Source organism: Cervus canadensis, chromosome 4 (genome assembly GCF_019320065.1).
Source record: "Cervus canadensis isolate Bull #8, Minnesota chromosome 4, ASM1932006v1, whole genome shotgun sequence".
In the NCBI taxonomy this organism is placed as follows: Eukaryota; Metazoa; Chordata; class Mammalia; order Artiodactyla; family Cervidae; genus Cervus; species Cervus canadensis.
In genome coordinates this window covers 43,273,751-43,397,303 of record NC_057389.1, presented here as the reverse complement: position 1 = coordinate 43,397,303, position 123,553 = coordinate 43,273,751, and the positions used below count along the sequence as shown (strand labels likewise).

General features: G+C 46.8%; 2 protein-coding genes and 1 long non-coding RNA gene across 5 annotated transcripts; 2 read left to right on the top strand and 1 right to left on the bottom strand.

Annotated features, from left to right (window-relative positions):
- The first annotated feature begins 12,380 nt into the window (after positions 1–12,380).
- SAP30L (SAP30 like) lies at positions 12,381–25,657 on the top strand. 2 transcript variants are annotated; one of them, XR_006268956.1, is made up of 5 exons: positions 12,381–12,685; positions 16,548–16,670; positions 18,843–18,941; positions 20,463–21,610; positions 22,694–25,657. XR_006268956.1 is itself a non-coding variant. In XM_043464890.1 (4 exons), exons 1-4 carry the CDS (start codon positions 12,488–12,490, stop codon positions 20,589–20,591), a joined length of 549 nt encoding a protein of 182 aa, XP_043320825.1. In that variant the 5' UTR covers positions 12,381–12,487; the 3' UTR covers positions 20,592–25,657. The 2 variants fall into 2 exon arrangements, 1 of the variants encoding a protein (XP_043320825.1); XM_043464890.1 differs by having other exon boundaries at positions 20,463–25,657.
- Positions 25,658–32,398: 6,741 nt separating this feature from the next.
- Positions 32,399–119,786, top strand: LOC122439189. The gene is made up of 4 exons (XR_006268820.1): positions 32,399–32,468; positions 106,390–106,553; positions 118,492–118,557; positions 119,726–119,786. It is a non-coding gene; the product is annotated as an uncharacterized LOC122439189 (long non-coding RNA).
- On the bottom strand, positions 38,436–41,768 carry HAND1 (heart and neural crest derivatives expressed 1). Of its 2 annotated transcripts, none has more exons than XM_043464279.1 (2): positions 40,997–41,768; positions 38,436–39,447 (listed from the first exon to the last, which is right to left on the bottom strand). In XM_043464279.1, the coding sequence occupies exons 1-2, from the start codon at positions 41,546–41,548 to the stop codon at positions 39,343–39,345; spliced, it is 657 nt and encodes a 218-aa protein (XP_043320214.1). In that variant the 5' UTR covers positions 41,549–41,768; the 3' UTR covers positions 38,436–39,342. The 2 variants fall into 2 exon arrangements, with proteins under 2 accessions (XP_043320214.1, XP_043320213.1); XM_043464278.1 differs by having other exon boundaries at positions 38,436–39,444; positions 40,997–41,758.
- Positions 119,787–123,553: the final 3,767 nt, after the last annotated feature.

Sequence of the window (123,553 nt, the reverse complement as noted above, 5' to 3'; positions counted from 1 at the left end):
GATCTTATGCAAATCCTGCCCCCCAGCTAGGTCCCAGTATTACACCCTGAAGGGAGTTTTCCCATGGTTCTTCCGCCTGAGCTCCTGTAGTTGAGTCTTGGTGTGGGGATGCTGGAGACCATGAGCAGAAGCTCTCCTGGTGCTGTCATTCAGAGCCCACTAGAGGGCGCTGTGGACCGTGGCTTGGAGAAGGTTCCTTTACAGACCTGGGATCTGTGCAGGTTTGAGCCCTGGACCAAGAAAGTAGATACTGTCTTTCATAACTTGCATTTCTTGTTTGTTTGAAAATCTTTTATAAACACCCATAAATTATAAATGTTTTAATGGTATCTTTAAAGAATTTACTAGGAAATAAAGTGGGGGCTTCCATGATAGCTCAGACAGTAAATAAACCACCTGCCTGCAATGCATGAGAACCAGGTTCTATCCCTGGGTCAGGAAGATTCCCTGGAGAAGGGGATGGCAACTGACTCCAGTATTCTCACCTGCAGAATTTCACAGACAGAAACCTAGTCAGCTACAGTCCATCAGATCACACAACTGAGCGACTAACACTTTCACTTCACTTTTTTTTTCAAAAGGAGAGAACATTCCAGGTGTAGGGGCAACATGGCCAAACACCCTGTGTAGGATCGTGATAGGTATGAAGGTCTGTGAGGCTGGAGCAGAGTGGGGGAGAGATGAGAGAGGAAGGAGGCAAACCAAGCCAGACCCTCTGGGGCCCTGTGGGCCATGTTACAGGGTCTCTGATCTTTAATTCAAAGGCAGCAGGAACCATTAAAGGTTTGAGGCAGAGAGAGCATAAACTGTGCCCTTGAACTGAAGTCTAGAGCCAGGAATGAGTTGCTCAAGGTGGTGGGCACGTACTAGGACCTGGAGCCTGCAGAGTGACAAATCCAGGGCAGCTGGCCCTCACGTGTCTCATCCATTTCAGCTCCTGTCCTCCCAGCACTACACGTGAGCAGAGAATCCATGGTAAGTAGAGCACGTAGCCACATACACACAGTGGGAGCCCCTTCGTGTTTTTGCATGCTTACTAGGAAACAGATTCAGAGAATGTGGCAATTTGCTCAAAGGTTTGCATCCTTTTTTTTTCTCGTGTGATTGGGCTTGGGGCTTTGGGGCCTGGCACTTAGTAAGGGTTCAGTAAGTACTTGACAAATGGACAAATGGATGAATGGTCTAGTCTCAAATTAACACTCACAGCCCACAGACCCTAGAGTGACTTCTCCTGTCTGTTAGATGCTGTGTGTCCCTGAGCAAGTCCTTTCTCTTTCCTGGGCCTCAGGTTCTCCTTACAGCCATGAGAAGAAGGGGAGCAAGTTAAATAAAGGTCAGCCTGGAACCTTCTAGTCCTCTAGATCTTGCCTCTCATATTTTGAAATGGCCCAGATTTTGTTACGGATTTATTTTCCAAGTTCAACTAGGAAGTGGGGTCCCCTCCCGATTCTCTTATTGGTGTCTCCCACCCTCAGGTTTCTGGGCTTCTGGTGGAGTGGGTCCAGGAGTCAGCATCCAGAGCTGGCTTCCTGCAGCTGCTCACAGTTCTGCCAATCTCTGGCCTCAGGCAGCTGCCTCCTCTTTTGTTCCAGCCTTAGCATACCTGGCTTCCCGGATGGTGCTCAGGGCAGTCTGCAGCTCTTTGCCTTCAAGTCTGACTTGGTTTGGGGCTGGCATAGTGACAGCCCTGGGCACACTTCACACCCACTCTCACAACAGAACGCCACAGAAACAAAGGAACACGGTGAGCCCTCAGAAAAAGCAGGTTTCTTAGCAACTTTTACAGCCTTTGTTCATGAGCTCCTTGGAACTGAAGCAGTGTCTGATCTCCTGCCAGCTCCTGCCTGGGGATGGGGAGAAGGGGATGGTGGGTCTGCCTTTGCTGGAGCTGGGAGCTCAGCTCCCCCACCATTGGCCTGTCAGTCAGCCTGGGAGGCAGAGACCTAAATGCCAAATTTGTCCAGGTTCTAAGAAAAGTCCTCGCCATGGTTTCTACACAGCTGCAGAATTCAGCCAGCAAACATGTACTGAAACATAATTCTGTGGGCTTATGGTGGCCCCTGGTCTGTGCCCAGAGTAGTAAATCCCAGCTCTGTCCTTGGCCTGGGAAAGACAGAGGTGAATAAAGAACCACCTGCAACCTCTCACATCTCTTGATAAGAACAAAGGAGGACCCAGGCAGGTAAGGGGAAAAATTACTTGACTCCAACTGGACTATCTACATGTTGCAGCTTCCACTGGGATCTTAGTTCCCTGACCAGGGATTGAACCTGCGCCCCCTGCATTGAAAGTGTGGAGTCTTAAACCACCGGACCACTAGGGAAAGTCCCCTTGCTGCAATCTTGAGGTCACTTGTGGACACGTGCATGTGTAGAGTGGTGAAAGATTGGAGTCGCCCAACATGCAAGTTTCCAAATAAGATCAATTCAGCTCTCACACCGTAAACAAGAGTCCTTCTTGCCATCTTACTCTGTGCCGCGCTTCTTACATTTTTGTGCTTTCATGGGCGGTTTTGGTTTTAAGATGCCCTGCAAGCATAGAGCTGAAGTGCTTGCAGCAGAGGGACCAGTGGGATCTGGAGATGGAAAAGCCCTAGCCTGTGTGGGCACCGGAGCCCTGCTGGGAGGGGTACAAGCCCACAGTCCATGCTTCAGTACCTCTTTGTTGATTGAATTCTGCAGCTTACATGGTTTACTACAGGCCTTTAGAATAAAACCCAAACTTCTTAGCCAGGCCCCAAAGCTCCTTTGGAGCTGGCTCTTGGCCACTTCTCCATCACCCACATCATCCATCAGGTGCCCACACAGGCCAAGGCCTTCCCATATCTAGACACTGCTGGTCCCTCTGCTTGGAATGTTCTCCACCTGCTCAGCAGCTTCTTTTCCCCCTTTGGGTCTCAGCTCAGCTGTCAGAGCCCTCACTCAAGAGGCCTCTCTATCGAGAATAGACACACACACATCATTCACTCTTTCTCAGCACCTCTGTAGCTCCCCTTCTCTTGCTTATCCTGACAAAACAGTCCATTCCCATGATGCACAGTAGTTTTGTTCAATAAAGTTGCTTTGGACACCAAATGAGTGAACCCAGAACTATCGCTCCCAGGGGAAGCACAGGGTTAGGTTCCTCCAGCCTCTGGTCACCACACTGTCATCACGCCATCAATACATAACCTTGTTTTATGCGCATTTCTGTTTAAAGACACCTCATTTCATATAGATCATTAGTTCATTCACATTGAACTCACAGCCAACAACACTATAACTCAAGCTGCAGTGAAACTGATCTAACATATATCTTTTCTCCATCAGGCACAACCCAGCCTTCTTAGGAACACGAGACAGCACCTCAGCACTATGCTTACAGGACGTCTAAAAACCAAAATCACCAACAAAAGCACAAAAATGTAAAAACTGTGGCACAGAATACTGGCAAGAGGACTCTTGTTTACAGTGTGAGCGCTCAATTGACCACAGCTGGAACATGCATGTTGGGCAACTCCAGTTTTTCACCATTCTACACATGAACATGTCCACAAGTGACCTCAAAACTGCAGCAAGGGGACTTTCCCTAGCAGTCCAGTGGTTAAGACGCCACACTTGCAATGCAGGGGCACAGGTTCGATCCCTTGTCAGGGAACTAAGAACCCACATGCCTCGGGGCACAGCCAAATTAATTAATTAACTACTTAATTAAAGTAGCCTTTAAAACATGCCCCAAGTATCAGTTTTGAGCTTATATTTTAGTGAGTAGAAGAATTTGCAAACAAGAAATTAGTGAATGAGGATTATTTTAATTGTTATTTTATTTCTTTGTTTGGGTATTTGATGTCTTTCTCCTTCACTGGACTTCATGAGGGTAAGGCTCTTTCTGTACTGGTCACCATTTTATCCCTAGCTCTTAGCAGAACTGATTCGGACTTTGGAAATTGTTGAGCCATGATGAACCAAATACTTCCCTCTGGAATTTTAGTTTTGTGAGATTTATTAACACTCATTATTTATTTCAGCATTAGTTGTGTATTTAGTTAAGGCTAAAATGAAACTGCTTTCTAGGGCTTTTTTCTGATCACACTCACAGATGACTGATAAATCAAAAGTTGACTTTTTTTATGGGCATTAGAATTTTCCAGTGAGCGAAATAATTACATGCAGTCTCCTAGTCTCGGCTGAATTATTCCTTAGAAACTTGCTTGGTGACCTGGCATTGAAGAAAGAAGTGGATAGGGCTAAGGGAACATTTGCCTTCCCTGTGACAGAGTATACACAGGCCCCTAAGTCCACACATAAATTCACTTCTGAAAATGTGACTAACGTCAAAAGTCAAACAACAAATGTATTCTGTCAACAGAGCACATCTGTTCCTAGGTAATAAAACGTGGTATAACACTGCCAATTACACCTGCATTTTTGGACACAATCTTGGGTGATATATATTCAGTCTTGGCTAATATATCTTCAGTTTGATTGTTTCCCTTCACAAATCAAAAAACAGGCTTAAGAATATTTAGTGGAGGCTAAAGATTGATCCTTTCAACAAATCTAATTGTTTCTTTATCAATTATAAAGAGTTAATGGTATCCTTTTTTCCTTTTTAGAACAGCTTTATTGAGCTTTAATACACCCATTTAGAGTACAGAACTCAATGTTCTTAGTATATTCACAAGGTTATGAAGCCATTACCACTTCCTAGTTCCAGAACACTTCCCCTAGAAAGAAACCCTGTACCCATGGGCAATCACTCCCCTCCAACACTCAACCCCCCAAGTCCCTGAGCCGCTGGCAACCACTAAATCTTACTGTCTCTATGGATTTAACTTTTCTGGACATTTCACATGAATGGAATCATAAAATATGTGACCATTTGTGTTTGGCTTTCCCTTAGCATGTTTTCAAAGTTCATACATATTGTAGCGTGTATCAATACTTGATTCCTTTTTATAGATGTCTGGGTAGACCACATTTTCTTTGTCTGTTCACCAGTTGATAGATTTTTGGGTTGTTTCTACATTTTGGGCCATGTGAATAATGCTGCTATGAACATTCACGTACAGGTTTTTGTGTGGATATATGCATTTGTTTCTCAGGTAGAGACCTAAAAGTGGAATTGCTAGGTCATCTGGTAATTCTGTGTTTAACATTTTGAGGAACTGCTGAACTGTCTCCCACAGCGGCGTCACCATTTTGCATTTATACCAACAGATGCACATTTCAGTTTCTTCAGATCCTCACCAGTATTTGCTGTGGTCCATCTTATTGACTGTGGCCATTCTAGTAGGTGTGAAGCAATATGTTAGTGTGGCTTTCATTTACTTTTCCCTAACAATTAGTTATGCTAAGCATCTTTTCATGTGCTTATTGGTCATCTGTATACTCTCTTTGGAGAAGTGTCTAGTCAAACCCTTTGTCCACTTTTTAATTGGCTTGTCTTTTTGAGTTGTGCTATGTATTATGTATACAAGCTCTTTGTATATGTGATTTATCACTACTGTTAGTACTTTCATGTTTCCATTCACAGAATTTTATGAGATTAAGATGCAATAAAATAATCAAAATTTCCCAATTATTGCTGGGTAGATGGATATGGAGACCACTCATGTAGAAGCCAAACAGTTGGCAGATAAGCAGTGCCACCCTGCCATCTTGTCATATGATGTCTCCTTCCCTAACATGCAGAAACCTGAGCTCAGTAGGGAGCTTAGAGGTGTTAGCGTGTAACACATGAAATAATAACCTCGTTTACTGAGCACTTACTATGTGCTAGACATTGTGCTAAGTGCTTTACATTAATCACATTTGAGCTTCACTGGTGGCTCAGAAGGGAAAGCATCTGCCTGCAGTGCAGGAGACCTGGGTTCAATCCCTGGGTCAGGAAGATCCCCTGGAAAAGGAAATGGCAACCCACCCCAGTGTTCTTGCCTGGAAAATCCCATGGATGGAGAACCTGGTAGGCTATAGTCCTTGGGGTCGCAACAAGTCAGACATGACTGAGCGACTTCACTTTCACTTTCAAAGTCCTGTAAAAGAGAGATTAATCGCTGTCATGTCCGACTCTTGGCAACCCCATGGACTGTAGCCCGCCAGGCTCCTCTGTTCATGGGATTTTTCTGGTATGAATACCGGAGTCAGTTGCCATTCCCTTCTTCAGGGGACCTTCCTGACCCAGGGATCAAACTTGAGTCTCCTGTGTCTCCTGCTTTCCAGGTAGATTCTTTACCACTGAGCCATCATCTCATTTTACAGATGGAGAAAACTCAGACTCTTAAAGTTTAAGCTGTCAACAGTTCTCAGCGAGTAAAGTGGCAGAGCTGGGATTCAAACCAAGTGCTTCTGAGTAAGGAGTCAGTCCTTGCTCTTATCCACAATACCAAGAGCTGCGCTCAAGTGCCAGACTGCAGACCACGGCCAGAGTCACCGGAAGATCTCATAGGTCCTCAGTGGAATGAGGAAAATGAGGCTAAATTTATACCATTTCGGGGGCTTCCGTGGTGGCTCTGTGGTAAAGAATCCACCTGCCAATGCAGGAGCCATAGGAGACTCGAGTTCAGCCCCTGGATCAGGAAGACCCCCTGGAGAAGGAAATGGCAATCCACTCCCATATTCCTGCCTGGGAAATCCCACGGACAGACGAGACTGGTGGGTTATAGTCCATGGGGTCACAGAGTCAGACACAACTGAGCACAATTCCATTTAGATGACTGGCCTTTGAGATTCTTCTTACTGTTTTGGTATTCTATATTGCCTGCTAATAGTACCAAAAGAGGCATTTTTCTTACTATTATTATATAAGAAATACAGTCACATGCTAAAATATTCAACTAGGGAAAATGGTTATTAACTTCAACTTCTTTCTACCTTTCCTCCCTTGACCTGCAATCTCCACTATAGAAGCAACCACAATTACTAGTTTCTTGTGTATCCTTCATATACATGTGTGTGTATATGTATGTGTAAAATTTTCTTGAAATACAAATGGAACTTCTACTCTATATACTGTTCGTATTCTCTTCACTTAATAAATATCTTGGCATAGTTGAACACTGAAAAAATATTGGCTGATTCTCTACTCTGGTGGCCACCAGAATTGGAGAATTAGTGTTGCAGGCAGGGGAGCAACATCAACAAATAATCCAGGGATAGTTCCTGCCTTCATGGAGTTTATCCTGTATGAGGAGAGTCACACAACAAAAATAATAAAAGAAATTAATTACATGTTGTGATGAATGCTATAATAAGACACTGAATAAAGAATAGTGATGGGCAGGGGGGAACCAACTGCTCTTCATCAGGATAGACTCTCTAGGAAGATGACACTTAAATTAAAATTTGAAGGATGAAGCCTTCAAATAGAGGAGCAGGCGGAACAGCATTTCAGGCAGAGGAAACTGCCAATTCAAAGCCCTCAAGGTAGGAAGGAGCTTGGCTTATTTGAGGAGCTTAAAGAAGAATAACAGAGCTGAGGAATGAGGAGCAGGGCAAAGAGATGGCAGCCTCCCAGGATGCACTGGGAAGCTGGTGAGGGGCCTTAAGGAGGGTGTGGCATGGTCTAGGTTTGCTCCCTAGAGAATGAGTGATTTAGGTACAGGCCAGTGAAACATTCCAGGCAAAAGATCATGCTGGGCTGGGCTGAGCTGCTGGCTGTAGAAAATGAAGGGGAGAAATTCTGAATATCTATTGGAAATAGAAGAAAATGCCTTGATGATGGGTTGGCTTGAAGTAGAGGGAGAGGGAGGGAGAGTCAAGGATGATAACGGTTAGAGTTTATGGATTTGGGTGTCAGAAAAAGTTAACTTGAACATTGTGGTCTGCAATGCCTCTAAAGCTTTCCAAGCAAAGAGCTGAATGTTGTTATCTGGAGTTCAGAAGAGAGGTCTCAGCTAGAACTATAAAACTGGGGGCTACTGATCTGCTATTTTAAATACCTGGGGGTAGGTTTGGGTATGGAAAAGAATGTTAGTTGCCCATTTAAAAACCTAGCTTTTCTTTAAGACTTTAAGTTCAACTTATGAACCTTGCAATTCTATTATAAATGTAGTAAATTTTTTGTATAAAGATAAGAACAATCACTTTCACTTGTTCTGTGATTACTATTAATTCTTAAGTTTAGTAGATGCAGTCCTCCTTAAACATTGAACAGACTTACAGCCTTAATTAATCAAATTTCCTTAGACATTTCCAACTACAATTACTAATTTAATATGCCTGATTTTCTCAAACATTTGAAATGGCCAACAGGGTAGACTTACAAATCTAAAAAACCAGATATTTCTAAGTACTTAAGCAAATGTTGTAAATTAATTACCTAAACTTGTAAGTCAGACTCTCAGGGCCATTTCAAGAATCTTAAATCCTACACAAAGCAGGATAAGATCACAGAATCTGCTCTCTCCTGTATTCATTCCTGCAATATCTTCATATCTCCTTTCCAGAGTTATAGATTTATTCCCCCAGCAAGGAGATTGGAATTTTTTTTCAGATATTACTATTTGTAACTAATCTATATAATAGCACAAGGAAAGTTTTTGATAAAGGTTTCTTTTGTTGTTGTTTTGTCTCTTTTTGTGGGTTGGTGGGGGTGGGGGTGGGGGCAGGTAAAGCAGAAAGGATAGCTTTATTGCTTTGCCAGGAAAAGGGAAACACACCAGGCCTCTGCCTTGAAAAACTATGTCTCAGCCCAGGGAATTTGATGAGGGTTTTTATAACAGTGGGCCAAAGATGGGGTCTGACAAGATTAGGGTGTGAATAGGGCTTGTACTCCTTTAATCTCATCTCACATAGTTGGTCTCCTAATCTTGATGAGCTTCTCTGGTTTCTTTAATCTTGCCTCAGATGGTTTCTAGGCTGCTCCTCAACTGTTTCAGTCTACCCTTGGGAACTCAGGGAAGGTCAAGGAGGCTGGAGTCTTGCCTGGCAAAGTGCATTGCTTCTCTGTTCTTGGAGCCCTGTAATCCAGGCCACCCGACAGCTATTCCTATTTCCAGGCAAGCAGGTGATTCCTTAGCTCATGGCTCCCTTCCTCCATCCTCAAAGACAGTAACTTTTTATCTCTCTGACCCTTCTGTATTAGTCACCTTTCCCCTGAAGAAAGACTACAAAATTGTATGTAAAGGCTAGTTAAAAGCATGTGCCACCCCACCTCAAAAATACATAGAGGCTGGAGGTAATTAGGAGAGAAACAGAATAGTAATTTGAATGGAGAAAGGTAAAGATTTCTTAATTATAATGGGACTGTAGTAAGGAGGCATTCCCCAGTAAGAAGTAAAGAGAACTCTCAAGAATACAGGAGTAGCAGATATAGGAAATCCAAAACAGGGGACATATGTATACGTAAAGCTGATTCATTTTGCTGTAAAGGAGGAACTAACACAACATTACTCCAAAAAAATTAATTAAAAAAAAACTATACTTCAACAAATAACTTTTTTAAATAGATGGCCAAATAAATGATGGCCAGTGATATGGTATCATATTCTAATAAATACTTCACAGAAAAAAATAATAAGAATAACAGATATAAGGAGTAGACAATACTTTCTTCTAGGGCTCAAAGTACTGAAAGACAATACTTTCTTCTAGGGCTTTCTTCTAGTTGCTCAGTCGTGTTCAACTCTTTGTGGCCCTTTGGACTGTAGCCTGCCAGGCTCCTTTGTCCATGGGATTCTCCAGGCAAGAATACTGGAGTAGATTGTCATTCCCTTCTCCAGGGCATCTTCCCAACCCAGGAATCTAACCCGCATCTCCTGTGTTTCCTGTGTTGCAGGAGGATTCTTTACCCATTGAGCCATGGGGGAAGCCCACAAGAATAAGGACCCCATTCCCTTCCCCACCAGAAGGGTGGTGATAGGAGAACCAGGTGCAGAAGAAACTGTGTACTGCAGCACCCTGGTGCTAGGTACAAATGCTATTTTGAAAAAATATAGGGAAAAAATATGGAAAATGTAGGAGCTCTTATCCATACCAATCAAGTTTGAAACCATTATCACACACTGCCTTGTACAGATAACCAGGTGTTTTTCTGTGTGTTTGTCTGAACTTCCCTGCTAGAAGCTATACTCTTTTAAGCCTAGGATTATATTTCATTTTCTTCCTGTGGCCAAGCCTGAAATTAGTATATACACTATATGCTCAATAATTTACTTTTGAATTTATGAACTCCAAGGGAAGAATCTTATTAAACTTGCCTTTTTTTCTATTAATTTTTATTCTATTTTTTCCTACTAGAAAGGCAAGAAATGTTTATTGGGGAAAATGCAAACGTAGAATAACAGGAGAAAAATATTAATCCTATTTCCACTCCCCCAAAATAATTACTGTTGATACTCCGGTGTATTTTTTATGTACAAATAGTTGTTTTTCTTTTTAAAAAATATAGATGTGCACACATCATATCCCATACGCAGGGTTAGGTTGTTGATTTAACCATTTCCAGTATGGAACTTTTCAGCTCTTTTCAAATTTTCCCATTATAAATAATCCCATAATGAACACTGTTGTGTTTAAAATATTTTCTAGTAGGCCAGTTTCCTAAAATGGTTGTCTCACATGCGAAATTACTAGGCTACAGGGTACAAATACGTTTAAGGGCACTGAAGAAAACTGAAGATCACAGGGCATCTGTTTCTAAACATGGAAACTGGTAGTTTCCCGTTTTCAACAAGATACAAACCAGAAGCCTCTTCAATGCCACCAAGTACTACTAAAATAGGTACACGTGCGACTCTAACGCTCCCTGTCCCCTTCATGTCCCTCCCCTGGTGAAAATGCCTCCCAGCCCTAAAAGACTGCGTGACTGCCTGACCCTGGACTAGTCCCTTTGGGCCTTTGGCCCTCATTTGTCCCCAGGCCACCCAGTGGAGAGGTGGCCCGACTAGGCGTGCTGGAGCAGATTTCCCTACGGCCCTGGAGGTGTGCGTGACATTCTGGGCTCCGAACCCCAAGTCCCAGGCTCTGCAGGGCGCGGCCACCTCGCGAGTAAACCCGGAGGCTTAAAGCAATAGAAGCCTCAGCTTACAGAGCTCCAGGGAGGGCCCAAAATACGGCAAACCCTTCTCCACGCCGAGATTGGCCCAGCCCTTTTCTGCATCTCCTCCGCAGCCCCTCCTCTTCCCCGCGCGGTTCACTCAGTCCACCCTCCAGACCTAATCCTGACTTCCGATTCTTCCCAGCTGAAGGGTCACCCAAGCCCCTCGGGTCCCCGTCCCTCTCCCCTTCCGCACCGACCAAGCCTATCCCAGTCTCCACAGTGGGGCGTCTCCGCCACCCCTAAGCTTCTGACCGCCTTACAAGACCCGCCATCAGACCCCCATCACCTCTTCTCCATGTCTTTCCACGTATCTGTCCCGATTGTCCCTCTGTCTTTCCCGCCATGACTGTCTTTCTATCCGGTTTCTATCCCGCGGGTCTGCGGGTCCTCTGGCCCTGGTCCTTCCGTTTCACCCAGTCTGAACCTGTCATGACAGTACCTCTCTCTTTAGGTCCCCCCCTCACAAGCCCCACCGCGTATCTGTCCCTCTGCGCCTCCGCCCACGACTGTACTTCTGTCCCCCGAAGGTGATACTCTGTCCCCGGAGTCGGGCCCTCCGTCCAACTGGGACCCTGCTAGCCATCCCTCCCCGAGCCCGGAAAGTCTGCGGAACGGCTCGTCTCCCTCACCCGGGGAACTCTTCCCTCTTCCACTTTCTCTACTTTGAACCCATCCCAGCAGAGTCCAGGAAGTAGCCAGGCGCCGGGGACTGGCGGCGATGGCGCCCAATGGGACGTGCCAGCGGCGGCGGAGGCCCCGCCCACAGAGGAAAGGCTACCAATGGGCTCTCGGAGGCGGGACTTCCGCTGTCCCGCGGAGGGCGGGGGGGAGCGAACTGTTGTGGTGCGGAGCGTTGGGCGGGCGGCGGCCGGGCGGCCAAGGGGCTGCCTCGGGACTCGGGGCGCAGCCGAGCAGCTGCAGGGGTGGGGCGGGCCGGAGGAGCCGCGGGGCCCGGGCGCCGCGGGTTCGAGGCCGGGCCCCGCGCGGGGAGGCCGCGCCACCCCGGGGGAGCTGCCCGGCGGCGAGTTTGCCCGGCAGCCGAAAGAAGGCGGGAGCCGGCGGGGGCCCTCAGAACCCTCTGGCAACCCGGGCCCGGAGTCCTCGGGGAGCTGGTGCTTCCTGGGACGCCCTCCTGGACGTCCCCGGCGAAGGGTAACGGTTCAGGGCCCCCGGCAGAAGACGCCTCAGGGTGACTCCCGGCGGGGCCCTGCAAGCTGCGGGAGACGACCCCGGGGCCGCGAGCAGGGAGGAAGGGGCTTGGTGGAGACGCGGGCCGGGAACCGAAAGAGCCAGAGCGCGGCAGAGCGGAGCCGGGCCTCCCGGGCGCGGGGCCGGGCAGCGCCTCGGCTGGAGACGGACTCTGGGACCCTCGAACGCGGGGGCCTCGGCGACCTGCCCCGCGGGGAGCGCGGCTGCGGAGTGGCCTACGGGGGACCTTCCCCCAGAGGGGCCGGCCCGGGGCGAGGAGATGAACGGCTTTAGCACCGAGGAGGACAGCCGCGAAGGGCCCCCCGCCGCCCCCGCCGCCGCCCCGGGCTACGGCCAGAGCTGCTGCCTCATCGAGGACGGCGAGCGCTGCGTCCGGCCCGCGGGCAACGCCTCCTTCAGCAAGAGAGTCCAGAAGAGCATCTCGCAGAAGAAACTCAAGCTGGACATCGACAAGAGCGTGAGTCCGCCCCCGCCCCCGGCTGGGTCCCCGCGCCGGGCGGCTCTCGGGCCGCTGCCCCGGGCTGCGGGAGGGACTCGGGGGCCCTCCCCTCCCTGGGGCCTCGCCGCCCTTTATCTGCAAATTGATGAGTTGGACTCAGGCTTGCAAAGGCCGCTCGGCGTTGACGGGCTCTAACTAGGACTCTGCCCAAATCCGGGAGGTTGGTGGCGGGTCTGCTCCGAGGACCCTTCCTGCCTGGCAAGATCTGACACCAGTTTTTAGCGCGTTTTATCGGTGTAGGCAGGGGAGCAGGAAGAGGTGGGTTCATTTGGTTGGCCCACGGAGGAGCAGGTGATGAAGGGACCCGGCTCTTCTCCAACTTCTCCCTCCTTCTCGGATCCCTGTTATTCCTTCAGAAAAGGAAAGGTGGCAGCTCCTTTCCTGTTTGCGGCGGCCTCAGCTTCTGCACAGGGTCGCCGAGCTCGCTGCTTAAGCAGGCAGCTGTGGGGAAATGGGATTTTCAAGGATGTGGCAGAAATAAGGCCAGGACCTGGTCTTGGGAGGTGGCTCAGGCGGTCAAAGTGATTTGGAAGGAAGAAAACCTACTTTTATAGAGTTAAGTTCTTTAGAAATGCCCGGGGAGCGGTGGGGGTGGGTAATTTAAATTTGAATAGAAAACTTTTCCAATGCGATTTCACTACTGTAGTTAACTATTCTAAAAATTCTGAAGGTGTGTCTATTGTCAACCAATTAAGAACTTTTTCGTTTGACATCTGTTGCTGTAAGCCTAAAGTGGCTGCCAGGTGATTAGGAATTGGAAATGAGTTAGGGGGGTATTTAATATTCAGGTGGACCAGCTAGATTAGGTGGTTACCATCTCTTCTCTTTTAAGACCAAAATTTCTCCACTTTGGGGGGAAATCAGAGATTGCTCATTAAACTGAAAGGACACCCACTTTTTCCACTTCTGATGTTACAAGGGAAACTGAGACCCAGAGATAGGAAGCGAGGGTGCCAAAATCACACAGCACCTAAGAGGCTGGTTAATTTCTTGAATCTGTTGTCTGATTTACTTCCTGGCCTCACACATAAGGCTTGATTAAGTCTTCAATAAATAAAAAATTAAAAATATCTTCCATGCGCTTTCTTCTACACTCTTACTCTCACGTCCAGTTGTTGTTTTAAGCTAACAATTATATTTGCAACTCTCCAATGGAAAGATGCTATTTTTGAGTGGTTAGGGGTGAATTGATGGCTTTCTCACTACAAGTTTCTATCAGTGAATGAAAGGAATTCAACCGAGAGCAAATAACTGGCTAGCCACAGTGGTGGCCTGGAATGGGACAATATGGAAGTGAAATGCTCAATTCAAGAACAGCAGTGGATTCATCCTCATGGAAGCATTGCCCACCTTCTGTGTAGATTGTTGAAAGTCTTTACTTAATATTTTTTCCAGTCCTTAAGAAACAAATTCCCGGTTCTTTTAAGCCCACCCTCTGAGCAGTTGTGTTGCAGCATCTGGGACTCCATTTTCCCGGTGACCCCTCTGGAAAACCTGTGTAGGGCTAGGTTGACTTTGATACACACTGTCTGGAAGAGAGGCAGCCTGAGTCCAGTACTAGAGTCCCCAAAAGGTAATGCTTTTGAAGGAGTAGGATTTCAAGGCAGACTCACTCATAGTTTGTTTCAAGGTGGTGTTGTAGAGTCATTATTTCTGAAAGGGATTCTATTTCATTCTCACAGGCTTAGGCAGGAATTCAATTCTAAGTAACTGCTGTGTTACAAGAATTTTTAGCTGTTGCAGAAAGTGAAACAGGAAAAAAAAAAGAGAGAGCCTTTTCTATCACCCTCCTTCCTCCACCCCCAACTCCCCAAAGGCCACTGAGCTTTGAAATTCTGAAAACCAATATGTACTTGAAAATGGTTAAGGAAGAATAATGACTATTTATCTTGTAAAAGGGTCTAGCAGAGAACCTTTTAAAATAATAGCACCTTAAATCCAACTCAGGCAGTTTAACTCCTTCTGTATAGGCATTGGCAGTGTTCTGTGATTTATTAAGATATAACATGCTTTCAAACATCACTCCAATTGACATATATCTGCTTTTTTCTGGGGGAAAGTGGAAGTGGAGAGCAGCGTAAGGAAGGTGTTGCAGTAGGAAGGACACGTGCCCGGGGTTAGACGGTCTGGATGACCTTGGCCAGGTCATTTCCTCATTTAAGGTGGCTTCAGTTTATATCTCTAGAAAATGAGATGGGAGCCGGGGGTTTGCACTAGTGATTGCTTAGTTCTTTTCCATCTAGGATTCTATTATTCTAGCATCTTGACCTGAACATCTCCCAGTCACAGCTTTAGGAATCATGCCTCTGCCTGTTCTTTTTCTAAGCCTGTCAGTCTGTGAATCTGAAGAACAGCTTAGTCTTACATGTGAAACTAGCTAGCATGGGGGATGTAGGATATGTTGTGAATGTGCTTTCTTCCCTGATGAAAGCACGTCCAGTCGTCTCTGCATCAGCTGGATGGGATTCTTTGAGACTGTGACACGTGCTGTGTCTGAAAGTCCTTTGACAGAGTTGAATCTGGCAAAGTCATTCAAATTTGTAGCCATACGTAAATGTGGCTTTTACTGGCCTAAGCTGCTTTTAGATGCAAGGGGCTGCCTGTGTTGGTACAGCAACATTTATTGGATACCTGCTGTCTGCAAGACACTATCACAATGTAAACGTAAAACTCCTCATGGCTCGCTAATCTAACCACGTGAAAGTGCTGATTCATGTGAATAAGAAATAGTTTCCATTATTTTCTCCATGGAAAGGCCTGAATTAATTACGCTGGTTTCCTATCAGCTTACTTTTATCTTTAAGCAGTTGAGGAATAAACTCAAATTCAGAAGTCTCTCAAGAACATTTGTGTAACATCTGGTTCAGTGTCAACAACCCCAAGTCATTTACACAGGCATTCAGTTTGTTAGGTTCTTGAATGGCTCCTCCATCTCAACCCTGGTACTTATATTCTTAATAAAAACACGTCCTTCACATCTTAGCTGCTGCTTCCACCTTCACTTACTATTATGCCTCCAGCCTCCATTAGAAAATCAGCAGTGGTATCCAGCTTCTTTTATGTGGTTTCACCTTGTGAGAATCTCTGCACCTCTTTCTGCTTCTCTTTGTGGATTACATGAGTGCTGATGCAAGAATTATAAATTGATACATAGAAATAGTTTTTCAGAGGGTTGTCATGGTACAGTAGTTGCTATTGTCAATGTTAAAATAGGATGGCCTGTTATCCTATCATTACCACAGTGCCCGCTTTCCTGCTCCCAGGGGCAGTGCATTCCAGCCCCATGTAAGTAAGTTACTCACTCCTACAGGTCTGAAGATGTCATGTCCCAGGGGAACTCTGTCTTGTTTGAAGGAAAGTCTAAGCTGTTCTCATGTCCCAAACCCTGAATTTCTCCTGATGCTCCTACACAGGCCGTCACTTTCACCTAAGGGATACAGTCTCCTCAGGGCCTCCTCACTCACACCTTCTGTCAGCCTCCTTTGAAACTTCAATCTTGGCTGTCCCATCCAGAATGCTTCCTATCTCCCTGCAGTCTTCTTCTGGTCAGGGACTTCCACTCCAGTTACCTCAGCTGCAGGAGCCCTGCCCTTTGCTGTGTCTGTCACATGTGTTGTGTTTATCATCCAGGGGGCACTTGATTTATAATGAACTGCCTGGTGTGATATTAGTGTTCTCTTTGAGGAAATGATGGCTTGTATCTGTTTCTTCCCGTGGTCTCTCCAATGCCTCACAAAGGAGAAAAGGCCAATAGTTTAACAGATACCTGTTGCTGTTTCCATGGGATTGGCAACTCTGACTTTAATTTGCTTCCCATCAGGTAAGGCATCTGTATATTTGCGATTTTCACAAAAATTTCATCCAGAGTGTACGAAATAAAAGGAAGAGGAAGACAAGTGACGATGGCGGAGATTCTCCTGAGCATGACACTGACATTCCTGAGGTAAAAGTCCAAAACTTCTTGAGAAAGCTGGGAGAATGAATTCTGACCTGATCCTTACCTCTGGCCTGGTCTAAGAAGTAACTTTAGCCGCCTTTGTGTTGCTGTGGTGTATTTGAAAAGTGAATCATAGCATCATAGTAATATGGAACCTGAGGGCTGAAAGCTTAGAAATCAACTGGTCTAACTGCCCCACCATTTTACTGACAGGCACAGACACTCAAGGTCACACACTCAGTTTGGGGGCCCCAATCCAGTGCCCTCTTCAGTATCTGTGCTGCCTTTCTTCAAGAAGCCCCTGAAAAGTACTTAAATACAACCACAATGCCGAGTTTTTCAGAACTTTGGTTTTGCCCTTAAAGATGGAGACTGAGTGTGTATGGATTGGGGAAGTCACTTCCGCTTTGTTTCCTGGTCTGCAAAATGAAGGTGTAAATTGTCAGGTCCCACCAGCTCGGATTTTCTATCATTCTCTGATTCCTGGTCCAGGCTTATTCCCAAAGATCTGTTCCAAGGTCAGTTACACTGGCACAGAGTTTCTCAACAGTGGCACTGTTGACATTTGGAGCCAGATAATTCTTTGTGGTGGCGGCTGTCCTGTGCCTCATAAGATGTTCAGCAGCATCCCTCGCCTCTACCCACCAGGTGCCAGGCATACCACCACTCCCAGGGTCTCCAGACATTGCAGGTGTCCTCTGGAGGCAGAATTGTCCTGCTGAGAACCATCGCTTCTCAAACCAGAAGGCCACCATCCCGTCAAAGTGCCAGTGTCTATTAAGCAAGGTTAACAAGAATGAATATCGAATTTTCTTTCTGTCTAAATTGTTTTCACTTAAGACTCAGCAAAAGAAGAACCATTTATAATGTACATTGAATATTTGACACATGAATATTTCATAAGGCAACCGCCTGTTAGCACTCAGGGTGAAAATGACTGTGTAGGAATAGAAAGAGTAGGCGGGCCTTTGTCTGCAGATGCAGAGGAAAATCTTTGAAAATATGGCCCTTTCCCCCTGCCCCTCTCTGTGTCCCCTTTTCTATCACTGGTTTACAGTATCTTTCTAATGCTTTTAGCATTATTATTTTACGAAGGAATGGATGTATTCACTATCAAAATGCTTTTCACAAAAAGAAAAAGATTTGAGGAATGTTTGAAAAGAATGAAGGACTTTGGTCCCTCATATTGATCATTCATTTTGTTTTTAAGTGCTCTCCACCTGCCTGAAGCAAGAACATCTCTTTTAGAGGCAGGTAAAGGCAGCCCAACTTTCCGGGCCTTCACTATTTCATGACTGTGCAGCTTTACTCTCTTCCTTTATTAGAGAAAAATCAAAGGAGAGTCCTTTCCCCTCTGTTACCCAGTCATCTGCAGAGACCCAGACCCTAGCCTGCCGATTTGTACATCTGCTACAGTAGCTTTGAGCTTTCTCTGGGCGGGGGGCGGTTAAGGATCCTTATACCTGACGGCTAGGCCTGGGGAGAACTGTCTGAGAACACTAGTACATCCTGCTGTCCTCCTTCACGTCCGTCTGTCCACTCTGGGCCGAGCTCTGACCTGTCCTCTAGATGTCTGTCTGCTTTTTCCCTTTTCTCTCCTTGCCTGCTGCCCCTTCCAGCATCAGCACCCCTGCTTTCCCATCACATTTCTGGATCATCACTGCAGCAGCTCCCTCTGTCATCCCCCCGCACCCCAGTCAGTCTTCCTACAAACCACCACAGATTCATCTTCTGGGGATAGCACCCCCCTCCCCAAACCAGGATCACTACTTCTGCTTGTCAAGACATGCTACCACCCAGTCTCACCCTTTAAACCCACCATAAGTGCCTCTGATCTCCTAGCCCGTGTGTTTCTCCCCTGACTTTCTGAGCTCATGGCCTTCTCTATAATTCCCTACTCTCTGTTCCTTGCTCCCTTTCAAAACCCTGCCTGTCCTTAGCATAAGCTTCACCACCTCCATCAGCCTTCTAGGACCACCCCTCCCTGGCCAGAATTCTGCTTCCACTGTTGTTTCTGTCCTCCCAGCCAGTAATTAGTCCTCAGTGGGCCATTTCTAAGACTTGTCTGTAGTCCTCTCCCTCCCCACCCCTACCTAGCATAGTGCTAGGCACATGGGGGCATTTGATGAGTCGTGGCTGGTCAGGTGATGGATAATGTGTTTCTCCTCTTCTCTCTAGGTTGATCTGTTCCAGCTGCAGGTGAACACTCTCCGACGCTATAAACGACACTACAAATTGCAGACCAGACCAGGCTTCAATAAGGCCCAGTTAGCAGAAGTAGGTAGACAAACTTGCCCTCTAAAGAGGGAGCTCCAGCACTATGCTGCTGACTGTGACCTCGATTCTTCCTGTGTATGAACCCCTCCATACCTCTAGAAGCAACTTCCTCTTCCCTCTTTTGCACAATTTAGAATCCCCCAGCTTTAGACCTAGAAAGGCCTGATTTCCATAAAAGAAACCAGGGCACAGAGAAAAAGAAAGGACTTGCTTAAAATCACATAGCAAGTTGGTAGCTTGGAATCTCACGACTCCTGATTCTAAGTCCTGAGAGTTCTTTTGTTTGCTTGTTTGTTTGAATCTTGTTTTGCAAGATTCTTTCCAGATACGTTCCATTCTGTATATGAGGTGTGTCTGATTAATCATCCCTAAACCTTCACTCATATTCTGTAGGAGCTATTTTTCTTTCTTTGTTTTCTTTCCTTGATTTTTTTCTACTCTGGTATTGGTAATAGAAGTGTTTATTATAATGAATGGAGCCCAAGAATGTTTTCTCGAGCCCTGAGTCCTTATCTAGTTCAGGGCGTGGGATGGGGTTGGGGTGCTCCATTAGCCATTATTTTAATATACTAACAGCCTGCCTTGATGCTTCTGTCCTATTGGTATGTATATGAGCATCCTCTCATCCTTATTTTCTAAATGTATTTTTCTCTCTTTTATAGAAAATTTGGAAATGATGGAAAATACAATCCAACCACCCAGAGACAACCACTCTGTAGTTTTCATTCTCTGACTCCCTTTTTATCTGTCCTAGAGCCCTTGGTCCATTCAGAGATTTCCTTATGGGCTCACATCCCTGTTGGTTTTTTATCTTTACTTGAGAGCTTTCTTGCTGATCCATCATTTTTTCTTAAACCTCTCCTTCGCTAGCATCCAGATAAAACATAGAAGTACATAAGCCTTTCATACTTCAAAACCAATGTCCACCCCTGGTGGGAAGGATGGAATGAGATGGGGCAAGCGGAGACTGCATTCTCAGGACTTGAAATAGATCAAAGTATTGGGAATACATAATATATGATGAATTTTCCTTCAAATCTGATGTCTTTCAAGAAGCAGTTACATACTATTTAGATGATTTTTTGGGTCAGACCCTTACATCTGTTCAGTTGGCTGTTTATTTGACACAATTTTAAAAAGACACTTTTCGGCGCAGTTCCAAGGCCTGAGAGGTTATGGTAGCAGCTGGTCACCCAGAGCAGTCCCAGTGTCCTCCTCCATGGAGATGACCTTGAGACTATGCTGTGATGGATAGGCTATCTGCCCCTGAAATAGGACTGCATCTTGGGAGTGCTGTGAGTTAAAATGTTGCTTTTGGAAGCCTGGAAACCAAATCCCCTAAGCCTGGGAAAGAAGGGCATTCACATTCTCTATTCTGGAGCACTGCGGGGAGCTGTGCAGTAATCATAACTCCCTCCCAGCTCTGGAAGCAGCTTGCTGTTTCCCTTTTACACAACTGAGAATCCAAGGCCCTGGTTTATTAACATGCTTTCTTGGGCTCTGTTTTTCCCTCCCGTATAGACTGTCAGCCGACACTTCAGGAACATACCTGTGAATGAAAAGGAGACCCTTGCTTACTTCATCTACATGGTGAAGAGTAACAAGAGTAGACTGGACCAGAAGTCAGAGAGTGGCAAGCAGCTTGAGTGATGATGAAACACACCTTCAAGGAATGAAGTATAATACTTAATGCACAGGTGACATCTGCTACATTTAAGCCCATAAAGACTGTTAAATTTTATTGTAAATAAAAAAGTTTGAATAATGAATACTGTAAATCTTTTCGGGCAGGAGGATTATATTCTCATGATTCAGCATGTTTATACACAGACTTTCTCTTAAGGCAACTACTGGACTAAAAAAATCACAAGATCAGAAAAAGAATGAAAGGAAAACAATGCATTACCGCATTCTACAGAGCATTAAGTCAATTCTGCTGGACATGTGGGATGACAGACATTTTGGTAGTCACCTTGTAGTTCCACGCGACTGCTTGTGAGGTATAGCCCCGGACCAGCAGCAAGGTACGGCTGGCAGAGAGGTGCATGAGCAGACGTCTGCCAGGGACGTAGACACCACGCTTTGTCGCTTATCAGCAAATCATTTGAGCCCGGCCCCTCACCGGCTCTGTGCTGTGCACACAGTAGGCACTCAGGCAAGGTTTACTGGCACATCCAACTGTAACTAGCGGAGCCAGTCTTGGGCTTCCCACCTCTTGGTATCGAGGCCTCTGCTGTTCCTGTTGCTCACCACGTCACTTCTAGAGCGTGAGGAAGTCCTGATGCACCAGCAGGAGGTTTCAGGTCAGACCGGGACTCCAGGGCAGACTCCTGTGCCAAGCTGTATTTGTGGAGGTGCCAGAAACCCTGACGCAGAGCCCCTCCTGGGAGCCGTGGCCCGTTGTGCACCCCTCCACGCTTCATACTTCAGGGTGAAATGATGTACTGGGACTTCAGTCATTCTCCTGGGCCAGAAATGCTTTGACACATGGAGATATTTAGTGGTTTGGGGCTCTTGTTTTCAGAAATACTAATCCTTAATTCACAACCACAAGGAAGCTGCCAAGGACCAGGTGGTTTCTGCTCCGAAGTCCAGCTCTGGGATAGAAAGTCTGACCAGCTTTGGCCTCCTTGGGGGTCAGCAACAAATCATGGGTTTGAGCAACACAGGTCAGTGCCATCTGATGTTCATTTTTGTGAGCAATTTGCCTCTCTTTTAGGGGGAAGGTTGCTAAAGTGGTTTTTTTTTTAAGTATTAATAATTACCTGATTTTTTTTTTTTATGTTCAAAACCTCAGATTCCTCTATCTAATTATATCAGAGCCAAAGTATCCTTTGAAAACAAAGCTTTATATCCAAAAGTATGCTTTTGCAAAATTTTCTAGTCAGTGTATTGGAGGGCAGAGGATGTGGACAGGGAGTGGGAAGAAAAGAGAAGAAAGGACTTGAATTCTAATTTCTGACCACCTTGACAAAAGTTGTCGTCAGAGGTACTGCTTTCTAACTCAGTTTTCATTCTGAGTTCTTCCTTAAGCCTTAAAAAATAGAAGCAGCACTGGACAGCATAGCCTGACAGAGTGTTTTAGTGTCTCATAGATGACTTAATCTGAGCATCCACACAGAGAAGTCAGAATAACCCCCAACACATACACACCCAGCCGGGTGGTAGAGTGGCCAAAGGTGTCAGTTCCACGGAGCGTGCTTTCTGCGGGCAGGGCTAGGGCCAGCGCCGTCCCTCAGTAAAGCACCGTGTGTTCAGCTGCAGCCCAGCTTTCACCGGTGTTCACCACGCCTGTCTAGCAGATTGCAGCCTTTTAAGATATGTATAAATGAATGTACATAGAGCATACTTGAGACTGAGTGGATTTTATTTTCATACACCTGGCCATGGATGGCACATCAGGGTGCTCTGTGCGTGTTTTCAGTTGTGCAGATTCAATAGGTGTTTAAAGAGTCTCACTACTCACAGCTGAAGGCTCTTGATGTGTGGGCATCAAGAAGGCTCTAAAGTAGATTTTTTTTTCCCCCCCTGAGGAGCTGAGTTAGAATGGCTTTGAAGGCATCAAACACCAAGCCCCCTTTATCCAAGAAAGTGTTTTCTCGTCAGGCTGGAGTTAGGGGGCAGATAGGCTTAAGACATTGGGAACCTGCTCTCTGGAAATGTCCACAACTCCTTGAGAAAAAAAAGTGTATTTTTCTGATGTTTGAACCAGAATTATGGACGTGTAGGTCATGTCACTGTTTCTTCAACAGCAGATCTGTGTTCCCAGTTAAGAGACAGCAATGCACTTCTGTACAAGAAGCTGTGGTATTAGGTCCCATCTGTTCAAGAGTGGCTGTGAGAGTGCTTTCGTTCCCACATGAAGCCTGGGAAGCTTCCCCCTCAGCCAGATGCTGTGCGCCCTCAAATCCTGTGCCAGCTTTCCTCTAAGGAGAGGGCCTTTGGAGCGTGGAAGTTGTGGGTGTCTTTTCAACCTTCGAAAGCATCTTAGATGAGAGAAAAGACAAAACTCTCTGAGCTTGTATTTTTCTTGTGTGCAGAAATCTATTTCATCAGACCACTAAGCCACTTGCCTTAGCCTCTTCTGCAGTTTCCCACGGTTTGATCTGGAGCAGGAGACGTCTACCTGTTAGAGGTGGCCGACCCTCCAAAGCAACCAGGTCTGGCTGTGGGGAGCAGTGGGGCTTGGGGAGCGCAGCGCTCATCGTGGCTGCCTGCATTTCTCTGCCACCTGTCAAGGACTCGTGCTTCTCTCTACCTGTCACGTCGCAGCATTGCCTTCTCTCCTCTTGGTGCTCCTGGGCAAAACTGGAATATGCAATCCAGAACTGGCTTTGTCTTCTTAAAGAGCACGGCTCCTGCCTCAGTTCCAGCCTGCTTCGTTCTTTCCTGTGCCCTGAAGAGTGTCACATGGAATTGTCAACATCTTGCCATCCGTGTTGCTTCCTTTTAAGGTTTTTAAAAAACAAATGGACAGACTTTATTTCAGTGAACAGACTCTTAGGTTGGCAACAGCATGTGAAAAAGATCATAGCCAAATCCCTTGAGAGATTGCAACCAAAGGATTCAAGACCAGGGGTGTAAAAGGAAGAGGAATTTCATGTATGTGATGCAGCCGCCAAGTTGCTAGATGTTCCTGTCATAGCTAAATAGTCACAGCTAGTCTTCCAGAGAGCAGATATGAATAACTGCTTGCAGCTGGAATGTTGCATCTAACCTTGGCATTTCAGCTGTTTATTTAGTGGGAACTTTTTGTTAACATCCTGGAGGGCACCTGCATGGTAGGAAGGAGAAAGCCAGAGTGGGAACTTACTCAGGAGCCCAACCATGGATCCCAGAGCCGTTACTGCACGGAAGTCATCTGAGGACTCTGTCATTACAGCGACAAGATCCAAAAGTTGGGAAAGGACCTCTAAGTCATCCAGTCCAGTCTCCCATAGGTGCTGACATTCTGCCTACAACCGTCCCACCAAGGTTTGAGCAGTCTGGGCTTAAACACCTCCGAGGACAGAGAACTCACTACCTCCTGGGGAAGCCTGTCCTATCTTCGTAAACCTCTGGCTTTTCTGTGTTCTCAGTAATTTCCATCTTAGTCTCTGCCTAATGGGGGCCACGTAAGTTAGCCAAGGACTAATCGCTGGCACCATCCCAGGGTATAGTGTTGTCTTTGGGGAAGGAGCAGCTAGCAAACAGACACTTTGGTGTCCCGACTGTTCTCCCCTCTAAGTATCATTAGTCCATTTAGTTCCTTATTGAAGATGTTGAGGAAACCCCAGTTATACTCCCTCAGTCTTGCTAAAGCTGATGGAGGAGGTCAGGGGAGAAGAGAGTGCTTCCAGAACTGCTAAAAAATACCTTAGGACAGAAGAGGCCTTAGTTTTGTGTTTGCCTCACAAAACTTAGGAAAAGCTTTAGCTGGAAGATTGTAAACTATGATCATGCTGTCCTGGAGTTGAAAGGTTAAATAGCCCCTAAGGGCTTATACCTTAAGATTCCTGCAAGTACTGCACACACTGCTTTTATGGAGAAAGCAAAGCTTAGGAACTTGGGGGAACCACATGTCTCAGTGTCAGAGAGGTGCCATATTTTCAAGCTGGAAACTCCTTAAAGGTTGCCATTGCCCAGTCATTGATTTTTAGAGATGGGGAAACCAAGATTCAAAAAGACTTGCCTGAATGCTTTGGCATCATCTAGACCCACTTAGCGCTCGTTCACTTCACAACTCACAGCGTAGCTGGAACCCATTCTGCAAGGGAGCTGCCCTCAGGTCCTTGAGACCTGCCACTGAGCAGAGGTCCCCCAGGCCAGCCTGGCTCTCAGGGACTGTGAACCAACCTGCAGAACTCCAGGCTGTGAGACCTGACTGGGAAGGCTGTCAGTTGAGTTTTGTAAAATGAATGGAAAGGGAGATCAGAAAGAGCCTGTAATTTAAGACCAAGGTTCCAGAGTCCTAGTGGGAAATGTGGTGGTGTCCTAGAATCTAAGTTCTCATGAAATGCACTTGCCTTTCAGGTGGGTCAATCAGGTGACCCTGACTTGAGCAGACACAGCTCTGTGGCCCTGCCATTTGCTGCCCCCGTCCCTGTTAGCGAGAGAGACAGTTGAACTGAAGGACAGGTGAGCTCAAGACCACGCCCTGGGAAGCGTGGTGCTCTAGGGGTGCTTTTGTATTCCTTTCATTTTATTAGACTCTTTCCAAGTTCATGGTTAGGAAGGGTAAAGTCAATCCCATTTTTTGAGGTGGAATCCAGCCAGAGGCAGGGTGGGACTTTTCTTACAGTAGGAATGTCTACAGTCATTTCATATGGCTTGCATCTTCAAACACAAACTCTTCAATGGCTTTCATTTAATGAACATATCTTTGCCAATGGCAGAGGCTTGTGCAGGATCCCTGTTTCACATGTCTGTTATCTGTTCAGCCCATCAGAGTGTTTTAGGGGTGTGGGTTGGTTTGGGTTTGTTTTTTTTTCCATTTTGTAACTGCCTTATCGAAAAGCAAGTGCCCTTCCATTCCAGGCCTCTTCATTGTACATGTTTCCTGCCAATTGGGGGGATCATTTGTATTTTAATTTTGTAATCTATGGCTCTGTACTGTTGAAAGGCTCTCAATTCTGTGGGGTCTCCTTAGTATGTATATGACTTTTCATGTTGCAATATCACACAGATGGGATGGCCCGACTTTTGCTCTTAATAAATGATCTAAATGAGAAACAAGAGACACACTCTGTTGTTCGCTTTGAATGCCCGCATGGAGCTCTGATCTTTCACTTGTGCGTTCGTCCCCTAGCTGTGTAGGACAGTGACTGGGGATAGCCATCTTCCCTCCGTTTGCCCTTCCACCCCCAGTGCGCCCTGCGTGAGTGCAGGTCACAGAAGTCTGACCCTGCCCTCCTGCTCACTCCTGTGCAGACTGACTGCAGCTGATCAGCCAGAGTCAAGCCTGAGTGCTGCCCAGCATAGCAGGTACCCTGGCCCCAGAGCTTCACTCTGGTCTCCGGTTATCCATGTATAGTTGTCCACCCATCTACTGGATGGATGGTTGCAAATTGAAATGCCTGCTGGGGGGGCCGGGCAGAGGGAGTTGCAAACTGGAAAATCCAGGTCCCTTCTAAGGGCAGCCACCACTGTGTGTTAGACATTGTGTTGAGTCGTTCAGTCGTGTTCGACTCTCTGCGACCCCGTGGACCATAGCCCACCAGCTTCCTCTGTCCATGGGGATTCTCCAGGTAAGAATACTGGAGTGGGTTGCCACATCTTCCTCCAGGGGATCTTCCCGACCCAGGGATTGAACCCAGGTCTCCCGCATTGCAGGTGGATTCTTTACCATCTGAGCCACCAGGGAAGCTAGCCTATTTTCGCCACATGGGCGTGCAAACTCTGAAATTTTTAACAGAAATCTTTAAAGTACAGTTCCCCCCCTCAGCACCCTCACCCTCTCCCATTCTACTCCCGTGCAAATAGTGTGGAGGTGGATTTCTCAGCATCCTAGGTGGCAAGGACAGTGGGAAGTCTTGTCACCTGGAACCTTCAGGGTCAGTGATAGGTTGTTGCTGAAGCATGCCATTTTTCAGTCACCTTCCTTCAGAAAGCAAAGGAACGTCCAGTCTTCTACCATGCGGTCTCTTGATCTGAGATATAACATAAGTAGTTCCTTCCACTTCTGTCTGTGCTGAGGGCTGCCTCTGACCCCTCACACACTGAAACTAGGAGAGGTACTTTATTGCCAGGCTTCCCCTAAACTGGCCAACCCCTGCTGAAGTCGATCTCATGTGAGGATCCACAGACATCAGTTGTGATGGACAGTCATGACGGAAGGATGAGCCCACATCTTACTGAACCATTAGGACGGAGGTTCTACTGGGAACCAGACATCCTTTTTTCAAAACAGGCCTTTAGAAGGGTGACACTTGCCACCTCCTACCCCCATCAGACTGTTACAATGCCAATTCCTGGGCCCCACCCCCAGATTCTCAGTGTGGAAAGCTCAGGGGCCGAATTCCAGGAATATGAGTTTTTTAATTTCCCCAACTAAGACTCAAGCTTATTAGAATTGAGAAGTACAAAACTGGTCCAGCAGTTTCTCAATTCAGCTACTTCAAACTCATCAGGAATACTGGTTAGAAATTTCCAGTAAGACCTACTTAATGAAACTCTTTGCCAGGGCAGCCCAGGAAAAATCCCCTGGGGAATTTGTGCATCCAGATGCAGATGGCCCTGAGTCCAACCGTCTAAGGCCCAGGAAGACAAAGAAACTACCGTCAGCCTCAAGCAGCTCAGAAAGATCAGAGCTGAGCAAATACAGTGACGTGCACAGCGAAGACACTTTGAAGATGAATCATTGGAATAGATGCTCTTCCCTCTGGAGAAAAAACAAAAAACAGAATGAAAATAATCCACAGTGCCTAACATGTAGGAAGACAAAAAATGTCTGGAATTGAATCTTCCATTTACTTAACAGTTCTTTAGTTTGTAAGGATCTTCTGCATCTGGATATAATAATAGCCATTGAGTGTAGTGTGCAGGGCTTCCCAGGTGACTCAGAAGGTAAGGAACCTGCAATGCAGGAGACGGAGGAGATGTGGGTTCAATCCCTGGGTCAGGAAGATCTCCTGGAGAAGGAAATGGCAACCCACTCCAGTGTCTTGCCTGGGAAATCCCACGGACAGAGGAGCCTGGAGGGCTACAGTCCATGGGGTCACAAAGAGTCGGACACGACTGAAGTGACTGAGCATACGCAGGCAGTGTACACACCAGACAACCTGTTCCTAATTTTACATGCACTGGTGTATCCAGTCTCACTACAGTCACATCAAGTAGGAACTGTTATTAACTCCAGTCTATAGAGAAGGAAACACAGGCCCGGAGAGGTCTAGGAACTGTCCAAGTAACAACAAGAGCTGGAGGCACTCCTAGGAGTGAGTCCGAGGATTGTCCAGCCGAGGGACACTCGTCAGCTCCACCACCGAAGAGCTCAGGAGCACCACGCTCGGCAGCTGTGCAGCTGGCTGCAGCAGTTCCCCTTGTCCTGATCAACTGGACCCACTCCACTTTAATGAGGGATTCCTCGAAGTCACTCAGACTCTAGTTAGGAAATTTAATAGGGTTTAATGGAGGTTAACAAGGCACATCCAACTTTCCAGCCAGGTTCTAACTTACCAGAGCTGAACAGAGATTAACAAGCCCAGAAGGTGTAACGGCACCTGCATGATTTAATGGGGTTAATGAAACTGTCAGATGCTGGCTGAGAGGGACAGAGCCGGAGCACGCCTCTGTTAACGAGTCAGTCTGCTGAAGGTCAACAGACGTTAAAAAGCAGATGCTGGCCCTGGCTTGCCCTGGGGCCAACGGCTGGCAAGGAAAAGAAGATCACAGCCAGCGTGCCAACCATGCTCCCTCCTGGTTGGTGGGATCTGGAATTTTATTTTCTTCTTTGTGCTTTCTTGGTGTTGTCTACATTATTTAGAATAAGCATGAGTCATTTTCACCAAAACTGTAAAATAGTAAAGCAAGTGTTTTTTTTTTTAAGTGCTCTCAAATGCATTTACTCTCCCTTTGTATAGTTTGTTACATCATCCTAAAACCTGTAGAAAACAGTAAGAGAAATAAAAACAGAAGCAGTAATACATTCTTAAATTAAGGCAGCACTTAACTGCTGTAGCGGGCTGTCACCTGTCACCTCCGAGGGTTTTTGTCACACACTACAAAGTAGGAGTGTACAGAATGACACGGCAGGGGGACAGTGAGTCCTCCTCTGTCTCCCAGATGGCTGCAGTTTCTGACCTGAGCACTTACTATCTGCCAGGCCCAATATTAAGCTCTTTACGTTCTATTAGTCTATTTGATAGATAAGGAAACGGAAATTTTAAAAGGTGAAAGGGCTTGTCCCAGGTCAGCACAGAGTGGTAGGTGGGGATAAGTCAAACACAGGTCTGTCTGACCCCAGAGTCCAGCGTGCCTGGCTGCCTACTAACTGGTTAAGCTAGTATTTCAAGGGAGCATTGTTTAGAACAGTGAAGAACTCTCAAGTATGTCAAATAACAGGGGACTGATTTTAACAGTATTACACTTATGTCAACATTGTGAAATATGTAATTACATAGAAGGGTGTTCCTATCAGTTTAGAAATAGCAGATATGTATATTTACGTATGCATATTATATGAATATATATGTGTGGGTGGGTGGGCATCTTTATATATCGTATGTATACAGTTGGCCCTCCATATCCACAAGTTCCAAATAGAGGTTACAAAGGCCGACTGTACCATGCCATTTCATATAAGGGACCTGAGCATCCATGAATTTTGGTATCTTTGGGGATCTTGGAGCCATCTCCCTGTGAATACAGAGGGATTCAGACTGTATATACTGCATCTGTGTGTGTGTATATGTATACACACATGTTTATATACACACACATTCCTGAATCTGTGACTATGGGCATATCTGTAGGCATAGCAAAACATCTACCAACTCCATGTGTAGCCTGCTGTATCTATATGATTCAGAGTACGGGAGAAAGGTCAGGGAGGAAAGGGCTTTCTGAAAATCAAGGGGGCTTCCTGGAAAAAAGGCTCCTCTGTAGGCCCTTGAGGGAAATGGAAGACAGGAGACAGGAGTGAGGGCAAGTCCAGTCCGGTACAGAAAGCCTCACACGCTGGACTGAGGAGCTTGTACTCTGGAGTCACCAAACCTGCTATCATTAAACAATGAACTGTGACCAAGAAGATGTCTGTGTGTCTACTGGGAGCCAGGGGGAATCTGGAAATGGATTCTGCCCTCCAGGAGCTGGGAATTTCAGAGTTCAGACCCAGACAGGGGTGGAAAGCAGTCCTTCCACTGCTGAAATCCTAGGATCTGTGAGGAAGCCTCGGAGCCCCCGAGTTCTGATGAAGGAGCCAGGTGTAATGAGCTCTGAGGTCTTGGAGAAGCCAGTGAGGCTTACAAAGTGTGATGAGCTTAATGCAGCCAAGGTGGCTGATGAGACTTCACGAGAGATCACGGCCACCAGCAAGGCTGGACTCTGCTAAGGGCGCAGAGGTAGCATACCTGTGCCCAGCCAGACCCCTCTGAGCGTCCTGCTCAGGAGACACGGGGCGGCAGGAGTTGGAGGGCCCCAAGGAAAGCCCGTGCCGCCAAGGGGCAGGGGTCAGGCTCGGCTATGTCAGCAAGCAACTGCCTGAAATGAAATCATCTGATGAAGCTCAGCACCGCCGGAAAGAATGAGGTGTAAGAGACCTCAGCTTGCCTACCAGGGCTTAGCTCAACTAGGTGAAACTGAAGCTTGGCTGAGCCCACAGTCCAAGGAGGCCTTGCCATCTCCAGTGGTAAGGGTGTTTTCCTTGTGGTTGCTCATATCATCTTCAAATGCATACTATTTCTGTTTCTATCTAGGAATATTTCCAAAACTGAACATGAAAAAAGAAAAGTGGTCAGGATGACCTGTAGAAATGGTAGCGTTTATTTGTTAAACATCTACTACGTGCTGGACACTGGGCTAGAACATTTAAGTTCACAGTTCTAATCCTCACAGAAACCTGCAGAGAAGCTGTTACCATCCCTAGTTTTCAGATGGGTAACTGAGGCTCAAGAGACGTTAAATAGCTTACCTTATGATGAGCCAGAATTTGAACCCATATCAGTCTGACCCCTCCATACATCATGCGACCTCTACCAGAGAGAGTAGAATACTAGCCGTGTGGTGGAGATGGAAGAGTAGTAAGAGCTGTTAGAAAAACTCAGGATCCCAATAGTCTAGGGTGCTTAAGGGGAAACAGCCCCCTGCATTCTGTTAGCCCAGAGCAATAGTGACAGAAGGATGTTGTTACCAATAGAAGATTATGTTTTGTTCAGTAGCTCCCATCCAAAGGAACAGAAGAAAAAATACATATATATATGTGATGCATCTTACACTCCACATAGTAAGAAAATACAGATCCCTACCCCAAGGTGCCTTTAGAGGATCTTGGATTGCAAAACCCTAATGTCCTTTGTTGGATGCTTTTGAATTGTGGTGCTGGAGAAGACTCTTGAGAGTCCCTTGGACTGCAAGGGGATCAATCAGTCCTAAGGGAAGTCAGTCCCGAATATTCATTGGAAGGACTGATGCTGAGGCTGAAGCTCCAGTACTTTGGCCACCTGATGTGAAGAGCTGACTCACTGGAAAATACCCTGATGCTGGGAAAGATTGCATGCAAAGGAGAAGGGGGGCAACAGGATGGGATGGTTGGATAGACTCAATGGACATGTGAGTGAAAATCACTCAGTCGTGTCCGACTCTTTGTGACCCTGTATAGTCCATGGAATTCTCCAGGCCAGCATACTGGAATAGCTCCAGGGGATCTTCCCAACCCAGGGATCGAACCCAGGCCTCCCACATTGCAGGGGGATTCTCTACCAGCTGAGCCACAGGGGAAGCCCAAGCATACTGGAGTGGATAGCCTATCCCTTCTCCAGCGGATTTTCCTGACCCAGAATCGAACCGGGATCTCCTGCATTGCAGGCGGATTCTTTACCAACTGAGCTATCAGGGAAGCCTATGGACACAAATCTGAGCAATCTCAGGAGATAGTGGAGGACAGAAGAGCCTGGCATGCTTCAGTCCACGGGGTTGCAAAGAGTTGGAAGTGACTGAACAACAATGACAACAACATCCCTCTGGAGTTAACCTCATGCCCAGGACTCCTAGCTCTGTGAACTTTCTGGGTCCCCTCTCTGCTCCCCTCAACTTCCAAAGGAAGTTAGAAAAAGTGTGCCCTGGGACTCTGGGATCACTGCTTGAAAGTGAAAGTGAAGTCACTCTGTCCTGTCCGACTCTTTGCGACCGGATGAAATGTAGCACACCAGGCTCCTCTGTCCATGGGGTTTCCCAGGCAAGAATTCTGGAGTGGGTTGCCACTACTAAGGGGAGAGAATTTGACTGATGCTCTACACTGGACTGGCCACCAGGTGGCGCCCTCCCCTTAGTCAGTGGCAACCCCAGGCCACCTGGGAAGGCTCAGGGCTATTTTCTGTTCCCCTCACAAGCTGCTGTGTTTGGTAAACGCCTTGATTCATATCAATGCAAAAATCTGGACAGTCAGAGCAGAAAGGGACTTAGTTCTCTGGTCCTAACCCCTCATTTTACAGATGACACCAAGGTCCAGTGGGAGCAAGGAAGTGCCCAAGTTCACACAGCAGGCTGAACTCCTGACTGCTGGGTGTATTAGTTTTTCCACCATGCTAACTGCTCTCACTCTCCCCTGAACACCTCCCACACGCACCCTGAGACTGCCAGAATCCTACCCTGAGCCAGAACTGGCTCAACTTCCCTGCCGTCCCCTGCTGTTTCCTCACCAGGCACAATAACTCAGGTTTACCACTTCCTACTCTGGGCCAGCCTGAGCGCTTCCCACTGGTTCTTTAATCATTACTGGATCTTGGCAATGTCTCTGCAAGCTATTCCGCTTTCCTTTTTACAGAAGAAGGCTCAGAGAGGTTAAGAAACCTGCACAGTGCCACACAGCTCATCTAACCAGCTCATCTGGCTGTGAGTACAGGCCCTCGGGCCAATCCCAACCTCCCTGTTGATACCTGCCTGGTCTCTTATGCTGTATTCTCTGTTTCAAAACACTATCAAAGACCTTTCTGCCTCCTTTGCCTGACAAGAGTTCAGTGGGGTGAGGAAAGGTGTTGTTAGCCCATCTTAGAGATTAGAGGACTGGGGCCCTCGAGGGTGATTGGTCTGAAGTCACCTGACTCGTGGGAGCCTTGGGCATGGAACAAGTTTCCACCACCAGCAGGACACTCTAGAGGACTCTCCACATCTCATAGCCCAAGCTACCGCCCCGCTGCTGTCCCTGAAAATCATGGAACTCAGTGGCCAAAACTGCAGGTTTGGAGACAGGCAGGACTGGGTCTGCCTGCCTTGTATAAGTCATGTGACCATAAACTACACACACACCCTGTGTGGTTGTTGGGCTGAGTAAGTGAGTCCATGTAGGCTGAGCACTGCTGTTGGGTACACAGGAAGTCCTTAGTAAATGGTGGCTACTTATTGATATGATTAACTAAAGCTCTGTATTTAATACTCTTGGTACACGATCTGTTAGGTCTGCGCTGTCCAAATGATAGCCACTTTCGAATGCTTAAAACAACCCAAACTGAGATGTGCTTTAACCTGTGTAAAACACACCTCACTTTCAATCAGTATGGAAAGAATATGTAAAATATCTCAATAATAATTTTTATGTTGGCTACATGTTGAAATTATATTCTAGGCATATTGAGTTAAATACATATATCAAATTTAATATTAAATATTGCCTTGGCCAAAAAGTTCTTTTGGATTTTTCTGTATGGTCTTACGGAAAAATCAGAACAAACTTTTTTGGCCAACCCAATATATTATATATATTTAATATATATTTTTACTTAAATAATAAATTCACCTGGTTCCCTTTATTTTTTAATGTGGCTACTAGAAAATTGTAATTACATACATGGCTCCCTTTGGTGAGTCGCATAAGGGAAATATACTATATTCTTACATTACGGGCACTATGCCACTTAGTGCTTCCTTGGACAGTTTCAGAAACTCAGCTGTCTCAGCCTGCCTGCCCCTTGGTTTGTCTTAATGATGCGGGCTCTAAGGGCTTTGAACCAGGACTCTACTCACTGGCTATGTGCCTGTGGGCAGGTTGATGCAACCCCTGTGCCGATCTTTCCAAAACAAGCAAACCAAAATAAATCCTCAATGCCTCACAAGGCTATTGCAAGGATTAAATAAAATAATAAAAATATCTCTGCCATGGACACAACACTAAGTGCTCTGCACGCTTTATCTCATTCGAACCTCACAAGCCCCTGGAAGTTGGGGCATTTTGTAGATGAGGAAACTGAGGCTCAGAAGTGTTCAGGAACTTGTGCAGAGTCTCATGGCCACTGTCAGATTCTATGCCCCGCCCTGGAAGGAGTGGGGTTAAGTAGACAAGGGGGAAAGAAGAGTACAGCTCCCCAGGTGACCTTGGGCCAGTCTCTCCTCTCTGCAGGTCTCAGTTTCCCCTTCTGTAAAATAACAGACATGTTTGGATGGTGTATAAGGATCCTTGAGGTCCCAGTATGATGGGGTGCTTGAACATTTCAGGGAACATAAAATTTCTGGATGGCTTCGAAAGTCCGATGCCTTCCGTTGTCCATTCTGTGGGGATAAATGTGCATTTCTGTTTGTTTTAATAACATTTGTAGGAGCTTTATATAGTGTCTATGTCTGCTTACATTAGACGCTGTGTATTATAGTTAAGAGTCTTTCACTATTTCCCATATAAACCTTGTTTTTTATGGGTTTGGGAGAGCTCAGCTGTAAAAACTCCCTTGGTTGAAAAAAATTTTTTTTCAAACAAATTAGGTTTAAATCAGGAGGCTGATTTCAGACACTTTAGAGCCTGTGTATTTTTTCTTAGCAGTCACTTTTCATTTAAAAAATGAGACTAGCTGATTTCTTAGTTTCATTTCTTTCATGAAGATTTAGGACTTCCCTGTTGGCTCAGATGGTAAAGCGTCTGCCTACAATGTGGGAGGCCCAGGTTCAATCCCTGGGTCGGGAAGATCTCCTGGAGAAAGAAATGGCAACCCACTCTAGTATTCTTGTCTGGAAAATCCCATGGACGGAGGAGCTTGGTAGACTACAGTCCATGGGATCACAGAGAGTCGGACACAACTGAGCAATTTCAATTCACTTCACTTAAGCTGGTTGCTCGAAGAGAAGGATCCAGAGCCTTTTGCAGTAGAGACCTGGGCCTGCTGACTGCCAGCTAATGCCAGCTCAGTGTTTGACTGTTGTATGACCCCGAGAGCTGGTCTTGTCACTCTCGGAGTCTCCCTTTCTCCTTCCACCTAGGGGAGCATAATTCCTGCCCTTCTCCCTTCTCCCTTCTAGTAAGGACAAAGATGTCCATACTAGACATTTTTGTCTAGTAGAAATAGAAATGAAAAGTACCAAGGAAAGGTAAATGTACTATACAAACATCAAAGGCTGGAGTAAAGAATAACATGGTGTTTTTCACCAGCAGAATGTAGATTCCTAGAATCAGTGTTATAGTTAGGAAAGAACCTGGAGGTCAAGGAGCCCACCCCTTCCTCATTTTAGAGATGGGATCCATTCTGAGTTGGAACAGAGGAGGATTCCAGGGGAAGACTAGAGTTAGAATCTAGATCCCTTTACAAACCCCTTCTTTCTTTCTCTACTTATTTTGGAGACCAAGGAAGATCAGACCAAGAGAGGCTGTATTTGTATGTACACATACACACCCTGGAGGTGCTCCAGAATATGGGGGAAACCCAAGTCCCCGGAGGCAGCCAGACCTGCTCTTTGATCCAAGCCCAGCCTGCCTTTTACCATCTATGTGACCTTGAACAAAGTTCTTCACCTCTCTGAGCCTCACCTGCCTGAGTATTAACCTCTTAAGGCTTGAATGAAATAATACATGCTAAGGGCTTAAATAATGTCCTTAATAAAATTTAACTAATTTTTTTTTTCAATAAAAAGACTACATTTACTGTGTGGAAGGAATAATAAGCCCTTCAAGACAGATATTTACTATTGGATGTTAACTGGTGATGATTATTAGGAATCTCATTCATTATTTATACCCACAGTGCCAAGCATAAGGTGGATGCTCAATTAATGCACGTTGAATAAACAGTGTACTGAGAATACCCTGGCCACAGGAGAAATTAGAAGGAAGTTTCAGCTTAACTTTTTATTGCAAAAATAATACGTATTCATTGTATAAAAATACATATATACATATATGGCTAAGCAGGAGGAAAAGTCAAAATTATCCTTATTCCTACAATTCAGAGGTAGAGGTGTAAATGTTTTGGTGTACAGCTATCCACATTTTCTCCATGAATGATATTTATGTATTTATTTTTATGTAAAGCAGGTTACTAACAGTCTTCAGTAAACTAAGAATGTTTTATTTTCCCTCAGTTATATCGAGAACAATCTCTGTATCAATTATATTTTTTCTTAGGGGCTGAGTAGTAACCCACTGATGGATTTATTTAACCAGTTGTGTAATTATAACACTTTGGAGATCTCTCTATCCATTTCACTCTTTAGTAGACTAGTTCTGTGCTTAAAGCTTTATAACATCAGTATTTTCTTACAGCAAACTCCTGGAATTTACTTTGAAGTTAGTGGTCATACTCCACTCCCCGTTTAAGAAAAAAAAAAAAAAACAACGATGTCCTTAATTCAAATTAATAATGATATCATCTGTCACAGCCAGGTGGAGGTAGGTTTCCCAGAAAAGGTGCTGAACCCTGGGAGAGAATGAGAAAGTAAAAGGCAGGCTCCAAAGCTACTCCATGGAGATGGAGCTAACGACGGAGGAGAGGGTTGAGAGCCCGGTGCAGGAAGGTCTGGACCCCTGGTGAAGAAGGTCTAGAGCCGTCAGCGAAAACTGGTTCGTGAAACCCGGAGCAGCTCTGCTCTGCCCAGGGGGCTCTGCTTTTGCAGCTAGGAGTGAAGGCTGGAAATGTGGCCCGAGGGTTCTAGGCGATGGAGTTAAGTCCTGGGGAAACTGAGAGGACATCCCAGCGACCCCCTCAGTGGGCACTGGCTGGCCCTGTGTCTCCCGGGTGCCAGGTCTGAGATCAGGACCAGACGTGGCTGGGACCGAATGTGAGGTACTCAGCTGTCTTCTCCAAGAGGGTTTGCGCCCAGCGGGATGGGGTTTTCGGAGCAGGCTGCCGCGGTCGGTACCCCTGGGTACCCCGCTCTCCATTCACTGGCCGGGGCTTCTAGGAAGCAGGACCGGGTGCGCATTCTTCCCGTGCCTGGGATACTTCATGGTGCTAAAAATAATCGCGGGCGGGGTGCTCCGTGTATAGCGAGCTGATGGTCTGTAAACTCAACTGGAGTCCTGGGTTCAAATCCAGAAAAGGTCCCCTCCGTGCCGGGGCACCTCCATTGGCTTGCTCCCCGAGTCCCCGTTTCTCTGTGCGTGCCTGGATTTCTAAGGCGCTTCCCAGCCCTCGGAAAGAAAATTTAAAAAAAGAAAGCTCGATTTTTCTTTCCTGCTCCTCCCCGAGGGGCTTTGGGGCCTCAGGCCGTGTATCAGGGCCGTGCAGCTCATTACCGCGAGGTGTTGCCCTAGTTAAATCGCGGGCCTGTTTGATCTGGCGGCGGGTGGCGAGAGGGAATAAAGAAAAAAGTAGGGGAGTCAGAGTAAAGAGAAGCTCACACCTCCGCCGCCGTTTCCTCGCGCCCATAAAACACCTTTTATTAACTCCTTCGCGTCCGGAAAGGCCCCCGTGGCCGCTCAGCCTTGCCACGGGTGTTTACAGCTCAAACTAATGGGGCCCCATATTCACCCCGATGCGGGTACGAGGCGCCTGGAACACGCCTGGCCCGGCGCTGCCCGAGTCTCCTTTCTAGGCCCCAAGCTCCGGCCTCCAGCTCCGGATATGGAGCGGGAAAGCGCCGAGAGACCCGCGCACCGGCGTCCTGGCGCCTGGTTGGCAGAGAGCGTCGGAGACCTGCCCGCACTGCAGAGTATGCGTTCGCTCCCGCAATCGTGAGATACAAAAGCGCTGAGTACAGAGCCTCGCACACAGAAACGCCAGCATTTGCCCGCCCAGTTCAGCCCGGCACGCATCCGAGCCTTGACAAATGCAGCCACTTTTATTTTCACCCTCACACCTAGCCATGGAGGCCCACATGGAGGCTCAGAAACGGCCGCTCTCCTCCGAGGACCCGAAGTGTGCGAGTTAGCCACCACGCCCCTCACCCCGTCCTTTCGCACGAATCCGTATACTCGCAGGAATACTTGTTGAGTGCTTTGCTGCTAGGGGGAAACGGCTCACTGCAACCACGAGCACTCACAAACTCCCCTCCCTCACGTCTAAGATCAGAGCTGCTCCGTCTTGTCGAGGCCTTACAGGGCGCTGGGTCTGTGCCCCGCAGCCGTTTGTCGGCCCCACCTCAGCCACGGGGCTCCGTGTGAGTTCTTGCACCAAGGCATAAACTATTATTGTAGGTTCATAATTTTACAGAAGTGAACGTATTCCGGAGGGCATTCCCCTCTTCCGAGCCATCCTGCCCTTGTGTAGCCCCTCGTTTGTGTGACAGGCCCCCTTCCCAATCGCCCCAAGCCGCCGATGGCAGACACCGATGTGCAACACCCATCCACAGACAGGCCCAAATGCTGGCCCACAGAAATCCTAGCCTGTCATCTCTAGGTCTAATTCATTTCCAGGTTTCCCTTCTTTAGGTTCACTATAGCTATCATGTCTCCCCATCATCTTCTAAGGAGAACTTTGCTTTTTATACCAGGAGTAAATTCTTTATCTGCCCCCTTCCCTTGATTTAATTTGCAGTTTGGTTCGACATTTATCAAAAAAAAAAAAAAAAGAAGAAGAAGAAGAAGTAGGAACAGGAGGTTCTCCAACTAGCAGAAACGATGGAGCGGACCGGGGATAGCCGCCAATATATCACACAGGCTCCTGCTGATTTCAAAAAATGTTTTATTAGTCAAGAGCATAGATACTGCTTTGGCAAAAGGAGGGGACGGTGAGTGGTCATATAGATTTGAGGTAGAAAAAGGGTGGGGATGAGGGAATTAACAAACACCTGAGCAGAGCAGGCATGGTAGGTAGTTTAAATACATAAAAACTTTTCAACATAGGGAAAAGTTTTTATTTATAAAGGAAGGAAGGAAGGGAAAGGAAGAAAAAAGAAAGGAAGAAAAGACAAGAAAGGATGGAAGAAGGAAGAAAAGAGCCGTTTTCCTTGGAACTAAGTAGGAAGTGCAGTGACAAAAAATAAAATACAATAAAAACATCACTGTTTGAGGAAAAACAACAAAGGCAGCCCTTTCATCTTCCTGGTTTGGTTCTCTTTCCCTGGCAGAAAACTACTGATTCCTCTTATTGCATTTTAATTAGGGAGGAGAGAACGCGAGCGCGCGGACGCGCGGAGGGTTTTGACGCGAAGCCGAGAGGGGCGCGAGAAAGAAAGGCAGATAGTGTAATGGGGAAGGTGTTAGGGGTCCTAATTTCGCCCCAGAAGGGTTGGAAGGTTACGTCTTAGCGTGCTTGGGTCTTGCAGTCCTTCCTTCTCGAATCGTGCAGCCAAGAGCTGCCCTCTCGGTTGCCGTGGGGGTGGGGATGGTTTTTTATATATATATATATATATATTTCTCTTTCTCTTCATGTATTAAAAACAATTTCAAATGACATTGCACGTGCGATTGAAGTGTGTAGTTGCAGCCTGCGACCTGCCAGCACGCAGCGGAGGCTAGGCGGGATGCTCCCGTAAGACCCTGGCATCCGGAGCCGGGCACTGGCCTCCGCCTCCTCTCCTCCCGGGCTCTGGGTCGGGCAGCTGTGGCGGGATCCTCGGCGCAGGCCTCGGCTCACTGGTTTAACTCCAGCGCCCAGACTTGCTGCGGCCAGCCTGTGCGCCCTTTAATCCTCTTCTCGCCTGGGCCCAGGGCAGGAGGAAAGCCTTCGTGCTGCTGCTGCCAGAGGACACACACAAGAAAAGGGACGAGAGAGACAGGTTTAAATGTTTCTGCTCCGCTCGCCCAGGCGTAGAATAAAAGTAGGGGTGGGGTGAAAGGTGTTGGGAGCAGTAACTGGGAGCCTTTAAATAAGTGACGAATTTTTGTTTGCAAAATAGGCAATCAGGCTCATAAATTTGCCTTTATGCGCCGAGTTCCCGGGGGACCCGGGTGGGCTGGGCAGCTTCTGGGGGGTTGGTAATGAGAATTTTCTGTGGCTGGTGAAACTGTTGCTCGTAGGTTTGGCTTTATGGCTCCGAAGGGGGACTTGCAGGGTTTGGAATGGGAGGGGTGGCAATCAACAGTTTCCTCGCTCGCGGACCTGCACCGGCGACACATCCACCGGCTTTTCTCCTTTAGCGCCTGAGCATGGATACCGGGTTGGGTTCCTCTAACCGGCTCTGGGCGCTCAATAGTCTCCTCGAATGAGGGAGGAAGTCGGTCTGGCCTAGCATCCCTTTTCCCGGCTACTTGAAGAAGGCAGCGATATGCAGGGGGTGGGGATACGCCCAATAACTACTTCCAACCAGGCATCCCGATCCCCGGGCCTGCACCTCTTCCAGCCCAAGGCAGTGGTTTAGAGATTCGCTGACCACGGTTTTTCCCAGTCTCCCGAGGTGACTTCCCTAGATTAGCACAGCTCCTGCAGGTCAGAGAAAACCCAGGGGCCTCTCTAGTCAAATCCAACTCGCGGCGGTCCCCAGGGCACCTATCTAGAGAAACTAGGTGGGTTCCCCAGGCTGGGAGTCACTGTCTTCAGAGGCCCCAGAGCCCTGGGCCAGGGAAACCGACCTCCAGAAATTGTCACTGGAGAGAATCCAGAAAGGCCTAGTAGGGACTGGGATCTCCAAAGCCAAAAGAAGTCATCAAGGTGCCTGAGGAACCAGAGGTGGGGAGTGGGGAGCAGGGAAACGTCCTCTGGACAGAGAATAAACTGACTTATTCTACCGAAGTAAACAACTCCTTGGGTAGGTGGCCTCCACATCCTGTCCAGCTCTGGGCCTCAGTTTCCCTATGTACAATGATGAAAATAGACCAGCCTCTTCAGCAAAGATCTTTTGAAAACAGCAGCTGAGCGCATATGCATAAATTCACATTCCGGCAAATGTAAGTAACAAACTCCTACAGCATTCTTAACCTGGCTTCCAGGAGAACCCAGGGTCGAATCAGGACCCCTCGAAAATATAAGTGAAATATATGGTGTGTGCATTTTCTCGGGGTCTGAAGCTTCCAATGGACTCTTAAAAGGGACCCTATGATCATGTCCGAAAAGGACGAGGTTCCGTCTAATTCAGTCTTACAAACACTAGCCGCATTACAAATGAATTCAAACATGAATCTACCTCCCTTCACGCAAATAATCCCACAGTTCGACCGTCTCAGAACTCCCTGCAGCCTCTCAAAATCTTACGCGGGGCGAGGCAGACTCCTTCCACTGCGTATTCGGCCTGCGGGTGCTCATTGCGCCCGCGCCCTTGGCTAGAGCACGCAGGCCCCCTGGACTTACCAGCTCTCTTTTCCGCTTGCTCTCGCGGCCGCCATCCGCCTTCTTCAGTTCGGCCTTGAAGGCCTCGGGGTCGCCGGCCTGTGCGTCCTTGGCCAACACGTCCATCAGGTAGGCGATGTAGCTGGTGGCCAGGCGCAGAGTTTTGATCTTGGAGAGCTTGGTGTCCGCCGGCACGTTGGGGATACACTCGCGCAGCTCCGCGAACGCGCTGTTAATGCTCTCTGTGCGTCTCCGCTCCTTCTTGGGTCCTGAGCCTTTCCGCCGGCCCAGGCGGCCGCCGAGCGCCTCCAGCCGCCCGGGGCTCTGGCCGGGCCTGGCGTCTGGACCGTAGGAGGCGGCGGCTGCCGCGGCTGCGGGCGGTGGCCCGCCGGCGGGGAAGTCCGGGGCGGCGTCAGCGGGGCTCAGCAGCCAGCTCTGGAAGTAGGGCCGCTCCTGGTGACAGCGCGAGGCAGGGCCGAAGAGGAAGGGCTCGTGGAGCATGGGGTGCGCGGGGTGCGGATGGTGATGGTGGTGATGGTGGTGATGATGTGCGTAGCTGCCCACGAGGTTCATGTTGGAGCGGCCCCTGGCCTGCGCCGCCAGCCCGATTAGCGCCGCCCCATGCGCCCCAGAGACTGCCGGGGCCACCCGTGGGCTCTGGGGCGGCGCTCTGGTAGGCACCGGCTTTGAGAGATTCTGGGGCAAGGTTGAGGATAACACGCGCAGCCCGCCGTCTTCTTGCCTGCTTTGGTCGCAGGCGAGGACGAGGATGCAGAGAGACCAGTTTAACCCTTCTGCGGCCTCCCCTTCAGGGTCTGGCTTATATAAGGCCGGGGCTTTGATGTCAACCTCTCCCTGGAGCCAATGGCAGGGGGGCTGGGAGGAGGAAAGGGGGATGGCCGTCCCTGGTTTTAAGGTCTGCCACTCGACTCTAGCCGCCTGCGGGGACAGGGAGGCGCCCCGTCTCCGCCCCTCCCCCTTTCTCCCCACGTCCCCAGTTCCTGAGTTGGGGCTTCGTAATTGAGGCACAGGCCTGTCAACGCCCAGGTCGCCGTCTGCCACCCCCTCCCCGTGTGCCCAAGGAAAGGAATCATGGGGTAAAAATGCCTTTACCTAGATTTTACAGACAGGGAAACTGAGGCGCCGAAAAAAAGAAAGGTTCTCATTTCTAGACCTTGCAGAATCCAAGATAAGAATTCCAGAGGTTCCCAATCCTGAGCTCCATCTGCTCTACTTGGCCTCAGAGCCAGAAAATGAGAGCGGGATGCTGGTGCAGGACAGGCCCCTGACGTTCTCCCCTAAGCCTCCCCAGTCCTTAGGCGCCGGCCCCTTCGGCCGCACCGCAGCAGGCCCCGCAGCTGGCAGAGCAGCCGCCAACTTTGGCCAAGTCTTGATCTGCAGCGCAGGCGGCCATCCACCGGAGTAGAGGTCGGGGACAGGAGGTGGGAGGAGATGGGTGGCGAGTAGGGAGAGGAGGGCTCCGGGCCCACAGGCGTTTACTAGTTTGTTCCGGGCTCCAGAGCTTGAGATCACTCTTCTGGCCTCGGGGCGCCTGATCTAGTCCAAAGACCGGCCGGCTGACGAAGGGGAAGCCTCCTCTCCGCCGAACTCGAACGGAGGGCCCAGAGCTTAGCTACGTTGGGCCGCTGCATGCAGGCCACCGCAGCTTTGGCATTCGATTCTCGGCGCCAAAGCTCACACTGCGAGAAATCAGCGTTTGGCGGTGAACGTACACCGAGGAGACCACCACCTCCACACTCTCTGCGGGGCTCACGCGGTGGGAGAAACTTAGTATCCACTGGCGTAGAGACACCGTCCTGGCCGCGCAGACCTTCGCGATTTTACCTCCCGATAGGGCTCTTCCGCTCGTCGGATTCTGTCCCCAAGGGCCTTTCTTTGGACTGCCACTGGGACTTGGGAATTTCAGGGTGGCCGCGCTTGCGGCTGAAGTTCTCTGTCTTACCTCCCTGATGGGGAGCTTCCCAGCTGATGGCCTCATACCTGGGCGCCTCCAGCCTCACCCGCCTTTCCCAGCCAAGCCCCTTCCCTAGGTGGGGTAGGGGGAGTGTACCCTTCTCTCAAAAACAATGTGGAGGGGAGGGCGAAAGGAGAAGAGAAATACGTGTCTGTTCTTTTTAGACGTCAAATTTACTTCTTCACCCATTTTTTCAACAAGTATTTGCGTGTACAGTAAATATTTGTATTGACCCCTGCTATGTGCATTGCACACTTAGCAACCCAAAGGTAGAGGGAGAAAGGTCAACTAGCTCATTTCACAGATGGGAAAAGTGAGGCCCGGAGATGAACGATTTTCCTTGGGCTCGGGTAGCCAGTGGATACACAGTATTCTTCTTCTGTACAGACGGAATGGGGACAGTGCAGGGGGAAAAACGGACAAACACTTAGTCCAGAGCCGGTTCCACTTGTGGGAGCTCGGCAGGGCTGTGGGCCCTGGAGGTGCGTGGGGGAGGGAGGTCCTTTTTCCTGCCTGAGGCGGCTGGAAACCCGCCGCTCTCCGGGGCGCCTGGCGCCAGCAGCGCTGGGGTTGGGCCGAGCGCGGAGCCGGAGGCTCGTAGGGAGGGAGCACCCCCGCGCCCAGTTGAGCCGCGGCTCCGCGGAGTCCCGCGCCTCCCTGGCCTGAAGGCGCTCGGAATTGCTGGTGTGCGGGTAGAGACAGTAATGACTCTGTGACGGACCTCAGTCGACACACACCCAGCCGTGGTCCTAGTCCGGCACGATCTCTCAGGACCACCGTTACACATGCACATATAGACGCACGCAGCCTCACAAAAAAATCACCAGCATACACCAAAGTCTAGGCATTCATGCAGACGCCACAAAATATGCATATTATCTCGGTAACCTATTTACACCCCTGCGACATACAACAGCATTTCAATTTTCATGCATTCCTAGGATTTTACACGTTATCTCTTCGTCACCCACGGAGCGTGCATCTAGCTTCAGATGTGTGACAGCTCTGGGCCACTCCCAACCCTCTATGCAGGCACACTTACAGACACCATTACCGCAGAGACACATCAGCTCCACACAAATAGCACCGCTGAAGGGCTTGACATATATTCTTACTGTCACACTTGTGCACAGGCCCAACCAGTTTGTATCTGTTTCTTCCTGTATTTCTTACTGTATACAGTATTTATAACACAAATTTCTGAAAACCCCATTCCACATTTCATGCATTCTCAATTCTCACAAACACACATAAGTACACAGTCACAATTACTACTATATATGCACACGTGCTCAGAAAAAGAAGTTTTCACATGTTCGTCCATTACACACAGGCACACAAATTCCAAACACTGAGACAGACTGACATCCATTCTGTCATACCAATATAGTCACAGTCACAAGCCCTGGGAGTGAAGTTGAACAACAGTATGCACATTATCACAGCTCCCCCGTCCCCACCCCCCTTGATAGGTAGGTAGGTACACACAGTTACCCACACACTCCCAGCTCCAGCACCCACCCTCATGTGTCCCAAGCATTTTCCAAGGTTACATAGGTCACTCAGGGTGATTTGAATACTCTCCAAATACCCAGCCTGGTTAGTGTGGTAGGGAATGCATTATCAGTACTGAATGATGAATCCCAGTCTCATGAGATGTCTTGAAGGGTCCCCAGATCTCCTGGCAGTCCCTTCTGGGTTGTTAAAGAGCAGGGTATGTGTAGCCACCTGGGCCCTAGAAAGCACTGCTCTCCACCCAGAGTCAAGAGGTCGAAGTAGTTCTCCTAGTAGAGTGGCTCTGAAATCTGGGACCACAGCCCTCGGGGACCACTGGGGCTCAGACTGGGCAGCCCCCAAGGGAATGGATGTCAGGGAGATGGCCTGTGTAGAACACAAGGCGCCTAGGCTTCAGACCCACCTTCTGGGAGACCCCAATGGGCTTTGAAGTCCAACCTGGCTTAGATGCGTGTGGATCAACAGTGGGGACCAGGTAAAGGTATTCTGTCTCCCCTTCCCAGGCTCTATGGTACTCGAGGTCTGGGACCCAGGAGTTTAGATGACATTTTTCTAAACTGAGAGCCGAGAGATGAGCCTGGAGTTCTGGTTTTACCTAGCACCTCACTGTGTTCCTTTCCCTCTCTGAGCCTGTTTCCTCATTTTCAGAAAAGGGGGATGGGACTGATAGTCTGGAAACGGGAAATTCCCAGCTCTGGGCTATTTCCCAGACCCCGACTCTAATTCCTCTCTGGGGGCTCTCGGACCTAGCTCTTGGCTTTTGGGCTTCGCTAACAAAAGGACTCTATCCCACCCCCCACAACCACAGACCAAAGGAGCGGGAGTCAGGGACTCGGGAGTGGGGTGGGCCGTCCTATCCGCCAGCCTTATATTCCCCCCACCTCACCTCCCTTCCGCATCCCGCGGTGCCCGCTCCGATAGCGTCTTCAGGAGGTCTGGCACTCCCAGCATTTTTAAACGCTCTCTTCTTTCTCCAATTAGGCTAGTGAGGTCGTGCGAGAGCCCTCATTCCATTTTAGGGGATCTTAAGCACAAAGAGGTTAAAAATGTGTATTAAAGGAGCGTTTAAGCTAGTCAGTCTCGCTGGAGAATCGCGCCCGCCCACCCGGACTGAAACTCCGCGTGGGCATTCATCCCGTCCCGGTGTGAAACTTCGCATCCTCTGTAAACTGGGGTGCGGTTATACCCGCCGCAGAGGGCTGGTGTTAAGATTAAGCGAAATTATATAGGTGAAGCTCCTAGCACCTGATAGTAAACCTGGATAAATGGTGGCTCTGTTTTTCGGAGTACAATATTAATTCCACAGGAAAAGTAAGTTACCGCGTCACTATATAGCCCGGGTGAGGGAGGGCATCCACCATCCCCTCGCAGGGCTCTGTTCTGAGCTGACGGCTCCTGTTTCTGACCGCATCGAGCCCCCGTCTTTCCCCACCGACCCTCCAGAACTCCACTGTCAGGAAGGAGGCTGGAGATGGGGGATACCGAACACCGACATGTGGGGGACAATGTTGCCAGAGTCCTGAATTCCAGTTCTGGATCTCACGCACCCGCATTTCATTTGCTGAAGTGTTTGGCGGTGCAGTTCCCGCCTCCTTCAGGTCTCAGTTCCCTCATCCGTGCAGTGAACCGGCTGTATTCAGCCTCTGACGCCTGGGTGTCCTTCTCCGGCCCGCCCTACTCTTCCCCTTACTCCCGCCCCTGGGACTGGCAGGCCTGGAAGAGCCCGAGCCGCGGCGCCTACCGCAAAACCGTCTCCCGCTGCGTTCCGTGACCTTGACGCCACCAGCAATCCCCGCACCGGACCCCTTATCTAAATAGGGCCGTAAATCAAGGACCTGTCAGGGCCCGGGTAATTACAGGAACTCCATAAAAAGGACCCGGCCGGCCGCCTGTTTATATTAGCGCGGTGTAAAATATTCTTGCTGTCTTGAGGAATCGCGTCGCGCAGTAACGCGCCATAAATCAGCCCGCGGGCCATTTACCCCGCAGCTTGAGTGCGCAAATCCCTTAAACATTTCTCTGCCGCATCTAGAAAGTCTAGGACTTTCCACTCTGGCCCAACCTGCTCCCCAGGGCTAACCCTGGGGTGGGGTGGGTGTGGGGGGTTGGGGGAACAATCGGGGCAGTGAAGAGACAGAAAGGTGGGTCTATATCCCCGAGATGATCCTGGGGTGAGCTTCTTGCCTTCACCAGAGTGTGAGCGTAGCAAGACTACTGAGATTTCGCGATAAAACCTGCTGAGAAACCTGTCAAGAGAAGGGAAGGGTCTTCCCTAAGGACACACAGCCGAAGGGTGGCAGAAACTTGCAGCTGAAGCCTAGTCACCTAAGGGAGACCTGGATTCCACAGCAGCCTCTGTCTCCTCTTATGTCCCCCTTTCCCGGGATGAGGTGTGGACTGGCCAGAGAGGGTCCAAGCCACCTGCTGACATTCCACTGTCTATCGTTTAGCTTGGAGAACCCCGAGCTTCCCGCAACTGTGCACAAAATTATGTGCGAATGCTATTCTGTGGCGGGGTTGGGGGGAGCTCTAATTCCTAGTCCCCTCCCCCTTGTTTTACAGGTGGCAAAACAGACCTAGAGGATGGGGAGGCACAGCTAGAAATCGGAGACCTTGCTGCTAAAATAATCCCTTCTGGTTTATCTCCCCCACACTCTTTCCTAAAGAAAAACTAAGATTGTGCGGTGTTTGTGTGCATGGGGAGGGGGGGATGAAACCCTGTCCATTCTTAGGTTTGTAACAGCCTCAAAATTACGGAATCTATTTAAGGTAAACCTGATGCTGCCCATTGCCCAATGCCTAACACAAATCAAGCTTATGGAAAAAGAATATTAAATTTTCCACGTTTTCCCTCGGGTCTGGAACCCCAGGATTCAAGGGAGAATTAAACATTTTCCTCTCCCATTCCCTTTCTCTTCCGAAGTCCGTAAATGACAACGTGTTTACACAAGTTTTTATGTCGTCTGAGCTTCGTCCCGGCTCCGCTTCCTCCTCTGTGTATTTTCCGCGCAGAGAGATGTCTGCTTCAGGACGCGTTCAACCTAAACAGAACCCCGTCTGATTGGAAAATGTATTTATTTGAAAAATCGTAACTCACAGCTTTGGTGAAAACGGCCCCCAAATTTATGGGATGGCTTGGGGCGCGGCGGTCGTAAATTAAAAAGCACTGGACACCCCCCTCCCCCAATCCCCGCAGCGGCACCAGTCAGGTTCTCAGGAGCACCCAGGGACTAGCCCCCTCCCCGCTCCACCCCGCCGCAGTCTGCAGCCTCTGCTCCAGTCTCTTGCTGTGGCTAAGTGGCTGTGTTAGCAGGCAGGTGGATTTCATTCTGGTTCCTTTCACCCAGTCGGGTTAATTTCAGGGTAGCCTCACCGCGACCTGTTTCAGGTGGTCGGTTCACAGTGAACAGTGTTCTGTTGTGCACCGGTCTGTTGTAGGCATCTCGGGTTTTCTCTTTAAGTCCATGCTGGTAAGTTTCGTGGTGGCGGGCTGCTTGTCCCTACTCCCTAGCCGAATGATCCGTGGGGTGCCAGGCTGTGTCTCATGCCAAGAGGTTTACCTCTGGTCAGTGTCATGAAGGTCAGTTTCACCGACGACTCCTGCTGCCCAGGTCAGGGAAATTTTTTCCTTTCAGTCCAATCTGAATTCCCCTGGAGGATGGAGTCAACACACTCCGCCTAGTTGCGCTATCCTTCAGCCAGCCTGCGCCGGCTGAGGACTAGGATTAGAGGCTGGACCTGCGAGCACGTGCTGGGGAACAGGCGCCGCGGCCGCCGGAGGTGGGGAGCCGCGTAGTCCAGGCGGAGCTGGACGCGTGGGGCCTTCACCAGCAATCGTCTGCTTCCTTCTGCAAACCCAGGCTGAGCCATATTGCTCCGTCTTTTTTTTTTTTCCCTTCACTAACGATCAAGCGGCACTTTGGCAGCGCACCCACGGGGAGTAAGGCAAGGTCTCCGCTCCCAGTTTGTCTGTCTAAGCACTGCTGTCTCGGGGAGAGGCGTTTAGCTACTCAAAACTTCTGCCTTCTGCGCTCGTTTCTTCAGAGTAGGCAAAGGAGCGCTCTGGAGCGACCCAGTTAAGCGCAGGAAGAGCCGCAAAGTAGTGCGGGAATCCCAGAATCCGAGGTGGTGCGGTAACTCATCCCAACCGGTTCTGCGGCGGCCACCTGCCTCGCAAGCCACTGATGTATACGCAGTAACGTTAGTTGGCAGAAATACAATACCTTTATTAGGCAGAGAAAACCCAGTTAGATTAACCTAGTCCGTCCAGGGAGATCAAGAACTGGTGTGAGGTAGCGTGGGTCCGCAGTGGTGAGGGGACAGAGCGCTCCTCTTCCGCCAGGTTCCCTTAACGCGGGGGGCTCGGGTGGGACAGGGAGGACAGCCCTTCTTCCTCAGGCCTGCTTCTTTCCAATCTAAAACGGCCTTGCTCTAACGGGTGTTGGGATCTGCACATTCTCCTCCGCCCCGGACAGCACTAGAGCCAGAGATGAACTTTCAGAGCTGCTTAGAGTCCGAGGTATTAATCTTGGAAAAATCTATGCTAAGCCTTTCCGCACTGGGTTGGGAGGAAGAGATCAGCGGCTGGCTACACTTACTGGTGAACATTCCGGGCTCCTCAACTCTTCTTTCTGCGTATAGGCACTCAGAAACCGAGCCTGTGGGCAATAAACGGTATCATTATTAATCTTATTATTTTAAACCCGGCCAGACTACATCTGTCATCTTTCCCATAATGGTCAACTGTAAACACACTTTACAAGAGAAAAACAAAACAAGGGATTTAATGCTGATGCTGGGAAAATGCTTAGCACTGGCGTTGCTGGGGAATTGGCAGGCTCTCCAGTCCTTTGGGAGAGAATTTAAGTGCTTAGTAGTTTTTTTTTCCCCCATTGAGTGAGTCTCAGGGGTCTTTCTTTGTCCCTTTAGTTTATCGAGAGAAGTCCTTCCTTTAAAAGTCAGGGACGAATCAGAGGGCCTTGCCTTGGAAATCAGGAGAGAGTGGAATAGGAACCTGCAAACTTGGCAGACAGAGTCTTGATCATTTTCACTGTCACTGTCAATCTTCTTACCAGCCTGGTCCTCAGTTTCAGCCTCTTTCTGCCCTAGTGTTCCCCCTTGCTGCAGCAGAGCCTTGGTGTGGAGCAGGGAGATGAGAGATAAGCGAATGATAGAAAAAAACAGAAATCAGAAAAGAAAGGCAAGAGGCATGTGTGGTGACTGGCGAAAGGGGGAGGATGCTTTGGTTTTATCTCATTATCAAATATCAGGCAGGTTTCCTTCTAGAAAGTCTGAGTTTGGCTGCCTTTTCTTGGTATAAACATCTCTCTTTAGCCACAGAGACATTCCTGTCCCCTCACACACACACAACTACGCCCCCCCCCCATCCACCCACCCACCCACACCACAGGACACAAGATTGTCCTCATCAGCTTACCCAAACCATCCAGAGCATGGAGCAAAGAATAACAAAAAAGTCACAGTGAAACCCAGCTCCCAAACTCAAACCAACTGCTGCCGGTTTTTAAATTCATTTTCATCTATGTAAGCAAGCCCCCAACCCTGCCAAAGTCTATTTTTTAAAACAACGACAAAGGTGACAGGAGAAAGAGAGAACAGAGAGGAAAGCCTAGAAACCAGAGCAGAAATTAATTCAATTACCTCTTTTCCCCTGCCATAAATTCCGCAGAGGAAATCAAATCTTTCTGTGCATGTGTGTAAAACCCGATCAGTCTATGGAGCTTGCCGAAACCCATTATGTCTTAAACTGGGTATCCTAATTGGATGAATGTGAATGTACCAGGCAACCAGGCATTAACTGAGCCGGGATTTTCCAATGGCATTCTCCATGGAGCCAGAGAGGATAAACATCAGTTGGAACCACATGCTAATCAGTTTGCCCTCAGAGAAGGGGAACCTGGGCGCAGAGGCATCCTAACATTTTGCATCAGATTGTAATGGAATATTTCTTGTAAACAGCCGAGTGTCTCTCCCAGGCACTCACCTGACATGTTTCTTGTTGTTTAAGTTCAGATCTGACAGATGATGATAACCTGGAAAAGAGAGAGGTTGTAAATGCTGAGGACTGTAAGGCTGGGCAGTGTAAAGGACGCCTGCTCGAGAGCTGGGACAGAGCTGTGATTTGTAGGACCCCAAAAACTTGTCAGGCCGCTCAGGGCAAGCAGGGCAGCCGGGAGAGGGGAATAGCGTGCCAGAGGGGAGAAACACACAGAAAGGAGAACTATGGGCTGCTTGCTCCGAGGAAGCATGCCGCTTGTTTTGTGTTCCGTTTTGTGAGATGGAGACTGCCCCCTCCCTCGTACCCTCCCCACGTCGCACTCCCCTCTCTCAGGGGCACACTGATTTATAGCACCTGTTAGGAACACATAATGGATGCAATTAGCTGTGGCACTAGAGGAAAAACTTAACAGGAAGAGTTGACTTTATTCCAATAAAAGATAAATGTGTCTGTTTTCATGAACTTAGTTCATTAATTTCAACTTCTGGAGCCAGCTTTTTTTTTTTTTTTTTTTTGAAAAATCATTGCTGTTTTCTTCTTGAAACTCATGCGTTCATTCTCGAAGTTTAGTAGGTATCACAGTCCCCTTGTTGAGCAGGTTTCTAACACAGGGAAGAGGAGGAGTGGACATGGGATGGGATCTGCATTTCAAGAAAGTCCTTTAGTAAATTCTGATTCAGGAGCCAGGGATATGTTAGACTTACATCCCTCAGGTAGAGACTCAGGAATAACCTATTTAATGACAACAATTATTTGTCTTGGTAACTGTGATTAACAAAGTTAATATACATACACAGTTAAATATGACAGTGTCTCTTGTGGAAAATTTAGAAGATAGGAAAGAAAAATATAGGAAGAAAAATAAAAACTTCCTTGATCCTAACAGATTATTTAAGCTCCCTGGGCTGTAAGCTTTCTCCACAGAATCCTATAGATCCCCAAAGGAGACAAGGCTCTTGTGTTCACCTGTTCTAACCCTTAGCACCCAGCACACACCTGGCAGACAGTAGGACCTCCAAAAATTATTCACCAAAAGAAATAATTGGTTAAACAAAACTGTAGGATTTGATGATCTCTAAAAGTACTTCCAACCCTGACATTCTATTTTTCATCCTCTGCTCTAGGGAAAAAATGTAATTGCATAAACTCAGATATATTTGTCACCGGGACTCTTGACATTTAAACAGGTGTGTTTTTCTTCTCCATGTCTTGTCACTTGATCTGACAGCTTTCTGCTGCTCTATCTGATGTTAGTTTAGGGTTGTCCTTGCCCGAGGCAGCCCAGCTATCGCCGCGGACTGGAACTGAGCCGGGCGGTCCCCACCTTGTACCAGACAGAACAGTCAGAGTAGATTTTTGAAGACTCCAGCAAAATGGCACAGCCTAAGAAAGAAGATAGTGGGGTGTCTGCTGTTCACAAATGTGAATTTTGGGGACTTACCTGGCAGTCCAGAGTGGTTAAGACTCTGGGCCTCCAGTGCAGGGGGTATGGGCTCAATCCCTGATTGGAGAACTAAGATCTCGTGTGCAGCACAACGTGGCCAAAGCAATTCTTTCCTGAAACCATGAGCCAGGCCCCTCTCCTTCTGTCTGGCTGTACTAATGGCAATGGCAACGGCATTAACCTTTTGTAGAGGGCCATGCCCTCTACACAGACTCTCATTGAATCCTCTGAGCAACACTCTTAACTATAGATGTGGAGTTAATGCCCAAGGCCACTCAGCTAGGACACTGGAGAAGTAGAATTAAAACCCAGGTCTCCTTGACTCCAGAGTTCTTGCTTTTAACCATTATAATGATGTGTGTGTTAGGGGGTAAGTAAGGGTATGAGTACAGTTGGGAACTTCCCCGGTGGCTCAGCAGTAGAGAATCTGCTTGCAATGCAGGAGCCACAAGAGATACAGGTTCGATCCCTGAGTCAGGAAGAGGAGGGCATGGCAACCCACTCCAATATCCTTGCCTGGAGAATCCCCATGGCCAGAGGAGCCTGGCAGGCTACAGTCCATAGGGTGGCAAAGAATTGGACATGACTGAAGTGACTTAGCACACACACACAAGGGTATAGTTAAAATGCTAAAAATACTTTTATTTCTCCAACAGTATTTTAAACTTAAAAAAAATTTATATAATTTTGAAAAGTTACTTTCCACTGATAGTTATTACAAAATATTGGCTATATTCTCCATGTGGTACAGTCTATCCTTAAGGCCATTGTAAACCCAATAATTTGTACTTCCTATCCCCCCACCCCTTAGACTACCCATCCCCTCCATAACCACTAGTTTTTTCTCTATATATCTGAGTCTGCTTCTTTTTTTTGTTGTATTCACTACTTTGTTGTATTTTTTAGATTCCACGTATAAATGATATCATACACTTTATCTTTTTAAAACATTTATTAATCGGAGGATAATTGCTTTATAATGTTGTGTTGGTTTCTGCCATACAACAACATGAATCAGCCATATTTATACATACGTCTCCTGTCTCTTGAACCTCTCTCATGCCCCTACCCCCAGTATCTATCTTTTCTGTTTGACTTACTTCACTTAGTGTAATGCCCTCCAAGTCCATCCATGTTGCTGTAAATGGCAACAATTCATTCATTTTTATGGTTGAATAGATATAACCACATCTTCTTTATCTATTCATCTGGTGGACACTTAGGTTGCTTCTGTATCTTGACAATGCTATTTAGTGCTGATGTGAACGTTGGGGTGCATGTATCTTTTTGAATTAGTGTTTTTGGTTTTCTTTATGTATACCCAGGAGTAGCATTGTTGGGTCATATAGTGGCTCTCTTTTTAGTTTGTTGAGAAAGCTCTGCCATGTTTTCAACAGTGACTGCACCAATTTATATTCCCACCAACAGTGTACAAGCGTTCCCTTTTCTTCACATCCTCTGCAACATTTGTTATTTGATATCAAAAAGATGCCTCTTTTTGATAAGAGGCATTCTGACTGGTGTGAGCTGATAGCTCATTGTGGTTTGATTTTCACTTTCCTGATTAGTGATTTTGAGCATCTTTTCATATGCCTGTTGGTCACCTGCATTTCCTGTTTGGAAAAATGTTCTCCAACAATATCTTAACAATAATGTACTCTCATGAAAAAAAGAATATAACCTGCCACCCAAACAATGCAACTCTGTCACTCTCTCACCCCCAAACACTATATACTAAGAAACCTTCCTGCTACAGAGTCCATGTTCATCAGTTTTAATGGTAGCATCAGGTGGGCCACAGATTGCATCTAAAGAGATGATTCATCATAATGAGGTTATCATCTGTGAGGAAAGGTGCCAAATCTGTTCCACTCAGCACTGTATCCCCAGTACTTGGTACAGTACCTACACATAGAATTTACTCAGGAAATATTTGTTGGATGAATGAATGGTAACTTACTTGATACAGACAATTCTGAGGAGATGTCTCTACCTATATGATTACCCAGCAGTTAATCTTACAATACAGCCCCATCACATGGGAGGTGCTTAGGAAGATGTGGTTGAAGGAATAATCTTGTAGGAAGAGATCTCGCACATGGAATTACTAAAAGAAAGTCTCACCCAAGTTAGTAAAATGGAACTAAAATAGATTCTCCATCTTAGTTAAGTCCCTTGCTGCCTCCTTCATAAGGAATGCCACGTTTTCTGATCTCAGCTCTGTGACCCTCATTCTGTGATCCCAGGCCCTAGATCGCCCCCAAGGATCATCCAGGCCTGAAGGTCTGAGTGTTTGCACGGTCCTAAGTTGTGTGTCCATCATCAGGTCTAGCATTGCACAGTCAGACTTCAGCCAAGTTCCTTGGAGTGATTTGAGGTTTGCATCCAACCCTTGGTTCCAAAAGTCATACTTTGTACCTACTCCCATTTATACTTTTAGAATGCATTTTTAGGGAAAAGGTGGATATGGTCTAAAGGTGAGTAAAAAGGAGAATATAAAATTAAACATACAGGGGGACTTCCCTGGTGGTCCAGGGGTTAAGACTCTGCACTTCCACTACTGGAGGCTCAGGTTCAGTCCCTGGTTGGGGAACTGAGATCCCACATGCCACACAGCATGGCCAAAAAATAATAAAAAATAAAATAAATTTAAAGATTAAACATACTAGGATTTTTTTCAAAATAAGAAAGGCTTTATTTTAAAGACGAAATGAATAACATGAACTGATATCTAAATGAAAGTAAGTGATTTCACTGGGGTTTATAAAAGAGAAAGATGAACTCAGGTGTCAACTAAATATCAGAACCATAAAATAAGCGCATGAAAGAAGACATCCTAAAATTATTGTTGTTGGTAGAATCATTGGGAATTATGGATGATATCTTTGCTTTTCCTCAATTTCCCAAATGTATTGTTTATTGTATTTTATAATTAAAAAATAATTCATATTCCAAACTAAATATAGGACTTAAAATATAACTTCTATGACAGGAGATAGTCAATAAGAAAAAGTTCCAATTCAACTTTGGCAACAAAAATAATAACAACAATAACATTTACTTGGCATTCATAATGTGGTAGGCAATGAATTAAGTACTTTACATAGGTTATCTCAATTATCTCAAAGTACTTTATTAAAAAAGTGCAGTTTGTATTCACATTTTGCAGATAAACTGAGGCACAGAGAATTTAAGTAACTTGCCCAAGGTTCTCCAGCTGGTAAGAGGCAGAGTTGTGATTTTTTGAACCTGTCAATTCTCCAAACACATTTTTGAAAGGATGGAAAAAAGAGGGAGGGAGAGAGGAAGAAAAGATACCGGGGTGGGAGGAGGAGTTGTCCCTTTGGTAAGAATACTTGGACCAATGAAATGAATGTCTGAGGTATCTGTGTCTGAGCATAGGAATCACCTGGGGGGTAGTCAGAAATGCAAAGTCTCAGCTTTGCTTCAGATCTACTGAATCAGAATCTGCATTTTTAAAAACATTCCAAGGGATTGTTTGGGAATTGTTGGCATTCCGAGTTTGGGAAGCCCAGTAACTGAAGATAGTAAATATAGAATCCATTTGGAAAAAAAATAGAATCCATTTGTGTTTGTGTGGACTGATAACGACCTTGTCAGAAATGGGGTCAGAGCTTCATGGATCAGTTTTTTCAAAGTCTGTTTCATGGGCTGGGAAAATGTCTTAATGGATTGCTATCAGAAATTTGAAAAAAAAAAAAAAAGAGAGAGAGAGAACAGAATAGTAAAAATACCAGGGTGCTTCTCATACAGGAAGGGTAAATGTTATTACATGAAACTTTTATTTCAAAGGTGTGGGTGTGTGTACTGGGTCTTGAGGTATGAGGTCCATCTTATTCACTCTCTGTCAAAAAAAGTTTTAGCAATTGGTATTCACACCGTGGCTGGAGGCAGCCATGAAATTCCAAGCTGACGTTTAGAGGTGTGGTGGGTCTACTTCCTGTTTCTGATAATGTAAGAATTCCGAATGAAAGAGCGAAGTGAATGGAAGAAGAACGGACGGCTCCAAAATCACCTATCTTGCTGTCCAGATGCAGGAACCCAGGCCCAGAGAGCAGAGAGACTGGCCCAAGGTCACACAGTACAATGGAGACTTTCGGCTTTGAAAGGGGAGCCTACAGTCAGGTCTTTCATTCCTTTTTTGTCCCCAACCATGAAAGACCCGGGAGGCTGGGGGGATCTGGCCAGGAGGCCAAGCAGTCTGGGGGACATGACTGTGGAATGTGTTGGGGAAACAAGACGCCTTCTCTTGCAGGCCCAACAAGCCAACAGGCCTATGTGTGGCCAGAAAGGGCTCTGGTTATCTGCCGTCCGCCTCTGTTTCGTTTGGTCTGTCAAGTCCAGCAGCAAAGTGGCCCAAACGTGTGAGGTTTGATAAAAGTTGGAAGGTAAGAGGAGGGAGGTGGCAGGACGTCAGGGACCAGAGTTTGAGAGACGTTCCAGAACCTCCTCTTCTACACTTCCTCTCAAAAGGCTGGGAAAGTCGGAGGTCCCTGCTCTCTCCCTCCACAGCCTCCCCTCCCCTGAGACTGTGGCCAAGACCCCAGATTCTCATCTCATCTCGGGTGGAACAAGATAAACTCTTAAAACTTGGGTGCTGGGTCAGGGGATTTAGACTTTTAAAAAGAAGTCTAGCTTCTTTAACTTCCTTTTATTTTTTAATTCAATAAACAATACAGGGTCGGGGGGGGGAAGCAACACAGAGAACATAGGAAAGAGAAGAAAACACATAATTCTACCACCCCAAAATTAACTATGTTGCCATAATTTTGTGAATGATTTTCAAAGTGGGCCATAGAACCTGTCCTGTTCACTTTTCTCACTTGGTGATGGGTTGTAAGCATTTTTTTTTTTTCTTTTTTTTCTTTTGGTCAATGATTATCATTTACATTACTGGACATTTGATAATATAGAATTATCATTAGTTGTTTATTTTATATAGGACAATAACTTTGTGCCTATTCTTTTTTAAAAAGTCCTTTTAGAGATACCTTCTGACATTTTCTGAGCCAAATGTCTCGCGGAGTAATTCAGTGGGAGCAGAGTGAAAATAAGGTTGGCCATAAGTTGGAAATCACTGATACTCTGCTGTATACCTTTTAAAATAGAGGGGTTTTGCGGTATTCTTCTGTAACACTAGTTTCTCACCAATTTTGGTCACAGATTCCTTTGAAAATCTTAAGCAAGCTATGAATCCACTCCCCAGAAAAATCCACTTTTGCTTACAACACCCACAATTTTAGGAGGTTCACACCCCCATAAGACTATTCGTGTACCCAGGTTAAGAACTCCTGACCCACAGCATGATTTTTTTTTTAAGACTTCACAGTATTCAAGCAGATATATCATAACTTTACTTAACAAGTCCCCCTATTCTTGGGAATTTTCATAGTAATTATAAATATTATTAATAAAGCATTCTATTATGATGTCTTTGCATACATATTATAACAAATTCCTAAAAGTATCAAAGGATATGCCTGTTTTAAAGGCTTTTGTTACAGCATATCACGTTGGCTCCAGAAATTTTTGTGTAGTTAATGTCTGAACATCAGTTCCCAGCATTGCAGTCCCGCCATCTGGATGTAGCCTGGCTTAGGCAGCCAGCAGCATGTCCTTGGGGGAATCCGTCCTGGCTTCCTGAGTCTCAGTGTCCTCACCTGCAAACTTGAGGAGGTTAAGCCATCAGACCTCCAGGATCTCCCATTATATTCTGTGATTCTTCCAACCCAGAAAGTCTGGCTAATTCTGCATGGCCCTCCTAATTCTGCATGGCTAATTCTGCAAAGGCCCTGTCATTGTCATTCCGCCTTTGCTCATAGAGAAGATTCCACATGCTTCTAACCCCGCTCCCAGTTGGGGGTGGTGGGGCCAGCTTTAGCAAGTTTCCAAATTAGACTGAGGGTTGGAATCCTGACTCCAACCAAGGGTAAGTGGTTGTGGGGAAGTGACTTAACCTCTCTGTGCCTCAGCCATTTGTTAGATGTTTGTTTAATACCTGTACCTACCTCACAGGGTCAAGGGAGGATTAATTGAGGTAATATATATTAAAGTGCTTTGAACAGTGCCCAGAACATAGAGCACACTCACCAAGTACTTGCTATTATTAATATTATTACATCTCTCCCAACCAGCACTCCCCGCCCCTGCCCAGGACTTACCTTTGCCCGAAGGGTGATGTGCAGATTCCTCAGAGTGGAAGGCAGCCTTCGGCAGCACCTGTCCACACCTGCCCTACAGCCTGCCTCCCCCTTGCATCACACACCCTGTGATTACCGCCAAACGGAACAATTCCTACATCCACCCCTTCCCACCCTCATGCCCCGACTGCTTCTTCTTGGTGCCTTAGCCAGAATTTTCCTCTCCACCCCCAGGGCATCTCCTCCTGGTGCCTTCCAGAGGATGGTCAAGGATCCGGTCTATTCATATCTGGGCCAGACTGAGCCCTTTAAGTCCCTCACCATACAGTGGCCTCAGTCTCCTACTTAGAGATCTGATGGTCTCTAAGGTCCTCCAGTTCTGGACAGGTCACTGGTTCCAGAATGAGACCTGGAAGATCCTTCCCTTGGCTTCTGGCTTCACTTATGCTCACTGAGTGTCCCTCCCTGGAAAGCCCTGTATGTCACCACAGCACCCTGGCCCAGCTGCCGTAACCCACAGACCTCGCTGACAGCCTGTGGTCAGAGCAGCACCAGGGGGGCTGGCCTGTCATGGCCAGAATTTGAGAATCCAAGGTCAGGAGCCTCCAGAGCCGGCGGGCCTCTTCCACTCCAGTCTGGGGACCTCAGTGAAATCATTTGTCTACTAGGACACTCACTTCTCTCACCTGAGGGGTGTGACATGTGTCAAAATGCCTAGACCCTTTGGAGATGGCATTCTGCAGATTTAGGGCTGTTCAGCCCAGGTTGGAACCTAAGTCTCACAGCACTGGGTGACCCTGGGCTCAGGTTCATCACACCCCAAAATGACTGGACTTAGTTTTCGCAAGAGACTTTCAGACCTGATATTCAAGCCCCAATCTGCCAAGGCCACATATCTGAAATGTTGTTTCCAAGGCCTTTCCTCAAGTAGCCACTATTGGAAGTTACGGAACATATAATATAGGCATTAACATGGAAGGAACTTGAATTTTGCCCCCCTCTCCCCTTTTTGGGGCTAGTGATGAGTTTTCCGCTCATATTAGGTCCTAAAAAGTCCTAAAACTACTTCCAGTTACTAAATATAGCCTCATTCATCCCCCGCCCCAAATTGTCCCGTCTTCACACTGGACTCACCTCCCTGCAGCCCCTACCGCAGTCTGGGTTTGTCACAAGTCAGTAGGAAGCTGCAGCTGGGGAGGGAGCATATTTGGTCTCTTCTCTCTTTGTCTTCCACCTCACACATCACCCCCTCCCACTCTGCTCAGAACTTGACAAGCTTGATTTCCCTTCCTTCCAGGGATGGAGCAGGGGCCAGAGGACTTACTTGATGAGTCCTGTCGAGGTAGCTGAGTTTGGGCACTGGGCAGGCATCTAAGGCAGACTCCCACATGGGGCCTCTCTGTGAGTCCTTGGGAGACGCGCTCCACCCTCCCCACCTATGAAGCTGCTCACCTGCAGGTCCTTGGCAAGGTGAATGTAACTCCATACCACCTGGCGGCTGTCCCTCGTCAGCTGGAGGCATCCCCCACCCCTCTGTCACTTGCCCACCGGGAATCCCTGTTGGACAGACCCCGAACTAAGCCTCTGCTGGCCCCCTCTCTAGCTGTCCCACGTGAGTGCCCTCTCCCCGCAGACAGCAGAGCTTTTGCTCCTATCAATTCTGAGAGTGAGCTACCCAGCACAGGCTCGGCTCCTGTCTTCCACGGTCAGAGCAGTTGGCCAGCACAAAGGTTGCCCTTTAAATGGGATGGGCAGAGGTCAAGCAGCAGCCTATTGTGTCCACTGAAATGTAGGAGATACATTTTGAGCTTGAAGAGGAGTTACTCATAGTACTACCCCTCCTATTTTGAGATGAAAGAGGAAATGTCCCCGTTACTCCTTTTTGAGGGGAGGAAGATTTACAGCACACCAACCACTCTCTTCAAAAATTGCCCCCCTAACCTCAACTACTCTCAGTCCTTTAAACCCACCCACGGTGCGGGTGAGGGATGGAGGACAGCCAGTTTTTGTCTCCCCTGTAAATTGTGTACCACAGGCTTGCACCTTGCTCTGGGAAGTGCCATCTATTATACCGCTGCCTCTCAGCTGCCATTTCCATTTTAATATCTCATTACACTCATAATAATCATTGTTTAGTCACTCAGCCATGTCCAACTCTTTGTGACCCCCAAGGACTATAGCTCACTAGTCTCCTCGGTCCATGGGCTCTCCCAGGCAAGAATACTGGGGTGGGTTGCCATTCCCTTCTCCAGGATGTCTTCCAGACCCAGGGATTGAATGGCCACCTTGATTTGATGCTTGCTATACATACAGCAGGCTCAGGGCTGACCATTTGTAGTGAATTTTTTTCTTTTTCTTTTTTTCAGTTTTCTGTTTTTGTTTCTCCTTCTGCAACCAGCGTCCTGATTTCTTTTCAGGTCGTTGTCTCTCCCTCATTGTGTGTGGGCTGTTGGGGTGTATAGCAGATGTGTATGGTACCCCTCTCCCAGAGTGTTGGATGCTAATGGCTCACAGCTGCCTCCTTGTCGTGAGGGAGGATTTCTCCAGGTGAATCACCTGGAGCTGCTCGTGGTCCAAGGCTGACTAATATAGGGCAAACCCAGCCTCCTCGGCCTCAAGAGGGGACAAACTCTGAGGTGTAATCCATGCTCCAGCACAGCCCTTGGGATCGGCTGAGACTAGATGTCTCCTGAAACCACATCTTTGACCACTTTCTCCCCCTACCCGCTTCAGCCCTCTCTCAACAAATACACTCCATTGCACAAGAATCCACTTCTCAAGCTCTGCTTCAAGGGAGCCCTGCATAACACAGGTAGGAATGTGATCCAAGGCGGGCCAGTCTCTCAGGACACTGAGTAAAGGATGGGAGTCAAAAAGAGTTAGCACTTTACTGTTGCACCTTGCAACCTGGCTCCCTGACGAGATTGTCTAATATTCCTGCTGTTTTGATTTCTGGAGCTCCTCTGGTTCTTCAGTTTTTCTTTGGATTCTGAGTATTCCACATCCTTCTTTTCCCTTTTACTCACTTTTTAGCCGGACTCCCTTTCTTATGACCACCACCAAAGAACTACACAGATAGGGCACGTACCATCTCGATCCTCCAATCATCCTAGGCGCATAAAAAGCTGAGGCTCAGAGAGGTATAGTCACCGGCCTTAGGTCGCACAGCTAGTAAATGGTATTACTAGGAGCTCAGATCTAACAGCAAAGCCCTGCTTTTAACCATTCTGATGTGCTATCTCCATGGGGAAGAGCAAGCTGGTGTGAGCCACAGCCCTCCGCACCTCCTCTTGGTTAGGTTAACATGCAAATGCGTGAGTCACCATTGATCCTCCAGGTAGTGGGGTGGTGCAGACTGTGTACCTGGGTTTGGGTCTTAGGTTGGAATTCAAGCTCAGCCTCTTGGGAATGGTGTCAATTGGGCCAGTTACCTAAGCTCTCTGAGCCCCAGTTTCTTCATTGGTTCAATGGTGGCCATGATGTCTAGACAGGATCGTGGGGGATTAAAGGAGATCCTGAAAGTGAAGTGGTTAGCCTGGTACACAGTATGTAGTAGGCACTCAGGAAGTGGTAGCTGTAGTAATTGTTGTTGTGTTGTCACTTACTGTCATACAGAGGTGACTTGGAATGTATTTCAGCCAGTGAAAGACCAGAGGAGCCCCATGGTGAGGACTTTGTCTTGGGCTCCCGGTGTTCTCTTGGGCCTTCTGTCCTTCCAGATAGACCATGAGGGATCCCCGCTAAGGGCCTGCAGAGTGTTATAGGCCTGCAGAAATCAGGCAGGTGGCGCAGGTGACTGGATTGGCCCCAGTGGGGCTGCATGGAGTCAGAGTCCTTCTTAAGGAGGTAGTAATGATCAGGATTAGCTGCTTGTAGCCATTTGGGAATTTAGGCCCAAAGCAGCCAAATCTTGGAGTTTTCAAGAAAAGCAGAGAGTCTAGGTTATTTTGTGAAATCTCCCAGTTTCTAAAGGTTTTAACTTTAGGCACGTTTTTTAATGCTGATTGAGCCAAACTCAGTCCGCCTGTGGCTGAATGTAGCCTTCATTTGCAACTCTGGGTCAAAGGCTTTGGTCAATGGTTCTGTGAAAACGAAGGCTGCCTTCTCCCCAAATCAGCAGAATTCATCTCCAGAGCCTGAAGGTGAAGCTGGTTCTGGGAATTGCCTCTGCCCTTGGCTGGTTTTCAGCACTCCTTTAAAAAGAAGGTCTGACTTCATAATGGGAGTCGAACCCAGGTCATTAAGACCCACTTTCTGCTCTAGCAGGAGGTAGGGATTCGTGGGGTGAGATTTCCTGTTCATCAGAAATGCATGGAGAGGAAAGAAGGCAGGTGTGTGTGTGTGTGTGTGTGTGTGTGTGTGTTGAAGGGGGATGAGTATGGAATGGGTCCAGCTCAAAGCTCAAAACTAGAAGTTTCAGAGTAGCTTTTATTTTTGTTTATTTCTGTTTTTAGAGGCAAGAAAGAAAATTAAATATCTATTGAGCAAATCTGAAAAGAAATAAAACTGTTTTTTCCCCCCTAGGAATGTCCAGGAAATATTGTCAAGAGAGAAAAATAAGTTGCAGGCTAGTGTATAAGAGGATTTGATTTCTGTGAAAGCAAGAGTAATGATACAAATCCCTGGAAAACCATGTGCCAGGGTGTATGTGTCTGTGTGTGAACTAGAGGAACAGTGTGGGGTGATCCCCACTGGCTGTTAGCATTGGTTACCTCAGGGGTAGGGATGGGGAAGGGCTGGATAACAACTTCTAATGTGCCTACATAGTGTGTGTATGTGTTGCCACGCTGCCTAGCTTGCGGGATCTTAGTTCTCCAACCAGGAATTGAACCTGTGCCACGGCAGTGAAAGAGCCAAGTCCTAACCACTGGGCAACCATGGAATTCCTTCATGTGCATACATTTGTGTTCTGTCGTTTTACTTGTTTTAGGAAGCCTGCACTGCTGTTGTAATCTGAAAGTCATACGATTAAGAAAAAAAATTAAATACACTTATAGGAGTGCCTACCAAGACTGACTATAATCCTGTAAAGCCATCTCATTTGCCCCTATAATTTTTTTTTTGAAGTGTAGTTGATTTACAATATTGTATTAGTTTTAGCTGTACGGCAAAGCAATTCAGTTATGCACATATATAGTACATATCTATATTCTTTTTTTCCTGATTCTTTTCCATTAGAGGGTTTTGCAAGACATTGAATACAGTTCCCTGTGCTATTTAGCAGGTCTTCATTGCTTATCTATTTTATATAAAGTAGTGTGTATCTGTTAATCCCATAAATCCCTAATTTGTCCTTCCCCTACTTTCCCTTTGATAACCATAAGTTTGTTTTCAAAGTCTGTCGGTATGTTTCTATCTTGTAAGTAAATTCATTTGTGTCATTATTTTCACATTACATATATAAGTAATATATATTTGTCTTTGTCTGAGTTCATTTAGTATGATAATCTCTAGGTCCACCCATGTTGCTTCAAATGGCATGATTTCACTCTTTTTTTATAGGTAATATTCCACTGTATATATGTACCACATCGTCTTTATCTGTTCCTCTGTTGATGGACATTTAGGTTGCTTCCATGTCTTGGCTATTGTAGATAGTGCTGCAGTGAACCCTGGGATGTATATGTCTTTTTGAATTATGGTTTTCTCTGGATATATGGGATATATGCCTAGGATTGGGATTGCTGGATCATGCATGTGTGTGTGCATGTGTGATAAGTTGCTTCAGTTGTGTCTGACTCGTTGCAATATGGACTATGGACTAGAGCCCACCAGTCTCCTCTGTCTGTGGGATTCACTAGGCAAGAATACTGACCTGGGCTGCCAGGCAACCTTCCCAATCCAGGGATTGAACCAAGTCTCCTGTGTCTTCTGCACTACAGGCAGATTCTTTACTGCTGAGCCACCGAAGAAACTGCTAGATTGTATGGCAGCTCTATTTTTAGTTTTTTTTTTTTTAAAGACACTCCATACTGTTTTCCACAGTGGCTTTACCAATTTACATTCCTACTAACAGTGTAGGAGGGTTCCCTTTTCTCTATGCCTTCTCCAGCATTTATTGTTTGTAGACCTTTTGATTATGGCCATTCTGACCAGTGTGAGGTGATACCTCACTGTAGTTTGATTTGCATGTCTCTAAAACTCAAGGAGATAGTGAAGGACAGGGAAGCCTGGTATGCTACAGTTCATGGGGTCACAAAGAGTCAGATACAGCTTAGTGACTGAATAACAACAACAATAATCAGTGATGTGGAGCATCTTTTCATGGCCTGTTGGCCATCTGTCTGTCTTCTTTGGAGAAATGTCTAGTTAGGTTTAAGTTAAGTAAGTAAGTATAGGTGTTAGTTGCTCAGTTGTGTCCGACTCTTTGCAACCCCAAAGAGTAGCCCACCAGGCTCCTCTGTCCATGGGATTTCCCAGGCCAGAATACTGAATTTTCCTTTTTCAGGGGATCTTCCCAACCCAGGGATGGAAGCCAGGTCTCCCACATTGTAGGCAGATTCTTTTCTGTCTGAACCACCAGAGAAGCCCCCTATTTAGGTCTACTGACCACTTTTTGATTGGGTGGGTTTTGATATTTCATTGCATGAGTTGGTTTGTATATTTTGGAAATTGAGCTCTTGTTGGTCACATCATTTTCAAATATTTTCTCCCATTCTGTAGGTTGTCTTTTCATTTTGTTTATAGTTTCTTTTGCTGTGCAAGACTTGTAAGTTTGATTAGGTCCCATTTATTTATTTTTGCTTTTATTTCTATTGCCTTGGCAGACTGATCTAAAAAACACTGCTATGATTTATGTCAGAGAATGTTTTGCCTATATTCTCTTCTAGGATTTTTGTGGCATCATGTCCTGTATTTAAGTATTTAAGTCATTTCGAGCTTATTTTTGTGTATGATGTGAGGGTGTGTTCCAACTTCATTGATTTGCATGCAGTTGTCCTACTTTCCCAGCACCACTTGCTGAAGAGATTGTCTTTTCTCCATTGTATATTCTTGCCTCCTTTGTCAAAGATTAATTGACCATAGATGTGTGGGTTTATTTATGTGCTCTCTATTCTTTTTAAAAAAAATATTTATTTATTTTTGACTGAATCTGGTCTTTGGTAGCATGAGAACTCTTAGTCGCAGCATATGGGATCTAGTTCCCTGACCAGGGATCAAACCCAGGCCCCCTGCATTGGGAACACACAGTCTTATCCACTGGACCCCCAGGGAAGTCTCTGAGCTCCCTATTCTATTCCATTGACCTATATGTCTGTTTTTGTGCCAGTACCACACTGTTTTGATTACTGCCGATTTATAGTATTATCTGAAGTCTGGGAGGGTTGTGCCTCCAGCTGTGTTCTTTTTCCTTAGGTTTGCTTTGGCAATTCTGGGTCTTTTGTGGTTTCATATAAATTTTAGGATTATTTATTCTAGTTCTGTGAAAAACAGGTAATTTGATAGGGATCACATTAAATCTGTCTATTGTTTTGGGTAGTATGACCATTTTATTTTTTAAATTGTTTTTAGAGAATAGATTTATTTATTTATTTTAAAAAATCTTGACCATGCCATGAGGCATGTGGGATCTTAGTTCCCCAAACAGGGATTGAACTCTTCATGTTCCCTGCATTGGAAGCACAGAGTCTTAACCACTGGACCACCAGGGAAGTCCCAGCATGGCCATTTAAAAATATGTATATTTATTTATTTTTGGCTGCACTGGGTCTTCATTACTGCACACAGGTTTTCTTTAGTTGTGGAGAGTGGGGGCTACTCTCTAGCTATGGTGTGCAGGCTTCTCATTTCATTGGCTTTTCCTGCTGGGGAGTATGGACCCTATGGCGCATGGGCTTCAGTAGTTGCAGCTCATGGGCTCCAGAGCACAAGCTCAGTAGTTGTGGTATACAGGCTTAGTTGCTCCATGACATGTGGGATCTTCCCAGACCAGGGTTCAAACCAGTATCTCCTGCATTGGCAGGTGGATCCGTAACCACTGAACCTTCAGGGGAGCTTTCTAGCATGGCCATTTTAGCAATATTAATTCTCCCAATCTAAGATCCTGGGATATCTTTCCATTTCTTTGAGTCATCTTCAATTTCCTTTGTCAGTGTTTTATAGTTCTCAGCGTGTAAGTCTTTGACTTCCTTGGTCCATGATTATTTTTGTCAGTTACACTGCTGTATATGTTCAGTATAGGAAAATCAGCAAGTGCTGAAAAGTAAAAAAAAAAGGAAATAATTAAAATTACTAGAATTCCCACCCATTACCATTATGGCGCATATCCTTTTGACTTTTAGCTCATGGAGACATTTAACCCTTCCTGTGTGCCAGACCCCGTGCTGACATCTGGGAACCACAGTGCTAATTCTTGCCCCACCATGCAGGGCTTCCCAAGTCACACTCAGGACATAGTGTTTCACCGGCTTCATCCGCAGGAGACTCCGGGTCAGTGGAAGGGGACCAGGCCTGGGAATCCGAATTTAGCATGCTCCTGGGGAGATCCTGAGGCAGGTGCTCTTAGGACAATGCTTGGAGTCACTCAGCTGTGGTCCAGCCTGCTCATCGCCAGTGAGCAAGACGGAGGCCCACAGAAAAGGCACTTGCCCAGGGTCACGCAACCAAGATAGCAGAGCCCAGACTCCCCCATCCCCTCCTCCCTGAGAGCTCTCTCTGCCGGGCTCCTGCCACTTTCCTCATGGCGACAGATGTTATTGTTTTCTTATGCCGCCAATTAAACAAAAATCTTGTCAACAGGCGACAGGCCTAATGTAGGGAGGCATTAACCAGACTCGCAACCCGACCTGGGCCTGCTCCTGTGGGTAAAGCACATTCCCTCTGCGGGCCTCCCTTGGCGGCTGCCCCCTGACAAAGGGCCCCACTGAGGCACCGTTACCCTGCGTGGTGGGGCCTCTGGACGCCAGTCAGCCTGCCACCATGGTGACCCAACTGCCACCCAGAGGCTTGCTGAGAGCTCCTTTCCTGGGTGCCAGGAAGGTCTGAGCTGGGGAAACTGAGTCCCAGAGAATCTGGGCCTGCCTGAGATTATCCATCGGTAGGAGCAGAACCTCTCACCAGCTTCTTTTCAGTTTTGGTTAAGAAAAGTGAATTGGCAACTCTGGGGGAAGACCCCCTCCAGAACAGGGCCAGCAAGAGTGGGATGCATTGATAACGTCAGGGTGGTTCTTCCTGCCCCTCTCCTTCCAGCCCCAGGAGCAGAGGCCCTGGGGAGGGGGCAGCTGTGACCTCCCTAGTGCTTCTGCCCACCTTCCTGAGTCCTGTGTGGGGCCAAGACTCCTGACGGGGAGCCTGGGACTCACATTTCAGGCCAGGGAAACATTTAGAGAGCAAGTTCCAGCTCCTTCAGGTTGAGATAGGGAAACTGAGACCCAGGGAGGATGGAGGTACCCATCCAGGGTCACACAGACTCAAACTCTGTCCTCCAAGTCCCTAACAAGCAGTCACTGCACAAGAAAACCTGTTACCTCAGCCTATTTTAATTCTGCCTGGAATTATCACGATCATTTTTACTTTCCATTGTTCTCTATCTGCTTCTCGTTTTTAGACTGTAAGCTCCATGACAGCAGATGTCTCATGCATCCCTCATCCCAAGTGACAAATGCAGTGGTGCTTAATAAATATTTATTAGTGGAAAGAATAAATGAATGGCCTCATGTATAGTGAGCTCTCTGACAAGTGGGATGCACGTGGAAGCTGGATATTCATTTGTGGCCAATGCTGTCGAGGTGGCATACCTTAGTCATTAAGAGAAATTAAGAATTTCTCCTTTGGTATTTGCTCACTGCGTGACCCAGGGGAGGTTACTATACCTCTCTGAATCTCACTTTCTCCATATGTATAATAAGGGTGTTAGTAGTACCTGATTCATAGGCAGCTGTGATGATTGTATGAGATGCTGTGATAAAGAATTCAGCGGGGGCCTGGTAGATAGTGAGTGTTCCATGATCATCAGTAAAATCCCTTCACTGGGAGGCCAGGTGTAATGCACGGCTCTGAGATCTATACTGACTATGAGCCCCTATGACTGTGAACTCTTGGGTAGCACACACTCTTGTGTGAATATCCTCCACTCTATCTCCCAACCACCATCTGCACATAGTGCTTTATCTGTATCCTCCCTGATCCCCAAGCCTCTGGGGCTGCAGATGGCCACCTAGCTGGCAGTGTGAAGGGGTAGACAGAACAGGCCTGGCCCCAGTGCTCAGGGTGTGCTCCCTCAGTGCCTGGGGAGGCACTGCATTTCTGCAGTGAGAGAGAGAGAGCTGCATTTCTGCTAGAATCATCAGGGAAGGCTTCCCAGAGGCAGTGGGACTCTAGCTATACCTGGTCAAATGGGCAGGTTTGGGAAAGAGAGGAAGGAGGGAAGGCCTAGATGAAAGGGTGCGTGCATTCATTCTTTCATTTGTTGATGGGAATGTTTCATGAGCACCTGCTATCCAGCAGGCCTTGGCAGGCTCCTGTGCTGGACAAGACCTCCCTCGTTACAAGAAGTGGGGCAGACAAATAAACAGATGGCAGAGCACAGAAAGAGAAGCAGGGGTGCACAGCGCTTCCTGGGGTGTCACCGAGTCTGGAAGATCAAGGAACGTTTCCTGGAGGAAGCCACATTTAAATTGAGCCCTGAAGGAAAGCAGGTGCAGGACCAGTGTTCCAGGCAGAGGGAACAGAGTATGCAGAGACCAGCAGCAAGAGAGATGGCTTCAAGTTCAAAGACCTAAAAGGCATCCGTGAGGCTGGAGTTCAGTAGACAAAAGGGAGCCCAGGTCTAGTTCCTATGGATCTGCCTATTCTGGACATTTCATATGAATGGGATCATATGATACGTGGCCTTTTGTGTCTGGCTTCTTTCCCTTAGCATCGTATTTGCAGGGTTCCTGGTAGGGCAGCTTTGGGACACAGGCCTGTAGGATGTGAGCAGGTCACCCATGCAGATGTCAGGAGAGGACACTCAGAGCGGAGCAGACCGGTCAGGGAGCCCCAAACTGCCCAGCCACAGACAGTGAACGTTTGCTCCTGTCCAGCTGCCCTGAGTGCATGGAAGTTGGTTGGACAGCCTCTGAAACCCAAGAGATTTGGAAAGGCTCCCTGGGGCCTCTGCATCCTCCTCTAAAAATCAGCGGTGGGAGTGGGGGCGGGGGGGGTGTTGTCATTTGGCTCCTCCAGTCACATGGAGCCGGAATAATGTCCCAATGGACATGAGTCTTTGTGTATCAAAAGCATAGAACATGTGGAGGGGCTGGTGTTACAGTAATGGTTTGGGCCCATTGGGGTTTGGGGGGATAGAGGAGTAGGGGAGACACAGCTGGGCTTAGGCTTAAGAACCAGCTTTCCCTTTCCATTCCTTTTCCTGGGACTGGGGGTATCCTGAGTCTGCACCAGGCCCTCGGGGATCCAGACAGGCCTTTTCATGGGATATTTGCTCAGTCAGAGGGTGAAGACTAGAAGGTATCTCCTTGTGCTCACTGGCACTTCTGCTTTTTCTGGGTCGAGTCAGAGATGGAGCCTGGGAAGGGGAGGAGATGCTGAGTCAGGCATGGCCTCCTGTTCTTAGCAACATCGTGTTGTTGTTTAGTCAATAGGTCGTGTCCAACTCTGAGGTGTCAGGAGTCCAGGGTGGGAGTCCCAGCTCACAGGGACCTTTGGCAAGTCCCTTCACCTCCACAGTCCGTAGACTCCCTCAGTGAGGACACAGACAGCTTGATCCACAGTCCCTCCTAACTGTGACCCTCCAGGATTCCAGACCCCTGGAATCACTACGGGAGAGAAGACACATGCTTCAGGGGCACTGGGACTCGAGTAAAAAAAGATGGGACGCATGGCTTAACACGTAATATGACAACAGGGTGCGGTTTTTCTCTGAAAATGAACTCATTTTTTAAATTTGAAAATATTTTGTAACTCTAAAATGCAGGGTCTTCTATTGAAGTGAACTACAGTACCATGATCACACCTGTATCAGTCACCTAATGCCACAGTAATGCTGAGTAAGGAAGCAAACCAACCTCGGCTGCATAGAAGACAAGCATGTGGTTCTCTGTCATGTGGGTGGAGCAGCTGGGCAAAGTAGGTGGGGCTTGGCCATAGGCCGCTCTTCTGCTTAGATCTGTTCCAGGCTGTTCTGTGTGACTCATATTCTCTTGGGGCCAGTTGGCTACCCTAGGACATATCAGTGTGTTGAGGACAGGAGATAAAGGGCAAGCCCAACCACGTAAGCACATCTCCACTCTGCTAGGTCATATTCACTAGCACCCATTGGCTAAAGCAAATCGAATAACCCAACTTCAAATGGTAGAGAGAGAGGTTGCCCCTCCCAGTGGGGGGAGCTGCAGAATTCCCCATAAATTCAGGAAAGGATGAGGAATTGGGTCCCTTTTTGCCATTAGCCAGACCCAGCATCCTCCACAGGAGACCCATGAGGTATTTATTTGTTTGTTGGTTTATGATTCTTAATGAGCTCTAAATGTATTGCAGTTGTTTATCCTTATTAATACTTCTTTTCCCCCCTCCTATCTGCAGGCAGTGGGAGCCTCTTCAGGTTAGCATGACCCCAGCAGTCTCTGAGAGCTTCCTTGCTCTGTAGTATTAATTATAAGATGTTCCATGATCATCTTGTACATTTCTGCCCCTGGCCTGGAATCAGCCCATTAATTTGTTTTAAAAAGCTGTACAGTTGTAAGGTTTACACGTCCAGCCATTCTTGAAAGTACAGAGTGTACAGTGCACTCCCCATCCCCAACATCGTTTCTAGAGGCAGCCCACGAATTTCAGTGTCCCAAGAATCTTTCTGAAGGTTCTCTCTGCCTAATTTAGTAGAGATGATATCCATCTTAGTTTTTAAACACAAGGTATAAGTTCATTGTTTTAATATTACAGTGTGTGATGTTTTCATGTTATAGCATGTAATAATACTAATGGCTAACACTAAGGCAGCAGTTACCCTGTGCTGGGCAAGCTGAAATGGCAGTCTGCCTAAATCCAAAGGTATTAACCTCGCCCAGTACGTCCATCTCCAGGGCACCAGACATGCTGTTTGCTGATCACATTTGGCCAGATCAGTCTTTCCCCAAGTATGGTAAACCCGATGACTCTACTTCATGCAAAGTGAGCATCTGTTGTTTTAATAGCTATGAATGCATTTTCCTGTGTAAGAGAAGAAATAAAACGAGGGTGACAGGGAGCCTGCAGGGCCATGACTGATGGGAGTCACTGCCTCCATTACTGCAGCGGAGTCTGTTTGGCACCGGGCAGACCCTGGCTGTCTCTGAGCAGAGGTAACTGGGATGTCTTGTTTCTCATCCCAGCCCCACTGCTACCTTTCCAGGTAGTTCTGAGCAGTCCCTCTATCTCCCTGCATCTCTGCTTCTTTGCCTACTGCAAAGACCCAGCCTCCAGGCGAATTCTGCAACTTTGATTAGAATCAAGACATCCCCGAGCGTCACAGACTCTTAGGCGCCATTGATTCCTTTCCTCGTCCGGACAGGGATACTGAGGCCCCAAGAGGGAAAGGGCTGGCCTAAGGCCACACGATGAGTCACGCAGGCCAGCCATCTTTATCCCACACCTAACTGTGCCGGAGGTGGTTGTGCTCCTGGGGGTAGGGCAGTGGGCCGGCAGCCACTGCGCTCTGATTTCGTTTAGATAAAGGGGAGGACACCTTCCTTCTGAACACAATCACAATTAAGGGATGAGAGCAGCTTCCAGGGGAAAAAATGAACAAAAATCCATGTTCAAACAGCATAGAAGAATAAGACATGAAAATTAGGTCTCCAACAGTAAATCTCCTTCTCACCCCTGCCTGCCAGTCTCCCTCTCCAGAGATAACCAGGGAATTTTCTTGAGTATCTTTCCCAAGAGATTCTGTGCACACAGCCATAGAGGGGTGACTGTGACTGCACGCGCACGCATGTGTGTGTGTGAGTGTGTGTGTGTGTGTACTGAAAAGCTGATGTGCTCAGAGTTTCAATTTAGGATGATAAGAAAGTTCTAGAGCAGGATAGCTGTGATGGTTACACAGCAACGTGGATGTCTTTCATACCACTGAATTGTACACTTAAATGGTTAAAACTATAAAATTTATATGTCTTTTACTAGAATTTAAAAAAAAATATGCCTGCCATCCATATTTTCCTCTGTCTTGTTCAGTTGGCCGGTGTGTCTTATAGATTATTCCACCATCGCCCCATTATTCCACCATCTGTTCTCAGTCATCTTGGTTAAGCTGGGAACTTTGTTTCTTCAAACGCCCTTCCTTGTAGATGTCTGGTTAGAATAGGCCAGAAGTGGGGTTTTTGGAGATCTGGAAGGTGGAGGCGAAGAGGCCATCCCTCTCAAGATTATGGCGATCAGATGCCCCAGTGCTCTGATCCTCAGTGAGGATCAGATGCTCCTCACTCCCTTCACGACCAGCTCCTCTACTCAACCAGGACCACCAGGACGATGAGGGTGGGCCAGGGAGACACAGCCACCCAGACACATCTTCCTCCAGCTCTCTAAGGGAGGCCCGTTTGCTGGTCCCTCAGATCACGGGGCTCCTCTTATCCACCAGCGTCCTTCCTGAATCTCCATACCCCCTATCATTCCCCCATAACAAAGCCTTATTCCAGAAATCACAGTGGTTTTGTTTCCCTGAGGAAACCATGACTCTTTCACCCATGTTCTGCCTCGTCCTTTTTATCTTTGAAAGTGAAAATGAAAGTCGCTTTGTTGTGTCCGACTCTGTGACCCCATGGACTATAAAGTCCATGGAATTCTCTAGGCCAGAATACTGGAGTGGGTAGCCTTTCCCTTCTTGAGGGGATCTTCCCAACCCAGGGATCAAACCCAGGTTTCCCACATTGCAGGTGGATTCTTTACTAGCTGAGCTATCAGGGAAGCCCCTTTTTATCTTTAATTGTGGTAAATACACATATAAAACCTACTCCCTTAAGCATTCCTGAGTGTACAGTTCAGTTGTGTTAGGTATGGTCACGTTGCTGTGCAGTCCATCTCCAGCACTCTCTTCATTTTGCAAAACTGAAACTCTGCACCCATTAAAGGACTACCCCCATTCCCCCACCTGCTGGCGACTGCCACTCCCCTTTCTGTCTCTATGAACCTGACTTGTCTAGGTCCCTCCTCCGAGTGGAATCACACAGAATCTGTTGTTCTATGACTTTTCACTGAGCATGGTGCCCTCACAGAATACTCATGTTGTGGTCTGTATCAGAATTTCCTTTGATGAGGCTGAATCCTAGTCCACTGTATGTACAGACCACATTTTGCTCTCCATCCATCCATGCATGGACACTCGAGGTGCTTGTACCTCTTGGCTGTTGTCATGAGTACTGTTGCCACCTCCTCCTTGATGTCTGTGCTGGAGGAGAGTGGCGAGGATGGGACCACAGGCTCTGGAGCCAGAGGGACCTAGGTTTAAATCCTGCCTCCATCCTGGGGACCCAGTGGTCATATAGGAAGTGTTCAGTGAATACTGAGAGCTGATAGCCTTGCTGGGGTCATCTCTAGGAGAGGTTCTCCTTTCAAAACTGTAGCCATAGACTTCCTTGGTGGTCCAGTGGTTAAGAATCTGCCTGCCAGTGCAGGGGACATGGGTGTGATCCCTGGTCTGGGAAGATTCCACATGCCAAGGGTCAACTAAGCTCATATACCACAACTTCTGAGCCTGCCACGTAGACCCTATGAGCCACAACTACTGAGCCCACATGCCACAACTAGAGAAAGCCTGTGCGCAGCAATGAAGACCCAGCATGGCCAAAAAATAAATTAATTAATTTAAAAAAGTTAATTCACCCCTTGGGTCATCCCATTCTCAGCAGCCTGAGGGCCCCCCAATGTTTCCAAGAGCATCTGGTGACCATAGGCTTTCTCAGTCTCCTGTTCACTATGTGGTCACCCTGGGCCATGGAACAGACTCCCTCCCGTCTTTTGATCCTTGGCACAAGCTGCTGGGTGTGTGCACGTGTCTGCCATACACATAAGGGCCCCATGGGGGCCAGGTCACAGGTGGAGGGACCAGGTCACTTGCCTCTGGAATGTCCCAGCCACCACCTGAGAGTTGGTGATGGCATCACCAGCTAGGTGGCAGCTCTGCCCTCAAGCCTCAGGAGCCTCTGGCTACAAAATCTGGGCAGTTTCTTGGCTTGCCTGTTCTCTCATTTGCTTTTTAACATCCTGTGGTTGAGGGCACTGGACCGGGAGTCAACACTCCAGCCTCTGGTCACCCCCCTGCGGCAGTTCATTCTTAGACAAGCCCCATCCCTTGGAGGGCCTCCATTTCCTCTCTGTAAAATGCAGGGGTTGACTAGATTCAAAATGCTCCTGAGAACACCCAGGCTCTGATTTTCATCTGGTTCCTTCGAGCTGCATTCATTTATCCTTCGACCCATTCATGCATCCTCCAGTGAGTTTTCTTTATGTTTTTCACCTTTGCTGTTGTTTCTTCGTTCCAATGTGCTTTGCTTGCACATGGCCGCATTTCCAGTGTAGGGCTTAGAAAGTGAGCATCACTCTTAGGTTCCATCCTCTAGATCTGTGGTTTTCCGTGGGGTGGGGTGAGAATGTTCCCCAGGGGACATTTAAGAATGTCTGGAGATGATTTTGGCTGTTGTAGCTTCTAGCGGGTGGGAGGGGAGGTGTTGCCACTGCTGGAATCTAATGAATTGAGGCCAGGGATGCTGCCTGACAGCCTACAGTGCCCAAGACAGCCCTCACAGCAATGAATTATCCAGCCTATAGCATCAATAGAACTGAAGTTGAAAGCCCTGTTCTAGAGATGGATGCTATAGATATTTGCAGCTTTATTTTCCCTAAAATGTCTATGAATATACAAATATAAATATGTGTATTTTTTAAACCCAAATGGGCACAAATTGCAATTTACCTTTTTCCTTTAATAAAATCAGCAGTGAATGTTTTAGGCATTTAGAGTCTGAGATTGCCTACCCTGGAATCCTGACCTCACCACTTACCAACTACATGACCTCTGCTCCTCAGTTTCTTCATCTAGATTGGGGATAATAACAGTACCTACTTCACAGCATAGGCATGGCGTTAGCTGCTTATTGTTACCAGTGTTTTTCTGTGTTTGTGAGGAAGAGTTAGCAGCATCCTTGTGCCCACTGCCCAGATGAGCAAACTAAGACTTGGAATTGCCCAGCGACCCAATGCAGGCAGGCTGCCCAGGAAGTCAGAGGCAGGGTTAGACTAGAATCCAGGGCTTTCTCTCCAGCTTAAGCCACACTTCTGATAAAAGTTTTGTTGTTGTTGTTTTATGTTTGTTCTATTCTGTTTTGTCTTGGTGAGCAGTGGGGTCAGGTCCAGAGGAGTGGAGGGCCCTAGCGCTGTGCTCCAGGATGGGAGACAGAGTCTGTCCCAGGCCTTGGACTGGGGTTCAGCCCTCTCGGCCCCAGCCATCAGGGGCTCAGCCTGGCTCTCCTCTAGGCTGCAGCAGGCCCTCCCTTATCTCCAGACGCCCGTTATCTGCACACCCATCTGTGGACAAATGGCCAGCCGGCTGGCTCCTGGTCACCCCTCCAGGAGGGGGCCCTTCTCTCAGGTCTGTGTCTGGCAATTTGGGCTGGAGCCCAAGGTGGGGGGTCTCACAATGGAGGCGGCCCAGCCCAGTCCCACCCCTGGGGCTTTCAACCCCAGAATGAACAACTGCTCAGACATTCGGCTCACAGGCTAGGAATCCAGGCCAGAAAACTCATCCCGTCCCACCACCCCTTCACTGACTTGTTTTATAATGTGGATAAGGGCCAGAATTGCTCTTCCCATTGAGCAGATAGGGAAACAGAGGCTCAGAGAGGGCATGTGACTTGGTGCAGGGCACACAGCAATGCGGTGGCATTGCTGGGTGTAGAACCAGGCCCCCTGCTCCCATCTTGGCCTGCGAGGAGGAGGACCCATAGCCCCCAGCTCCCAGCCCCACTGCAGTGGAAGCTGGGTGGCTGGAACAGAGAAACGTCCTGTCTGGGCCTTAGCTTCTTCACTTCTCAAATGGAGACAGAAGTGAGGAGAGGAATGGGCCTGCCCTCCGCTCCCAGAGGCCAGGGAAGCAGTGAAGCTTGTGGGCTCTGGACTCTTGGTGCCTGGGTTCAAACCCGCCTTCCCCACTGACTCTCAGTGTGATTTTGGACCATCAGCCAGCCTCCTTCACTTTGCCTTGGTTTTCCCCATATGAAAAACGGGAAAGCAAGACCTCTTACCTCATGAAGTTGTCTTGAGGATGATAATCTGATAAAGCACTTGGAGCAGTGCTCGCACATGATTATATATAAGTAAATATGAGTTGCTGTTACTTTTGGGAGGCAGAGTCTTCTTTTTAAAATTGCTATTATTTTCCACTAGTGTAGCATAGCAGGAGAACACGGAGAGTGCTGGTAGTAGCAGGGTTGACTGCATGACCTTGGGCCACTGACGTCACATCTCTGAGCCTCTGTTTGCTTACCTGCAGAATGGGGCAGTGAGGGGCAGTAGTCTTTGTGGCTCTAGAGAGGGGCTTGGCAGAGAGTGTGGCCCCAGCGGGCAGGGCGGGGCAGGGCTCTGCCGCCAGGGACCCGCAGGGAGGGGCGTCTGCGTGTCCGTGTCCGCTGGAGACAGGCTGCGGGCCATTGTTTACAGAGCCCATCTCTGCTCTGATGGATGCAGCCGGCAGAAGTCTGTTTGCTACTTTCTCCTGGAAACATGAATCAAGGTCTGTTTGGAGAACACGTGGACTCCTATGTCAAACATTCCACCCATGCTGGGGCCGCAGAGCCCAGGGGAGCCGACAGCCGAGCATGTCCCAAATCGTCCCCAGGGACAGAGCTGAGGCCGGGAGACCAAGCCTTGCGGCCAGGCCTCAGCAGAACAGCCTGGGCTCTGCGACCTCGGAGACAGACGCCGTCCCTGGCCTCAAGCGGCTCTCTAGAAAGCAAGATAAGACCCGAACTCGACCAGAAAACAGGGAGGGAGAGATAAGAACCCATCTGCTTCCACTCTTGTCCCCTCTGATCTTCCACAGCTGCACCAGAGTGGTCTTTTAAACACGTAAATCTCCACCCCTCAGTCCCTCACAGCTCTCCAGTGGCTCCCTTGACAGTTTGGTAAAAATCAGGTTCCTTAAAAATGGCCTCAGCCCCGTGGGATCTCACCCCTGCCCTCCGTTCTCCCAGACTTCCCTCTGCTCAGGCAGCGCCATCCTCCAGCTACTGCTTCCCCGGCCCCTCCAGCAAGCCGGCCACGTGCCTGACGCAGCACGTTCCCCTGCCTCCCTCGTGCCCGTGGTGTCCCCTCCCAGAGGCCCCAGTCACCCCGCTCTCATAGCACCTTTCCGTAATCGGCCCCATCCTTTTGGGATTCTATGTGTATTTGATTGTTGATCGTTTCAGTCTCCATATCTCTAGGGGAAGAGACAGCATCTACTTTATATATAGCATGTTCCCCAGCCTCTGGCACAGTGCTTGCTGCGTGGAAGACTCTGAACTAATATTTCTCTAGTGAATGGGTAGTTGACTGTGGGAAGGACTGATCTCAGAAATGGACAGTTGTACAGGGGGGATTGGAGGCTTCCTGGAGAAAAGGCACTAAAGCCCAGTCTTGACGAGTAGGGCGGTTTTGCCTGGGGGAGATGAGAACAGGAGAGGGGTCATGCTTGGGCTGTGGGGCGGGCAGGGCTGAGTGGCTCGAGTGAGAGCCGCACAGTGCGCTGCCAAGCTGGAGGGCTGCAGATTCATCCACATGGGCCAGGTCACCTCAACCCTCGGAATCTTACTTTCTCTTCCTAGAAAAGGAGGGGATACCTACCTCACAGAGCAATGAGAAGTAAACAGGGTGCTGTATGGAAAGCCCTTCATCAGAGCTCAATAAATGATATCACAATTCCAGATTTTCATTGTACCACCATTCCAACCTGAAGAAGTTATTACTGTCTGCATTTTTTTCTGTGTTACATTAATTGATTTACTTGTAATGCTATATATATTTAAAATTGAAAAAATTTCAATGTATAGAAAAGTTGGGAGTAAAGTACATAGATGTTTTTACCCCTGAACCACTTGAGAATAAGTTGCTAATATGATGCCTCACCTCCCCTGAACACTTTTATGCTTATTATTTCCAACAAATATGGACCATCTCCTGCCAACCATTATACAGTATCACAGCTGGTCAAGCACCACTGACAGGCTCCGACCAGAGATTCCTGAGATCCCATCTGAGATTGTGCCCCAGGCTAGAATCCCATGTGGCAACCGCTGTTGTGTCTCCTAGGTCTCTTTTAGCCCGGGACAAACCCTCAGCCTTTCTCTGACTGTCACGACCTTGCCACTTTCATAGATTACAGGCCAATTGTTTTGTAGAACGTCCCTTAATTGGGTTTCATCTGATGATTAGATTCAGGATATACAGAAGGAACACCACAGATGATGCTGTTTCTTCTGTCTGCATTTTTATTTATTTATTTTTTTAGTATCTTTCTTTTTGGCTGTGCTGGATCTTCATTGCTGCACGTGGGCTTTCTCTAGTTGCAGCAGGCGGGGGCTACTTTTTAGTTGCAGTTCATCAGTGCATGGGCTTCTCATCATACTGGCTTCTCTTGTGGAGTGCGGGCTCTAGGCACATGTGCTCCACAGCTGTGGCACAAGGGCTTAGTGACCCTGGGGCATGTGAGATCTTCTTGGGCCAGGGGCCGAACCTGTGTCCCCTGCATTCGCAGACAGATTCTCAACCACCGGATCACTGGGGAAGTCCCACGTATTTTTTTAAGGTAAGGAAACTAAGGAGATGAGGAGAGACGAGGAAGTTGTTAACAGTGGCCTCTGAATAGGAAACACGGAGCTGGGAATGTGTGTGGCTTAGTCTACTGTAAGTCCTTTCGCTGCAAGAATGCCCTCATTCACTAGAGGGTTACTGAAGCTGAGCCTGACCAGAATGATGCCTCCTGGCATCATGTACAAGACTGGAAGCTGATAGAAACCACCTTAGTCAGTCTGCCCATGGGATGAGGCTGCTGGGCTCCCGGCTTCCTCTAGGTGGCGCACAACTCTCTGGGGAAAGGAAGGAACCCTGGTGAAAATCCAAAGAGAGATGATTTTACAGAGGTAAGCCCTGCTATCCAGGCAGAGTCCCACAGAGGAGTCAACATCTCACCCCATACTCTCCCTTGAGGTGGGACCAGTATTCATTCATTCATTCATGTACAACAAGTATTTTTCAGTGTCTCTTTCCTCCGTCTGAAGGTCACAGCCCATAGTAAGGGAGAACAGGGTTGTTGAACTTGGAGCTTAGGATAGAAGGCTCAGGCCCCGACTTACCATGAGACTTTGAGCCCGTTTCTGAGTTCCAGGAGTTTTGTTTGTTTTTTAAATGAGGGTGTTCTCTTGGCTAGATTGGGGTCTTCTTTCATCACTCAACCCCCCATGCCCAGCCACGTCCATCTTGCACCCATCCCTAAATCTGTCTGCCCCTCTACTCCACGCTCCTCCTCTCTCCCATAGGAAAGGAACCAAGATGTGGGTTCAAGTGTTCACAGTCAGATGAGAATGAAGCTTGAAACCAGAGGTAGTTACGTATTTACATGGTGGGGGAGGGGCTGGGCTGGCCAAGAAATCTCCAGCCCTACTGAGGGGGTGGTGGAAGGAAGGAAGGAGCTGGAAGGCTTGGCGAGGCTTATCTTCCCTACCCCACCCCAGGGCAGAACAGTACCTTGGCTCCCTGTCCCAGTGCTGCCCTCCGGCTTGCTCACTTGGAAACCACAGCACAGGGTATCTAGGGGCTGGCTTGTGCCCCCAGGATCCTCCTGGGCCATAAACTGTGTCCCCTGGGGCAATGAGGCCACCTCTCTGTGCCTCACCTGTTAAATGGGAGCCAACAACACTTTCTCACAGGGAGGTGGTAGTTACACTGCTGATTAAAATATTCCCACATGTTTTTGCTCCTAAGAGCAGGACAGGTGTAAGGGAGGACACCCTGACTCACAGAAAGACCATGTAAGAAGGAAGAAAGGGGGCCCCAGGCTGTCCATCACAGATAAGGGGGCCTTTTGCTGCTTGCCACGTCACCTACACTAATAATTCTCATTCACAGAGAGCAGCTTGCAGTGTCCAAAGCACTCCCGTATCTGTGGCCTCATGTGAGCCTCACCTTCTTCCTTGATGATGTGTGTGTGATGATGTTTGTGCGTGTGTGTGTGTGTGTGCCCGTGCACCTGTGTGCAGGGGTGGGGCAGGGGACAGGGCTGAGGCTTGAGAAGAGGGGTGTAACTTGCCTCAGATCATACATCCAGCTAGCAACAGTTTGACTCCCAAACTGTGTGATCTGAGGCAAATCAGTTTACCTCTGCAGTTTCTTTATTCATCCAGCATTCATGGCTGCTGCTGCTGCTGCTGCTAAGTTGCTTCAGTCCTGTCCAACTCTGTGTGACCCCATAGATGGCAGCCCACCAGGCTCCCCCGTCCCTGGGATTCTCCAGGCAAGAACACTGGAGTGGGTTGCCATTTCCTTCTCCAGTTCAGGAAAGTGAAAAGGGAAAGTGAAGTTGCTCAGTCGTGTCTGACTCTTAGCGACCCCATGGACTGCAGCCTACCAGGCTCCTCCATCCATGGGATTTTCCAGTCAAGAGTACTGGAGTGGGGTGCCATTGCCTTCCCCGTCATCCAGTGGGGATAGTTCAAACTGTTTTGAGGGTTAAATAGGACAAGTAGAGTGAGATGTAGGGTGCCTTCCTAGTTTTGGTCCTTTTCAGTGAGAAAACACTTTTTGTGGTTCTGAGGGACCATCTTTGGGATAGGGGGGTTTCTTTTTCTGATCCTACTTCTCATCTCACTGACATGTTTGCCCTGGCTCCCACCTCCTCCTCCGTCATCTCCCATCACAGTCTAGCCCTGATGTCTTCCTGGCTCTACTATAAGCAGCTTGAGGTCAAGGACTTGGTGTGCTTTTCTCTTAGTCTGTTCAGGATACTAAGACCAAGTACCAAAGTACTTATAAACAACAGAAATTTATTTCTCACAGTTCTGGAGGTCAAAAGTCCAAGATCAGAGTGCCAGCAGGGTCAGGTTCTGGTGAGAAACTTTCTTCCGGTTGCAGGTTGCAGACTCCTGACTTCTCACTGTAGCCTCACACAATGCAGCTTCCTGGGTCTCTCTATAAGGGCACTGATCCCATTCATGAGGGCACCACCCTTATGACCTCATCACCTCCCAAAGGCCCTGCCTTCTAGTACCATCATTTCAGTGTGTGAATTTGGGGTGAGGAGACACAGACAGTCCATCACAGCCTTGTTTGCTGCTGAGCACACAGCACGGCCCCTTACCCTGGGTAAAAACTGTACATGGCTGGCTTTCAACATGTTGACTGCAGCAGTTCTATGCTAAGCACTTTCTCTGACTCTTCTCACTGCTCACAGCCCTCCGAGGCAGGAGCTGTTACTCTCATCCTCATCCTGAAGACAGAACTGGAATTCAGACAGGGAAAGAGTCACCAACAGGGCCAGCTCTAGGGCGAGGCAAGAGGAGCACCTGAGGTGCAAAAATGTTGCCATTTATAAAGCCCATGGTGCCAGGAACATTGGCCACATTAAATCCATGCTGTCTGATACGTGAGCATCATCGTTGCCTTCTGATTCACAGTCCCTCTTTAACATCCAGGGTTATGCTACCCCGACCCATGACCCACCAACACTAGCCCCTAAGGCCTTTTCCCAGCTCCATGGGGAGCATTTTTCTGTTGCTCAACTCTTATCAGTGACCAACTCCTGTGCGTCAGAGAGAAATGACCACCACCTACATGCATTGCAGTCTTGTTTTGTCTGTTTATAGGAAGCATGATCTTAGCACTGTTTCTGTTACAATGTCCCCCATCTCAACCACTTGAGCACAGAAGCGGCAAAACCCAATCCTGCCTGAGAGAAAGTTCAAGACATGTCTTCCTCCAGGAAGGAGGAATGTCTTTCCTTCCTTGAGGAAGCAAACTGCTTCAAGGGGAATTTTGAGGGTCAGCTTGTCTCCTTCCCTCTCCCCACCCCGACCCCCCATCTGTACAACAACAGCTCCTGTTACTGCATCTTCGAGATCATTCCTGCAGGTTTCAGCCAAGGAGCAGGATTTGACTTTGGGGCAGCATTTAGCCTGATGAGGCTATAACCTCATCGTCCTGCCTCTGGCCAGAGTAAAGAGGCCAGCTAGCTAGAGCCTGCCTAACCCCTTCCTTGGGTCCTGCCTCGCTGGACTGAGAGTCAAGGACTCTAGTTCAAGGCCTTGGGCAAGGCTCTTTCCCTCTTGGGCCTCTAATTGCCCACCTGTGAAATGGAGCATATTCTGGCCTTCATGGACCTGGGGGCTAATATGTGAGAGATCACTGTGGAAAGCATGGCTGTGCACCACTGACCACAGACATACGTAGAGCTGGGGCCTTTTCTGGAGTGTTCCTGAAGGATCAAAGGAAAGGGCGCTGGCCAGGGAGTCGGTGGACCTGGAGTTCTGAGTCCCAGTCCCATGTTCACGGGCTGTATGCTCCCAGGCCGGTTGCCTGTCTCCTCCTCTGTAAGACAGGGCACTGTCTTTGCCTGGCCCTCCTTGCACAGACATGGAGGTTATGAGATACAGGGACATGTAAGACAGGAGACCCTGGTGGTTAAGGTCACAGGCTTCAGGTCAGAGGGGCCTGGACTCAAGTGCTGCCCCAGCCACTTACTAGCTGTGTGACTTTGGGCAAGTGACTTAACCACTGTGAGCCTCTACTTCCCCATTCATAAAATGGGAGAATGGTAGTTCATACTTTACAGAGTTGTTGTGAGGATTAAATTAAATGAAGCAGGGAAAGTGTTCAGCACGGTGATGGTAAGTGGGGAGGGGACCCGGGACGGCTGTGTGGTTTTGAGCACATATGCAACTCTGCCTCCTTGAATTTGGTCTCTTCACCCAAGTGATGCCAGGCAGCAAGGAAAGAGTTTAGGGCTCCAGTGATTCTCAACGCTGTGTTGATGAAGAAAGATGCCTTTCTATCCATAGGCCTCTACCCCTTCCCTGCTTACTGTAGAAACAAAGAATGTTTGCCATGAAGTCAACTCATCAGCTGTGCAACCCTGGTTAAGTTAGTGAACTTTTTTGTGCCTTGCTTCCTCATCTGGAAAGTGGGATAGCAATGTCTGTCATATCCACCTCTTACAGCTGTTTGAAGATTAAATGCATTAATGTATTTAAAGTGCTTATAGCAGTGCCTGCCGTCAAGTGAATAGAGTGGTAAATAAAGACGAGCTTTCCTTTGAATTATTTTGAAATATTAATACTTGTCTTCTTGAAGATGACTTGTTTTCAAGTCATCTTTGCAGTGGACAGGGCTGGGCTGACTCCTTGGGAGTGTGTGGAGAAGCCACAGCTGGTCAGAGAGAACCCAGAGGCCTGGCCCTGCCACTTGCATGCTCATTGTCTCCGGCAAGTCTTCTCCCCTGTTAGGACCTATTTCCCCATTGGTAGGATGGGGGGGTGACCAGGAATTTTCCAGAACCCTAGGTCTCAGAGTGGCTTGGTCCCCATCGAGGACTCCTGAGGGGCCCACTTTGCTCCAAGAGATCTTGGAGCCAAGCCTGCCTTGGTGGCCCCCCCTGTCTCACTCACTCCACAGCTCTGGCCCTGAGAGAAAGCAGACCCTGCCCGGGGCGGTCACGTGGGCTGACCCCAGCCGGGCCTGGACGGAAGGCTGTGGTGGGAGACCAGGGAAGAGGGTGTGGCGGCCAGCGTGTGCACAAAAACACATGAGCGCTCACATGGACAGACACGGCAGGCAGCAGCCACACAGCACACAGCTGGGCCCCCCGCCGCCTCCCTGAGGGCGCCCCAGGCCAGGCCCCTCACCCCACTTTAGTGGCAGGACCTGGCCCAGTGCTCTGCACGTTGTGGCCCTAAGCAGACATTCGTTGCTTGACTGAACATGGGAAAGCCTCATGTTGGGGGTGGGGGGTGCCCCCCCCACCAGTCTTCGACCACAGCCTCCCACGGCACAGACCCTCCCCTGCCAAAGAAACAGGAGGATTGTTGATAGCTCCCAGATGAGCCAGGCTGACTGGGGTCTGTACACATTTATCTAAGGTGCACAAAATATGTCTCAGATAAAATGTGACCAGCGGTTACAATGGAATAACAGATATAATAAAAATTTTTTTTCCTTGTATTTAGAAGTTTCTTTTCCAAAAACTAAATTTAAAAACAAAGGTAATTAAGTTGTTTTTTTTTAAAGCTCCTTAAATAAAAAGTTAAAGTTAATAATAATATGGGTGGAACTTAGGTATGACAGCACCTTGGTTGCTTGCTGTTTGTGACATTCTTGATACCATACAGTCCCAACCCCTTGTCATCATCTTACAATTAGGGAAACTGAGGCCCAGCTCAGAAGGGAAGGGTCTTTCCTGAGGTAAACACTTGCTTGGGGACCCAGAGAGCAGAGCTCTTGGCTTTGCCTCTGATTGTGTGATCTTGGGCTAGCCATCTCATCCCCAACTTCACATTTCTCCACTGTAAAATCAAGGATGGGAATTCCCTGGTGGTCCAGTAGTTAAGATTCTGTGCTTTCACCGCTGAGGGCCCCAGTTTGATCGCTAGTCAGGGAACTAAGATCCCATAAGCTGTATGGCACAGCCCTGCCCCCCCCCCCCAAATTTTTTTAATTAAATAAAATCAGGGAGAAATTTATCTCCAAATTGCTTGCCTCCCAAGGTGGCTGTGAGGATTGCAAGACAGAGGCAGGAAGGGAAGAGCACCTTGCAAACAGATTTAGGGCATTGCTTCCTTGGTGGCTCAGACAGTTAAGAATCTGCCTGCAATGCGGGAGATGTGAGTCCAATTCCTGGGTTGGAAAGATCCCCTGGAGAAGGTCATGGCTACTCACTCCAGCATTCTTGCCTGGAGAATCCCAATGAGGGAGGAGCCTGGTGGGCTATAGTTCATGGGGTCACAAAGAGTCAGACATAACTGAGTGACTAACACTTTCATTTTTCATTCCAGCAGAGGCAGAGCTGAGTCCAGAGCCCGGGTCTCCTGTCCTCCTACCTGGCCTTGCCTCAGGGCAGAACACAGCATGAGGAAGGGGAAAGGGTGGGTTTCAGAGAAGGTGGGAGGTTGTCTACCTGTTTATTCTCAAATCAGTCATAATTATATGTATATATATATCCCCTCCTTGTTAAACTTCCCCCCATATTGTGTTTTTTTTTTTTAGTACTATGTGTGGGATATAGTATAAAATGTTGAGAAGATAAAGGAGAGCTGGAAGAGGCAGAAATTAGTCTAAAATATATATATTGATTAAAAAATGTGATATTACAGTGCAGCATAGCATGTGTTCATGATGTGGAGAAGGAGGTTTGTTCCAGTTAGGGAAGTCAGCATAGGCTGACCAGGAGTGATGATCAAACTGAGGTTAAGGAAGAGGAGGAGTTAACTTTACAGAGGGGATGGAAAAGTATTCCAGGCAGAGGAAACAGCCAGTGCAAAGGCCCTGGGGTAGGAGTGAGCAAGAGCCCTTGGTAATTCTAGTGTGGTTAAGGTATAGAGTCCCAAGTGAAGTATCCTTAGCCAAGTGAAGCTGCAGAGCTAGGCAGTGCCAAGCATGCAGCACTCAAGGGTTAGTTAGGATTTGGGCTATAATCGTAAGAGCAGTGGAAATCCATTAAAGGCTTTTAAGCAGGGGCGTGATATCCATTTTGATAAGCTCACTGGCTGCAAGTCAAGTGTGAAAGAAAAGAACATGAGGGGGGACTTCCTTTACAGAAACCAGAACATGCAATAAAGTCACTAAAATCAGATCAGTCTGATATCAGGAAAGGCATAGACAAATAGATCCATGGAACATGGTAAATAATCCAGAATTAGGTTCCAGGATATAGGTGTCAATATTGGACAAAAGAGGTATCTCATCCCAGTGGAAAAAGGGATAGCTTATTTCACAAATTATGTAGTCCACTGAGATAAATAAAAATAACCACCCATCTTATACCACCTGCATTTCAAGTGTATCAAAAAATTGAATGTAAGAATGAAAATAATACAAAATATTGTAAGAGATTCCAGGAGACTGCATGTGCAAAGTAGAGCAGGGGTCAGCTAACTGCTGCCCATGGATCGAATCCATGCTGCCTTTCCCTTTTGTCTTAATAACAGGTTTATTGAGATGTAATTCACATACTATAGAATTCACTTATTTTGGAAAAAATCACTAACTAGTTATTTCCCCCACAAAGGGGAACATTAAGTTCCGCAAATAGTGTGAGTCTTATTTTACTGTTAAAAAGTGCTTGCTGTTTATTTTTTTATTTCCTAGACATTCAACATATTGTATAGGAACCCCATAGCACCACAAGTTAAATTTTGAATTCTGGATGTTACACTCAAACATCATTACACTCATCATTTCACATGTATTTAATGTGACAGTTTTTTTAGTATGGTATGTGTTAATTTCTACTTTTTTAATATTTAAATTTGCTTTTAAATAAACATGTTCTCAGTTTCCCCCCAAATATTCATATTCTCAGATTCCCCCCAAAAAATGAAGTGTACAATTGAATGGTTTTTAGTATTTTTTTAGATATGTGCGACTGTCACCAAAGACAATTTAAGAAAATTTTCATAACCTGAGAAAGAAATTCTATAACCATTAGTTATCAACCTCCTATCACCTATCCTCTCCCAGCCCTCAGCAACCACCAGTTTACTTTCTGTCTGTAGATTTGCCTATTCTGGATATTTCATAGAAAAGGAATCATACAGTATGTGGCCTTTTGTGTCTAACTGATTTCACTTAGCACACTGCTTCCAAGGTTCAGCCATGTTGCAGCATGGGTCAGGACTTTTGTAGCAGAATACTATTCCAGGGCATGACTATTTATTCATTTATCAGCTGCTAGACAATTGAGTTATTTCTAACTGTTGGCTATTATGATTAATGCTGCTATAAAATTCAGGTACATATTTTTGGTGGCACCTATGCTTTTGTTTCTCTTGGGCAGATACCTAGGAGCAGAATTACCACTGCTTGTTTTTGTAAATAATATTTCATTGGAACATGTTTGTTGCTATATTGTCTATGGTTGCATTCTTGCTACAATGGCAGTGTTGAGTAGTTGCAACAGAGTAATTGTAACAGAATCCAGCAAAATCTGAAACATATACTACTTGGCCTTTCAAAGGAAAAATTTGTTAACTCCTGAAAGCAAAGGCAGGGAAGACCTCTCCTTTCAAGGCTGAAATGAAGAAGTTATAAAAGAAAAGAGATATCATTTAAAAATTAAATTTGACTATATATATATGATCACATATATCATATATATATTTAATATGTGAGAGATATGTATATAAGATATATATAAGATTATATAGTACATATAAAATCTATACAACCCAAATGTTCCTCAATGATAAATGGATAAATAAAATGTGATATACCATAGAATAGTTTTATATATAATGTAACATTATAAATAATATATATTAAATAATATGTGTATATTTATATAAAATCTTTAGTATGGCAAAGATACTAAAAATAAAGTCATTGGGCAAAAAAATAGACCTTGAAGAAACAACTGTAACACTGACAACAGAGAAAGGATTCCTATCTTGTATCAGTCAGAGTCTGGTAGGAGCTGGGAAGCACACCCAGATTGAGAAGTATAAGGAGAGGTCTTCAAGGGACAGTATGGAGGACCGTTTTCAAAGGTGTGAGCAGGGCTGAGGAAGCTCACCCAGGGAGGTGCGTGAGAGCTGGTAGCAGAAGGGAATCATCTCTACCTAGGACCTGTGCCCGGTGGGAGGGGTAGGGAAAGCTTGAGAATAAAAGCTCTAGTCTCTCTTTCCTCCTGACCTGACCTCCAGCTGTGCCTCCATTTGGCCAAACCCAACCAGAAGCTGAGGACTGCAAGCTCTTTAGAGTCCGTGTGGTGTGAGAACCACAGAGCAGATGGAGAAAGGCAGACAGCGTGGGTCTGGAGGGGCAGATGGAAGATAGCCAGCATGCAGACTGAAAGGCGAGAACATCCCAATAGAAAATTGGGTAAAGGGGATGATGAGGTAGCTAATGACTGAACAAATTAGGTGGCCCCCCCAAAAAGATTATGACTGATGTATGTATGCTAGTAGTCAGGAAAACCTAAATAAGTCATTCTAGTAATACGATGGTTTTGTGTCTGTCAGAGCTGTAATACCTACTGCTGGTGGGGAAGTAGAGAAAGTCATGCCCACCTAGTGCTGGTAGAAACTGATGTCTGGAAAGCAGCAATTAGACTCTTGGGAATCTACCCCATAGAAATACAGACCTTCATAAGGAAGGACTTACGTGCAAGAGTGTTATATAGATGCTGTCATACTTGCAATTGCCCATCATCTTTTTCTTTAAGTTCTTTTTTGACTGTGCCGGGTCTTAGTTGTGGTGTGCAGGGGCTTCTCTTGTTGAAGTATGGGGGGTTCTCTTGTTGTGGAGCCTGAGATCTAGAGTGCACAGGCCCAGTAGTTGTGGTTAGTGAGCTTAGTTGCCCTGCAGCATGTGGGATCTTATGCGACCAGGGATTGAACCCACATACCGTGCACTGGAAGGCAGATTAACCCCTGAACCACCAGGGAAGTCCCCATTATCTTTCAATTAGCCTTTCTCTGACGTTTGGGGAAATGCCTGTGCTGGAGCTCCACCTTCTCAATTTAGGAATCTCAAAGTTGCTGCTGGAATGTGGCCATCCCAGCAGGCTCCACCAATCAGATACTCCTAGTGAGATTTCTCTTATTTTGTGCAAGCGCAGGAGGCAAACAGGGAACCCAGCCCTGGTGGCCAGAGCACCAGGGGCTGTCTCTGAGGGGCTGAAAAGTGGGACTCGAGATGAAGAGTGACATGGGGTGGCGTGAGGGGAAGGCTTGGTGAGACCACAGCTGGTGAATTCATCAGACTATTCTGTAGTATAGTTTCAGGCTTCAGTCCTAGAAACTCAGCCTCTAGGAAAAATAACATAAGCTGCCATCACATCTTAGAACCTTACCTAACATTTTCTGCAACATTGTTTCCAGTGGTGAGAAACTGGAAGTGAGAAATGAACATCAGCAAGGCAACAACCAAATAAATTCATCCACCCACATAATGGAATATTAGGCAGCCATTAAAAAGAATGAATTAGCTCTATACTAACTGACTTGGAAAGATATCTATGAATAATGTTGGGTGAAGAAGGCAAGGAGCAAAAAACTATAATATGATCCCACTTTTAAAAAAGAAAGAGTGACAAATAAACTCTGTATATGTAAATGTGCATACAGGTACATGCTTAGAATTGAATGAGTCCGTTTAGGATTGAATGGGTGAACAAAAACACAGGACACATACTAGGTTATTGGCATGGAGTGTGGGGTGCTATGGTGAGGGGTGGAGATGGAAAAAGAGGAATGACATGAAAAAGGAAAGAAAGAAAACTGTATTGACTAAATGAAGTATATTTCTGATCATTCTAAGATATTCACATAAAATTATACATGTGTATGTTTGTATGTTAAAGAAGGAAATGGCAACCCACTGCAATATTCTTGCCTGGGAAATCCCGTGGACAGAGGAGCCTGAGGGGCTACAGTCCATGGTGTTGCATGAGTCAGACACAACTTAGCGACTAAACCACCACCACCACAATATTTGTATGCCTGTGTGTATGTATTGTGGGCATATGCAAAACAAAGTCAAATTTAAAAGATTTTTAAAGCAAAATGTCACTGGCTCTACTATTGGGACAGCCTGGTGACAGGGTGACCAGTTGAGAGGCTATGCCTTTTTTTTTTCTTGGCCACACCACACAGCAGGTAGGATCTTAGTTCCCTGACCAAGGACCACAGCCAGATCCCTTGCATTAGAAGTGTGGAGTCTTAACCACTGGACCACCAGACGCTGTGCGTTTTGGTAAGCAAAGGGAGAGGATGGCTTGGACCAGAACCTGACAGTAAGCGTAGAGACAAAAGGATGGACTTTGAAACACACCCAGCAGATAAATGGCCTAGACAGGGAATGGGTTGACTTGTGAGGTGTCAATAGAAATAAATTCGTGGGCTTCCCTGGTGGCTCAGTGGTGAAGAATTTGCCTGCCAATGCAGGAAACATGGGTTCGATGCCTGATCTGGGAAGCTCCCACATTCCATGGAGCAACTAAGCGCATGCATCACAACTAATGAGCCTGTGCTCCAAAGCCTGGGAACCACAAGTACTGAGACAGCTTGCCCTAGAGCCTGTGTTCCGCTGCAAGAGAAGCCGCCACAGTGGAAAGCCTGTGCACCACAGCTAGAGAGTAGCCGCCCCAACTGGAGAAAATCTGCGCTCAGCAAGACCCACCCCTGCCAATAAATTTAAAAACTAAATTATACATATATGTAAAGAAGATCCTCAGGTTGCTACTAACTGGGTGATCTTGAATTCCTCCGTTTCCCCAATCTAGACACTAGGTGATGATACCACCTGTTTCACAGAACTGTGGGGATGAAATGAAAGACCGTATAAAATGCACATCACCCTCTTTCATTCCCAAGGAACTCAGCCAGGCAGCAGCCATCTAAAGACCAGAGCCTGTTTGGAAGGCTCTCATTGTCATCTTGAAGACTATATGCTCTGGGAGTTCACCCTGGGGAGGCTGAGGGCCTGGGATGCTCGGATCATCGAGGCAAGGAGGGGTTTGGAGAAGGCCCAGAGCATGATGGGAGATAGGGTCCCACTTTTTCTTTGTTACTGCAGAGCCCAGATCATTCTGGGAGGTGGCCAAGTGAGCTGGGCAGATACATGGAATTTCAAAAGAGGAGGGAGGGGACATTTCCATTAAAAGTGCTCCTGGAAGGCTTTTGGGGGGAGGTGACTTTTGAAGGATGAGTAGAATTCAGACATGTAGCCATGGGCAAATTCTTTTTTTTTTTTTTTATCTTTTCTTTTTTTTTCAAAAAAGGAAATTCTTCCCATTCTTAGAGGATCAACTCAAAGACTGCTTCCTGCTTACTGGATCCTGCTGGCTGGAATTATTCATGTTTTCCCAGCACCCTCATTGACAGAGGGTTATTAACAGTGCCCGATGTCTTCCTGTCTAGCTGAGAGGGTTGAGCAGCTTGGGGACAAGGGTGGCATCTTCAGCGCTCTTACCCTAGTGCCAGGCAGCTTGCACCTCCACTTAGTATTCAAAAAGCTATGTGTTGAATGAAACGAAGTGTAACCAGTCTTGCAGCTAATAGTTATTTGACCATTCGTGTTTCGGGTGAAATCCACGTTTTTACTTTCCTCTGTTCAAGAACCCAGCCAACATTTCCCAGTTATTTTATTTCCCAAATCAGGCTGTGAAAATGTGTTTCTCGGAAACAAGAAACAGTAGTAGCCTGTGTATTAAGCCTTTATCATATGTCGGGCGCTTTACAAAGTGCTCCATAATCTTCATCCATGTAACCGTCAAAACAGTTTAAGAAGAGGCTTTTTTTTTTTTTTTTTAAATTTGTGCCCATTTCATACCTGGGGAAACTCCGAGAGTTAGCAAGGCCAGCAATTTCTGCAATAACAGCACAGGAAAGGTCAGAACCCCAAACCCTTGAGTGCCATCCCTCGCGTACGCATAGCACTCTGTATGTATGCTCACACATGAAGAGTTCTCAAATTTGTAAAATCAGCATTTGGTCCTGCTGGCCTTAGTCGCTAAGTCGTGTCTAACTCTTTTGTGACCCCATGGACTGTAGCCCACCAAGCTCCTCTGTCCATTAGATTTCCCAGGCTAGAATACCAAAGTGGGTTGCCATTTCCTTTTCCAGCGGATCTTCATGACCTAGGATTCAAACTCATGTCTCCTGCATTGGCAGGTGGATTCTTTACCACTGAGCCACCAGGGAAGCCCCTGGTCCTGATGGCCTTAGACAGCACCTTGGGCCCTGACAAGCCATGGACTCAATTCCATGAACGTAAAGATGGCCATTTAAACTTGAGACCCAGGGACTTCCCTGGTGTTCCAGAGGTTAAGATCTCCACGTTTCTAATGCAGGGGCATGAGTTCAATCCCTGGTCAGGGAACTAAGATTCCACATGCTATGCGGCAAAAAATTTTTTTAATTCAATGGAAAAAAAAACTTGAAACCCTGATGATGCTCACTTGGCACTTGAGAAAGTAGGCTTGGCAAGAATCTGTGACTGGTGCAAAACACGGGCTCCTTGGTGGTGTAGCTGGGTGCCCGGCCCATCTTCTCTACTCACCAGTCTGTGCTCTTGTTCTCTATGCCTCAGCATCTTCTGGTCCAGCGCCCTGATTGTGGTCTACATGATGGCAACAGCTTCATGGCCTGCTGCACATCGACTTTCAGGTCCCGGAGGAGATGGAGGTCATTCTTCATTTTTTCGCCCATTTGATCCCTTTTCTCTTTTTAAAGACTATTAAGTGCCATGTCTCAGGCTTCCCAGATGGCTCTGTGGGTAAAAATCTGCCTGCAATGCAGGAGATAGGGATTCGATCCCTGAGTGTGTATGATCCCTTGGAGGAGGACATGGTAACCTACTCTAGTTTTCTTGCCTGGAGAATCCCTTGGACAGAGCCTGGAAGGCTACAGTCTATAGGGTCACAAAGAGTCAGACACAACTGAAGTGACTGAGCATGCAAGCGCCATGACTCAGACACTGTGCTAAGCAGTTTACACCCAACAGTGCTTTCACTTTCAGTAAAATCCCATGAGGTAGGTGTTAACTTTCTCATTGAATGCATGAGGCACTGAGGCCCAATTTCCTAGGCCTCCTTAACTAGGGAGCAGAGGTGCTAGGATTTGGTCTTAGGTCTGCCTGACCCAAAGCCCAACTTCCCCAAGCATGCGCACAGCACCCACGGCCACGGCTCTGCAGGGGGCTATGGAGGGGATGAGAATTGAAGGGCCTCCAACAATGGGGCCTTGGCATTTAAATAGCTGTTCCAAAAAATAATAAATAAATAGCTGTTCCTTTGCCCAAAGGCTTTGGGGGCAAGACACTCTTCTTTGTGGCACCTCTAGGCTGTGGTGAAGATTTTATGGGACAAGGACACTGAATGGGTGAGCAGAGAAGGACACAGCAATAGATGTAAAAGTTGCTAGCACTTAATAAATACACTGTTCCTTCTTTCCTCTCTCCTCTCCCTCTTTCCCTTTGATGATTAAGAGCCAGACTCTGAAGTCAGGCAGACCTAACTTAAAATGCTGGTTGAGCAACTTACTAGCTGTGTGGCCTCGGACAAGCCATTTAACCTCTCTGGGCTTCAGCTCCCTCATCTGCAAAATTGGGGACCCTTTTCTATGGGCCTCAGCTTCCCAGTTTGTACAGTGAGCATGTTTGACTAGGTCAGTGTTTCCCCAACTGTGGTACACCAGTAGTAAGCTGGACAATTTACATGGTATAAAGTGAACATGCATCATTTTAGGTTGTGAGTAAATTTTAAGGTATAAGAGGAGAAAATAAAACTCAGATACCAGACGCATGACTTCATGGATATTGTTTGGAATGTAGCTAAGTGAAAAGGTAATGATTTAAAGTAAATGCCTTTAAATAAATAATAAATGGTGCTAGGAAGTGGCAGAAATTGAGAAGGTGGTCCTTGAATAGCCAGCCATGGGGAAAATTGGACCAGATGATCTGGCTCTGATTACATGGCTGCCCAGAGAAACGGTGGCTGTTGAGTGACTTGCCAGAGGGATCCCTTGTTCCCCATTATATTTCTAAGTGGCCAGATTCCTGTAAAGCCCTACTGCCAGGAGTTTGGGGTAATGCCCTTTCAGTACACATTGCAAAAATGATGTAAATAACTCATCCTGGGACTTCAAACACGCCACCTCAGATGTATGGTGGGAGATTACAGGTTCCTAAGATGCAGCCCCTCCATCATCCCCATGGCTTAGAGGCTTGCTGGAGAGTGGAGATCAATGCTTTGATTTTATGAGCAGCTGGGCCACGTGACCAGGCCCCAAATCCTTTGCTTTATGGGTTGTTTACACATTCCTGGTGAGAAACGGTTTACATTCTGGGCCCCAAGCACACTCCTAAATCAGCTGCCGGGTTCTTGCAGTTGGAGGTGAAAGAGATCTGTGTGTCGGTGGGCACCAGGAGGCGAAGGGGAGGACAGAGGCGGGCTAGAGGAGGGGGCCCCCTCAGGGCCCCTGGGTTTCCTGCCAGTGGCACCTGGATCCCATTTCTGGATCAGTGGAGGGTGTTGTGCAGGGCCTGACATGGGGAGGAACCTGAGGGTTGTAGGTGCACCATGGCTCCAGGTTTATCAGGCTCCACTCTACATGGGCACACATTAGCTCATGGGGTTCCCGCAGCGGCCCCGGGAGGTTGGAATTACTCTTATTTCCAGATAAGGAACCAGAGGCTCCGAGAACTGAAGCAGCTTGTTCCCTCTAACACGGCTGACGAGTATCCTGGAGGGATTCAGTCCACTTTGACAGAGGCAAAAGCTGATGTCTTACCACTACTCCTTCTTGTCACTGGGGCTCCCTAGAAGTCACTTGGACTGGAATTTAGGCAGTGGCTTGAAAGCGGAGGATTAGGTGATGACTCTTTCTGTCTGGGTTTTGCCCCTGATTTAGCTCAGTCACTGTCTGAGAATCCCATGTCACAGAGTTGACTATAAGGATCCAGTGCATAAGATGCCCAGAATCATGTGGTGAAGCTCAAGGTACCCAGTGGACCCTCGTTTGCTCCTTTTATCCCCATCCTTCCCTTCCCTGTCCTCATTCCCTGCTTCCTCTTCCTCATCCTGGCCCCCTTTCCCTTCTATCCGCTCACTCCAAGAGGGTCCTCCCTATGCCTTGGTTCTTCTTGTATCTCTCTCCTTGTGGTTTGCATCCCTTGGTCCCAGCTCTGCCCTTTGTAGCTGCCTGGGCTTCTCCTAGGATGGCGCTGTGATGTTGGGGATGGTCCTCAGTCACACCTTCTCCAAGCCACTCAATGCCTTCAGCAATCCCCCAATCCACGTGGGCTGTAGCTCCCGCCTCAACCTGACTGCTGATTTCTGAGGTCAGGGCAAAGAGATGGCCTAAAGTTGGAGAGTGGACCTAGCAGCAGCTGGGTTAAGGAATCTTCTCCCTCTAGACTGAAAGGCAGCTGGGTCCTGGGGAAAGCGTACAAGCTCTGGGGTACATGGATTACAGCCCTGTTGTGACATTGGATCATCTGCTTCGAGGCACTTAACCTCTGGAGCCCCCCTGTTCTCCTCTGCAAAGCAGAAGTAATGAAGACAGTGCATGGCTAGGCTTTCTGCTGTCCAGCAGCCTTCCACCTGGGACCCCAGTTTCCTGTAGGACACCGCTTCTCTTCCACCCTCAGCCCGTATGGTTTAGAAGCAACTCCACCCTCTGCTCGGGGGCTCAGCGACCCACACTTCCCTCACCCTTCTCTCTAGTGATTGGTTCAGGGGTGTACACGTGACCCAGTTCCAGCCAGTGAGAGTCCAGCTTTGGGGGACAGCTGCTGTCTCTTTTTGGTAGGTGTAAAGCTGTGAGAATGTGGGCTACAAAATCACGTTTGTTGTTACACTATCATGAAGGAAAAGGTTATCTAAAAGTAGAGCAACCCCAGAGCAGAGCCAAGCCAGGAAATGGAGATACTGAGTGCCTACATTAAGCTGCGCCTGAAGCCAACCTCTTTCGACTTTCCAGATACACAAGCCAATACAAACTTTGTAGATGATTTACAAAAATGGCCACATTTCCTAACCCCTCTCTTATCCATGTTCTTATAACATGGCTTTGCGAAAATTCCCTTCAAGAGGTAGAATCTTTCTCCCCATTCCTTGGATCTAGGTTAGTTTGGTGATTTGTGTTGGCCAACAGAACATGGCAGAAGTGACAGTGGGTCAGTTCCAAGCCCAAGCCTAAGGGATCTTACGCGTTTATACTCACTCTCTTGGGTCTGAACCCCCTTGGGCTAGCCTGCAGAAGGACAAGAGATATGTGGAGAAGAGCCCATTATCCCAGCCAAGAGCATCCTGGACCAGCCTACGTCCTGCTGGCTGGAAATGCATGAGAGAATCCAGCCAAGATCAGCAGAGCTGACCATCAAAGTTGAGCCTGAAGGGACCAGAAGACCTGCCCAGCTAACTCATGAGCAATTAATAGTTATTTTAAGCATTGCATTTGGAGGCATTTTATTATGCAACAATAGCTAAATAGGTTTATTTTATTTGCTTAAATTAATCCCAGTTGGTTTTTCTGTCATTTTTAATCAGAGAATTCCAAATGATACAACTATAATACCTATCTCACAGGACTGCTGCAAAGATTACAAATGATATTGGCAAAGTATGAGTTCAGGCTCCATCTCCTGGCACTTGTCAAAGTGATTCATCTCACTGGCAGCAAGCATGGAACTCAGCCCTCAGACTAGTGCTGTTACCTACAAAGAGAAACCATTACCCACCATGCCTGCCATTGTGGGTGCATCTTTGAGATACATAGGTGTTCTGTTTCTTCTGTTTATACTTAATAAGTACATGCTTAATACTTAAAAGTATACTATATATTTAACAAGTATTCAGGGAGTCCCCTGTTATCTGAATATTCATTATCAAAGATCCCTATAGTTACAAGTTTGCAGAAGGAACCAATGGTGCTTTGAGACATGAAACAATTCACTAATGAAGCTGATATTTTAAAAAATTAGGCACCTTGCCCCATATGCCTCTTTAATACAGATTTCTATCTCCACCCATTATCAACTCTTTCTCCCTCATCTTTACAAAGACACAAAATAATAGTATACTTTGGTCATTGAATGAAAATGTGAATATTGTAAATATATATATATACAGATTTGACAAATTTTGTGAAAATTATGGTGTTTAACTACCCATATCCTTGCAATGTTGTGGACAACGTGGGACATATCAGAGTTAGGTCAGTTAACATTGTAAAAGAGGAAATGACATTGGGGTTTCATAAGACAACAGTCTGACTACTAGAGGATTACTGGAAACCCTTTGGGAGATTGATAAAACCCTTGAATATCTTTGCAATAATGATTTTCTTCATAAATCATGCTGAGACAAACGTAAAGTGAAAGACATTGTCATATGACTTGATTAGGAAACAATTGTGCTACCAGAGCTAAAACAAGCAGCACATGATTTCTTTGTTCATGCTGAGAATTAGCACATAGTCATAATTAATAAAAGTTAAATTAGGGACTTCCCTGGTGATCCAGTGGCTAAGATTTTGCCTTCCAATGCAGGGACTGAGGATTCAATCCGTTGTTCGGGAACTAAAATCCCACATGCCTTGTGGCCAAAGTACCAAAACATTTCAAAAAATCAATTAAACGTATTTATGCAATGTTTTGTTTCATTTTCCAAGGTAAAGTCCCAGTCCCAGTCTCTCCCCCACAGACATACACACTTTGGTGTGAACTTTTGGCCCCCATATTCAGAAGATTCACACTAAGGGACTCTTTCCTGTGTCATTTATCCTACACCCTTCTGTCTCCGAGAGGACGAAGAGGCCAAATCCTTGCCGGGCAAATGGAGCTGTGGGAGAGGTGAGCAGGGCACATACAAGTGGTAGAGAGGGTTTCTCCCTGGCAGGTAGCCTCAGGAGGAGACCAAGCGACCCAGGTTTGTCTCCCTGTCTCTTGGAGGTGATCCCCTACATGCCTCTGAAGATGCGAATGACATGCTGCCTCACAGTCAAGCAGAATGGCCGTTTTAAGTCTTCAGTAGGGATTTCCCTGGTGGCCCAGTGGTTAAGACTCCACGCTCTGCGTGCCAAGGGCCCAGGTTCAATCCCTGGTCAGTAACTAAGATCCTGCAAACCACACGGTGTGGCCAGGGACATGGGGAGTCCAGGGGAGTCTTCACAAGACTTCTCTATTTACATGATATTATAAACAAATTATACTTCAATCAACTATACCTATGATTCAGCAACTCCACTTCCTACCTGTATATGCCTGAGCAAAATACTTGCCTCCCTAAGCTTCAGTTTCCTTGTTTACAAAATGGGGATGAAAAATAATAATCACCTCTGAGAGTAGGATGAAGATTAAATGGGAGAGCAGGTGAGGAGGGGGTACCCGGGGCCTGGCACAAGCTGAAACCCCAGAAAAGGTCAGCTACGGCTGGTAGCACGTTTTTCACTGTAGCTTGTTTTTTGTTTAGCAACAAATTTTTGGTGATCACTAAAGATGTGAGTGTTTACTATTCAACAAATCTTTTTTACAAAACCCAAAATGCAAAAAAAAAAAAAATTCCTATAATATATTGGCCTCCTTGCTACATATATATACAGATATATTAAAAATAATTATGTCCATACCATGCATATCGTGCCGACTTCCTTCCTTCCTCCAGTAGTGGATCGCACAGAGTTCCCAAAGGATTGTTTCTTAAATGCCCATTACAGTCCTGCTTTGCTGGAAAGCGGGAAAGGAAAACTGAATTGCATTGCAAAAACAGTGGTCCCTGGGGTGCCCTCTGGGGTAGTAGTCGGCCTCCCTCATTACAGGGCGGGCAGCCCCTCCCAAGCCCTCCTTGGAGATATTGGTCACCCCGCTCCAATGCCCAGCCTCTTCTCACCCCTTCCCTCCTTACCTCCCAGCCACCCAACCCACTGCTCCCCTACTCTGCCCCTTCCAGGTGTCAAATGGAGGGAATTTCAGTCTGGAGTGAATGTTTACAGCTTACTTGGAACCCTTAAAAATAAAAATTCATCATAAACTGACAGATCCTTAAATTTAACTGCGCCAACAGTGCCACTTTAATATTTAAAGCTCCGCTTGAATGGGTGTTCTATCAAAACCACATGGGCTCCCACCTGGCGCTCTCCCTGCAAAACAACCAAATCCGAGGAAACGCTGGTGGGGTGTTTATTTGGGCTGAAGGCACAGATCCTGCTGGCTCTGGGTTAACCTTTTTTCCAGGGACTTTCATGTTACTTGCTGGACAGCCCTGAGCCTTTGGTCTGAAGTTCTGAGTGTCATCGTCTGCATTCACACAAAGGAAGTGCAGAGAAGCAGAGTGAGCACTTGGCAATGTGGGCTTCAGGCTTGGTTGATTGGAACTTGGTTCTATGAGTAGCAAGCTGTGTGACCTTCAGAACCTTACCTAACCCCTCTGTGCCTTGGTTTCTCTGTCTGTCAGATGGGAAGTGGTGACAATGAAAGTGAAGTTGCTCAGTTGTGTCCAATTCTTTGCGACCCCATGGACTGTAGCCTACCAGGCTTCTCCGTCCATTGGATTTTCCAGGCAAGAATACTGGAATGGGTTGCCATTTCCTTCTCCAGGGGATCTTCCCAACCCAGGGATCGAACCTGGATCTCTTGCATTGCAGACAGACGCTTTACCATCTGATCCACCAGAGAAGCCTGACTTCCTTAATACAAACTCTAAATGAGTTAGTTTCTGTAATGCGCAACAATAAATGGAATATAGTATGTCCTGAATAAATGTATGTGTGTGTGCTTATGTGTGATACTTTAGGTACAGAGGATAGAGTTAATATAATTCCTCACAGTCAAATTGGACTCCAGATTGCCTTTGCCCCACAAAAAATACCACCCCAATATAGTAGAACATGTCCTTTATGGACCCGAGTAAAAATTTCACTAGACTCTACAGCTAGGAATGAAATGACCAGATAATATGAATGCATTCCTGATTTGATGGGCTTCCCTGGTGACTCAGACGGTAAAGAACCCACCTATAATACAGGAGACCCAAGTTGGATCCCTGGACTGGGAAGATGCCCTGGAGAAGTGAATGGCTACCCACTCCAGAATTCTTGCCTGGAGAATTCCATGGACAGAGAAGCCTGGCAGGCTACAGTCCATGGGGTCACAAAGATTTGGACATGACTAAGCATTTGATTTGACTAAGAACCATTAACTAAAAAAACACTAAAAAAAAAAAAAAAACAAAAAAAACCATAAACTGCTAACTCATACCTTTGGCCAGTTTTCTATTTAGGGTCTTTTTTCTTGTCAATTACCAAGAACTCCTTTTATTCTTGCTAGATTTTGACCACGCGATTTATCTTCCTTCATTCTGTCATCTCTTTACATGAGATGTAAAGATCTCTTTACAATCTCTTTACATCTATATTATTCTCCATTTTAAAATTCTTAATTTTTATATATTTATATTCTTTTTCTGTATGTCGAGTACTTTTTAACTTTATATGACTTTTACTGAGTTATATACACAAAAAATGTGCAGACTTTAAAAGTATAGTTGGATGAGTTTGGACAAGTGTGTACACACGTGTAACACTACTGCATTAAAGATATAAAACATTTCCATCACCCCAGAAAGTTCCCTCTGGCCACTCAGTCCCCACAAAGGCAAATACCATTCTCATGTTCATCACTGTAGGCTAGCTTCTTCCATTTCAGAACTTCACATAAATGGAATCACACATTTCATGGCTGGTTTCTTTCACTCTGTGTGTTTTTCAGATTTATTTATGTCATTGCATGTACCAGCAATGTGTGCTTTTTTATTGTTGGAGCATAAAACATTGTAAGAAATTGTTTGTCCATTCACCAAATTATAGACGTCAGAACTGTTTCTAGCTTTTGGCTATTATGTCTAAAGCCACTGTTAGCGTTCACATACAAGCCTTTTGTATGTGTGTGTGTATGTTTATCTTTATATAAATATAAAATCTTTGTTGTATAAAATACAACAAATACAATTGTATAAAATACAATATTCTAACATATATATTAATTTCATTCTTAGAAATTACATTGCTGACTCAAGGGTAGGTGTATTTTACCTTCAAAAGAAACTGCAAAAAGGTTTCCTAAAGTGGTTTTACCATTTTACACTCCAGCCAGAAATGTAAGAGTTCCAGTTGTTCCATGTCTTCATCAATACTTAATATTGTCCGTGATTTTAATTTTAACCATTCTGGTATATAGTAGCTCATGTTGGCTTTAGTTTGCTTTTCCTTTGTGTCTTATTAGACGTTATTACGTCAAATGCCTTTTCATGTGCTTCTTGGCTATTTCTATATCTCTTTGTTCAGTAATAAAAAAGAAAAATTACTGATGCAATTTGTTTTGCAACATGTCATTGCAATTAACATGCAACGACATAAATAAATCTGAAAAACACATTAAGTGAAAGAGGCCAGCCATAAAATGTGTGATTCCATTTGTATGAAGTTCTGTAATAGGAGAAGTTATGATGAACATGAGAACATGACACTTTGTAGTGTCTACTCAAGTCTTTTGCCCGTTTTGTTTTAAATTAGATTGATTATCTTTTCATTGTTGGGTTATAAGAGTTCTTTATATATTTTGGGTGCAAGTCTTTTGTCAGATGTATACATATTGAAAATATTTTCTCCCACCTGTGCCTAATCTCTTCATTTACTAATGATGTCTTTTGATGAACAAAAGTTTACATTTTTGATGAAGTCTAATTTATCAGTGTTTAATAGACAATTTTTTAAGAGCAGTTTTAGGCTCACAACAAAGCTGAGCTAAAAGTATGAGGGGAAAGTACAAACAGTACTGCCCCACGCAGGCATAGTTTTCCTACCATCAACATCTCCTACCAGAATGGTACATTTGTTATAATTTACGTGTTAATGACTATCACCTGATAGTTTACAGTAGGGTTTACTCTGAATGTTATACATTCTGTTGATTTAGACAAATGTGTAATGACATATATCATAATAGTTTCTCAGAATAGTTTCATGGCCCTAAAAAATCCTCTATGCTCTGTCTATTCATCCCTCCTTCCCCCAAGTCCTGACAAGCACTCATCTGTAGTTTTGCTATTTCCATAGTTTTGTGCTTTCCACAATGTCATGTAGTTGGAATCATATAGTATGTCGCCTTTTCAGATTTGCTTCTTTCACTTAGTAATATGTATTTGTGTTTGTTCCATGTCTTTTTATGGCTTGATAGCTCATTTCTTTTTCAGTACTGATTGCATTGTCTGGATGTACCACAGTTTGTTTAATCCATTATCTACTAAAGGATATCTTAGTTGCTCCCAAGTTTTGGCAATTATGGATGAAGCTGCTATAAACATCTGTGTGCATGTCTTTTGTGAGCACACAGGTTTTTTTTTTTTTTTTTTCTAGGACGTAGGTTTTTAATTCATCTGAGTAAATACCTGTGAGCACAATTATTGGATCATGGCTCAGATGGTAAAGAATCTGCCTGCAATGTGGGAGACCCAGGTTCAATCCCTGGGTCAGGAAGATCCCCTGGAGAAGGGAATGGCAACCCACTCTAGTATCCTTTCCTGGAAAATTCCATGGGCGGAAGCTACGATCCCTGGGATTGCAAAGAGTCAGGCACAACTGAGCGACTAACATACACACATGCTAAGAGCATGTTTAGTTTTATAGGAAAATGCCAAAGTGGTTGTACCATTTTGCTTTCCCACCAACAGCGAATCCTTGCGGGCATTTGGTGTTGTTAGTGTTTTGGATTTTGCCCACTCAAATAGATGTGTTGGTATCTCATTATTGCTTTAATTTCCAATCCCCTACTGACATATGATGGTAAGCATTTTTTCATATGCTTATCTGCCATCTGTATATCTTCTTTGGTGAAGTATATTTTCAGGTATTTGGCTCATCTTTTTTAAATCATGTTGTTCATTTTCTCATTGTTGAGTTTCAAGTGTTCTTTGTACATTTTGGATAATGGTTCTTTTTTTATTCAAAAATTCAGAATGATTTATTTTTAAGCATTATATTAATATGTATACTTGTAAGTGCCCATATGACCTATTTTATGTATGTGGATTAGATAGTTCTTTGAAAGCATGTTATATACCTCCTGGAAAATTACTTTCTACAAAAATACAGTGTGAAAATGAACAGATCAATTTATAAGACTAAAGTTTCACATGGATACACAAAATGGGTATATGTTTTCATAATCAGGAAGAGTATCCTTACTCTTTCCTAACTCTGCCCTCCATCCTAGGGGATTATTGTGGGACAGACTGTTGATTAATCAAGGACAGTGCTTTAAGATCCTGGTTTCCAGGTGTCTCAGATAGAAAAGAAACCACCTGTTATGCAGGAGATAGGGTTCAATGCATGGATTGGGAAGATCCCCTGGAGAAGGGAATGGCTACTCACTTCAGTATTTTTGCCTAGAGAATTCCATGGACAGAGGAGCCTGGAGGGCTACAGTCCATTGGGTTACAAAGAGTAAGACACAACTGAGTGACTAGTATTTTCACTTTCACTTTCATAGCCATCAATAGTGTTGTGAAAGTTTAAGGTGGACTGCAAAGGGACTCAGCCATACATATACATGGATCCATTCTCCCCCAAACTCCCCTCCCATCCAGGCTGCCACATGACACTGAGCAGAGTCCTCTGTGCTACACAGTAGGTCCTTGTTTGTTATCCATTTTAAATACAGCAGTGTGTACATGTCTATCCCAAACTCCCTAACTATCCCTTCCCCCATTCTTCCCCCTGGCAGCCATAGGTTTGTACTCTAAGCCTGTTTTATAAATAAGTTCATTTGTATCATTTCTTTTTAGATTCCACATATAAGGGCTATCATACAATATTTCTCTTTCTCTAACTTCCTTCACTAAGTATGAAAATCTCTAGGTCCACCCATGTTGCTGCAAATTCTTTTTGATGACTGAGTAATATTCCATTGTGTGTGTATGTCTGTGTGTGTATATATATATATATACACACACACACACTGCATCTTCTTTATCCATTCCTCTGGGACAGAGGATTTTGAAATATTCCATGCCCAGGGAAATCAGCTGGTTGGTTTGTTTTTGGCAACTACTGGCTTCTCTGATAGGCCAGCAGAACTTAAAACTGTCCTTTCTTCTCTCTAGGGAAGAAGTCTGTGTCCTGGGTACCCTTCCTGTCCTAGAAGGAGTAGGTTGTCTGCTTCAGATAAGGCCAGCTGGAGAAAGCTATCTCTGTATTATTTTCTCTAAAGTATGAAGCAAAGTTGGACAAAAGTAGAGTAGTAATTTAAAAACCACCTCCAGCATGGTCTGATGGGCTGATCACTAGGTTATCAGCTCTGAGGTCTCACACAGGATTCAAAATTTGGCTCCACTATACATTAGCTGTGTGATTTTTAAGTCTCAATTTCTTTGTGACTGTTTCCACATCAATCATTGAGAGATTATGCTCCGAGCCACAGGAAACCTTCTATTAGATCCTAGCCATCTTCTTCGGGCTGGAGAAACAAGTGGATAATAGTTCTTTATCAGATATCTCTCTTGCAATTATTTTCTCCTAGTCCATGGCTTGTCTTCTCATTCTCTTTGTAAATCCTGCCTATTGAGATCTCTCCAAGAGATATTTGTCTACCCCAAGGTTGAAAATATTCTCCTGTCTGTTCCTAGAGGCTTTATAATTTTAGCTTTTGCAAGTAGCTCTTTGATTCATCTGGAATTGATTTGGCATATAGTATGAGGTAGGGATTGAGATTCATTTTCCCCTCCCAGATGTATCATTGTTCCAGCACAATATGTTGAAAAGTCTTTTCTTTCCCCATTGAATATCCTTGGAACTTTTGTTGAAAATCAATTGGCCATATATAGGTGTAGATCTGTTTCTGTAGACTGTTCTGTTTCATTCATCTGTATATCCTTGATTATTGTGGTTTTACAGTAAGTCTTGAAATCAAGTAGGATAAGTCCTTCAACCTTGTTCAAGATTGATTTTGAGTATTTGAGGTTGTTTACATTTCCATATAAAATTTAGACTTAATTTGTACTTTAAAGAAACCCTGCTGTAACTTTGAGATTGTGTTGGATCTATACATACATTTGGAGATAATTAATATCTCAACAATATTGAGCTCTCCAATTTATAAACATGGTATAACTCTCCCTTTGTTCAGGTCTTTTTGATTTCTATTTTGTAGCTTTTAGTATGGCAGTATTCCACATCTTTTGATACATTTATTCCTAAAAATTTATGAGTTTTAGAACTGTTGTAAATAATATTTTTTACTTAAAAATTTTAAACTATCTGTATTTATGGCTACACTGGGTCTTCATTGCCGCACACGGGCTCCTCCTGCTCCTCATCTAGGCCCCGTTCACCTTCTCAGTGGCTCTACCCATCCTCTACCCTCTTCTAACTGGAAAGTTCCAAGCTTTCCTCACTCCCATCTCAGTCATTCCACAACATTAAACAAATATGTGTTGAACACGTACTAAACTCCAAGTTCTGGAGATACACTGATGAACAAAACAGAGCTTTGTGCTTGCAGAGCTTATGTTCTAGTGGGGAGATACGGATAATAAATGTAACAAGTAAATTATACAGCATGTTAAAAGATGACAAGTATAAAACTAGAATGGGTTGGTGGGGATTAGGATTAGTGGGTAAAAGATGGGGGAGACAGTTTGCTGTTTAGGTCAGAATAGGTCTTACTGAGCACACTTGGGTAGACTTGATGGAAGTGAAGGATGGAGGGGGAAAAGCGTTCCAGGCAGGGGGACCAGCAAAGGCCCTAAAGCAGGAATTATCTTGGTATATCAAAGAAGGGAAGGTCAGTGTGGCTGGAGCAGAGTGAGTACTGGAGAAAAATGAGGAGATGAGGTCAAGGGGTGAGGGGTGGATGAATGATTGTGCAGGAACTGGTGAGGTTTTGTAAGGAATTTGGCTTTTATTCTTCTTTGGAAGATTTTGAGCAAAGGAGTATCAGGGTTTGAGGTGTAATTTGTAAGAGTCGCTGACTGTGATCACAGACTCTGGAAGCTGGGAGATCACCCAGAAGTCTATAGTAGAAATACAGAAGAGTGATAATGGCTCACAGCAGGGGCTAGCCATGGAGGTGGTACTAAATAGTCAGTCTAGCTGAAGGGCAGTCAATGCTTTCATGGGAGTGGGGAGGGCGTCTTCTTCCAGGCCCTTTAGATTCAGTTTCTGACTCTCCCCACATGCTCTATGCCCTGGGAGGCTGAGATCTATGAACTCCACCAAGAGTTTTCTTTGCTCTGCTTCCCATTGGGTTTGGCCAGAGGAGTTTAGCCAAAAAGAGTACTGGCAAGGGATCTGAGGGAAGGAGGAGAGTGAGGTTGGGGTACATTTCCTCGACTTCCTCCTTTCAGGCTTGGCTGAGCCCTCTACCAAGGGCACAGGTCTAATCAGGCAGCCCACTCAGAAAAGCTACTCCTTAGGGGTGGGTAACGGCTCCTCCCTTGCCCATCAGACCTGAGTGGTGACCACCCCCTGCTCTTGCCAGCCCTAGGGTACTACGCTGTAACTGGTAGCATTTTTCTCAACTCTGTCTGTAAACCTGTGGATAGTTCCTTTATTAAATTCCCCTCAAAACAACTACTCTGAGTGTGCCCCCTGTTTCCTTCAGGGACCTGATTGACAGATTGGATGCCAATCATGAATGAAAAGAATGGTTCCTTTGGCTGCAAGACCCAAGGTTAACCAGGACATCTTCTTCTGAACAACTCTGTGCCTCAAACCTGATTCCCCTTGGAAGTACCTGAACCGTGCAGAACTTCTAAACAGTGGAAGGTAAGAGTAAACACAGCCATTTTCTCCCACTCTCAGGTCTTCCAGACGAAACCTGGTATGGAAAAAAACACTGGACTGGACATTAGGAAGCTCCCTGGTCTGGATGTGTACAAACATCCATCTACCCACTACCAGGTTGAAAAATCAGCTTTATCAAGATAGTTTGTATATTTCATATAATGATTTTCAGTGTTTTAACACTTTGAATAATTGGTATCATATTATGAATTTACCTGTAACTTGGTTTTTTCCCCCCCTCAACAATGTTTCTGAGGTTGTTCATTTCACTACTGTGTGATGTCACATTGTATGAATTTGCCACAGTTTATTCATCCATTCTCCCATGGATGGACATGTACATTGTTTCCAGCTTTGGAGATTACAAACAATTTTGCTCTGAACATCAAGATAACTGGTCCTGTGTTCACACACACGTTCCTAGTCTGAGTTTGTGACTCAGATGCTGGTATGAGTTCCAGTCCAGATGGGGGAAGTGAAGGGAGACTGTACTAAGGTTGGGAGTGGGAGGAGTTCGGGAGCTGAATCTTATTTAACAGGTTCTGAGGCTTTGTAAGTAACAGCTCTTAGATTTTGAAGATTTAAGTGTAAATGAATCAGAGCCATGTGGATTACATTTGCCTTGAAGGACACAGGATTTAGAGGGTGAAAGCAGTGCTTCAGGGCGAAGGCGCAGGCAGTCTGTGGGTTGTCTCCTTTGCTCTCCAAAGACCTATACTTCCCTTTCTCCCAGTTGTGTGCAGAGAAGAGCAAACACTAGCTGCCCAGGTGCCCTTTCCACAGTCCCAAGAATCAAGTAGCCAATGCAGCCCCAGGCTACCGGAAGGGGGCAATGTAGAGCCTCAAAGCCTCAAGATGTTTAGTCTACTTCCTCCTTTGACACTGCTTTGCTGTGTAGCTTTGGGCCAGATGTTCTGCTTCTCTGGGCCTTGGATTCCTTCTTTGCCAATGAAAGGACTGGAGGTGGGATAGCATAGTAATTAAGAGCCTGGGTTTGAAACTATCTTCTAATCTCTTTTTGGCTGTGAGACCTTGGACAAATTGCGACTCAGCCTCTCTGTGACTCAGTTTCCTTGTCTGTAAAATGAAAATAGTATCTGCTTCATAGGTGGGTGTGAAGAATAAATGAACTAGTGGTACACCTAGCAGGTGCCTAGCTCCTAGAAAGCACTCAACTGGTACCATTTTTGTCCTTTCGTTATGGTCCTTATCAAAGATCCATCCAAGTCTGATTTCCCCTGCCACTCTCAGGCAGAGATGATGGAAGAGAGCCTGAGAAATGATAAAGGGTTACCTGGGGGCTGGATATTTTCTGTTCTTGTAGCAACCACATCTCTATTTCATGTTTATCAATTCCATACCAGGTTAAATGTGAATATATACACATGTGCTTTGGCTCCCCAGGTAGCTAAATGATAAAGAATCTGCCTGGTAAGCAGGAAGTGTGGGTTCAACCCGTGTGTCGGGAACATCCCCTGAGAAGGAAATGGCAACCCACTCCAGTATTCTTGCCTGGGAAATCTCACCTACAGAGGATCCTGGGGGGCTACAGTCCATGGGGTCACAAAAAGAGTCAGACGTGACTCAGCTACTAAACAACAACAAAAAAACCAGATATGCTTATAAGATGGACCATGCTGAGTTATAATCTGCTTTTTTCCCCACCTCCACTGTCCCATATATGTATCTTCTTGTCATTAATATTCATCTCCAACATTTGTCTATATCTGAACCAGCACACAGCAAACCGCCATAAATGGAGTGCTTACTATACTCCAGGCAGTGTGTTAAATGTTTTCTACGTGTGTCCTCATTTAATCCTCAAAATAAGAGAACAAATCTGGTTTATTATCACCCCCATTTTACAGCTGAGGAAAATGAGGCTTAAAGAGACTGCATAACCTTCTTAAAATATCCCTCAAGTCCAGACCTGCCGACTCCTGCCTATAACTGCTCACCCACTCCCAGGCACAGCCTGGAGGATTGAAATACATCACGATGTGACCCCTGGCCCCTATTCTTAGACACTTGGATTTTTTTTTTTTTTCTTTTGGCTTCTTACTCTTATCAACAGCACGTGATGAGCATTCTTGTAGCAAGATCTTTGCCCACAATGAGATTGCTTCTTTGGGATAGATTTCCAAAGTGGATGGGATGGGGTTTGGGCTTTTGTTTTGGAGATGAGGAGAAACAGAGGCGCCCAGCTGGAGGGTGAGGCAGGAAGCCCTCTAGGAGGTGGGCCTAACTGGAAAGCCAGGATGCCTGACTAATCCACAGTGCACGCTGCTTCGGTTTATCTGAGGGACGGTTGCCCAAACTCCCCAGGCTTACCCTGAAGCCCTTAGGAATCTAGTTTTTTTCCATCCTGGTTTTGCTGACTTGGCTGAAGTCCCTGCTCAGTGGATCAGCTACAAGACACGGTCACACCACACACACACACACACACACACACACACACAAACATCCCTCCAGGAATTGGGCATGAGGGAGACGCTTGCAGGGAAGAGGCCAATCTCTGGAAAGTGGGGGATCATACCTACTCAGAAGGAGAATTTTCTGGGAAAAACTGTTCACCATATTTGCATAAATCCTAACTGGCCTGATTTCATTTAACATTTTCATAACAGCTTTGAAAGCTGGGGGAAAATTTTTTTGCGGGGGGAGAAATTGACATATTCATTGTTTTTTTAAAACCCCTGAGAAATCTAAATATATTTGAAGATGTAAAAATGTTTAAAACTCTCATCTCAGGCTGGGTGATATAAGTCAGTGCTTTTCCAGCACTGGGCATCTTCTTAGAATGCAGATTCTGATTCAGGAGGTCTGAATGAGGCCTGAGACTCTGCATTTCCAACCTGCTTCCAGGTGAGGCCAATGTCACTGATCCATGGCCAAGTCTGCAAGCAGGGAGGAACACAAGATATATTCGTTAAAACAGATATTCTTTTGTTGTGGCCTTGTAACTCCAAAATATTCCCATGCCAGAGCAAGGGATCTTAAAATCATTTGGTCAGAGCCTCTGTTGACAGTGGGGAAAATGTGGCCCAGTATGGGGATGGGCCAAGCCCATGGCCAGGGATCTCAGCCAGAGCATGGTTAGGGGCTCCAAGTTTCTACTCAACCAAGTCAGTTTGGGATGCAGGACCAGCAAAGGCTCTGAAACTGGCTTTGTATAAGGAACAAGGCCATCAGGCAGACCCCGTGCCAAGCACCATCTGATGCTTTACATGCATACAATCTCAGGAAATCCTCACTACGGCCCCACAGCAGTACAGCATCAACCCATTTTACCCTGAGAAGCCGAGGTTCCGAGAGCCAAGCCACCTGCCTGAAGTCACAGCAACTGTGTGGAGCTGGCATGGGTGCCACGTGTGAGATCCCCCAACACTATCTCCCAAAGTCCTCCTTTAGCACCCACCTTCAGGGTTTTCACCTTACTGTGTCCAAACAATGGCTCACTTTCTGTCAAGGGAAAACCAGTATTGCTTAAAAGAGACTGTGAAGTGAAGGTTCCTCTGTCCATGGGATTCTCCAGGCAAGAATACTGGAGTAGGGTGCTATTCCCTTCTCCGGGGATCTTCCTGACCCAGGGATCCAACCCGGGTCTCCTGCATTGCAGACAGATTCTTTACTATCTGAAAGCCACCAGGGAAGTCACCAGGGAAAGAGACTATAGGAAATAAATAAAACTGAAACAAAACAGTGTTATTGAGATCTAGCCAGATCTTAGCACCCTACAGAACCCAAGGCCTGCTCTCCTTGTGGAAAGGGGAGATCGTATACCTTAGAACCACATTAGAGACAGGCTAGATCACACTGAGGGCTTCCCTGGTGGCTCAGATGGTAAAGAATCCACCTGCAATGCAGGAGACCCGTGTTCAATCCCCGGGTCAGGAAGATCCCCTGGGGAAGGGATTGGCTACCCACTCCAGTGTTCTTTCCTGGAGAATCCCAAGGACAGAGGAGCCTGGCGGGCTGTAGTCCATGGATTCACAAAGAGTTGGACACCACTGAGCGATTAACATTAACACTAGACCACACTGAGACTTTCCTCTTGATGAAATCCAAAGGATTGAAAGAAAGCAGAAGAGAGAATAATTTTGCAGGATGTGATTCCACCTCTAGCAGTGCCCTGTATGAATTCCATTTTCTTCCGTCTCTCCACCCAACCATCTCACACCTCACTATGCTACCTTCCCACCCTGAGCCAGATGGTATCAGTCAGGATTGGCTTGCTGGAAGAGGCACCTGGACCAGGTTTCACATCTTGGGAGGCCTAAGCCTGTGGCATCTCTACCTCAAGCTCCTTTTGTTTAGGGGGTGCCGTCCTTTCTCCTCCCGGGGAGGGCCTAGGAATCAGTCAGCAGGCCGCCTGGAGCCTGGGCACGCTCCCTCCCAGAGAGATGACCCACCAACCCATTTGCCTAATGGGACCACGTTGGAAAAATTGTTTGTTCTCATCCTGCTAAAAACAGCTTCAAAGTGACTCTCGTCTAGACTGTGCCAGGATCGATTATCAGATCCCTGACCTGATCGAAACCACAGGGTGACATAGTCATTTGCTTTAATGCAATTAAGGCAAAATATAATAATGTATCCAGGCCGGGGACAAGACCAAGGCTCCCTGGAAGGTGGGAGGAGAAACCAGCTCTGGATAATTTCTTCTCGGCTCCGAAGAAGTGAGTTTAGACTTTTCCTGTCTCTGTCTCCAGAGCAACCTTGAGCTCCCTTGCTCTGATGAGGGTCACAAGTGGAGGTGTCCTAGAAGATGGGGAATCAGGAGGAAGCAGACTCGCAGTGGGGTGTGGGTGGGAGTGGAGTGAGCACAGTCCAGGAGGAGGGGAGCCAAAGAAAGAAGGCAGGAAGGGGAAAAAAGATGATAGAAGGGAGGAAATGGATGCGGCTGGCTCGGTAATTCCCAGAATCCCTGACTAATCCCCAGTCCCAGGGAAACCAGAGTAAGCCTGATGGGTCTTCACAGAGGACAGCAGTGGGAGAAGTTAATCCAGCAAGGCCCCAGAAAAATGGGTTTTCACTTCTCAGGGAGCCATAAGAAGAAGGAAGATCAATGCAAAAGCCTTGGCCTGGTGATCCGATAGTGCTCGGCCCACCTTGTAGTTTCTGACCAACACCCCAGGATTCTGGAGAGAAGCTGCCCCTCCAGGACAGGGAGGGAAGCCCTCAGCGTGTTCCGGGGAGCCCTCCACATGCCTCTATGGGCTTCTGTAACAAGGTGCCACAGACTGGGGGCCTTAAACAACAGAAATGTGTCCTCCCAGTCCTGGAGGCTGGGCAGTCCAAACCCGAGCTGTTGGCAGGGTTGGTTCCTTCTGTGGGCTGTGGGGGAATGTGTCCCAGGCCTCCCTCCTGCGTCGTGGATGGCAGTCTTCTCCCTGTCTTCTGTCTTTCCACCACTCCACGTCCAAACTTTCCCCCCTCTTAAGGGTGCCAGTTGTATTGGATGAGGACCTACCCTAAGGACCTCATTTTAACTCTACTACCTCTGTAAAGACCTTGTGACCCCCTAAAGTCATATTCTGAGGGGCTGGGAGATAGGATTTCAGCATATGAATTTTAGGGAGTAGATACAGTTCACCCCACAGCACTGTCCATGGGGACTTCCCTCTGCTGCTGCCTCGCAGGGAGTGAGGGAAGTGACGGGGCTCTGGGAATGATCAGTGCGCCCTGCCCCCTGGCCTTGGGAACTGTCTCCTCCAGGGGCCTCACTTGCTCTTCTGTGAGTTGAAGTGGAAACACTGCCCCCGCTGGGTGGACAAGGACACTGACTCCAAGTGCTTTCTTTTCTGTGTTCAACAGACTTTCTGAGCTGGGAACCGTCTTTGGGGATCACATGTGCTCTCCTTTGCCAAACTCAAGTTTTCTGAGAACCAAGAGCCACTTCCTACCCCAGAAAGTACAGCTCTGGTGCCCTTTCTTCTCCTTCCTCCTCCTCTTCCCCCACCCCCTCCTTTTATTGATTCTCAGAAGCGACCGTTATTTTAGTGATTGTTGATGTTTGTTATTTTATTGATTGTTGACAAGCCTTCCCCTTGTCACAGATTTCATTGTGCAGATGTTGTGCCAAGTGCTTTACCATCTTCATCTCATTTTATACACCCCCCAGTAATCCTATAGAATAGGGACGCTCAAAGACTTGGGGTAGGCCCCAGAGGACAGAGCTGGGACACTAACGGGGAAATCCCCAAAGGGCAGACCTCAGCTCCGCTGAAGGAAGGTCTTCCTCATGGGCCGCCTGGAGGGTGGGGAGGTCCCATCCATGACGCTGCCAGGAAGGAAGATCACGGCCCTTAGAGTCTGGGAGTGAAAGGGATTTGAGGGTCCAAAGGCCTCTTCAGGGCCCCGTGCAGAAGCTCCTCTTTAACACCTCAAAGGCTCAGCCAAGGAGAGTCCTGAGGAGGGAAGTAGGGACTCTGGCAAACCCTCCCAAACCCACATGCCAGTTGCCCAACTAGCAAGAGCTGAGCACACAACAGTCACTCAACACACACATGATAAACAAATGATGCGGCTTGACGTGTGCAATAGGCACAAAAATAGCCGCCTTCGGTGCAAGACGACCATCTACCAGGCTCGGGTGGAGATTCTGACCCGCAGTTTTTTGTTTGTTTCAGTTCCTCCTCTCCCAAACCCTACAGGACCGGTGCAGTTATTACCCCAGTTTTACAGCTAAGAAAATTCAGACCCAGGAGGGTTTAGTAACTTGCCCATCTGCCTGACTCTGAAGCTCTGGACCACTGAATTAGTGCATCTCAGACCCTGGCGACAGAAGGGGGTATATTCATTTAACATTTCCAGCAAGCCCCCAGCACACAATGGGTGCTTAATAAATACTTAATGAATGGACTAACCGATTCATTCATCAGACTTAGTCCACTGAGGTAGACATGTTAACAAACAGCAAAATCTCTTTGGGCCCATAAGATTTCCCCAGCCCAGTGCCTGGCACACAGTAGGTGCTCAATAAATATTTGTGGGACGAATGGCCGTCTGGCCCCTAATGTGAACAACTCTGCCCATAAATTTCAGCTGTGGGCACTTTGAAGTTCCCCCAGGGAACAGCTGCTTTTCTTGTTATCAAGGCCCTCCCTGCCCCCATCCCACCCCCTCGCCCCCCTGGCCCCCTGGGCCCATCCAGGCCAGGGACCTGGGGCCGCCAGAGTTGGGAGATAAGGATGATGGATGGCCAGTCGCCTGGCTCCACTGAAGCCTGGGGTTTCCTGGGAGCGGGAGACAGTCTAGTGATTCCAAAGCCCCTCGGAATTCGAGTGGAGAGAGCTCAAGGAGGGGGCGGGGGCAGCGTTCCAAGTGTCCCTATCTCCTCAGAGATGCTGGACCCGACAGGAGGTTTCAGCACCCCCCGGCCACCTTGATCTCTTTCCATGTTGACAAGGCTTCCTTTCAGCATGTGCTGGACACTAGAACTCATCATTGGAGCTTCCAGTAGGAATCCAGAGGATGGCGTCCCCCTCCATCCCACCGTCTCCCTCCCCCTAAGTTGGGCCCATGATCTGGAGGCAGGGCAGGCCAGCTTCCTGCTTTGTGATCTGGGCTCTACCATTAATGGAGTCTTTGGCAAAAAAAAAAAAAGAAATCATTTAACCTGTTGTATACCTTAAACTTACATAATGTTATAGGTCAAATGTATTCAATACATTTTTTAAAATGTATTTATTTATTTATTTTTGGCTGTCCTGGGTCTTCGTTGCTGCTCGGGCCTTGCTGTAGTTGCAGCCAGCGGGGCTCCTCTCTAGTTGTGATATGCAGGCTTCTCATTGTGGTGGCTTCTCTTATTGTGGAACACAGACTCTAGGGTGCACGGGCTTCAGTAGCTGCAGTTTCTGGACTCTAGAGCACAGGCTCGGTAGTTGTGGCACATGAGCTTAGTTGCTCTGTGGCATGTGGGATCTTCCCCGATCCAGGATCAAACCCATGTCTCCCGCATTGACAGGCAGATTCTTGACCACTGAGCCAACTAGGGAAGTCCTCAATACATTTTTTTTCTTTGTTTTTTTTTTTTTATATATTAATTTACCTCAATACATTTTTTAAAAAGAAAAAGAAATGTCTGGCCTTAGTTTCCTCATTTATAAAATAAGTTATGGGGGAGGTGTTCCCATCCAGCAGTGCCAAGATGGGATTTTAAGTATAATACCTAAGGGGAAATCAGCTGGAGCTGCACTCACTGAACACAGTGGGTGCTGCCTCAGTGATGAAGCTGGCTTGGTCTTGGATCCAGGTAATAATAGTCATCTGTTCATTTAATTCAAAATCTCTGATCTCCAAGATGCTTCCTAGCTTTGGGTAGATCGTAGAGCCTGAACATGTTAGATTGTGAAGGACTCTGTGAGACTGAAACTTGTAAGTTTCTTTTTGTCCTTCCCTTCTCTCTGGACTCAAGTTTATTTTATAAACTTATTTTATAACACTCAGTCCTGGACTACTTCCCCTTTCTTTCTGGAAGCAGCACTATCATTTGGAGATTCACCTCCCAAACCCTCCTCAGTACCTTTTCATGTATCTATCCACCTGTAGCCAGATATCCAGATTTATTCTACAGGAGGTAGGGATTCATATCAAAGGAATCAGCCTACCCAGGTTTGGGTACCATTTCTACCATTCAGCCCTGCGGCCAGAGGACCCATCTATGCTAGGACATAAAGACTCATCTCATTACACCTAACTGGGGTTCAGCTCACGGCTGGGTGGTCCAGTCTTTCAGATAATCTCTAAGAGGGCAGAGACTTGGTCTATCCTTTTCTCCGGTGATTCCCAGTGTCTAAAACAGGGCCTAGCATGTATTACTCAATAGCTATGAATGAAAGAAGAGATGAATACATGCATGATCTGACACATGTAGCCCATCCTCTACTGGCAATTGCTTCCAACTTCTCAGCAACACAAGCGGTGTGTGATGAGCATCCCTGAACATGTCCTCCCACCCCTGTGTTCACTTTTGAGGAACAGTAACTTGTAGGGGCTCCCTGTGCCCCAAAGAGCACAGTTTGAAATCCTCTGATTGGGCAAAAGCTTTCATTCTGAGCATAGGGAACCCAGAGAGGGCTGACCACTGGCCCCCAAGGTCACCTAGTACTTTAAAAATCGAGTAGAGTCTCGGGGGTAATTTGAATTTCTCTGCCATCTTGGACTTTTTTAGTATCTACATTTTCTCTAACCCCCAACTCTAGCCTATCTCCCTCAGGAGGGTGACTTTAGGAACAGAAGTTCTGATTCACTGAAGGCATAGAGAAGGCATCTGCCTCCAGAATCAGGGGATTTCATCCTGGGGGCCTCAGTCCCAATATTGAGTTGTTGAAGGATCTGTATAAGTCATACTTCCTCCCTGGGTCTCAGTTTCTCTAATCTGTAATGCTGGCTAACAATTCTTGCCTGACTCTTGAAGTGAGGATCTCAAAAGAGTTTATGAAATAGAGAAGAGACATAGGAATCCAAGAGAGGGCTAGTTTAGTTTTACAATGCAGAATTTTTAAAAACAATTTTCAGATTAAAAGATGTAACAGGTTTCCACTTTTATAAAAAAAAAATTATAGATATACATATATATATTCAAATAAATTTGTATAAATCCAGAAAACTAACAGCAGTTACCCAGCAAATGTTATTTATCTGGCTTCCTCTGGAGTTCATAATTACAGAGGAAGTAAAATGGCTATTAACATTTTCTTGCTACACTGAGTTTTGTTTGATTCTGTAAAAGCTTGACAAAACAAAAGATATATTTACACATTCAGTGCATGTGTTCATTCATTCTCAGTCATGTCTGACCCTTTGCAACCCCGTGGACTGTAGCCCACTAGGCTCCTCTGTCCATGGAATTTTCCAGGCAAGAACACTAGAGTGGGTTGCCATTCCCTTCTCCAGGGGATCTTCCTGACCCAGGGATTGAACCTGTGCATCCTGCATTGGCAGGCAGATTCTTTACCACTGAGCCATTTGGGAAGCCCATATATTAAGTGGTGGTGCTTTAGTCGCTAAGTCGTGTCCTATTCGTGCAACCCCACGGACTGTAGCCCACTAGGTTCCTCTGTCCATGGGATTTTCCAGGCAAGAATACTGGAGTAGGTTGCCATTTCCTTCTCCAGGGGATCTTTCTGACCAAGGGATCGAACCTGGGTCTCCTGTACTGCAGGCAGATTCTTTACCAACTGAGTCACCAAGGAAGCCCACATATTAAGTATGTAACCTCAAAAAACCAAAAGAGGAAAGACAAATATTGCTAATAGGAAAAAAAATTAAAGCAAAGGCTGCAAAAATCCATTTACAAAGTAAAACTACAAATAGCTAAATAACAAAAAACCCAGATCTTTTTCTTGATCAAATATATACAAATTAAAGTAACAGTGAAATGTCTTTTTTTTTTTTTTTGCCTATCAAATTGTGAAGAGTGATATGACAGAAACAACCAAAAAGGTTTTGTTCCTATTTAGCAAGAGGATAATCATAAAGGGGATTAGCAGGAAGGTGGGGACACCCACACCCCTCACAGCGATGACATGTCCGTCCTGTCCTGCTCCCCAGTGCTCTGATAGAGCCATCCGGAGGACACGGGAGATGACAGGACAGAGTCGCTGCTTCCTTCAGCTACCCCCTCCTCCAGCTGTTGGCGTCTTCTGATCCACTGCCCCCCGCCAGGGATACTCCTCCCTCATAAGACCTAAATACCCTTTCTTCTGATAAAAGAGTTCTGGATCCTGTGACAAAACCAGAAACGACTGGGAAGGTGCCTCGTATGTGGAGACTGTCCCCTACTCCCAAATGAATTGCTAGGTTCAGAACAGAGAATACCCACTGAGGGATCCATGGTCATCTGTGTGAAGCCTCTGAGTTTAGGCAGAACTGCCCTCAAAGACTTTATTTTGATGTGTTTTTAAAATGGGGACACACTGCCATATTAGGAAGAGCCATTAGCAGTAATCTGGTCCAATAGCCCCATTTTATAAAGGGAGGCTGAGGCTTAGGAGGGCTCATGAGAAACCCAAATCACCCAACTGATTGGATGGAGCTATGTCTAGAACCACGGAGAAGGAAATGGCAACCCACTCCAGTATTCTTGCCTGGAGAATCCCATGGACAGAGAAGCATGGTGGGCTACCATCCAAGGGGTTGCAAAGAGTCGGACACAACTAAGTGACTAACACACATGTCTAGAACCAAGATCTCTTGACTCCTGGTTTGGTACGCTTTCTGCTTAGATTCATATCTTTTATTCATGGATTGAATCTGTTCTTTAATTCCAGTGTATCAAAATCTATTATCTCCCTTGTTGTGGCTAAAAATCCCACTTCTTTGCTTGGGGAAGGAAGTAGTTCTGAGATATTTTACGTTCACAGTGGAGATCGTGTATTTAAAAGGAGAAAAGATACAACAGTTATAATGAAAAGCATTAATAATAAACTATTAGGACTTTCCTGGTAGTCCTCCTGTGACTAGGACTCTGTGCTCCAATACAGGGGACCAAAGTTTGGTCCCTAGGGAACTAGATCCCACGTGCCATAACTAAGAGTTCAAATGCTACTTCTAAAGAGCCCATGTGCCTCAAGGAAGAATGAAGATCCCACAGGCTGCTACTAAGACCTGGTGCAGTCAAATAAATAACTACTTCAAATATAATAATAAACTGTAAACACTCATCAAGGAGTAATACAATTAAGTCATTTTAAGTAATAAAAATTTTAAATAAAACAATTAAAACCTCCTGATTATATTGCATTATACAGATGCAAACACAGGACTTTTTTTTTTCAATATTTTAATTTTTTATTTTTGGCCATGCTTCCAAGCACAGTGAAACAGCAGAATCTTAACCACCAAACCGCCAGGAAATTCCCTACAGGGCATTGTTAATGAGCTTGACACAAGCCTCTGTCTTTGTTTTACTCAGCCCACCAAACTGACTAAGAAGATCTGCTCAGGGAGAGATGAAGGAAAGGTAGAAGGAACACAGGTGGTAAATCAGTCTCTATCACAGAATTCATGTCAAGTACTTACCGATCTGCCTAAAAGTGTGCACTGGTGTTAAGCAGATTCTCCTTTTAAATTCTCAAGAAAAGACTATGAAATGGTGGTGACAAGTAGGGCTAGGCAAATTTTTTTGGCTATAAGTGTTTTTAGATAGTAAGTGTTTTTAGACTTTGCAAGTCGATGATTCCCCCACTGCTGTACCATGAAAGCAGGCACAGACAACCTGTGAACGAATGAACATGACCGTGTTCTAATAAAACTTTATTTATAAAAACAGGAAGTGAGGAGGCTTAGGCCTGTGGACTGTAGTTGGCCAACTCTTAAACCAGAGTTTGGCTTGAGAGTCAGGCTTGAACTGGAATCTCAATTTTGCTGCTTCTTCATTGAGACCTTGAGCAATTGAAATGTAATTATTTGAGCTCCATGTGTAGAATTGAGGAAAATTGTACCTGGTCACTCAGTGGAACGCCATTCAGCTCAGGCATTTGCAGGTGCTCAGTATATGAAACCTAAGCAGGTAGGACACAGCCCGCTGTGCTGGAAGAACCCTGGTTCCCATTCCAAACAAACCGCCCCATCAGCCACTTAACCTTGGCCAGCTATGTCACCTCACAGCTCCAGGCTCTGTTCCCTCCTTCTGTAAAATGGGAAGAGAAACACACTTATTGCCAGGACTTTTATATACATGCTCACTTAACTCTCACGACAGCGCTTGCGTTTGTTACTGTCTCCATTTTACAGAGAGGAAACTGAGTCACAGAGAGGTGAGGGGTCTGTTAGTGGTAGAAACTAGATAGTTACACAGGGACTGTCTGATTTCAAAGGTTGAGGCATTTCTTTCCACTCAACTGTGTTGCCTCGCTAGAAAATGGGAGGAGAAGAGGCATAGGCTTCATAAAGCCCTCAATCTGTACAGCCATGGACTCCTGCATCAACCATCTGGTACCTAAAGCTCCTCCCAACATCCCTGTCTGGCCTTTGCTTCCATAATGCCAGCACATGGGGGCTCAGTGCTGCCCTAGACAACCCTTTTACTCCCTAGTCAGCACTGACTATGATAAGACCTTGAATTGAATGGATCTCTATCCCGTCAGTTCCGCTAAGGGTCTAAATTCTCTCTGAGAAACCCCAACTTTGTCTCCCTTCTTCTACAGGATGCTTTCCCATGACCTGATGACAGTTTTGCACCTCCTGACTCCAGAGCCCAGTTCCTACAATTTCGCCTCCTCCCAGGGGAGGTGGCGTGGAGGCCCCTGGTCTTCCTGCCGCCCCAGCCGAGGGTAGCTCCAGTGAGTCTCTACCCCTGGAAGACTGTGGCGCCCAGAACTGCTTTTCTGCCCAGCGGGCTGAGCTGTCATGAAGGTGAGTCAGCGCATGCCCATGATAACATCTACTCAGCCAGCCTGGGAGGCAGGTGCTTCTCTCACCAAAGGGACACAGAGGAGCCTGTTCTGTCCAGGGGCGGGGAGTGGAGGAACATGAAGAAAAAAAAGGCTCCTCCTTCTGAGAACAAACTTTTGAGAAAGGAGGATCTTGGTCTGACTCTTACAGAAACAGGATCTTTAGGAAACGGCATGGACAGGTCAGGTAGGAAGGACTTGTCAGGAAGGGGCAAGGCTGTTGTGGAAACTAGGGTGTGCTTTCTGAAGCTGAGAGGATGAAGAAGGCTGATGATGCTAATGTCATCATCCAGAAGGTGTTACTGTTACTGTCTCCATTTTACAGAGAGGAACCTGAGTTACAGGGAGGTGAATGGTCTCTTAGTGATAGAAACCAGGTATTTAAACAGGGACTGTCTGACTTCAGAGGTTGAGGTATTTCTTTCCACTCAACTGTGTTGATCTCCCTGACCACTGGGAAGGACCTCCTGGGCTGAACCCAGGCTCCCTGGTTCTATTCCCAATTCTGCTGAAGAACTCTTGTGATGGTGGGCTGATCTGATCTCCTCTCTGTACCCCAGCTGACCCATCTGTGGGATGGCCGGGTTGGGCTCCTCAGCCTCTCAGAGAGACAGTATAATGTAGAAGTGGGGAGCTCAGAGCTCTGGGCTCCTGAGTCAATCTGGCTCTGCCTCTTCCTGGCTGTTCGACTGCAAGCAAGTTACTTAACCCCTGGAGCCTTGTTTTCTCATCTATAAAATGAGATAATGATGAAGCGCTCCATGCGCCTGGTCCCACTCAACAAACAGGGGTTGTGGTGGGGGTTATCTGAGGGCTCATCCTCCTCAGCGTTCTGAAATTCCACAAGTGGGAGTGGGAGACACGGGTACACGTTGGGGCGAGGCTGTTGACAAGACCCTGAGTGACCCCCAGGTCCAGCTTGAGGGGCTCTGGAACTCTGGCAGCCTCTGCTCCCTGCACGTGTCCTGCACGACCCTCCTGCCAGGCCTTTGCCCTCTCGGATCTCTCGCCTATCAGCCCAGAGGCCTCTCCTGCTCCCTCAGTTCAGTCATGCTTACTCTCCAGGGCCCTGCTTAAGAGCCATCTCCCTCCCTCTGGAAGTCTTCCCAGACCTCCTCCTCCTCCTCTGATACCTTACAGATTCTCTTTTCTTGATTTTGTTGTTGTTGTTTAATGTTTATGTATTTGGCTGTGCTGGGTCTTAGCTGCGGCATATAGGATCTTCAGTCTTCATTGACATGCGGGATCTTTAGTTGCAGCGTGTGGGATCTATTTCCTCAGCCAGGGATCAAACTCAGGCCCCCTCATTGGGAGCACGCAGTCTTAGCCACTGGACCACCAGGGAAGTCCCTGGATTCTCTGGTTGAGATCTACGCTTGGCAGTCTTAGATTTTGCGTTGTCTGGTGGCTAAGGCTGAGCTGCGGGAAGAGCCGGTTTATCCACTAGAGACAGTACTGAAAGCCCACAATATATTTCAAGGTCCATAGAAATGTTTTAATATCTCTTTAAATGAGAAGGAAATCATGAATATAATAAGAATGAATATATAACAATGAATTCAGTCTGGATTATATTCATCTTTATACCAACACAGTGGTACTTTAAAAGATTTTTTTGATGGAGGCAGGGGTGCATGAAGGCAGAAGTGCCCAAGGCCCGTGAAAGTCCTAATGTGGCCCCGACTGCAAGGCTGTGTCTGGGTCTCACTGTGCCTCTGGGTCAGGCACAAATCTCTGCCCAGAAAGGCGAGACTCCATGAGGGCAGGAATGGGGTTGTCCTGCCCATCATCACCATATCCCCAGTGCCCAGCACATAGTAGCAGCATAAAACATGTGTGGCAAAGGGGTGACATTGCGAGGGGGTGTGTGCGTGTATGTGTGTATGTGCGTGCTTCCAACGGTCAGACAAGAGTCTTTCCTGCGTACCTTTGTTTCTGTCTGCAGGCTGTGACTAAGCAAAATCAAGGCCAGGCACTTAGAATCACAGATTCTTAAGAAGTGAGAGTTGAAGGGATCATTTACTTATCCCACAGACATTTCCCGAGCACTAATCATGTGCAGTCTGTTCGAGTTCCTGGGGACCGCCACCGGGGGCTCTCATGGCCAGTCTTCAGAGGGACTTCAGGGCCCTAAGAACCCCTGAAAGTGTACGTAAAACTTGGAATCTGTATCTGTAAAATGTCCTTCCTAGCGAGACACTCTGACAGCAGACTGCCAAAAGGCCAACGTCTCCAAAATGCTAAGAACCCGCAGTTCAGGTTCATCCCCCAACAGCCTTTTTTCAGAGTGGGGGAAATTGAGGCCTAGGACAAGAAAATGACTCGTTCAAGGTCACACAGCTAGTTGAGGCAGAGGTGGGCCCCTGCAAACTTGACTTCTCCATGAGAAGACCCCTTAATTTGCTGGTAGAGGTAGATGGAGAAGGGCCAGCAATCGAGCTGATTCTGCGGGTCTCTGGATCCCAAGGAACAGCCCCTTCTAAGCCCCCACCCACACCGCACACACACTCCACCATCTTTCACAGCACCCTCTAGATCCACCCGTCGGAGGCCTGGTGTGGAGCCTCAAGTCAAAAGCAGATAACCTCTCCCAGGGATGTATAAACAGCTAGTGGGCGTCCAGGGCAGAAGAATGTGGAAATGGATTCTTTTCCCTCAGTGTAGCGGACATCTCTGCTAAGACAGCTTCAAAGATTCTGTGAGGTCTCAGATCTGCGCCTGAGGCTCTTTGGAGTCTCCATCTGTGTCCCCCAGATGCTTTCTCACTGATGGTGACCTCCGCAAGCTCAACAAAGCTGGCGTGTCAAAGCAGCCAGGCTCCCACACTCCCTCTGCACGTGCCTTTGCCCCAGCCCCATGCCTTCCATGGCTTGAAGCCTGCAAGCCAGGGGTTGCCAGCTGTGGGCTGGCCCTTCCTTCAGAAGGGCATTAGTTGAGGAACCTACGGGAGTTTTCATGTGGAGACAAGTGGTTTGAGTTTGAGGGGAGGGCACAGGGGAGCTAATTATAAAGCCTAGTTGTGCTAAATAGATATTTGTTTTATCTTTTTTAGAGAACTAAACCTTAGGAAAACAGAAAAAAGTAAAAGTGTTCCTCAGTTGTGTCAGACTCTTTATGACCCCAGGGACTATAGCCCACCAGGCTCCTCTGTCCATGGGGATTTTCCAGGCAAGAATACTGGAGTGGGTTGCCATGCCCTCCTCCAAGGGATCTTCCGGACCCAGGGACTGAACCTGGGTCTTCTGCATTGCAGGCAGATTCTTTACCACCTGAGCCACCACAGAACAGAGCTTGAATTTAAGTAGCACCTTTTCTCCTCTTCAGGTACAATTTGTTTCCAGGTTAGAAAAAAAAGTCACAAATTTGGTCAAAAGAATCAGGGAGAAATGCACTGAAGCTTTGTCCGAATCTGGGGACCAGAAAATACGGCAGACGAATGCCGTGTCACTCTGGGGACTGTGGATTTGGTCTCAGTGCTGAGCAGATGGAGAGAAAGTAAGCACAGAGATGCATGGGGATTGGGACCCTGCCATCCATCCACAGTGTTTCGAGTCGTTGCCAGAGTTTGGAAAGAGGAAAACA

Excerpts from the sequence above, each read along its gene's own strand:
- HAND1 (XM_043464279.1), bottom strand. The coding sequence starts at position 41,548 with ATGAACCTCGTGGGCAGCTACGCACATCATCACCACCATCACCACCAT. Across the intron at positions 39,448-40,996 it reads GCAAGCGGAAAAGAGAGCTG|CAGCAGCACGAAGGCTTTCC; the intron begins GTAAGTCCAGGG and ends GTCCTCTGGCAG.
- SAP30L (XM_043464890.1), top strand. The coding sequence starts at position 12,488 with ATGAACGGCTTTAGCACCGAGGAGGACAGCCGCGAAGGGCCCCCCGCC. Across the intron at positions 12,686-16,547 it reads AGCTGGACATCGACAAGAGC|GTAAGGCATCTGTATATTTG; the intron begins GTGAGTCCGCCC and ends GCTTCCCATCAG. Across the intron at positions 16,671-18,842 it reads ATGACACTGACATTCCTGAG|GTTGATCTGTTCCAGCTGCA; the intron begins GTAAAAGTCCAA and ends TCTTCTCTCTAG.